General features: G+C 41.6%; 2 protein-coding genes across 2 annotated transcripts; one reads left to right on the forward strand and one right to left on the reverse strand.

Moving 5' to 3' along the window:
* Window positions 1-38,077: 38,077 nt before the first annotated feature.
* On the forward strand, window positions 38,078-39,223 carry S1PR3 (sphingosine-1-phosphate receptor 3; the record flags this gene model as incomplete). Its single annotated transcript, XM_084278319.1, has 1 exon — window positions 38,078-39,223. The coding sequence occupies one exon, from the start codon at window positions 38,078-38,080 to the stop codon at window positions 39,221-39,223; it is 1,146 nt and encodes a 381-aa protein (XP_084134445.1).
* A 9,835-nt stretch (window positions 39,224-49,058) lies between these two features.
* SHC3 (SHC adaptor protein 3) lies at window positions 49,059-106,567 on the reverse strand (the record flags this gene model as incomplete). Its single annotated transcript, XM_084278134.1, has 12 exons — window positions 49,059-49,187; window positions 52,157-52,452; window positions 55,122-55,319; window positions 56,198-56,294; window positions 57,262-57,415; window positions 58,545-58,671; window positions 62,830-62,881; window positions 67,090-67,143; window positions 71,219-71,338; window positions 73,778-73,841; window positions 85,874-85,944; window positions 106,028-106,567. 12 exons carry the CDS (start codon window positions 106,565-106,567, stop codon window positions 49,059-49,061), a joined length of 1,902 nt encoding a protein of 633 aa, XP_084134260.1.
* Between the last annotated feature and the right edge of the window lie 37,612 nt (window positions 106,568-144,179).

Consider the following 144,179-nt stretch of genomic DNA (forward strand, 5'->3'; position numbering starts at 1 on the left):
TTAGTGTAAAGTTGATGTTTTTCCAAAAGTTTTGAAAAAAATCTCTATGTTTGAACCCCAGTGCTTTTCTCACTCTTTCACCCTTCTTCAAAATGCCTTGTCTTCTGCCAGATCATCTGAATTTATGAAGACCGTCCTATTCGCCATTTTTTAAAATTGGAATTATGTATTTGCCATAGTTTTACATAGCTGGGTGCTGAGAGAGAGACAGGGGACTGCAGAAAATGGCTGCTGAAATGCTCTGCTGACCCCCAAAAATGTAAACATCAGACAATTGAAGGCCAAAGTCGCAACTAGAGATAATCATTGCACCTCTGAGAATGACTTATAGGACCCACACACACACCCACCAGCCAAGACGGAAACCACAAAGACGTGGTCACCCTACGTTGGAACAAGCCCCTGCCAGCACTTACAGTCATGAGGAGAATCAGAGACACGGAGATGAGAGAGAAATACTTGCATCAGAACAGTTTTGCTGAGGAAAGGCACGGAACCCCATGAAGGACTGGGACTGAGAGACACTGTGATAAAGAGATAAAGCCCTGTGGGAAAGGATTCATGTTGGAGAAGTTCATGGAGGACTGTCTCCTGTGGGTGAGACCCCACGGTGCAGCAGGGGGAGGGTGTGGAATGAATGTCCCCACCCCCTGGCTGAGAAGGAAACCAACATGCAAGGGACTGACTGAAGCCCCCATCTCCCAGTCCCTGCCCCCCTGTGCTGCGAGTAGGGGGAAGAAGGGAGTGAAATCATGACTAGAGTGAAGTCTGCTAAGAAGGGAGTGGAGAGGGAGGTTAGAGGTGTCTTAAGATCTGGCAAAGGAAAACAGCTCATGAAGAAGTAACAGAGAACCCCATTTTTTCCCAGTCCCTGCCCCCCTGTGCTGTGAGCAGGGGGAAGAAGGGAGCAAGATCATGGCTAAAGGGAAGTCTGCTTAGAATGGAGGGGTGGGGGGAAGGTGCTACCAAGAACCCCATTTTCCCCAGTCCTTGCCCCCCCTGTGCTGTGAGTGGGGGGAAGAAGGGAGCAAAATTCTGACTAAAGTCTGCTAAGAAGGGAGTGGTGGGGGGAAAGTGTTTTGAGATCTGGTTGTGTTTGTTTTAAGATCTGGTCATGCTCCTGACTCCAGTTTCACTGTTCTTTGTAGTGCAGTGTAATAAATTAGGTAGTTTCTCTCTTCTTCACTTTGTGTTGAGTCTGTTTTGCCCATGTGATTGCTGACAGAATGATCTCTCCTTGTCCTTATTTTCTCCTCTGTCCAACTAAGAAGGGGAGTAGTAGTCTGATTTTGGTGGGCATCTGGTCTCCAGCCAGGGCTAAACCACCACAGTATTTTATTCTCTCCTACAGTTCACTGAAAGGTTATGCATAAAAAGAAACCTACCACATTCAAATGAACTCTACCTACTCTGTCATTTTGAGACCCTTCTACTTCAGAGCAAAGTGCATTTCTCTTGTATTTCCAAACCTTAATCTGTATTCCCCAAAAAACAGCAACAACAGCAAAAAGAACATGCATTGACGTTCAAGTTCACACAATCCCTCTGTCCACAGCTGGCCTCTCTCCAGCTCTCACAAGTCCCCAGACACATCTTGCTTACTCTTGTTCTTAATGTTTCCACTGATGCCAGGTGGCTGTTCTCTTCTCCTACGTGTCTTCTTGGGAGAACTGGGCTTTCCAACACACAATTACATCCCTCCAAAGCAAAAACATTTCTCAGCAGGAATCATAGGGAGGCATAAATCAGAGAAAAACACAGGTCACAAGTTGTACTCAGGGTCTGAAAGAGTGGAGTATAATTCTTTAAGAAGGACAGAACCATGGCATTGGAGTTTGGTCAGTTATACAATACTTGGTAAATTTTTTTATGACTAAAGGTTTTATTGTGACTCAGTAGAACTCAGCATTTTGTCATGTATTTCCTTGAGGCCATTAACTGCTGTCTGAATCCTGAGGTATCCCGGTAGTCCTGGAGCCTGAAGAACCCCTGTGTGTTTGCTAACACAAATATAGGAGATAGGTGAGGTTACAGGGTATCCGAGACCTTAGAGAGATTTCCTAATGCACACAAGACTAGACCAGAAGTGATATGGCCTTTCTGCCTCTGTGCTAGCAATATGAAAAAACCTCTCTTGACTGCAGGTATTTTCCCTTGCTGTAGAATGGAGGGTGTTTCAAGCTTTCAGAAGGGCTTTATATGGGTGAATTAATAGGAAAACCAAATTAACTCCTCAGGAGAAGACAGCAGAGGACGGAGTTGATGCAAAGTCCTAAAGTGGCAAGTGAGCACTTGTCTTGAACTAAGAGTCAACCACAACAAGAACTGCTGAAGTTGAATTTCCAGTAAAGCTTTGCAGAGATGTTTTCCTGTGACCTTCTTGTCTGAAATGATTCCCAGTCCCAACTCATCGCTGTAGTATCCGCAAAGCTGAGGTTGCAACAGCCATTGTAACTCAAGGCAGCCACCAGCGGAGGACAGAACCTGGTTGTGTCTGCCACATCCCTCTCCTGCTGCATCCCGATATGCCGAAATTACTGCTGCAATTCACAGACGTATCAGAGCAGAGATGATTTCCATTGCAAACCTGAGTTCAGTTTTGGAAACAGTTCATGCAGCATCAGTGGTGACACTGAGTGTAATCAGTTCAGATCAGAATCTTCAACTGAGAAATTCCCCAGCACCTTTTCTCACCTTTTTGGACATCCTCTTTGATGTCTTTGATTTGCTGCAAAACAGAGTGCCAATATCTTTGTGGAAGTAGCTGAAACATAATTTATTAGTGGCAACAGTAGACTGATTGAGCCAATGACCTGCTCAAAGCAGAAAATACTGGGTGCTGAAGAGGTTGGGGATCTGCCACCAACTTTTTCATTGAACAAACACAGGGCATGCTGCTATAGGTACCAGAGGACCCCCTCTCTCCTCACACAAACTACATCCCAAGGGGGTATCAGGTCTTCATATCTCCCTTTTGTATCAACACACTGTAGAGGTCTGTGGAGATCTCTGCCTATCTCCACTGTCTGTCTTGTGATACAACAGTCTTTAGGACACTGCTATGTCCTTCGTCTCTGCCCTCCCCCTCTCCTCCTCCCAAGCTTACAACTGCCTGCTGAGATACAGAATCATTAGCAGAAAAGTTTTGGTATAATTAATTAGTGAGAGCTGAACATAGCCTTTAAATACTTTATTGACACATCTATACTATAGCTTGGTTCCTACTGGAAAAACTGATTTTTGCAGTCCTACACCATTTTCTTCTACAGTCCCCAAACCAAACAGACATTTTGCCCTGCTGCAGCTTCTAAACATGACTTTGGAGTCACCTAAAGGACACAAGGTCAGCTAGTTGTCCCGTTTACTACACTGATAATGTAATCCCCAGGCCATGCCTGCAGGACGTGCTCACAGCCAGTTCGAGCAGCAGCAAGGCAGTCTGCTGCGTGAAGCATGGTACAGACCATGAAGGTTTATTTTTGGCTCACTTCATCTTGGGTGATCAAACATCAGGCATTTCAATGCAAGTCCCCGAGGCAGAGAGGAGGCAGTGTGGCATGCTCCTCTCACCCAGGCGCCGCGGGATGCTCGCCCCTCTCCTCTGGGAACTGCGGGCAGTATCTGCTCTAAGGATGGACCTGACTCCTGGGACCAGCAAATGTTAGTGTTTATGGAGGAAATTTGTTTTGGCAGAAACAGCTTCCAAGGGACCATAATGTTTAAGCAGTGACTTTTTACCCAGGAAAAACTGAATTGCCTCACACTCTAAATAAGAGAAAATAGACTAGCACCACAGCAATGTGCAGGCAGGATGCAATTAGTACCTGATTCCCACCTCCAGCTACCCTCCTGGTGCAACAATTCCAGAAGGAGGAACTGGACTTTTCCTGAGATGCCAGCTGCCCAGAGGTTGGCCAAGCTTACCCAACACTTGAAATAGGGTGGAGGGGAGGAGGGTGCCACCAGACAGGCACAGCTCTTGCCATGGGGAAGCTGCTGACCCTGGGTTGGCACAGAGCAGGAAGGAATACTGTGAGGTGAGGCAACGAGCATCTCCCTGCTGCCACAGAAGTTTTGAGCAAATGGCTTCTCAGTTGCACAGTTTTTTGTGGGGATGCAAAAATCCAGGCTATGTCAGACACTCACCACAACTGGTTGCATTAGTGGGAAATATCCTCCTTTCTTGTTTTTGTTTTGGCCCCTGTGAGCTACTCTGGACATCCATGCAAAACGCAGCGTCCAGGGAGTGCAGCGAGGAGCACAGCACACGCCCACACAATGACAGAGTCGTGGGTGCTGTTCTCACCGTGATGTTAGCCAGCTGGCCTAGATGTAGCTGAGTGTAGATACACAGATTCAGAGAGAGCAGTAAATCAGGATGTGTTATAGCTAACCCCAGACATACAGAAATCATGAGTCATGCCCCGAATAACCCAGAGATTAGCTTTAAAATTTGTGAGTTCTGAAAAGCGCAATGAATATGGTGCTGCTTTTATTTTCCTACCATTCTTCAATATTTCACCTGGATACCACATTAACCCTGTGGGTTAAAACCGTGATTTTTCTTTTTATTTTTTTAAAGCAAGATCTGGAAAGACCCTATAATAACCTGATTGATAGGGTTAAGACTTTCATCAAAAAATCACCAGTAACAGTGGGAATTTCAGCACAGTTGCGAAGTTGGTAACACTGAAATGCCCCAGAGTTATGCTTAACAGAGGCTGTGACAGGAACAGCCTACCTGACTTGGTGTGAGAGTGAATACTCACGGAGATGTCACTAGGTTACCGTTATCTCCCTGAAGCACAGCAACTTCTAATAGGTCAACAACTTGAAAACACCCTTTTTCCTACAGACAGGCTTTACCTCTTTATCTTAAAATAGGGCTGGGTGTTCCCACGTTCCTGTTTTTTTTCAGAAACAGCAGTCTGGACTTTTTAACCTACCTGTCCCCAGTTTCCCAATAGTTTAAATGGCACAAATAAAACACAAGCTTTTAACTCATGGCTCCAACAGCTTGAGTTTTGTCAGTACTGTAGCTAAGCCACGGCTGAGAAAGCTGAGACTTAAATAAATATCCATATATTTACTAAGCTGGTGCTTCAGTGATGAAATCTGAATACAAGAAAAACTTGGGCAACCTTTTGAACTATTGTGGCACCACTGTAGCGAAATGAGATACAGCAGCTGATTTGCCTGGGGCAGACATAAAATAACTGGCATCCTGGCCATTTGTGGTTCATGTAATGGGGCTTTGGGTTTAGCCACTCCAACCAAACCAGTCCCTTTCTAAATTTCCCATGTTTTTATATTTAAATGAAGTCCAATTCTCCCAGGCTCTGTGAGGACCAGCAAACCTGGTGGTCCTCATTTTCTGTTTTCTTTTAGAAGTTGGGACATATAGCTGTTTCCCCCCCCCGCGCCACCCCCCCCCACCCCCACCCTCCCACCCCCCCCTTCCACCTATGTTTTCCCTGCACTTACTTTGCAGTCCTGTCTACCTCAGCTGTGGATCCCAGGGAAACTTCCTTTGCTAATACTCCCAGGAACAGAAGGCATTTGTAGCCAAACTGGTAGTAATGCTGTGGTTGCATGCATGTTTGTTAAGTTTGTTTTGTATAGATTTAATCTGAGGCAAAGCAACTGGATGGAATTTTCTGCTACTTTGAGCTGTGTACAGATGTTTTGTTGGAGGTGTCCTCATCTTTGCCTGCAAATCCCAGCTCATGTGACTTTCTGTTCTGAATCAACATGATATTCACAAGTGGAATATTCCAAGTAAGAAGTGTTTAATTATTTTTCAAACTTTTTGGACATTTTAATCTTTGTAAATCTTCAGGGGGAAAAAAAAAAAAAGGAAATTTCTGTGGGTCTAAAAGAGAATAGATCTCATTCACTCACTGCCCCCTCCTCTCTCCAGTACCTTACTCTGTAGGAGAGGACCTCTCCATCCACATCTGGCAGAGACATGACGGAAAGGAACCAACAGACAGACCCAAAGCTTGTTTATCTTACAGAAGCTGCTAGGCTGAGGTCATGAGGCACTACTAGAAAAGAAATAGCAGGGAGGAGCATCACAGTGAAGTGGGAAGTTTATGGCAGCCATGGTCAAAAACCTGGGCCACCAGCAGCTGCAGAGGTGTGACCCACATTAGTGGTTCCCCTCTCCAGGAAAGAGAGGAAGCTTCCTGTCTAGAGCTCACAGCCTAAAAGCCAGAAGACAAAAATAAACTGAAAGAAAATCCATTTAGGAGTCTGTAGAGCACTGGAAAGAGACTCAGTGCTACAGGGAGTTTTGTGGAAAAGCTGAAATAGCTGGACAAAAAAAAAGATGCTGTTAAAGCACCTGAGAGGGGCAGCTGAGCATGGAGACCTGTAGCATGTGGGGCTGTGCATGGGGCTGTGCACAGGGCGGTGCGTCGGGCAGCATGTGGGGCTGTGCGTGGGGCAGGATGCCATGTCCTGGCCACAGGCACCGTGCAGGGTGCCAGGGCTGCTTGTCTGGACGCAGCCAGGACAATGCCTCAGCAAGAACCAGAAAGGAGAACAGGACTAGGAACCACAACAGCCATACCTTGGGTGAGGAGTAATCCAGTGTTGCTGCATTCACTCTCCATCTTCCTGCTGCTTTGGCCTCACAATTTTTCATAAAATATTGTTTGCAAGGAAACTGATTCTTCTTTGTTATTAGGGAAAATTAATGAACTAGACAGCAAGTAGTTTTAATTTTCATAAATGTCTGGGTGAGAGTTTGAACAAGTATTTTAATAGTGATCCCTCAAATTTGATCTTGGCCCTCTGAAATCTGGCTGTCGAGTCAGGACATGGGGTTGCTATATCTGAGGATGCAGCTAGTGCCTGTGAGCTGCAAACAGATTTGCCAGCTGAGCACTGCTTGGTTAGCACGTTGTTCTCCATTCATATACTTTGTGGTAAGTGGTGATGCAGCAGTCCAGTACTTTAAGAAATTTTCCCCGCAGCAGATAATGCATTAGCTTTTTTTTTTTTTTCTCCTTCATATCTTTTTCTTGCTGATTTAAGTAACTGTTTTCCAGCAACAGTGGATAGTATGTATTTAAGGCAGTTCTGCTACTTTCTTATGTACTATGAGCAAAAGGAAGCTTGCAACTTCTTGTTTTGGTCAGTGTCTGCTTAGAGAGCAATTTTTCTAGGGAACCTGCATTGGCAGGGGTGTTGAACCCAATGATCTCTTGAGGTCCCTTCCAACCCCTACGATTCTGTGATTCTGTGCTTCTCTCGTCTTTAATTTCGTGCATTATGTTGGAGCTTTCTGTTGCTGCAGTTGTGAGGTTGCAGTAGTACGACTTCTGTGCAAATGTCTGTCTGTGGGGTACCCCAAGACCTCAGACAATGAAGATGTCATGGCATGTCACCTGTTAAAAAAGAGAGTAAGATCATGGTAAATTCCAGATACATAACTCAAATTTATTCCTCTGTTTTATGTAGCATTCCCTGTATTTCTCTTTTTGCCCGTGAACCACATTCTGCTCTCTTGCACTAGCATAATTCCCTTGACCTAAGCCTTATTGTAAAATGGAGTCCAATTTTATGTTGCCTAGTTTTTACTGGGGAAAAAAAAAGAGTTGGACTCGATGATCCTCATGGGTCACTTCCAACTCAGGATATTCTGTGGTTCTGTTCTATGATTCTGTGTATTTGAACGCCTCTCTCAGTTTATCAGTGTACTCATTACATACCCATTACAGTATCTGCACACTTATATCAGCTGTAAATCTTTAGGAAATTCTAGTTCCACATGTATTTTAGGTCTTCCTGGACTGTCATACAGCTGAGGAGCAACACATCAAGCAGTTATTTGCAACTGGGGCAGGTTGTTGCCTACAAGCTGTGCTGACTGCTCGCATTTGTCAGCAGCACTGATGTCGAGCTCTCAGAGATCTGTTGTTCTGTGGGTTGGAAAAAAGCACACAAAACCTGGTTCACCAGCCTTTCAGGCCAAAGTCTGGCCCCCATTTTTTTCATAATGCAATGGCATCCTTATTTTCCTTGGAGCCTTTGGGTGTTACAGATGCAGAAACTTTAAGTAATGATAAGAATACAGTAAGAGAATAAAAAAACCAAACATGCACATTAAGTTCTTCTCTCCACAACAAAGGCAGTTAACATCCTTGAAACGCTCTGAGAAAGATATTTTCCCACTGAAAGATTCCACAGGAAACAAGAAAAATCATCAACATTTTGACATGATTGTCTAATTGAACTGTTTCTCTTTGGGAATTTAATGAGTATTAAAAACATTTCAGTTTGCAAGTGTGCATCAGATGAAATCAAAGACCTTCATGACCACCCCTCAGAGCAAATATTTGGAAATGTTAAGGCAGCAAATGAGGTGTTACTTAAATGAAGGCACACTAAACAGTGTCCTTAAACCTCCCAACTTTCCAAACCCTTGGACTGAGTATTAGCTTGGATTATTTATAAATTCCACCCCACACCCCTTTTTTTTGTCTTCTTTGTGATGGATTTCTGTGAAGACTAAGGGGTCTCAAATCCATTCCCACTAACTCCAGACCCTTCTTGTCCTGCCATACAATTGCAATCAAACACAATATTGCAGATTTACTCTCAGATCCGTGAGAGCTCAGGAAAGTAGACAGGGAAATCAGGGACGGACTTGCAGAGCTGAGTGAGGCTCTTGGGCTTTGGCCACTCTTCCCAATGCCTTGCTGTAGGTCAGGGTGCTGCTGGCTAACTCTAGTCACCTGAAGACACTTGCAGCACACAGACCTTGCAGCCATCTCCCATGCAGCTCAGGGGAGGAATACTGTTTCCTTTTATGTTGAAAAAAAACCCATATAAGAGCACTGGGAAGCAGGCAAGTGGCCCCAGAGTCCATTTTTAAAACATGTGGATGGATCATTAATAGTAGTTATCACTTAGAAACCAGCACTGGCATACACCTCAGGCACAGTAAAAAATAATGTATATATTTACACAATCAAAATACAGCCAACAGTTACAAAAGCTTTAAAGGTCAGTAACAAGAAATAAAACCATAATTATATCTATCTATGCTTCAGATGAGCTCCAGGAGACTTCAGCTCTCTGCCTCTCATGGCACTTGCCTGAACTTAGTGGGTTTTTTAATGCATGCTTTTCTTCTCTGTGCCTGTAAAGTGGTGAATCAGATACAGGGAATATTTAACTGTTATGCAAACTTCCCTGACGTAAATCTGTCTTTTTTATCCCTGAATGATCCATGCAAATGTAATTGAGTTGAGTTGTTAATTTTAACCCCTGGCTTCTGGCTAAACACCCCTCACCTCTCTCTGTCCATAAGGTTTGTTCAAGTCCTTCAGGCAGGGCTGGCCAAAGCCCTCTCCAATCCAAGTGATGCCTCTCTAATTCACAGGGAAACTGATCCAAAGTGCAACGCAGCTCTCAGGGCACTGTCTCAGGAAAATGATGGCGTGAAAAACAATTCCCTTTTTCTGCCAAATTCTTTTTTAATTAAATGATTCCCACAGTAGGGTAACACCACCACCATCACCACCCCCAGACACTCAAATACGCGTGCTGGTGTGGCTGCTGGGCCATGCTGTGGAGACAGGGAGCAGACAAGGACCAGCAAGGAGAAGCTAGCAAGCAGAACATGCTCAATCCAGCCCCACAGCCTAGAGAAGAGTTGATGGCTTTGGGGCCTCTGGATGCCAACACTTGAAACATCACTGTTCCCACAGGAACAAGGTTTGCCAGTCACTGTTAGCTCCCAGCTGAGAGTCCACAGAAGTGCTCTGACCCCTGAGCTAGTTTCTGCATGTGCCCTGCTCCAAGCTAAGGGGGCACTGGGATGTGGCACTCTTCCCCAGCAGAGACCCCAGTGCCATGGATGCTGTGCCTAAAGCTCAGTCCCTCAGTGAAACTGCTGACATAGCAAGATGTGTTTGTATTTATTCTTCAAAAAAATTGACTGGAAATAGTTTGGGTTAAAGGCAGGGGCTATCTTTAGCTAAGTCATGTATCAGTTTAGAGTCCCACTGTTTCAGCAAAAGTTTTTTACTGACATAAGAAACCTGCAGCAACCACTGAAGACAAAAAGCAGCTCCAATCCAAAGCCAAATATGTCAACATCAGTACAGTTACAAGGTCCTATATATTTATTGATGGCTATGTGCAAAATACATAGCAGAAAGACTGTGGTAATGAAAGCAAAGAGATGGATGGATCTAAGAATGGATGCAAGCCTGCAGTCAGCAGAGTTAGGTGGGCTGGACTTTCTTCGCATCAGACTACTCACACAGAAATGTTATAGGAAGTATTGCCTTGGTTTGGGTGCACATGGATTTTTATGGTTCATTTACTTCACTGTCACCCAGTTACAACTTCAGTAAAGCAATGAAACCAAAGATCTGCATTTTGAAAATAAACATAAGCAGTGTCGCAAACTAAAAATTCAGAAGACATATCTTGGAAGCATGTGGTAAACATCTGTCAGTTTGGATCCTTCTAAAAAAATACCCAGGGGAAGTACATTTCATTACTGACTATGCAACTTACCACAGGCTTAACCTTTTCATTGAATAATTGAGTATCCTTCATATTCTGAACCAGATGAATGGTTTGGGAGAGTTGTTAGGGAGATTGGACTGCTTGTAAATAATCCTGGCATACATCCATCCTGTTCTCATCTCTAGACAAAAAAGTCCATCAATGAAGGAAGATCGCTCCAGAGGGACCAGTGTCAGAGCTGTGGTTTATGTAGTCACAGTTGTTCAGGAGAATCACTAGAAAAAAACCTAATTGCTAATGACTGAGAGATGTGACCTATATTTATTTCAGAATATTTATCTCCGCTCTCAGCCGGGGTAAAACCACGACAGCAACCTACCAGTCTCCTCTCATTTTCAATGTGACTCACACTGCATGTAAAAAACGGAAGACCACTAAAACCAATCGTTAAGCATTACACACCATTAACCGTACTGGTAATGAAGGCTGCAGATTAAGGTTGTTTAGATTTCTTTAAATTTACTGTTAGTGGAAAACTTCCTGTCTGTACACAATCATTTGACAACTGCAACATTCCTGTAATTCACTGTACGCGAAATGGTGTGTGTATATATTCTCCAGCTTGATGCCATTTTAACATAATTTGTCTTTGAAAACTGAATAAGGCGATAGGCCAAAAGGACAGAGGTACAGACCAGTGGATGTCTGCAAATCTCAAGAGGCAGTTGTGTCCCTCCAACCCAATTTTGGTCTGCAACCAGCCTATTTTAAGTATTGTAATTCTATTTTTAACCTTGGTGGCTGCTACAAGTCTACGGACGGATGCAGACATGGTTTACAGCTCTGTAGTTATTTCTCTACAAGACTAAAAATCTATGACCTTTCTTTAAAGCAAGGGAACCTTCACAGCCCTGATGTATGTTTGCAAATGTCATGAGAATTTGTCTAAATGACTTTTGATATATCATAAGTAACCAAAGCCTTTACTTCAGTTTTGTTCTTAGCAGACAGGAGCATTGTATTGGATTTACAGGGCGAGGTTTTTCTAGCAGGAGGGCTACAGTGATGACATCTCTTAGAAGCTTCTAGAAACTTCCCCCCGTATCCAATAGAGCTAATGCCAGCCAGCTCCAAGGCAAATGTTTTTAAGATTTGGTTTTATTTCTCATTACCTTACTCTGTTATGCTAGGTAGAAAACTAAATCAGCTTCCCCAAGCTGAGTTTGTTTTGGCTGTGATGGTAGGTGGTGAGTGATCTCTCCCTGTCCTTATCACAACTCCAGAGCCTTTAAGTCTATTTTGTCTTCCCTGTCCAGCCAAGAAGGGCAGTGATAGAGCAGCTTACATGGGCACCTGGCCTCCATTCAGGGTCAACCCACCACATGTGTGATGAAAGATGACCCTTGTTTCTCCTGTCAGGCATTCTGGCCCAACCTTTCAGGCATTTCTGTGCAATCACAGCCATGAGCACAGGATTTGATGCTTTCCAAAATCGTCAGTCAAAGTCTAATCATTGGGATCCATCCATGTTATTCCACGTAAGCATGCAAAGGAACTAATGCAAGGTTGCTCAAGGAGAATTGGAAGTGGTCAGATGCTGTGCCAAACCAGTTAACCAAAATACTGCAAGCAGAAGTACGAGCTAGACTAGATAGGCAAGAAATCTTCTAGAACTTCTTGCTTTTGCAAGATACTGCTAGCATGAGCTAGATAACTCTGATCCATCAAGACATATACTTCCATGTCAAGTGGATAGTTATGTAACCAGACAGCTGCTGTTTTATTAACTATCTGCTATAGTTTAATAAAATACAACCGTAAGGATATTGTTTTGTTATTGTATATGTATCAATAAAATACAAATGAGAGGATAAGAGATATCCTACACTACTGATTTCCTGCTTCTGGTTTCTTGGTGGTTTTTTTCAAGAGCAATGTGTCTTAATCCTTTCAAACTCTCAAAAGCAGAACCACCATATAGGAGCAAGTGGTTTACTTATGTTGCATGATAGAAATGCTTAAGCTCAGATAAACCTGAAACAGGAAGCAATGAATCCACATCAGTGCTGGTCCTCAAGAGCCTGATTGATGAGCACAGTAAAAGAGATGGAGTTTTTCCAAACAAGGTAGATATTACAACTTAGACTGATGTTAGGGCCAGTATTTTCATCACTCCCTTATATACAAGTATATCTTAAGCCCAGAGCCATCCTGCCTAGCTTCAGACACCTGAGACATATTTTCCAACTTTCCCAGTCCTGAACCTAGACAGAAAATTAAAAGATTGTTATAATTTCTTCCATCTGCCATATTGCTTTCCATCTGTTTATCAATTTATAATATATTTTGTTCATTAATACAAAATAGCACCTGAAGATTTGGAGACTTCGCAGGGTCTATGCACTTCACATGGTTTGGCACAAAAATTCAAGGGCAGTGAGTCAAAACCAGACAATGTATTAAATGCATATTTTCTCCATGGTGCTGCCCAGGGCCTTGCTGCTATTTGAAACATATTGTTTAAACATCTTCTTTTTAGCAGCAACAAACAAAATTCCAGCTGTGGACAGTTTCACATTTGTGAATCCCGAAGGCCAGTGGCAAAAACAGGCCTACACAGGCAAGAGGGACAGTGTACTGGGCACGGATTGTGCTGAATATTTTAAGCTGAGGTAATGGATGTAACTCATTTAGAGGGAGACTCCGGTGCTGGGTGTTTGCATGCTGTGTGAGGGATTGTAGGAGAAGCAGCAGCAGCAGGATTAATATCAGAGGGCATTGCTGCCATGGGCTGCCTTGACTCTGACCCCAACCCCAGCGTCTTTGTGCTCATGGGCATCTACTTCTTCATGCTACCATGAATTCAAAAGCCCATATTTCATTTCATCAAAACATAGATCTTATTCCTGACAAGAGAAAATACCAGAAAAAAGAAAATACTGGGGGGAAAATGCAAACGAACTAAAAAAGAAGCTGCTGACAGGGACTTCTGCATGGGGTTGGTTAGTTGAAGCTCAGTACCATGCTACCAGACCCATATGACTTTCGGCCAGCATAACATGAATATACAATGCAGGCATCCTGACAGAGACATCTGGACACATTAGATGAGATAGGAGTGATTTGGTAACTGCATGGCCCCACGCTGTTACAAATGTCCCAGAGCTAACAGTGCCCAGACATCACTTCGCCACCATGCTCCCAGGGCTGGGAGGCTCCAGTGGCATGTGTAGCTGCTTTAGATCACATTAATTGCAATTTTTCCCAGCACAAATCCCAAAAGAGAAGGAAGGAAGTCTCCTGGGGGCTTCACTTATGTGTGAGCCAGGTCAGCTTACAAAAATATGGAAGGAAATTCTTCTTGCCAGGAAGCCATGGAAGGAGCCATTGGGGTTTCCTGTTAAGTATTTGCTTGCTAGCAGTGAAGCACACTTCAGACAGCATTTATGTAACATCAAGAATTTGTACCTTTTTTCCGTATTTCTTCCTCAATCCTCTGTCACTTGACATTTTGAGGGTTAGTCCAACCTGCCTGTATCCTGAGCTAGCTATAGCACAAAACACAAGCTTGTAATATCTGTGCTTCATTCCAAAATCAAATTCCTTAAATATTTATTTCAGGCGCATTCCCAGAAAGCAAGAGACTCAGATGCAATTGCACGCTGCCTGAAATTTAGTATTGGTTGGCTCTCCACGTTGCCTTTTTAATGCCTGAGTTCAGCGTTCCTTCAAATCATATTCACATACTCATTACAACAGCAAAATTCATTTCTCAGAAAAATAACAAAGGTATTTCATGGCATGAAAACACATACGTCTGAGAAACCCATTGTACCTTCTCCTCGCAGCCCCGTGGCTGCTCATTGTTACCTCTTTTTACACTTCAAGCTGTTTAAAAATGACAGACAACTCCTGATATGAAAAATGAATATTTATTCTTCTTCACACAAGACTCCTTTCTCTGCTAGCAATTGCTGTGGTGAGGAAAGCAGCATCATTGCATGCCCACACAGGCCTCCCCGCTGCCTTTGGTGTGTGCTGGCTGCACGCGGAATTAAAGAGAGATTAGTATGAAGAAGTGACCTTGAAAGCAAGCCTTAACACAAATTTGCTTGGCTGATTGCTCTTTGCCTATCACACCCTTTATGCAGAGCTATGCTGTCAGATTTCATACCTGTTGGACTGTGTCTGAAGATGCCTCTGGCTCTCCCTGAGTAAAGAGCCGTGGAGGGCTGAGCTGGAGATCCTTCGGAGCCAGCTCTGGCTACCTATCCCCTCCCAGGGTGGACACAGAAGGTGCCCTGACAGTGCTTCCATTGTGCTATTCCACCCCAAAATCCCTGGGGTTACCCTTTAGCACTTCCCCTCCAGAATCCCAGTGGGATGCCAGGGACCCAAAAAGCAACAACCTTCCATCTACTCTGGCAGTGTGCCATACTCTGTGAACAGGCAAAGTGCCAGGCCAGCAATTGTGCTATGCTTAATCCTAGTTATTTTTACAGCACTTCTTGTAATTGTCAAAGACACATTAGAAGTTCACCCTTGATTGTGGTGGTTTAATGGCGTTTGTTGAAAATCTGCGCTATGAGAGCTAAGGTAAGTTGATTTTTTGCATCACATTACAGTGAAAACTGCTGTGACGCCACCTCAGCCAACTTGCATGATAATGTGTTGGTCATTTTAAAAAAAAAAACAACAAACAAACCCAAACTGAAAAGGCTCAGTGGAACTGACTGCGTTTTTATTTTGGACAAAATGAGGACCGAAAGGAAGTCACAAAAGGAAAATAAAATATTCCACAAATAGAAACACCTTGCCACCTTTCAGCTGCTAACACAATTTACAAAATACTTTGATTGAATAAAACATAAGTTTGTAAAATATCCTCAGCTAATTTTGCTGTCACATTAACAGTTAAAAAGGAACCACCCCTGATTCACTGTGGATGAGCAATAACTGTAAAAAAAAATTAGAGTTAAAGCCAATTTACACTTTGTTGCTTGGTCAGTCTGAGGTGTTCTACATAAATGTGTTGGCATACAAGTTGGGGTTATTTATTAAAAAAATAGGTGGCTTATTAATGCATATTATTAAACCATTTCAGAACTGGATTTATGCAGAGGCATGTGGTAAAACAGTGTGGATATCTGCCTGGTCCTACCACAGGGATGTCTGCTTCATCCCTTTCCTCACTTTCTGGTTGTTCCCACCTGCCTTCTTCCCACCCTCTCACTCTCTTTCAAATACCAGCTGTCTGCTTGAGCGCCAGCAGGCACCAAGACCTGCTCTGACACCTGAATGCTAACGTGTCACCCTTTGCCTTTCTGAGCCTGGGGACGTCTGGGCATCATGCACCTCTTAGGGTCGGTGGGTACACTGGGGAAGCTGTAAGGCTGTCATGTTGGCCCTCTTTTTCAAATTAGTCTTTTTCAGCCACTCCCTTCCTCATTCCTCAAAATGGCAGTGGAGCCAGAAGTTGTAGGAAGTTGTTCTCCTCTTTCCACCTCCAAATACCACCAGTTCTAACTCATAGTGAAGGCTGCTGCCGTGGCCAATCCTACCTTCTTCTCTCCAATTAACCTGCCACAAGCCAAGATGAGAAGTCCTAAACAGGAAAGGATTCGAAGGAAAGTGAATTCCAGAAAAGAGGAAGTGTCAGGATTTTATCCCTGGCTGACAGTTTCTGAGACTTTGGCTTTGATTCAGTTCTGGATACCATAAACAGACATGAAAAAACTGAAATTGCACCCAACACATCCCAGAAGACTCATCAGCTCAGCCTGGCTGTGCAGCACAGGATTCACTTTCATAGAATCATAGAATGCCATGGGTTGGAAGGGACCCCAAGGATCATAGAGCTCCAGCCCCCCTGCCACAGGCAGGGCCACCAACCTCCAGGCCTGGATCTACAAAAGGTTGCCCAGGGCCCCATCCAACCTGGCCTTGAACACTTCCAGGGACGGGGCATCCACTACATCTCTGGGCAGCCTGTTCCAGCACCTCACCACTCTTTCTGTAAAAAACTTCCCCCTAATATCTAATCTAAACCTTCCTTCCTTTAGTTTGGATCCATTCTCCCTTGTCCTGCCATTGTCTACACTTTAAAAAAGTTGAATCCCCTCCTGTTTGTATGCTCCCTTCAGGTACTGGAAGGCTGAAATGAGGTTCCCCCGCAGCCTTCTCTTCTCCAGGCTGAACAAGCCCAGCTCCCTCAGCCTCTCTTCATAAGGCAGGTGCTCCAGCCCTCTAATCATCCTTGCCCTCCTCTGAACCCTCTCCAACAGTTCCACATACTTCTTGTATTGGGGGCCACAGATCTGGACACAGTACTCCAGATGGGACCTCACGAGGGCAGAGCAGAGAGGGACAATCACCTCCCTGTCCCTGCTGGCCACCCGTCTTCTGATGGAGCCCAGGATACCATTGGCCTTGCGAGCTGCAAGAGCACACTGCTGGCTCAGGTTAAGTTTCTCATCCACCATGACACCCAGGTCCTTCTCAGCAGGGCTACTCTCAAGAAGCTCTTCTCCCAGTCTGTATCTGTGTCTGGGATTGTTCCAGCCCAAGTGCAACACCTTACACTTGGCAGTGTTGAACCTCATTAGGTTCACCTGGGCCCACCTTTCCAGCCTGTCAAGATCTCTCTGGATGGCTTCCTTTCCTTCTGTTGTGTCAACCACACCACTCAGCTTGGTGTCATCCACAGACTTGCTGAGGGTGCACTGAATTCCATCATCAATGTCATTGATAAAGATGTTAAAGAGCACCGGTCCCAAGACAGACCCCTGGGGGACACCACTTGTCACCGGCCTCCACCTGGACATAGACCCATTGACCACCATCCTTTGGCTACGTTCTGTCAACCAGTTTCTTATCCACTGGATGGTCCACCCATCAAATCCACATCTCTCCAATTTAGAGATAAGGATGTGGTGGGGGGCTGTGTCAAAGGCCTTGCACAAGTCCAGGTAGATGACATCAGTTGCCTTCCCTTTACCTACCGATGCTGTCACTCCATCATAGAAGGTCACCAGATTGGTGAGGCATGACCTTCCCTTGGTGAAGCCGTGCTGGCTGTCCTGGATCATGTGCTTTTCCCTCATGTGCTCCAACATGTCATCCAGGAGGATATGTTCCATGATCTTCCCAGGCACAGAGGTGAGGTTCACTGGCCTGTAATTCCATGGGTCTTCCTTGCTCCCTTATAAATGGGAGTGACATGACCCTTTTTCCAATCCCCAGGGATCTCTCCTGACAGCCATGACTTTTCAAATATGATGGAGAGCGGCTCGGCAGCCACATCAGCAGCTCCTTCAGGACCCTGGGATGCATGTCATCCGGCCCCAGAGACTTGTAGACATTCAGTCTCATGAGGTGGTCTCGGACTTTCTCTGCCCTTACAGTGGGGGGGGATTTGATCCCTCAGTTCCCACCTAGAGTTCTAGGGATGCAAGGTTCTGGGATTTGAGAATTATGAGAATCCTGGCTGCCAGAGAAGACCGAGGCAAAGAACTCATTCAGTACTTCAGCCTTCTCCTCATCAGTTCACTTCTGCAGCTCTCCAATGTACACTACTGTGGCTCATTTGCCTGCCACTCTTCCAGAAGAAGTTTCCCTGTCATTGGGCTATATTCATCATGGCACCATTATCCAAACAAAGCCTTTTTCTCCTTTATTATTCATAACATCCAATTTTATGTAGTCTTCATTGGCTTTTTTAAATCCTTGAAGCTATATTTGCATCTCTAGTTTTGCATCTTGAACAATTCATCATCTCCCACTTTGAACAGCATAGACTGTGAACATGCTTTACAAAAACACTCATATACAATATACTGGGATCCCCCCCCCCCAAAAAAAAAAGGTTACGTTCTTACACAGGACATGATATTTGCAGTCATAAGCTGCCCAGGTAAGTATATACCTAATTCCCAGGCATCGTCTTTATAGCATCAAGGACTCAGTCTGCAGGAGCTGTTACAGCATTTCCCAAGGCAGTTCAATACAACTGATGGAATTGCTCAGCCACCAGCCCTCCTCTTCCTGCCATGCACTTTTCCCTGCTTTTGAAAAAGTTTTGTGAACTGTTGCAAGCATCATTTATACTAGGCAGACATTTCTGAACGGCCCAGAAACTTAGCAGAAACATCTGCCCATCTTCCAAAAACTCATTACCTACCACCACTACTCGGGCAGGAATTACCAGCTCCTTTCTCCCATCCATGTGCCCAGCAAAAAGATTAATAAGCTTCAGGAAAAAAATACATCTGCTGCCTCCGAAAGAATGGAAGAATCTCAATGCCAAAAGTGTTTCTGAGCACAGATCTTTTACGTGATATCACAAAAAGCAGTGCAGACCTTTCAAAGTCTCCAGTCTCACAGACCTTGCAGGATGTCCTAGCTAATCATTATGACATCTTCTGCACATGTTTCTCAGCAAAGAACAGCCATTCGTTTTTTATCAGTACTCCATACATAACTCAGTAACCCCCACTGTGAAAATCTGTGAAGGCCCCAGGGTGAAACCCTGTCCTTTTATACAGGCAAAAGCAATTTTATACATTGCAAAAGCACCTACAGAGCCACAGTGCTGACTACTCACACCAACCAGGTATCATCTAATTCATTATAACCAGAGGTCGTAAATTTCCAGTTGATGATTGCACTTTCCTTCACACCAAGCAGGGCTCCTATGAAGGGCTCCATTGGGACAGTGCTGGAAGTAGCTCTGCACGTGACTGCTGGCCTTTGACATCCAGAAATCTTTGCCATTCTACGATTTGATGGTTTCTTCTCAGCTGAGAATAGAAGTACTTCTTCAGGAACTGCAGTGACTCCAAGGAAGACCTAGGAGAATTTTCCCCTTGGTTTCAAGCTCATTTTCCATGTTACTCATGTCACACTGGTCCTGAAGGATTCTGAAAGGATCCATCTGCCTTTGCACTGCTTTTTTAAGGAAAGACATGAAGGGCTAACAAAAATTAACAGCGTATGCTATAGAAAAGGGGAAAAAAACTCTGCCACCCTTCAAGAAACCTTTCATACCAACAAATCCTTCTGGCTTTGTCTCTAAGAGAGAGACACTATGCTCACAAAAACTCCTGTTGCTTTGCAACACATGCCACACTCCTCTCTCTCCTGCAGTTCTGCCACAGTTCATCCATTAAAGCAGCCACACTCACCCGAGTCACCCACTCCCTGTATATTTATAGCACTTATTATCTGACTCTTTCTGTGGGTGATCTCTTGAAATATGCTTCCTCCTGCATCCTGCCGTTATTCATAAGAGCTATAAATACACAGCTGAGTGGGTCAGCACATCCCTTCCCCCTCTCCAAAACAGATCTAATCTGTCCAGATACTCTGGTCCTCAGTTTCTGAGTGGAGACTTGCTGCCACAAGAAGATGTTTGCAGAGGATACTGCTGAGACTACAGTATCTGATGGAATAAAATCACTGAGGTGCATTTCTCCAGTTCTCCTGGGGAACAGGGAGAAAAGAAACAGACTGCTAAGTATAGACAGATGTTTTATCTTTGCAACCTCACATGACCCACAGCAGAGCATCCATGGGGAAAGCTTCTCGGCTCTGTTATCTTTAACCAGTGGCCACATGGTTATACCTGGAATCTTGCCACATGCAACAGCAACTTTTAAGACACTGTGTCGATTCTTCTCTTTCTGTGCTATGGAATTGTGCCTGATTCTTCACTCTTGTAATAGGAGAAATTATTATCAAATAAGCTATTTTAAGCCACATTATTTTAACCTGGCTATACATTAGAGGACATTAACTGATAGGACAAGAATCAAGGTTCAACAGAAAACTAACAAAAGAAGCCTGTTAAAACATCAACCACTGTGAGCATGACAATTAGTGCAGGACTGTAAACACAGATCACAGAAATTCTCCAAAATAAAACCATGAGGCTCTTCAGAGCTTACAGTTGTAAGTACCTGGTATCTGTCATTACAGTCCATGTTCTTATCATATACACATTTCTTGAGGGCTGCCGGAATACGCTGAACTTCTGAGAGCAAGCAGCACAAGGTCCACTAGGTTCAACTCCAAAAGAAGCAGGTTACTTTTTCCTTTCTTCTCTTTTAATGGCTGGGAAAAAAATAATGTCAATGCTTTCAAATGAACAAAGTTATGCAGAGGTACACCTGAAGTGCTGTCTGGAACTTTAGGAAAAATACTTAAGATTGTTCATAGAAAAAACTTCTCCTTATGAAGATCTTAAGAAACTGCTCTGAAGTGACACACAAACTACTTTTTAGTGACAAAACAGCTGATGCTTTCACAGTCTTCCAAAGACAGTCCACTGACTAACCACAGGGAATAGTAGCTAAGAGAAGAATGCAAAAAGTATGAGATGCCCACACAGAAATTCAATAATGTGGCCATTTTCACTGAGCCTACAAAAGCAACACTTGTAAAAATACGGCCACAGCAGACTTTGAAAACACCAAACAGCAGCCAAAATAAAACAGATTTTGTTTTCAAAGCTCACCTATAAAATGTTGCATGCATATATTATGGATGAGCTTTCTTAGGATGAAATGCTCTTTCAACAGCACTTCTTGTGCAAAGTCCTCGGAAATCTGCTGTGTGTTGAAGGACAACAGCACAAAGAGCATCAGATCTTTATTTCTGTCTTCCCTATATCTTGTGCTACTTCCCTATATCTTTTGTACTAAAAAACCCGTGATTCCCAGGATATGCAGGGTGATGACACTGACAAGATTTCAAATTTTTGTCCGTAAGTAGGCTTCAAAGAGTTAGGTGCTAAAGCCTGGGGGTGCAGATCCCAGTAGATAGGAAAATGTCTGTTAGTTTCACAGTGTCTTCAGGCTGAGGTTCTGACTGGCTGTAAATCACTTCAGAGTAGGAACATATGGCCCATCATTTCTGAACCATAATCAAATTAATAATTGAGAATAAGAACATTTTGTTTTCAGTTTCTATAAAGTGAGTGAGGAAATCAAGTGAAAATTGCACACTTAGTTAAATGTGCAAACTGACAGGACTTATTTCTTAAACAAATCTCCAAAGTCCGCAAATAAAAAGGAATGCTGTAAATTATTTTCCACCACAGCAACTATCATGTGTTATTCCTTTGTCTTCCAGAACAAAGACTCTGTGTCTGGAGGCAGCACGAGACAATGATCTATAAGAAAAGGAATGGATATAGACCAGCATTTACAGAGAATGGGTTATTGGTATAGACACAGCTGTATCTGTGCTCAAGGGTTAGCCGCATGGCCACTGTCCCCTATACCCAGTGTGAGAGTACATGTGCACATACAGTTTCCACCAGAATGAACAGCGGTGAGGTGCTTTAAATGAGAACAGAACACAATTACTGACTTTGCTGCTCTTTCTCTTTATGTCTGGTACAGGCAGACTGTGCCTTTGTCACGTGAAAGACTGTGTCACTATTTGACAGAGTGTCATAGAATGTGTTAGGTTGGAAGGGACCTTTAGAGGTCCCTTCTCCTAGTTTAAAACCGTCACCCCTCATCCCGTTGTTACATGCCCTCGTGAACTGTTCTTCCCCAGCTTTCATATAGCACCTTTCAGGTATTGGAAGGCTGCTACAAGGTCCCCCCAGAGCCTTCTCTTCTCCAGGCTGAAAAAGCTCAACTGTCTCAGCCTGTCTTCGTAGGAGAGGTGCTCCAGCCTTTTGATAATTTTTGTGAACATGATGCAGATCTCCTAATATGCTCTTAGCAGTGCAACATTTTTTATATGGGCACAACCACAATGCCATCATCTTGTGTTATTCTCTACTACCTGGTCCAAGTCCAGCAGCTCTTTGACCATTAGAACATCAATTTTCCCCATATTTTGATAATGGCAGCATATCCATTAGCCACCGAAAATGTATACTATACAGAAAAGGTATACTATACTACAGAGATACAGAGAAAAGTGATCTATTGCTAAAACAATTAACGCAGTAACTGATTTTTTGTCAATGAAATAGAACAATGACAGATGTCTGTAAAACAGTTTTCAGAATGAGATGCAAACTTCTTACTACATTTTTATCACATCATTTTAAATGTTCTATGTATATCTTGGTGTTTTTCATTATATGTCTTTTCTTTGGAGGAAATGCCAAAACCAGCAAGATTCACAAGACTTTATACAAGTCCAGGCAAAGTTGAAAGAATATTGAAGAAAATACAGATAAATATGACAGATTTAAAACTGAATCTTATGCCAAGTATGGCATAAGACTGCGTTCTGGACTTCCTCACCAGCTAACCCAAGCTCCTTAGCCTTTCAGCTGCTTTGGGGTGAAGTGTAAATGTGAGAGACACCTCCAGTGAGCAGCCTTCTGCCTTGGGGCTCATTCCATTCCCTACGACATCAGGGTGGGTGGAAGGGGTGTCTGAACTCAGAGGAGAACTTAAATCTCATGGAACAGAAAGACATATACTTGCATCTTTTACACCAATGTATTGCAGCAACTTAAAGTGTAATAGCAATGATAGTCCTGGTGCCAGTGAGGGTGCCTACCTCCCCTTTTTTGCAGTGCTCCCGAGTTTATGTGCAGTTACCCAGAAAAGACTGGAAGGATGCCATTGGTAACGGTTCTATGTCCATGCACGCTACATGACCATCAGCCAAGATGCAAATGCAGGATTTGCTGTTGCAGAACCACAGAGCTCTGTATTTAAGCTAAATAAGGCTTTGATTATGCCTTTTATTCCCAGGCTTGCCAATGGGTGTGGCATATTCTAAAAGCATCCCAGAAAATGTCCCCTGGAGACATAAATTCCTACTTTCCTTTGGAGGTGGGAGAAATTATTATGAGTGATGATTCTCTTCCGGTGATATGTATCCACCATCTCATCCATGACCTACATCTAGTTCTGCATCCATTTACCTTCAGTGCTGCCAGAGACCCATGGGACAAGGTTTGATAGACGCCATCACACTTAGGCAAGTGGTTCCCACTCCAGCGGACACCTGGGGACAGCCTTACAACTGATGAGATGTTAACTTCAGGTAACACTAGTGCTTTAAATATTGCTGTCCCAGTGATTCTTAGAAGACTTTTCAAAGAGTCACAATGAACAGTCAGAAGAAATGAAAGGAGTAGGCAGAAGGTGTGGAGAGGCTCAATATAGGAAATTGAATAGGAGAAGAGGATTCAGTAGCTGGAGAACCTGAATTTCTGAGAAAGGTAAGGCATATGAAAAGCTGAAGTGTAAGAGAGAACAGAAAGGAGAAGCTGTGGATAAAGAAAAGCCTTAAGAAATAGGAGTAATACAAGGACCATTAGTGTCAATGGGGAATCTTTCTGCTGGCTTTTAAAAAGGCCAGTATTTCACCTTATTTCCATTAATTGGGAGGCAATATATAAAAGAAAATGAGGTGACCACAGGTTAGTGTTAAATATCTTTGCTAACAGAACCTAGATAGTGAATTTACTATGGTCCACCTTGCAAAAAGGATGAAAAACTCTTATGGCTTGTGGCAATGGCTAGTGTGGGTCAGCTGATACAGCAGCCCCAGCCAATGGTCTTAGGTTAAAAAGAAAAAACACAAAACCAGAAAAACCTAAGTGTATAACATGCAGGAATGACCCATGAGTTATGACCCTAGGAATGTGAGAGACGGGACAGAAAAGGTGGTAAGATGTCACTAAGAACATGCATTACTTAGACCCAAGAGGGACAGTTAAAAACATACTCACAACTTTAGAACAACTTAGGACTACTTTGTGTGCAGGTAGAGCATCATGGGGATATATGTGAAGGCACTGGGCAGCCCCACTCTTCTTCAGGTCTTCAACCAGCAATCCCACTCCAGCCAGTGACACTATGTGGGACAAATGACCCCTAGTCTGGCCTGCAGGCCATATTGTAAGCCAGGCACTATTTACACAGACCATGAAACAGCAACAAACATGCCATCCATTTGCTCCTAAGGAGCTCTTGAAGTCTGAATCACAGAAGGGGCACATAACGCTTCTGTGGGACTTCTTGTTTCAGTAAGTAATAACAGTTCTTAAGAATGCTATGTGGTATGGGAGGAATTTATCTCCTGTATAAGGGGAAACAGATGTCGAAGGGAGCAGGACATGAGATCATTAAGGGATTGCTGTGAGGGGTCAAGGGTTCTTTTCTGAACAGTGCTTGTTTTATATTTCTTGAAATCATTATTGTAAAGGAAATGCATATGCCTGAATTTCAATATTTCAGTATTTCTCATTTAACACTATCAAACCTTATTAGCCAAACTTCTCAATGGCTTTGAAGACCAGGTCAATTATCTCTTTTAAGATGCTATTTCTTCTCCTCCCCTCTTCCACTTCTCTTTCCCTTCCTTATAATCATTCTCAGTGCAGAGATTACTGATGGCAGAGACAATGCTCTGCAGATACGCAGATCCTCAGGAACTCCTTTAATTTGAACTGTTACCTGGATGGCTTAGGTCTATCCAAAGTGTCTAGTTATTTGTGCTATTAAGGGAATATTTGTTAGGTTTCCACAGCTGAGTTCCAGATCTGAATTTCCTTCTTAGCTCCTGACATGCTTTGTCTTTGTCAGTCATGACTTGTCTCAGCAGGTAGTAGCCAAGATGTCACCAGCCATACACTCCTTGCACACTGCTGGTGAGTCTCCAAACACAACTTGGATTGCATTTTCCAGAACAAGGTTTGTGAGAATTTGGAGGCAATTAGAGGTAAGCAAGTTAGTGGGAAGGTCACTTATTATCTGGATAAACTTAACATGGGATACAACCACACTGCTTTACAGCATGGCATACCACAAAACTCTGACTCATGCCCCCTCATAGGCTCTGCTGAGGTGATTCAATGTCAGTGACCAGTGAGCACTAAACATGGCAGAAGTTCACCTCCAGACCCATCTCCTGCTGCTGTCCCCTGACAATACCCATGGTGGCTATGGTCCCATGATCACAGCTCTGCCCTTTGCCCAGACCTGTGGGCAAGGACGTGGCTGCATAGGGTGCCCCCCATCAGGGCAGCCCCTCTACAGGCTCCTAGACATTAAAGATGTTAAGGTATGGTCACCACAGTTTGACAATACCTGCTTGAACAGGTTGTGCAGCCGCTTGCAGAGGAAACCACAGGGCTGGTGCTAAACCCACCCCAACTCACAGTGCTCTGCAGTCCAAGATACAACATGGTCACTGGTGGTTTAAAGCACCAGACCAAGCTGTAGACTGTCTTTACAGCAGAAGTAACAACTTCCAGGAAAATCGCTAACAAGACTACTGTAGGCAGTAATAGCTTCAGCTTAGTTCAGCAGGGCTGGAAAGTTGTTGCCACTGGTATTATGACAGTGAAATACTGCACATCAAGCATCATAGTGAAACAAAGTCCATTCTTGCAGCACTGAAAAAATATTGGGAATGTATCAGTACAACCACGGGAAAGCTTTAGATTCTTGCTTTTTTTCTTCTTTGTTGTCCAAAAGAAGTCCATTTTCAGCAGGACATCCCAAAAACCCAATCATTGCCAAATTATTTTTTTTTCCTTGTGGTTTTTTTTTGCTTGCCCCAGGCCTTCTAAACAATTGCATCCATCCCTGATGCAAAGCATTGATGCCTCAGTGAATAAAACTCACCACAGTACATGATGGCAGTTGGCAGCTGGGGAACTAGCTCTGCATTTGAAGGAAACATTCTTGAGCTGTGCTTCAAATGCACTGAATTGAGGGGGGATCCTATTGTCTCTTAAATTAAATCTGCCCCATTTACTCTGAAGACTTCTTAACACAAGTATCAGGCCCTTGGCAGACACTTTGTTAGCATTTCTTGAAAGATTTTCATCTAAAAACCACAAATTCAAGTTTTTTGCTTTTTCTCAGTTCTGGACCTGATCTTAGACAGAAAGAACTCCTTTTCCATTGCCTAAATTTCTTGCAAAAATAATATGCTAAACCCATTTCCTGTTTCAAAATAGCACTTCATTAATTTGCTGTTCTGAATACTGAAGTTATTCAAAAAGTTTGAATGTGTTACTTCTGTATTCTGTGGATATTACATTTTCATTTGCACACATGACTGCTGTTTGAACCAAGACCCTTGCCCAGCAAAGAAAGTGTCCGTGTATGCATCTCCATCTTCATTGGATAACATCTGCTTAGACCACTTATTTACATTCCATATTATTAAAATCTGGTTGTTTATTTTACAAACCTTTCAAAAACCTCAAATTTATTTTAATTTTTAATCCCACAATAGTCCTTGGCTAGTGTAGAACGAGTTCAATGATCACCTACAGTTCTAGTTACTTCGCCACCTTCACTGAGATGTGAGTTTTTCCATTCGTTCATCCATCTCCAGAGATGGAAGTTACGTGAGCTGCCCAGGTCACCCTGGGGGTCTCTTTCCGGTACACCGAGGCTCAGTGCACAGGAGGAGACCACAGCCACTGGGATAGGGTAGGAGTAACATGCAGAAAACAAAAGGAGGGACAAGCCTTCAGACAGTGTTGTAGGCGTATGATCTTCATGTCTGGAGTGCTGAGCCACAGAATGCATGTGGGGAAACCCAACGAGATGTTTCACTGAACTCATTTCCCCTTCTCCTTTCTCAGCATTTCACTTTTTACGTGACGTCTGGCTGGAAGTGCTGTGATAAGGACCAAGTCTCTTCTAACATGTGCAATCTGCACAGTGCTGTGCATCGACCTGGGTCTGTCTTAATGACATGCTAACAATAAGTTAATAAGCTGTTCTCTGAGCACCTGCCCCATTACACCAAGATAAAGGTGTCACTGGCAGAAGCAGTCAGAGTTCAGCATAGCTAAGCATGTGATCCCACTAGTTAACATACAACACGTAGCTGAAACGTCCTATGTATATATTGCATCTATACATGACATGTAAAAGACTGTATCTCTCAAAATGACATTACAGTTATAGTAAAGACAATGAAAATAAAAGATATCCAAAGCTACAGCCTTCATATGAGTTTGTATTCAGGTCGTAAAATGTAAAATTCTTTCCATTTTCACCATCCGAAATAACGATCTAGGGGAGCAGAAAGTAGATGTGAATGTAAGAGGTGTGTGGGTTTGGTTATCATGTTTATTGGTCATTTATAAGGCAAACTCCAACACGGTGTGTTGAAGAAATGTCAGAACTTTAAGGTGCTTTGAATCATAATATTATTTTCCAAGGACAACAGATTTAAGAATAGTGAATCAAACACACTGTAAGATGCTGTGATTCAACAAGCACTCATTAAATGTTAGAAATGTTGAAGTAACAGGATTTGCAAGATCTTGGCCTTCATCATTCATGTGGTGGATTTAGAGTTAGTGTGTCAGCTTTACTGCTGCTAAAGAAAAGAGAACACATATCTTTAAACAAATAAAGTCAATAGGATTCAGCCAATGCATAGACATCAGATACAAGTGCATGAAGATTTGAAAAAACAAAAATTTTTTAAGTTTTCAACATCTTCTCTGCTTATACATAACACTGATTGACTGATGACTTTTTGATGTAGTTGAGTCAAATGTATTTTGATCACTCCAAACAAATGTTCTCCTTCTTTGTTCTTATTTTGTATTAAATAAAAATATTATTTTCCCCCTCAATCATTTCTAAACCATACTGTGTTCAATATTGCCTTAAAACTGATTTGAAGGCACTGAAATAAGTACATAGTGTTACAAACAAACAAATGTTGCATCACTTTATCACCTAGACATAGCAACACATAACGCATCTTGTTAGTATAAAAAAGACACCAACAGTAGAAAAGTAGAGAGCTTATGTATGTAATAGTATAATCAGATAAATATATTGTTATGAATTTTAATTTTTAAATTGCCCTGCTGCTGTTTTGTTTAAATATTAAGACAGTGAAAAATAAATGACAGATTTTCCAAATGACGGAGGATTCCTTCAGGAGCTCCAGGAAAGTAAATCAAGCACTAGATGAATTGGAGTATGAGGAAATTATAACTAAGGCATTAATAAAACATTACATTAATTTTTTTTAAAGACAGAAATTACAAAAATTTTACCATGCCCTTAACATTTAACAGAAAATTGAGATCCTTTTGGGACTTAATTGTAATTACTACATGAGAAGGGTAACATTAAATTGAAATATGATCTGGTTTGCCTGTATGGAAACCACAATGCATTTCCTCTGAGGGTAACTTCAGCTTTTGTTGCTTATTTATATATTTTTATCTATCTGTAAATGGAAATAACATATTTTAACATGTGCTATTTATATCAATGTCATTCATTTTTTGCTTTGTTCATTGGATCAAATGCCACACATTGGCAAGTAAAAACATCTTCTGATCAGCTATTCTCTATGTAATACATGACAGAAAATGAAAGTCATGGGCTGTTGCAGTGTCCTGTGAGGTCCAGGACCACTCAGACAACTTCACTATTTTCCGAGTCTGTTACTTTGTCTGAGCCACCTCTCTCTGAGTCACTTGGCTGACTCTTCCCCTGCCATACTTAGTGTAAATCCCCTACAGAAACCTCTCTACCTGCAGAAATGGGCAATAGTCATGCTGTTACCTGTGCCATGGCTTGTTCTATTAGCCAAGATCATGTCTTCCTGCAATACAGAAGAAAACACCCCAGGCAAGATTCAGTCCATGTGTGCAGGGCCTTCTCATTGCCTTTGGCCATCATTGACAGGCCTTTTCTCCAAGAGGCTTGTTTAACCACTTTTTACCATTTTCTCCTGCAGCAAAGTGTTCTACAATTCAGCTGTACACAGATGGAAATCAGTTTCCTTTTGTTTTAAACTATTCTGTCTTGGTCCATTGTGGTTTTTGCCTTTCCTCATACCATTGATTAGACCTAGCCAACATGTGTTTGCCCTCCAGAGACAACTTTTATAATCATTCCACTGCCTTTTGTGTCTTTCTGCATTTCATTGTGTCCGCAAGAAGAGGAAGCAACTAGACGTACCTGTGTGTGGTGGTTTAGCCCTGGCTGGAGGCCAGATGATCACCCAAGTCCCTTTATCACTGCCCTTTTCAGCTGGACAGGGGAGAAAATATATATTAAGAGGCTTAGGAGTCAAGATAAGGACAGGGAGAGATCAGCCAGCAATTAACATCACGGGCAAAACAGACCCAACACGGACTGAAAAAAAAACATCTAATGTATTACACTAAACACACACACACACTGAAACCAGAGTAGGATAATGAGAAGTAAAACCAAATCTTAAAACAACTCCCTGCACCCCTCCCTTCCTCCCGGGCTCAACTTTATTTGTGATTTTTCTCCCTTCCTCGCTCCCCAGGTAGCACAGGGGAGATGGGGATGGGCGTTTTGGTCAGTTCATCACTAGATGTCTCTGCTGGTCCTTTCTGCTTAGAGGGGAACTCCTCACACTCTTCCCCTGCTGCACCATGGGGTCCCACCCATGGGAGACAGTCCTCCATGAACTTCTTCAACAGGAGTCCTTTCCCACAGGGCTTCAGCTCTTCACCAGCTGCCCCAGTGTGGGTCCCTTCCATGGGGTGCACACCTTTCAGAACAGACTGCTCCAGCCTGATCCACCACCAAGTCACAAGTCACCCCCAGCAAACCTGCTCCATCATGGGCTCCTCCATTGGCTGCAGGCCCTGCCAAGAGCTTGCTCCAATATGGGCTTCCCATGGGGTCACAGGTATCTCCACCTGCTCTGCCGTGGAGTCCTCCACAGGCTGCAAGTGAGGTCTCTGCTCCACATCATCTTCCATGGGCTGCAGGGGGCCAACCTGTTCCACTATGGTCTTCTCCACGGGACACAGGGCAATCTCTCTCTCCAGCGCGTCCTCCCCACTTCCTTCACCAACCTTGGTGCCCACAGAGTTTCTCACATCTTCTCACCCTCTTCTCCAGTTGCAAAAAACAGCGGCTTGAGGGTTTTTTCTCTCTTTCTGTTATTGCAGAGGTGTTATGACCATCGCTGATGGGCTCAGCCTTGGTCAGCAGAGGGTCATAACTGATCCCAGCTGGTATTAGCTCTGTCAGACCTGGGGGAAGCTTCTAGCTGCTTCTTGCAGAAGCCACCCCTACAGCCCCTGTCCTCCACCAGAACCCAACCATGCAAAACCATAGCACTGTGGTAGTCAAGGTGCAGCACTCACAGGAGAGCTTCATCATGTTTTCTATTTTGCTCTCCACTCCTTTCTTAACCATTTCTAGCATTTAGTTAACATTTGACAGTGGATAAACATGGGGTGCTTTTGCAGAACTACCCACAAAGATGTCTCTTTCAAGCAGTAATGGTCTGTGTACACTTGTGCATATATTATTAGAACAGTTTTTTCTGTTTCATTTAGCAGCATGGAAATGAACACACCATTTTATCAGCAGGTCACTCAGGACCTTCAGGTCTCAGCAGCTTCTTTTTCTCAGTTTTAGTTTCATCGTTAAGTACCCCCAATAGCATCAGCAAATGCTGCTCTCCCATTATTCATCCTGCTTGCCCACTCACTCATGAATTTCCCGGGCAGAAGAGATTACTCATCCCCGGGAAATTAATCTGTTAACCTCCTGTTGCTATGAAAATTTATCATTGCTCCTGTCCTTTGCTTTCTATCTCTTACTTTGTTATGTAACTTTTTACCCCATAAAAATATAATTTATTCCAAGATTATTACAAGGATGAGAGCTTCGTGGAAAGCTGAGTACTACACACATGTCTCACAGGCTGTTGCATGATGTTGGAAAATGAACTGGTGGATTCTATCAATGATTGCCAAACAGGTTGAGCACACAGCAGTCTATTGCCAACAGCTTCTTTGGCTTGAAATACCACCTTAGGCAAATCTGCAGCAGCCTCTGCACAGGAACTGTCTGCCACACTCTGCTTCTAGACGGCTTTTCCGGCTTGCACGGTTGCATCCTGTCATCTGCCTCCTCCAATGGCATCAGCAGCCACTGCAACCACAGGGGCCACTGCAAGCAGCCACTGCCCACTGCCGAGCCAGACATCTCTCTGGCACAGCTGCAGCGGAGGTCTGTTTCCCACCATGGAGAGGAGAGATGGGGCATGGGATTCCCATGTTCACTGGTGGGATTGCATTGCTCAAGTGCTTTGCAGAAGGCCTTTCAGACACCACCATATCAGGCACCACCATCAAAGATGTCAGTCAGATAACATCTCTTTTGCACCACCAATACACCACTTTCCATGCATACCCCTCTGTAGAGGACTGTAATTTCCTTGTACAATAGTGGGGCTTTGTTGTGGGCTACTCCTACGGAGTGCTGGCAAGCCCAACTGAGGAAGGCAAATCAAATCCATCGCAGGCAGCAGGGCACAGTTTGCCACCTCCTGGCACCGTTGCAAAACATCTTTCTGTTGGCAGTATCTTGTCCTCTTATGTACTGTAGTGTAACCAGAATGACTATTTCTTCCAGCTTCTCTCTCCAAGCAGCCAAAAGGTAGTAAAGAAAAAGCAAATACACAGGAAAAAGAACAAGGAATAATTCCAGACCACAGAGCAAAGTCAGATGTTACTAAAACATCTATTCTGTAAGGAACTGGGCCTTGACAAGTGACCAGTGGCTGCCAGAAGGACTACAGAGCTTCCTGGGTTAGTTTGCAGGGAAACAGGCAATGCTTTCCTGTGCTACAGAACAGCACCAATTCACAGACCTGGGCTTCCCTTCGCCAAAAAGTGGTTTGTGATTTTAAGTGGTGTGAGAAGTTTTCCACTCCCTTTCCACAGAATAGAGAAGCTTTCACACAGCACACATGATGGGACGACAAGGAGATAAGGCCAGGTTCGCTCTATCTTCCAGTATAGCACCATCCATAGCTAAGTGGGGCTGTACACATCGGGCCCATCAGCTTCAGAATTATTTTACCAGAGTTTTGCTGTGTGTAGCCTTTACTTCCTATCAGGGTCCTAAACCAGAAGATTTTCCTTACTCATCGTTGGGATAAAAAGCAATCATAAAAACACAAATGTTTGTTCTTCTACATTAGCTTAAACTTCTGGTTATAAAAGCCTAGTTCTGCTTTTCTTCCCTACCAAGTAGCAGCGCAGGCAAACCGACAGCAGAGCCCGTGGCATGAGTCCCAGTGTGACAGTGCTCAGCTCCAGACAGGAGTCTCCCAAGAAAAACACTGATTGCAGCGAGACAGCCAGGCAACCCTACATGCCTGCCTGCCCCTCAGCACGGCTCTTGTAGCATTCCTGCTTGCCAGCTCATTTTATCCATTTCTGACAGAAAGCTTTGCTGTACCCACAGGCATCTTACAAACACGTTTAAATTGGGCAGTTGCAGGATCCAGGTTTCAACTTATTCTCCAAAGTAGTGCTGCCATTGCCAAGGCAATCTGCGTGGCTATTGCTGTCCTTGAGTTGCTACTATTCAGTCAATAACTCCGCCAAGAGGCATCTCTCTAAGACCACATCGTAATTGGCCGCTCAGGTTCCAACCAGATGTATTTTTGCTGAGTTTCTGACCGCTTCACCCCGCGTCAGCCCTCCCGAGGTCTCTGAAGCCCGCGTTGTCAGACAGAGTAAGGCAGAGGGGCCGAGGCGGGAGAGGTAAACCCCACCGAAGCACGCTTAACAGCTCGAGCGGAGCGAGGAGTACCCAGAATTTCCTCCCTCCCCCTCGCATTTTTACGGACCTTACAAAAACCCGGCGGCGGGCTCGGCCGTCTCACATTTCAGCCCCGGCGGCCCGTCGAGCCCGGCGCTCCCGCCGCGGCCGCGCCCTGGCGGCAGCAGGCAGCCCCGCGGGGGGACCCCTTCGGCCGCGGGGCACGGGCGGGTGGCGAGGGGAGAAGGGGCGGGGTGAAGAGGGGCGGGCCGGGGGCACGCAGCGGCCGCCGGAGTGGGGAGCGAAGCCTGAACCGGGGACGACGGGGCCTGGGGAGCGGTGTGCCGCAGGCAAGAGCCGGGGGAACGGACGCGGGGCGGGCGTAGGAGCAGAGAAAAGTCCGAGGGAAGGTCTGGCCGTCGGGCGGGCGGCTACGGGCAGCGGCCACGACGGGAGCGGCGGCGGGGCAGGGCCGGGGCGATCCCGGCCCCGCCCGGCCTGGCCCGGCCCAGCGCAGCTGCGGGGGCCGTGCGGCGTCGCGCAGCCCGCGAGGTCAGATGCGGCGGGCGTAGAACGGCGGTGGGACGCGGCGAGGACGCGGCAGGTACTTCGCTTCTCCTCCGGGACAGCCTTGCTTAGCCGTTGCCTGCCCCCTCTCCCCCTTTCCCCGCTGCCTCGGTGGCGAGCTGCGCGTTGCCGCTGCCAGCCTGCCCGGCAGCCCGCCCGTCGGGGCCGCCGCGCTGTGCCCCTTAGGCGAGCGGTGGGCGAGATGTGCCCAGCCCGCTGGGCTGGGAGAACGGCGAAGTGGCGGCGAGCGGCGGCGGGTTGAGAGTAGCCGGGACTGGGGGTGTTTCGTGAGTTGGGGGACATCACGCAGCCGAGACGTCGGGGCTGTGCTGGGGTAGCCACCGCGTGGTGTTTGCCAGACCAGAAAAGTTCAGGTCGCTGCAGGGATGTAGGTTTGCGAACTGAAAACTGGATTTTGGAGGGGAGGTGAGGGAATAGGTCGGGAGCGCGGGGAGACGGTGAGGGGGGGGAAGATGTAAATGCGCCTCCCTTTAACTTGCAAGAATTAAACCAGCCGGGAGCTCCTGCGGGAGATGTGCCTGTGTGCTGCGCGGAGCTGCAAAATACAAATTGATGTATAAAATACGGAAGCCAAGAAAAATAACCGTTCATTAAAGGCTTTTCTGAGGTTGTGAGCAGCCAGCACAGTCACTAAAAAAAAAAAAAAAAAAAAAAAAAAGGCAAAAAGCCCCAACTCTTTTCAAAGTTTATTTGAGTTGTACAAGACATTGTTCTGCAGCAGATGTTTGTTGTCTAAACTTCGTTTGCAAGTAGCACAGCTTAATTTCAGAGTGGAAACGTGCATTGAAATGTGCTGCTGTTCTCAAAGCCTTTTCTGTTTTCAAATTTAACACTACCAGGGTGTGCCTGGTAAATTACACGTATTTTCTTTTCATCTGTAAAGGCTTTAAAAATAAATAAAATGTACAAAAGATTGGCTTCAGATACACATTCATGACTTTCATTGGTGGCCAAAGCATATGTCTGTATGTGAAAGAGAAGGGAGAACTGCAGTTTGTATGGTGGTGGTGATGAGGGGAGTCTGGTACCTTTGGACCAGTCTTATTTGTGGGTATGCAAAAGGCAGGAAGAACTTACAGTGAGAGTACTGAACACATAGCATCATATGTTCTTGTGTAGGCAAAGTCAGGTAGCAGAAAGTTAAGTCCTGTTCTCGCTTGTGCTTTATTCTCACTTGTTGCTTTGACTTTGGAATATAATGAAAATTCAGAGCAGTTCAGCTCACTTTTTTGAAAATAGAAATTGCTTATTCTACCAGCTGCAAAGTGCTCAGTGACTCGGGGGACTGTAAAAGCCCTCAGCTCCCCATGGGATTCTTACCAGACTGCCTGCTGAGAGCAGAGTGAAGATGTACTGAGGATGGGTGCTGAAGGGCTTTGTTATCCCCATTATTACCAGTTCCTTGTTGCCTCCTGGCACTGGGAATTACACATTTCCAGAGGAAAATTGCAGGTTGACTCCAACTGAATTGCCTGGGGTGTGATCTGTGGGGAGCTGGTGCAGCCCCGAGTCTCTGCCGGTACCGCTGTGTGGTGGGGCTGGAAAGAGGGCAGTGGGGTCCTGCCCTCCCACACAGCATTGCCCTTTCCATGGCACATGTGGTGTGAGGACCGCAAAGAGCCTAGTAGACCGCAGGGTACTGGGCCGTGGGGGAGAGCCCCTGCTTAAACTTGTAAGGGTGCTCAGCCTGACTCAGATCCCTGACCTCTGTGGGAGACTGCACTAACCTCCATGGAGACCCCAAAGCCTGGTAGTCAGCAAGGAGGTTTCCCAGGAGGGCCAAACGATGGTTGCACACTGCTGACCCCAACCACTCCTTCTGTCCTTGCAACAGGGAGGACAAAGGTCAGCCAAATAGCTGAAGGAGGTGACAGAATTGTCTTCCATGTAACTGTGGTCCTTGACATTGTACTGCTGCTGTTATTTGAGTAATTTAACGAACGCTGTTTTGGCCATTGCCAGAAAGCCCCTGCCCTGCCGGTAGGTTTATGTTTCTAGTGGTATCTGTTAGTGCTGCGACAGGGATCCTCCAGTTTGCTTTAGAGGGAATAAAGCAGATTTCCAGTGGTATCAAGAGCTCTGGGCATTGAGATACCTAAAAAAAGCAATTCTCAACGCACAACATGCCACAGACAGGCCCTTCGGGTCCTTTTTTAAATATTTTGAGCCAAGGTTGGTAGCTTGCAGCTCATGGCAAGTCCTCTGTGTGTGACTGGGACATGTTTCAAGGAGTGAGCTGCAGAGCCATCACGAAGCAGTAACACAGATATCCTCAACCTGGCTGCTGCTGTCCTGTTTTTATAACATACAACCAACTTTAAATTCTCTGTTAAAAATCTGAATGGGCTTTCTGAGTTACTGGCTACAAAGTAGGAGGAAAAGAAAAAGGTAGTATGGCTGAAAGATAAAACCTGGAAATGTTTCTGCCAGAAGATAATAAACTTAATTTATTACGTTATTATTTATATTTCACTTTCAAGCGGTTTGCAGTAATTTTAAGAGAAGTAGTAATTACCAACAATAGAAGAGACCCTGTATGATTTCTGCTGATTGAGTGCACCATCCCGGCCTTCAGCCAGGGATACTGGTGTAGCACCGTTGCCTTTCCTGGAGTCATGACAGTTTACAGCTGCTGCATTGTGGCTGATGAAGTCCTACATCTGGCATGTAGTTTTCTTCACAGAAGAAAATATATTTGCCCTTTGATAGATCAGTAAGATAACTTTCTTTGGAGACTTAGAGGAACATTCATTTTGCTGCCTGTGGTGCTTGTGAATGTTACGAATATGATTCTCTCATGCAGTCTTCAGCCAGTCTTAGTATTGCTAGTTGAGCTACCGTTAACAAATACTTTTCTAATCAAATGTGATTGTTTATTTTACAGTGCAAAGCACTTGCAATTCATACGGACACAGTGGCATTTTGTTTTAAGCCAATACAATGAAAGATTGTGATAGTTTCTGTGATAACAGTGTGCAGATTGTAACTGAATTACAATTAGATTGAACCTTAGCTGAGGTGAAGTTGTTCAGTTGAAGAGCTTCACTGTTACAATGCTTCAGAAAAGAGGTCAACAACTTGAGGACCAAATTCTGCTCCTGGGAGATAAATGAGATGGTTGCTGTCATCTCTGTAGTTAAAAAAGACTAAGCAAAACTTAGTTTCTTGGCTAGGACACCGAGCAAAAACTGTTCTTGGATAATGCGTCTGTCTCAGACAGTCTCTTCCCCAAAGTAGTTTGGACCTAAGAACTAGAACAGAGAAATAATAATAGTAACAACAGTAATACAAATAGGTAAATAGTAAATTAAGTTTTAAAACATCCTGAATGTACTAAAGAATTCAAGTCAGTTCACTGTAGGCTTTTATCAGATTATTTCTTTTCTGAAGGAGGGAATCTAGTAAAAGGGAGGTTGGGAAAATAGAGTGTGGGTTATCCTTTAAATCCCTTTATATCGATCTCAGATGTGGCCCTCTTCCAGAAGGCTCTTAAAAATGCTTCTCCCATTTTTCAGGCACCCAAACCAGAGTGCTAGAACAGACAGAGGCTCACATGTTTTTCTGATCTTAGTAAACTTGTATATAGAATCGCAGACTGGTTTGGATTGGAAGGGACCTGAAGGGTCATCCCGTTCCAACCTCCCTGCCACAGGCACAGACACCCTCCCCCAGACCAGGTTGCCCAAAGCCCCATCCAGCCCGGCCCTGAATGCTGCCAGGGAGGGGGCAGCCACAGCTGCTCTGGGCAGCCTGTGCCAGGGCCTCACCGCCCTCACAGGGAAGAATTTCTTCCTAACACGTACTCTCTTTCAGCTTAAAACCCTTACCCCTCATCCTATCACTACACTCCCTGATAAACAGTCCCTCTGTATGTACCGGAAGGCTGCTGTTTTCCAATGAAAGTGCAGAGACTTCTGTATTAAACCTAAGCCTGCCAACAGTAAGCCTGCTCTATTATTAAATCAGGTATTTCTTGGGATGTACAGGCTGCAGGTTAAAAGCTGTTGTTATGTTGGTCTCTAGCAGAGGTTCAGACCTGTTTCTTCCCTTGATACCCGTTCTTTGAAAGCATCTTTCACGTGTGTTTTGGGAAACGCTCGTGACCCTTGAGTAAATAAATGGTAAGGTCAAGAGCTCTAGCTCTTCAAGAGCTCCCTGAACTAGGCTATTTCATTTTGAGCAATTGGAAAGTGGCCTCCCATCCAACACAAGTTTCTATTTTATTATATTTTGCAGGAAAAAACCTGGGAGGGCGGTGTGACTAAAGTCGCGTTTGTGCTTCTTCCTTCCAGAGCCCGGTCTGCAAACCGCTCTCGCGGAGTAACATGCAAGGCTCGCTGGAGCGGGGGGTACCCACCGCTTCCCAGAGGAGCGCTTGGAGGAGCGTGGCTCCGTCTCCCTCTTGTGGAACGCCGTGGGAACTGAGCTGCCGTGCCGCCAGCCACGAGCAGCCCGGCGTCGGCGAACAGATGATGGCAGCAGTCACCGTGCCGCCCGCTGCCCTTGTCAGCCCTCCGGGGAGCGAAGAGATGGACCCTCTGATCGTCCTGCATTATAATTACACCGGAAAGCTCATTCCGAGGGAAAAGGCAACTGACAGCATAGACCTGCCCACTGTTGCGTTTCTGATCCTGTGTAGTTTCATAGTCCTGGAAAACTTGATGGTGTTGATTGCCATATGGAAAAACAATAAATTTCACAACCGCATGTACTTTTTTATTGGCAATCTAGCTCTCTGTGATCTTTTAGCTGGGATTGTTTACAAAGTAAACATTCTTATGTCTGGGAAGAAAACACTGAGTTTGTCCTCCACAATCTGGTTCATTAGGGAAGGCAGCATGTTTGTTGCCCTGGGAGCTTCCACCTTCAGCTTACTGGCAATCGCTATCGAGCGGCATTTGACCATGATTAAAATGAGGCCTTACGATGCAAATAAAAAATACAGGGTGTTCCTACTCATTGGTACATGCTGGCTTATTTCCATTTCCTTGGGTGCCTTACCCATCCTCGGTTGGAATTGTATAGACAACTTACCAGATTGCTCAACGATTTTGCCTCTGTACTCCAAGAAGTACGTGGTCTTCTGCATCAGTATCTTCATAGTCATCCTGGTTGCCATTGTCATCCTTTATGCCCGTATCTACATCCTGGTCAAGTCCAGCAGTCGTAATGTCACTAACCACAATAACTCGGAGCGCTCCATGGCGCTCCTTAGGACTGTCGTGATTGTTGTCAGTGTCTTCATTGCCTTCTGGTCTCCACTGTTCATCCTGTTCCTCATTGATGTGGCCTGCAGCGTCAAGAAATGCGCTATCTTGTACAAAGCCAACTGGTTTATTGCTCTGGCAGTCATCAATTCTGCAATGAACCCCATCATCTACACTCTGGCCAGTAAGGAAATGCGGCGGGCTTTCTTCCGACTCGTTTGTGGGTGCCTGATGAAATCCAATGTGTCCAGATCTCTGCCTATTCAGCCCACACCAGATAACAGTCGAAGTAAATCCAGCAGCAGCAATACCCAGAAGCAGAAGGAAGATTTCCCACACATGAATATTCCCTCATGTATCGCTGAGAAAAACGAATCTTCATTTCACAATGGAAACTTCTGCAAGTAAAGGACTCCTCAAGACAAGTACTTTTCTGTGGCTCGACTACAAGTGTAATTTAAGTATTCATGCACTTAAGTCACAAGGGAAAACACTAACCACTTATTTAACTGAGGACTTCTTACCAATCATTTGCTTTGGGTGTTCATTCAGTAACACACCTGATGCAGAAAAAAAACTTTCATACTACCCCACATCCAGTACAAAGTCTATGCACATCTAATGACATTGTGCACCACGATGGCATTGCATGATGAGGCTCCAGGTACTGCCTGATCTTGCAAGACATCGATAAAATCAATAAAAAACTTCAGCATTCACTATACACTGCTGACTATTAGAAAATGAGCCTGATTATTGCCAACTGGGAGAAAAGCTCATAACGTATGTTGGTGATTGTAGTTCTTTATATGTATCTTGCTGTTATGTTAATGGCCTTATATACATGTGGTATAAAGAGCTGTATATTTGTACAATTCCTTATTAAAAAGTTGGTTTTTTTGGTAAAAGTTTACAATATGCTAAACATTGTATTGCAGTGTACAGTGTAAGGTGACTATACAAATAGATGTGTTTCAATGGGGATATATGAGAATAAATGAAGTAGTAGCTTTTAACTGACAAGAACTTTAACATGTCATATCAATGCAGTATTTTCATTTTTTTCCACTATTATTCAAACTTTTCGTGTTTAGGGAAAGACAAAATGACAGTTGTCGCTGTGACATTTCACAACTTATTTTAAACAAGCAGTAGTAAATAACAGTTGAGAGAGGTTACCTATACCTGTTCGCTGTTTAAAGTAGCTAAAATGTGACCCAACAACATATGAGTATCTAGTGTATGTACTGTTTCAATGCATATATTTTTACTTACTATTTCCAGCGTATTTAAAAATGTATGTTAAACCTATGTAAACCTGTGTACATTGTGAATGCACTACCTAAGCTGAGACTCTTCAGTTCTGAAACAGAGACATGTCATTTCAGAAAGCAATGAACCACAGAACGGGTCCTTGTGGAGTTCTTTCTTTCCAGGCACTTCCACAGCATGGGATTGTGTTAGATATTCTCCCTGGGAAGAAGTCCAGACAGTGGGACAAGATCCCATTTTCTGGCAGTGGGACCCTACGCTCTTGCTGTCTCTGGGCTCTTTTGCAGATACAGGAGGGAAGATGTGGTACAACAGGACCATGCTGAAGGGCATATCCCCATTTACATCTGACTCTGTCTTGGATCTGGAATGAAAGCCTGTTTAGTTTGGAAGACCTTCCAATTTTGCTGGAGCCTCAAACCTGCTACTTTTGAGAAGATGGTACAGAGAAACCTGTATGAAAGCAATCTGCCTTACCAGTCTCAGTACAGAATGATGTTCAGCATCAGAGGGATACCCTGAGACCTAGAGCAGTTGAGACTTCATAAACATCTGGTTTCAAATCTCCGTGGAAGTTGCCCAGGGTACTGGATCAGCAGTACTTCATGGCCGGAGGCTTCGTTGGAGGCTGACGGGAAATTCTGAGCTGAATTCCTATTGTCTTTCTGTAAGAATGTAAGCATCTAACTTTATTGAACTCTTTCAAAGATTTGTGTTTAATGTCTCAAACCACACCCTGCCTTATGCACAATCAGACGTAGTTGAGGCTTTTTTTAATACACAGCCTGCAAGAGCTCACCCTTAGCTTTACTCTGGTCTTAATCATTTAAAGCAGCAGCATTAGACTCAAGTATGTACAGTGTGTAAGTTGTGTAATGTGTGTAGCAAAAGCCTTTAAAATGTAGAGGTTGGCATTGTGATTTTCTTTTACAAGTTAACAGTCTGCTTGAGGAAGTTTTATGCTGTTAAAAAAATTCAAGAACAAAAAATCCCTGTGTTTGAGTGAAATAGCTGTGAAAGACTAGTAAATACAAAATCATTTCTACCAATAATATTGAAAGGCAGTGCACTTAGAGAAGAAGCAGCTAAACTAAGCTAAGTGTGATATAACTGCATGAACTGCAAGCTGGGTCAGCAGCTCTGTAGCTTTGTGAGAAACAGAAGTGGTGACATTGCATCGCCATAGCTTGCCTAGGCTTTTGGATCTTACAGTGATATTTGGCTGTTGTTTCAGTGTGGAAGTTCCCACTGGACGTTGCTTCTTTGAAAACTGACAGCTAAAACATCTGTATACTTAAAAATGTTAGCTCATGAGGTGGTGGTGTGTTGCAGCATTGCTTGCTGTTGTAGAGCAGAAAGCCCTTCAGCGGCACAATGGTTTCAGAAAGCATTGTGCTGACTCCACACCAAGTTTCATGTCAGGGATGTTACATGATTCCACTATTTCGATGAAAAACATGAATATTATTCATAGACAGAGTCCAAGAACATGCACACAGAAGTGAGATTTAGGAACTGGATTCTAGCCTTAGCTGTTGTTAGAGCTGATGCAAGGCACAAGTGATGCAAGGAACTCCACTGCTGGAGTCCATGGGATTGCATGTGCACACAAGAAGTTTTTACTCTACTTTGACTTCCTTCTCTTACATTGGAGCTGTGGGGATATTTTATTAGTTCACTACCCTGCTGTATTTGAAGCAGGCTCCTAAGATTCATTGGTTCAAGTGTAACACTGATGACATAATTTACTTATGACTCAAGAGAAAAAACCTGTTGTGGATACAGTCTCAGTGGGTACATCCCACTGGGATATCTTAGGTAAAGCACAGATTCTGGAAAATTTGAGAGCAAAATTTTAAATTACAAGAAGCCAAAGTCTTAACAACAGTGCACCATAAACAATGAGGAAGATGTCATGGAAAACAATAGAGAATGTCTTCTTTTACCCTAAAATTTTTAAAAATTCCTTAAAACATATGCCAGAATTGAAGCTTTTTATCAGGTCTCCCTTTCCCAGTTGGTTTTAAAAAGAAGACTGGTGTTTCATTCATGTTATTTCAGTAATTTGAATATTCATTTTGGTTCTGGATTACAAAGGAAATGCAAATCATATCACCTTAGGAGGAAAAAAAAAAAAGCTTTTGCAAGATGCTTTCCAAGGGTTTCATTGCCAACAATCTGACAGAGTATTTTCAACTCATTAGGTACCGTAAACATTTTGAAAACTTTTAATTAAATCTCAGACCTTTGAACCAAAGTTGTTGTGTAGCAGTCATTTTCCAATGAATTGGAAAAAAAAGGGGTTGGCTTTCTATGAAAAACGTGCATTTAAACTCCGTGTGTCATGCCTGAAGGCAGTACCTGTGGGAACATCCTTGCAGCTGAAGGCAGTAGGCTCTGCCCCCATGGCCTGCTTTCCTGGGAGCCGACACGGTCCCCTGGCTCCCCTGCTTGGAGGACTGTCTGCTGCGGCAGCACCGTGCGCAGCTGCTCCCTTGGAAAAGCACGTCTCACAAGAAGCAGCTGTAATTAGGGTGTTGCACTGCCTACAAGGCTTGTAATTTCCAGCTGCTCCAGTAAAGACATGGAAAACACACCTCTGTGTACAGTGCCGAAAAGCTGGGGTCCTGAGAGGACCTGGTGTCTGCTGAGGGTAGCTGTGCTGGTATCATTGCCACTTAACCCACCAGTGCAACCAAAGGCACAGCTGTGGACCCCCACAGCCACCCCAGGCCTGCAGATGCTCCCTTCTCAGGGTAAAACAGACACAGGTGTGGCAGCAGTCAACAGGGGTTTCAGTGACTTGCTGCAGCCCTAAGGCCTCCTGGCACCTGGAGTGGTCTGGAGGCACGGTGCAGAGGTATGCTGGTGCCCATGCTGCCTTCAGAGCTGCATTTCTTCTCCACAAGAGCAACGTAACTTCCCAGGGCATCTCTGGGCTCAGCTGTTCTCCAAGTGGGTAAGATGGAAGGGCTTTTGTAAGGAGACAAGTGGAGGAAGAGGTTTTGAGGAACACGAGCCCAGCTAAGCTTAATTCTAATGTGTAGCCTTTCTTCTCACCACGTTACACCGAGTGGCAACTCTTGCATGGATCTTGTCCTTGCAGTCATCCTCCATGGAAAGACCATGGAGTTGGCTGCCCTTGCCCTCTTGATATTTTTCTTCCCTGTTTCTACTGAGTAGTTGAATTACTTACTGACATTCAAAACCCAGGTAAACCCTGTGGAATTTAATTTATTCTGCTACAAAATGAGTATTCCTTTAGGTAAATAAAAAATCCAGGAAACAAATTAGGCCTTAGGGAACCAACTGTGGGAGAATAGACTCAAGCCCACTTGCATCTCAATTTGATAGTAGTGCTCATTATTTTATTACTTTGGTTAATCATATACAAACTGAATAATCAGAAAACAGTTGCATGACACTTTTATTCCAAATTCTGTTGCTCAAGGACTTCCTCAAAAACAAAATTTGCCTCTATAACCAGAATACCACAATCAGCGGACAGGCAAAAACTTGAGATTCACAAAAGTCGTTGGGAATATAAAAGATCACAATATTTCCACATACATTATTTTTCCTGCAATTCTCAGTTAAAAATGTTTCTAAAAGTAATAAATATTAATAAATAACAAATTTACAGTCAAACTCCCTTTTACAGCAAAGTAGTTGCTTTTTTGTTTTGTCATTGCTGCCCACACAATGCGAAGAAAAACATTTACCCCAAAAGAAGAAACCTGGCTTCTATCAAGGATTGACTCTGCAGGACTTCACTGAGAAGCGGTTATCACACCAATCTAGCCACAAAGGACACAGATATATACCAATTATAAACTTTACAGTCTTCATTTAATAAAAAAGTTCACTTACTTTGAATGAGTATTTGCCTGGGTGTGTTTGGTGTGTTTTGCCACACAGAATAAAAAGGAGGACCACTGGGAAAAGCTGTCATCTGACCTGCACGTTATTTGACCTTCAAGTTCGCTACGTAAAACGCAAATCTTCATCTTGATCTCAAAAGAATTGAAGCTACCTTTCTTTTCTGAGTCATCCATGCTGTCTCCCGCAAAGTGGGTTAGGATGAGTCACCCAGCTTTAGCTTCTTTCTTCCTTTGGTTTCCACAGTCTGTTCTGTTGTCAAACAAGGTTTAAACACTCTTTATTTAGCTTTTCCCCTATATGGTCCTTTTGCTAGAAATGTGTGGCTCTGAAATCTTATCCCCCTTACTGAGATTAAAAAAAAAAAGAAAAAGAAAAAAAAAAAAAGCCCTGTTTTTTCTCAGTGGAAGCCATATGAGATGCTTATGTTGGAGGATGCAAAGGAATAGATCAGGGCTTATGAACATAACTGTCTCAAAAAGAGATAATCGTTAGGCATTGCCCAGGTATTTTGCACTCCCGCTCCCCAGACATTCTGCCTTAACCCTATCGACTAATTAGCATGTTTGCTATTTGTCAACACCTCTCTATACTCATTAGTGGTTTATACACCTATTGACTCACCTTTCCTGGATTCACATTTCTTATCCCTGGGCTTTTGTCTCCCAAGACAGCTTTTCTTTCCTGGTCAAAGCCTCTGATTAACTGCAGTCAAACTGTATGTCCCTGTTGCCTTCTCCACAGGCCGGCCCCCCTTCCAGCTCTGTATGTCAGCAAGGTCCACAGATGACATGTGTGAGTAAAGTACGGCTGAGCACAGAGCTCCTGACAGCTTTGAGCAGGCACAGATTTGGAGAGAGTTCAACCCTGGGTTTGGGCAATAAGACCATTCCAATCAACATATTTTTGACAGTACACTAACGTGAATCTGAATTTGGATTTTATGCAGATATACTCTGAAAATGTCTGGAAAATAAAAAGCTAAGTGTTTCTGTTACTTCAGCTTAGACTTATGCAACCTTATGCAAACAAAGTGTACTTAAGATAAATTCTGGCTTCTACCACTTACTGCAGATAGACATTGGATGCTAAGAACAAAAGCTTGAGAGTAGGGTTTGTAACCTTTGTCAGAATATTCACAAGCTCCAAATTTCCCCTTTAGAGCTGTAAATTTCCTGGAGGCTGCAAAACTCTGCTAGTTTTCAAATGGAGCATTTGCTACTTAAAAATATCTAAATATGCATCAATTCTGTTATGAATACATTGTAGCTGGCATCTGGCACTTGATGTGCCAGCAGCAATTGCACTGTAGTATAAATTTTATAAATTCTCCTCATCTTATTGCACAGCATGATGCCTGGGGACCATGACGATAAGAAATGTCAGCATATTATTCTGCAGAGAAGAAAAAGAATGGACCCAGGATACAGAAAAATTAGTGCTGGCAGGTGACTTTTACCAGATGATTAGTAAACGTCTTCTTCCAGTGATAGTGCACATTCTGCACTCAAATCTTGGATGCAGGATTACGTCCTTTGTTCAGGCTGGTAGTGAACATGTGTGGCAGAGAGACTTCTGGCAGAACTGGTGTTGTGTCTCAGTGTGAGTGCTGCAGGACTTGAAGAGGAGGAAAGGTACTTCGTATAACCTGTCCTCACCATGGACAGGTTATATGCCTCCGTGGCTTACAGGGAGGCAAGCAGTAAGCCATGGAAATGGCATCTCCTATAGTCAGCCTTCTCCCAGGCATGGTCAATTTGAACGGTGTCTTCTTGCATTAGAGAAGGGAAACTGTGAGTCCTCACACTGAGCAAACTCCCATTGTAATCAGAAGGTAATTCAGTTTTTAAATCACATTTTCTACCTTTGAGGTTTTGTTGCTTCTGCAGCACCTGAAATAATCGAAAGTTTGGGAATATGACTGTAACTCAACGTCCAATCTATCATGCTAGCCTCACTGGAAAATTTTGTTAACCTAGTAATTCTCGATCTGCAATAAAATGAACCAGAAGCATTTGGTTCACTCCTGAAAGTTCTTTGTTTAAAGGAATCTAAAGCATTTTCATTACTCATAGTTCACATAGTTGCGACACAACTGCAATCAAAACTGATAACCAGATAGGACTCAAAAACAATGTAGAAAATGTTGGAGGTTATTTAGTTTCAGTTCTGACTTCTTAGCTATCCCCTGGTATCAAAGGATACCATAATATTGTCTAATCTTAGTTATTTCTATTGAGTCTAGTAAATATGTTCTTTCAGTAAAACCCCAGTCCTTGAAGTCATGGTACTGAATTATCATCAACAAGTGTGTAGCCCTTGGGACTGTACAAAAGAGAATAAAAACAAAAGGTTAGGGGACTTAAAGCCAAAGGCAAACAGTAGAAGACTCAAATTGTGCTGTCAGCTGTCTGTTTTTCAGCCAACTGCACAGCATTTGAGCCCATCTCACAATCTCTACGTCTCTTTAATTGCTGGCAGTGTTGGCTTCTCACAGAAATGAGCCCTGCCTCTCCAGCAGATCCAATTCAGTGTTGCTGAGCTCAGTGTAAAATAGTCTTTGACTTCAACAACAACAGGTTTGGAACTGCTCCCTACATGGCTGTACAGTTTTTATACCATTTTCATATGGGGAAAAGCTAAATCTACAAGAGCGACAGTGACAAAAATCAATGGCAGGATCCCCAAAAGGAGCATTGTCTGGCCCACATGCCCTTCCTTGTGGACAACTTTGAGATGATTTGGTTCTTGGTCACTTAGAAAAGCCTCTGGATCATCACACCTGAATAGAGAGGATCTCCTGGCCCCTTTGGGCACCAGGGCACTGTCACAGTCCAAAGGTGCTCCCTTGGACCAAACTGCATCAGACTATGTGCAACCTTTTGCGTCATCAATAGGCATGCCGAGCTGGGGAAATTGGCTGCACTGACAGAGGAGCTTAAAATAGCCACATTTTCCTGGAGGCAGAGTTTGTGAAATGTAGTCTGGAGAATTTAATATTTCTGTCAAGCTGTTTCATTTTGTGCCTCCTTGCCACCTGCTTTAATTTCTAAACCACGCAGTTAGATGGCTGCTAAGTTACTAAAGCTACAGCTAGGACACTGGTAAAAAAATGTAGATGGTCATTTCAGTGTATGTTTAGTGTCTTCATTCATACAGCCTTATCTTGTCACATTTTTCCAGGCATACACTGGCAGGATATCTAGCAATCTAGAACAGACATAGGCAGCAGGTGGGACTTTTGAAGGCACCTAAAGGAGTTAGGCACCTGGCTCTTAATGATGTTATATCAATACAACATTCGAAGCACAAGAGAGTCCTTTTCTTATAGCTAGTGATACCACACTAAAAACTTCCCAGGACATGACTGTAGGGAGGTGGGAGCATGGAATTACAAGTGCTATATATGACAAAGAAGGTGGCAACTGAGATACTTCAAATTGGAATACAGTGAAACACAGATGCTCTTCAATAAAGTCATTTTGATGGATACTGCTTTGGGGTGTAAGATCTCCTCACCTTCCCTTGCCATTGCCTCCTTGGTAAAAGGACAACCCATTGAGGCTCAGCAAAACTTTTGGTACATTTGGTTGTAATCTTTTAAACTTAGCAAATTTTCAAATCCAAATCTAGTTTTAAGTAGCTTTAAATATTGCCTACTTTGAGCTAGGCAGGTGCTTAATCTTGACTTACCCTGCTGACTCTTAGCCTTTACAAATCAAGTCTAAAGATCTGATTTGAGATACTGATGCTAGAGAAACCCTTGGAATGCTGAAGGCTAAGTTCTGAGTCTGGCACAAACTTTGCCTTTACAGGAACTGTGTCTATAGATTCTGGCTTCATAAGCTTCATAAAATAGCAAAATAGCTTCACATAGTGCTTGCATTTGAATAGTAAGTACAAACCTCCCTTAAACCATTTTCCCAGTACCAAAAGCCAAGGGCATTTCTGCCAGAAATGCATCTTTAGTGTATTTTTCTATTTGGTATTTAGAAAACAGCAGTATATTTGCAATACCTATCACTTGCTGAAGGCCAAAGTCAAGTTATCCTTTGGTAGGTAAATGCAAATGACATCATATGCAAAACTGACCACTGAGTCATGATAGTTTTCACAGTTCATAAGAAGAAAAAGATATTTTCAGATATGTCTTTGACCAACCATGTACATCTTGCACTAAACCGATTAAACACAAGTTATTTGAACTTGCCTAATAGGTATGCAGCATCTCACTGGAGACTGGTAGTCAAGGACACCTAGATCTTCACCATAAGCAGAGAACTACTTCTATAAATAACCTTAGCACTCAAATTAATAAACTAAAGTTACAGAATATTGTTCTATTATCATTAGAAAAACTAAATGCACACACTTCATTCACAGAGAGATCACAGCAAATTGTTGTTAAAGCAAGATACAAATATTTTAAGTAGCATCATATAAGAATTGAAAGTTGACATCAGAAAGATACAATGCTTTTGATATCAATGACACCGAATAATGCTTTTCAAAAACATTTTATACTTAATTTCTGAGTTGGAATATAAGTTGCTGAATTCAGGCTCATTCCAGGGTTAATCAGCATATTCCATCTGTAATCTCATAGTTGTGCTTCTTAGGTAAAATCAGATGTAAGATTCCTAATATTCATTTTCTCAAGAAATTGAGACTGCAGAATTCTATTTTTATCTGAACAATCACAACTGGCATTTTTCTTCTAGTAAAAACACATGGCACAGAAGATAGTTCTATACCATCAACAGACTGACTTGAAAAATATAAATATATACTGTATTTATATATATAATGTGTATATATACACTATCAATATTCACATTAGAGAATCTGAGTAATTTTATTGAAATTACTTTTTAAGAAATCCTTTCTGCTGTGACTTCATGTCTACACAAAGCATTGAGAATTTTCAAGTGTACTGTATGAAATGCAGCTTCTTAAACCTAAAGAAAACATACTGGTAAAATACATGTGAATATGCTTTTTTTTTTTTTCATGTACATGGTTTTTTTTTCAGATCTGCAATTTCCACCATCTATAGCTTGCAAATAGCAGAAACTAAAGTAATTTTCTGGAGTCAGTGTTTCCTCTCAACAGGCTGCTGCAGGCAGAGTTCACTCCCAGAAGAAACTATCGGCAAGTTATTCTCAAGATGATGATTGATGAGATGACTTATGCTGTCAAAGACACGATCTTTTGTACGAACCTTCAAAAAAAAAAAAGGATGCAAGAAGACAGATTAAAGAGCAAAATACTTTTCCCCTTAACTTCTCCCTAAAATTGTCTAAGAATAAGGTGACACAGTTAATTATGTTTTAGACATTCCCCTCTCCCATCAAAATCAGTGAAAAATTGGCATTTGTGGAATTTTGCTTCTGTTTTGTCTCTTTCTGCCTCTATTATCTCCAGATATTTTGCATGCAACACATGGGTCAGTCTGCTACTATTACTCTTCCATGATAGGTCTGCTTGAAAACTTTCTGTACAACACTTTGTTTCACTTCAAGCCAGATTCGTAGATCAAATTGTCTTCTTCAAGAGACCACCTGCTGCTTTCAAGTGTTTTCACCTGTTTCATTAGAAAGAGTTGTCCCTCCAGAGATGCCAGAACCCAACTCTTCGCCACATGCCTCAGCATCTTTGTGCTTTCCTCAGCAAAGAATTTCTTCTTCAGTTGCTGGAAAAATTCCCTTCCCTGAGAGAGCTCCAGCCCCCAGGTGCACTTGGCTTGGGTTTGCCCTGTGCTGCACAGGACACTCCTGTGCCTTCAAAACGGAAACATTTCAGGGCGGAGAACGTCATTTGTCTAGCACATTTGCCAGAAGTGCTATGCACCAGCATCCTACTGCTAATTACTACACACATGATAAGAGGAAATGGTAGTGCAAGGTTAAACAGTCAAAGATAAGGACAGACCAACCAAAAACTGTATTACAACGCACTCTTTAATCATTTAACCAGGTCTTCACAAAATCTTTCCTTCCTACGTTTAGAACAACTTGAGCATACAGCTTCCATAGGCAGTGCAGAGGTCCTCTCAAGCAAACACAGTAAAGATTTGTATGGGACCAACTCCACCTTATGCAAAAGCCCATGAGCACTCCTGTGAAGCGAGGTGTGTTGCCTGTTTTCCTTGAACTTTTCTCAGAAGGAGAGAACAACTGTTGTTAAAACTTTCTGGAGCCAGCTTACGCAGCAGTGGGCACCTCACTTGAGATATTTCAGACTGCATTACTGAGGTCTGCCAAAACTGCTAGAAACTTAGCACAGGATGTCAGAGGGGAAAAAAGAAACAAACAGCTTTGATGTCAAATGATGCTATCTGCCCAGTCTGTGTGTAGCTGCATCAGGCTCTCCTGATTTCTGAACCGTACTGCTTTGAACATCACTCTGTGTAATCATTCAAAACTATCTTTTCAAAAAAAATCTTCAAACCAGCATTAGCTTTTGTTATCTATATTCAGATTAACACACTTCTAGTCCATTCAACTGAGAGTTGTCTCACCATCAGCAATATGCTCTACCATCACCAGAGTTCAAGCCCTAATTCTAGATCCCACAAACATCCTGCAGCCCCCCTATTTAAAGCATCCCTCACCTGAAATAGAGATCTCTTTGTTGTCAGCTGGATGAGAGCGGAAGCAACTGCACCGTTACCTCTGCTCTGAAAACACAGGCCGAGGAGGTGCACCATGTCACCGGGTAACTCATGAGTGAAATGAATCTTCAGGCTGCCTTTGTGTACATCCATGTTTACAAATGACCGGGCCGAGGCCACGGGGAAGAGCTGCAAAGCCGCTGGCACGCTGCTGCGGCTGGCTACACACTGACGTTTTGTGGGTGATTCTCCCCCTTGACAAGTCACAAATGGAGTGGCTCAGGATCCCAGGGATCACACCGGCACAGCTAAGCTAAACAGGGCCGCAGAAACACCGCTGTCACCCAGCGGCGCCTTCCTGAGCGGGGAGCTTCAGAGCATTTTGGGGGACCACGGCAGCACGTCACAAGTGGGCTGAGGGAGGGGGTAGGTGCAGAGAACAAGGAGGTCCCTACGCAAATTAGTGCTGCTCTTCAAGGCAGCACAGAAAAGATGGGAGGGGGGGCTCTGTGCTTTGGCTACAGGAGGGAGATGGCCCAGAAGCCATTAGCCCCTAACAGCCCTTTCGTGGGTTTATGTTGAAGGGAGGATTAGGGTTCCCCGCCGCAGAGCCAAAAAAAATCCAAAGCTGCTGGCAAAAGTTTAGGTAGGAGGAAGCCCCCAAAGGAGCGTAGGGCCAGTTCCCCGGGCTGGGGGCCCGGTCAAGGCCGGGAGCAGCCTGTTGGCACGAAGACAGCGCAAAGCCATTCTTTGACTGCCCTCGTGTGGCAACTGTAATTACAACGAGTACCACGGGCATCGCTCCCCGCAGCGTACAGACTGCAGGCCCGGCATAAATGGGCTGGTTTGCTGCAGGTGTCCCAGCTGAACCAGACGCCAACAGGCCATCTCCTTTACAGGACTCTCCCATTTACTTTGAGGCTTGTAATCCAAAGTTGTCTTTTACAGATGAAAAGGAGTCGCCTGCACTCAGCTACCAGAAGCCAACAGTGAAACAGGCGGTGATGCTTTCATTCTCTCCTCCCCAGAAGCAGGGCAGGACATCTGCAGAAATCTGGAGCTCCCCATTCACACTCCACCCTGCTGCTGGGGGGGCGGGGGGAGGGGTGTCCCCTTTGTGACCTAAGGGAGACCCCATGTAGGAAAGAGATGGAGAGCATTTACCCCAGTTGCCTACTGGATTTATGTGCAGGATAACACAGAGGGCCTGATTCATATCACAACTGTCAGAGACGTCACCTGGAAATGGCAGGGCACAGCCTGGGTGAACTTGCACAGCCACCAGCAGCTTCTCAGCAAGAAGGATAAAGAACCAGCACTTTTGACCAAGACTGTACTGCAGTGGCCAGAGCTTGAACCTGCTGTCAAATCAGGGCCCTAAAGCTCCCTACAGTGTGCAGAAACCATGCAGTGTTTTTTTCTGTGATGCATCAGGGAAAGAATTAGAGATGTGATGGCGTAGTAGAGATATGAGGATTTATGATCGGCCATGAATAAGATGTGAGCAGGATTAAACACACTTAGAGAAAATGGGTAGAGTCAGAAACCTCCTGTATTATTTAGGAGTCAGCACTTACAGTTCCTTCTGGGTCCACCAAAAGAAGATGCTTGGCTTGTCCATTGTGCATGCCTGTCAGCACATAGGAACCAGGATTCGTGGTACTCTTCCTCACGAGGAAGTCTCCACATTTCTTTAACAGCTGTTCTGCTTCTTTCCTGCTCATCTCTCCTTGATACCACGGCTCTGTGCTCAGCTCTTTGGCTACAGTCCAGTCAGCTGCTCGGGATAAAAGAGGACTGGTGCATCCAGTGGAGGTGGATTTACTCAGCACAGCCTCAGATGTCTGGTTTTTGAGGGCATCTTCAAATGGTTCTTATTATGGAAACAAAAATAAAGGCAAGATCATTCAGAGGTAAATCATGTTACAACATGGTGATGTTACAGACATTTTTAACAGCATTTGTTTTACGTTATAGCCACTCCCTTTACCTTTATTTAAAAAAAAAAAAGAGGGATGATGCACTGATAAGGCTACTGATTTATGGATTATACCAAGACTGAGGAATGTAATATGTTAAAAATTATGTTATGTACAGAGAGATGTTAGTAAAAATCAGAGAAAACCTGGTCAAGAGTTTCTGAAAAGCAATGATTTTATTTCAGTAATGGCTGTTGTAAACAGCTGTGTTTACTTGCCCTGGAACAGAGCAGAGCTCTCCTTTTGACTTGCCATGTATGTCATATATGACACGTTCATTTCAAATAAATTACATAATATGGATACCCAAGTCATTATACTCATATCTGGTCTCTCATCAAGTAATGTATTCATTTAAAAATTACCTATTACTGAGTCTCTAGCCCAAGGTTATGTCTAGAAGGGATGAGTCACCCTTACCACTCAGCATACCACCTAGAAAGAGGACTTTGCAACATAGACACAGGGTAACACCTTTAGTGTGATTTATCTAGCTGAAATCAGCCACACAGAAGCATCTTTTAAACCTCAGCTAAATCCTGAACTCAGTGTTACTTTCTGTAGAGTGGAATGAAAGGATGTGCCATTACAGATCCCAGCTGCCTTGCAGAAACAGTAAATAAGGTCAGTGCATCCTTCATGGTATGCTGTACTGACCTATCAGAAGCTATTTACCCTTGAAAGACCTTCATCTGGCCATCTAGTGCTTATTAAAAAGATAGTTTTCTGTGCCTACCAGACTTACTAAAGGACATCTGCAGAGCAGTACCATGGCAATACACCAGCTCTAAATAGACTGCTCAGATACGAAGAGTACATAGCAATGTTTGGTTAATTTAGTTCAGGGAAATAGGGTAAATACTGTGCTGTCACAGATTCTTGATACCTCAGCTAATTATTAAGACCAGCTTATATGTCTTTACTACATTGCAGTCTGCACAGGGCCCTGCCTGTTTTTCAGTCTGCATGTTTAGTGTGACAAACCACTAACTTAGCTCTAGTTGACGCTCCTAAGACTACTTTTCCTCTGTGATCCAGTGGTTACTAAATATTACTAAAGACTGGAACATGAGACATCAGTTTTCCCTATTTTTAGGAAAATAATGTGTATAAATCTGAGAGGTAAGCACGTGCATGTTTTAAAGTCATGTCAGGTTAGAAATCGAGGTTAAAAACCCTGATTTCAGGCAGCAGAATGTTCTAATTTCAGATCTATGTTCACAGGCAGATACTCCTTCAGCTTTCTTCCCTCCCCTTTCTTTCAATACAAAGTCTCCCTAAGCTGTAGAAATAGAATGATAACTCAGCAAAAACATGCCAGGAAAACAGTTTTATATATGCTGAGATAACAGAAACATAGATACGTTATTTTACAAATAACATACAGGCACCAACTGCTTTGTCTCACTGCCTTTTAATTACGTGAACCAAATTAAATAAGGCATGTGTCAGCAACTGATTGGAGGTAGAAAGAGGAGAGAAATGAAGAAAATGTTCTCTGCATCAAACTGCTTTCCCCGTATTTCCCGTTAAATTTCCTTCAAGGCTGAAAACAGTGTGTACTGGCAGCACCCACATCAGGTTATGCCTGATGCTTAAAGCCATTGTTGTACAGCTACGGCTTCGATTCTGGTTTGGAAAAAGCTAACTTCAAAGTTGGAACAGACAGCTAGATAGGCCAGTGGGCCTACACAGGGCAGGGGATAGGCACAGTCTTTTAACTTCCCTCACAGCTTTTCTCTTGCACAAAGTTTTTGTAGCATGCGAGGGCTGGAGCACCTCCCCTACAAAGAGAGGCTGAGGGAGCTGGGCTTGTTCAGCCTGGAGAAGAGAAGGCTGCGGGGGGACCTCACTGCAGCCTTCCAGTACCTGAAGGGAGCTTATAGGCAGGAGGGGATTCGACTTTTTAAAAGAGCAGATAATGGCAGGACAAGGGGGAATGGACTAAAGCTAAAGGAGGGAAGGTTTAGATTAGATATTAGAGGGAAGTTTTTTTACAGAGAGAGTGGTGAGGTGCTGGAACAGGCTGCCCAGAGAGGTAGTGGATTCCCTGTTCCTGGAGGTGTTCAAGGCCAGGTTGGATGGGGCCCTGGGCAGCCTTGTGTAGATCCAGGCCTGGAGGTTGGTGTCCCTGCCTGTGGCAGGGGGGTTGGAGCTCTATGATCCTTGGGGTCCCTTCCAACTCAGACCATTCTATGATTCTATGATTCTATGATTCATGCATTGACTTCCTACTAATGTATTCACGGGACAGGCTGGAGCAAATTGTCCAGCCATTCACTCCTTCACCTTCCCACATGAAAAGCCTCCTGGTTTATTTTCCTTCCAACAGGTTAGCCTGTGACAGCAATGACAACTCAGATACAATACAAACTAGCTTCAAATCTTTGTCCACCTTTATTTTAAAATAAGTGCGGATGTGAAACCACCATGAATTCTAAAATTCACCATAGCTCCAAAAGGAATACTAAAATTTGGAGAACTTAAAATCTATTTTTAAACAAAACTAATGCATAAACATATTGGGTAGCTTCACAGAAAGGTGTACAGGAAGGGAACTCACTCATGTCAAACAGATCTTTTCCCGGGCTGCTGCTCTCTTTGGTATCATCTGTTGTTCCACTGAAGGCGTTTTCAGCATCTGCCTGAAGTGCCAATAAAGCGTCTATATTTATATGCTGGGTGTTTACGTATGTTGGCATCTGTGCTGTAGGGGTTACTTGTGATTTCCCTTCCGGCATACTACAAACATCCAGGGATCCTAGAAAAGTCAAGACTTTTTTTCTTCTTTTTTGTCTTTGACAGAACAGTGGTGTTATAATGACCAAATAACATCATGCCCCATCACCACAGTTTAAAATTCCCTGGAATGGCAGATGCAGGATCTAGTTAAACAAAAAAATGTTGATGTATGGATCCAGAACTGTGTTTCAATGAAGTTTTGAGGAGCATGTTATTGAGGAGGGAAGGAAAAGCCTGTAAATAGACTGTCAGTTTCAAAACTGATACTTCAGTTGCAAAGTCATGAGAGAAGGAAATGGAGTAAGATCCTCAAATCTGTGCAGATTAACAACAGATAATGTACTCTGGCATTTGAAAATAAGGTGTCCCCAGAAAAAAAGTAAAGCTCGAAGGGGTGAAATTTGACATGTATGTTTTGATGTGATTTACTTAAAATTCGTAGACAACAACAAAAATAACATTATGCATTATTTGTTATTTGTGGAGCTGAGATCCTGTGCAAACACATGCATTGCTCCACATTTTAAAAAAGTTTCTGCCTTTATGCTCTTTCTTTGGAAACTCCATCTTGCAGACCCTGGTGGGTCAGATTTTCAGAACAGGCTGTGCAGCCTGTCTTTAAAAAACATGGGGTTGTAGGACATAACAAGCTAGATAGCTAAGGATTTGGGGCAACTCTACATACTGCTCTGCAAAAGGGAAGATTTTATGAAGGTGTGAATTTAATAATTTATTCAGAGGTCAGTACCAAAATGGTTTTCACTGATACCAGTGCTAAAATTCAGACAAAGGGAGTCTATCAGCAAAATACAGATCATTGCCTCAAGACTTTGAAGTACAAACTTCCACATGCTTTGCCCACCCAAGACGTCCTGCAGTGTTACAGCTAAAGCTCACCTTGTTTAACAGGCCCCTGATGCCAGTCTTCACCGAATTTCTCTCCTAAGTGACGACTCTGGTAATACGTTTGCTCTCCTCCCACTCCTGCCACAGACTAGAATGGACACATGTGCAAAGAAATTTTTGATTGCCTTTAAAATGCTCAGATATATTATGAGTTGCTCTGGCAATTTCCTTGGCTGTATTCTGTGTACTCCCACTCTTCATTTCCAATTAATCACGGTGTCAGAATATATATCTCACAAATGCATTTGTGTAGGAGGAAGATATTATCAGCGACCTTCATGTAAACTTCCCTGCTTCTTGCTTTTATTAACCCCCTCAAATCCCACATGATGCATTAACTCTTCTGGTACCTTTCTCTTCAGATAGCAAGCCCTGAGAAAGTGTTCCATGTAAACACACCTGGGATCAGAAGACACCCCCAGCACTCTCCAAAACCTGAGCTGGAAGACTCACAGTGGTTCCGGGGGCCACACTCAAGGACTGAAGGGAGGATGTTTTATACAGAAAAGGTCCCTCTGGGTTTAAGTAGAGTTGTGCTGGATCTGAAAGCTCCTCTAGATGGCTATGCTGATACTGCATTCAAACTTCAGACAGCAACGTTGGTAGGAATATCCAAGCTGACCTCAGTTCAACGTGAGGTGGAAAACCTACCGAGGAACCTGGATAAGCACTGCTGAGTTATTACCGTAATGAACTGTTAGTAATGACTGCACTAGATTGTTTAAACAGTTCTGCATAAAATCTTTCCCAGCTAGCGTGCACTGCTTGATACTCTCTGAAGCAGACAAGGCTTCTGCAAGGTAGTAACCCTCAGTGGATTTCTCTTCCTTGAACCTGTGTAATCTTTTAACACCACAAGGAGCTCACCTCCTTTTGTTTGTCCTGAATCTGCCTAATTTGTTACACCCAAGATCCTTAATGCCCATTCAAAAGGAGACTGTTCATACATGAAGGGCTGTGAACTGTAAGTAGTCCCAATGTAACCATCTTAAAATACATGCTTTTTAAAAATTTTGGATCCAGCAGCACCAGGACAGAGATGCAATCGCACTGACCTGAGCTGTATCTGTAGTAGTGGGAAGTCTTGCTTTGAGCCTGGCATCAATGAAACCACCAAGGGGGGGCATTTTATTTGGGATGTTGTTGTAATAGGGATGTTCTGTTGTCTGGTGTTCTTCCTCCATCCATGGCTCATCAAAACTCTGTACCCTGTGAGAAGGTGAGTGCTTTATTTCTCTACTCACTTGCAAAGCACTTACAGATACTTGCAGCACGTTAAGACTGACTGTCAGGGGATAGCTACCACATATTATTTTGAGAATTCAGCTACCATTATAAGTCAGGAAGCAATGATGGATCATGCAGCAGACCTCCTCTGTTTAGAAAACTTGATCTAGAGCTCCTTTGCAATGGATTAAATTCTTTATACTGAGTAAAGGATATTTTCACTTAGTTTTAGAGACCACTATAAAGTGCATTAAGAAAAAAATGTTATTTATTCTTACAATAGCATTTGAAATATTATCACTTGATTGATTGACTACAGCCTAAAAGCTTGTCTTTAATTATGGCTGCTCTATCACCAATATATATCTGGAAGAACTTCACAAGGCCAAGACATGGGATCTGTGGTTTTAGTCTACTTTTAACAGTCTTTTAGCAGGTTTAAAGTGAGTATAAAATGCTTCCAGATCAAGTCAGTAGCATTTTATATTCACCATACATTCATTTTACTCTGATGTAAGAGATTACACAGGGTACCAGCTCACTGGGATTTATACTACTGTTAGCAGGCATATAGTAACCTGGGTGAAAATCACAGCTCACCAAAGAAAACAGAATGCTATATCCCAGCCTTTTAAACATGTACAAGCAGACAGATTTTGTATCCTCTGGAGAGCAACACAGTCAAAGCCTCTATCACATCCCTAAAAACTTCATCCTGGCTAATATTGGAAATAGTGGAACATCACTAATCATTTTGGAAGTTCAGCAACTCTAACTTGTTTCATCTAAATAGACGGAGCTGCTACAACAGTAACAATGACAAAATGCCACAAATGACATCGCTTCATTCAACTCTGCCTACTAACTACAATGGAAAACACACGACCTTTTCAATAAATTCTGTGTGCAATCTGTATTTATCCCATTCTTTTAAAGTGACTCTGCTCCTTTCATATCCATTACACAAACCCTGCTTTGCTAATTCGACAGAAATCTCTTTTTAAAGTATTTAAACCCTGTCTGTCTCCAGCAACTCTGTCTGCAGCACGTTTGATTGAGCAGCTACAAAGCTAAAGAAGGTACTTTAGCAGTCTTCTGCAATTGTACTCACCTATCATGGAAAGTAGGCATCTTAGAGGGGCATCGCAAATATTGCTTAAATCGAAGCTCGAATGCTTGGCCTATGGTGCTGATGACATCCTGGCCCAGGCCATCACAGCATTCTAGTATATGACAAGCTAAATGAAAAGATTTGACACACATACATGCAAATCATTATTTATGTATGGTGGGTAACACCGACCTGTGAAAAAACACCTACACATGAGGCTTAGTTGCCCTATTCGCGATGTGCACATTTCAATAAAACCCAAACCTGGCACAGTGAATTTCAGGCAATATGGTCTTTCTAAGTGTGAAATAAAACAGCTCTGGTGTGTAACTGCAATGGGCAAGACCACAAATCAGTTCCACAATCTTAGTAATTCCATGAAGACAGGAAATCTAATAAAATTTCAGTTGTTATTACCTGAATGCATACCTGATTATATGAAATACCTGATTATATGAAAAATCTGAGCCTGCTATTAAATCTGAGCTTTAATTTGAAACTATAAAGATATTAGTAGATGGCAACAATGAAAAAAACTTTCTTTGCTTTTCTCAATTTTATCCCCATTTCAGTTTTGTGCCTAATCAGCCTGAGTTTGCAAGCTGCTCACTTCCATTGAGTTTCCAGAATTTCCCAAATTACAGGCTGAAGGAGGACCAGTAACTAGGATACTTCCCAGATACTTCTTAGATACTTCTTATATCTGAGGCCACGATCTGTTTCCAAAACTATGGAGGCTGGTGCCTTTCCCTGCTTGTCTGTATGGAGACTCTCCTACCAAACTGCAGGATCACTGAGAAGCACAAAGCCAGGACCACCGTTAAGTTCAGCACTCCCCCATGTGCCACCCCACTTAACCCACTGTGGCAGAGGCAGTATGGAGGGAGGCTAGCAACACATGCTCCCTTCCTATGGGAGACCAAGAAACCTTTATCAGCTCTTCAAACAGACAAATTCATCCTCGTTTCAAATCAGACAGTGGCTCAGAGGTCTCACCTTATGTTACAAGGTAAACATGAACTCAGGAAGATTTCATCTCACACTGTAGGAATGTAAATGGGTGTTGAGAGCTGGAAGCTAAAGGTCTGAGCGAACAACACCTTCACAATATTCAGAAAAGCCCAGGCAAGCTCATTTTCTATACTTAGTGCTGGACAAGAACATAGCCTACTGGCCACAGCCTGGACTGGATTTGAACTCTGGTTCTTTTCCAAGCCCTGCTGCAGTACAGTGGGAACTTGTTCAGAGTTACTGATTTCTGTCACCCCTGACTGCTTTAACAATCTGAATATATGTTCCTCAGCTGAAAAACTGCATTTTGCTACATGCCCAGTGTCCAGCTCGGTGGAATCAGGAGCTCTTGATGCCGATGTCCTACAAATAAGTGTTGGCCATGACATTTGTGTGACGTAATTTTAGTTAAAGCAATATAAGGAGACTAAGGAGGCTTAGCAGTGACTTCTCAGAGGCTGGTCTGCTGGAGAGACTTCTGAAGAGACCAGAATAAAGGGCCAAGAAACCTGCAGTTGTGCCAGTATGGAATGACCAGGGCACCAAGCTGTGTCTTCCGCAGCAGCAGCAGCACCTCACGCAGCATGAGATGTTGCCCTGCTATCCAGTGATGCTCTCTTCTCACCCTATAGCATCTGCTGTGCCGATCAACATGCTGCGGCAATGCCTGAGTCAGGGGAAACGTCTTAGCTGTATGTTGAAAGTGGGTTCTGCAGCCAAAAACAGAACCTCCACATGTTCCAAGACAGAAGCAGACATCCTTGGCTACCAAAAAGGTATTTGCTGTTTACCCCCTCTGCATCACTGCTGGTGGTGGTGAGCAATCAGCTCCAGATAAAGATGCAGACTTATCTCCACGAACATGGACTGAAAGTGGTTAGGCCAAACAAAGCTGTAAATTTTGCACTCTGTAACTCGAGTGGGGTTTTAAAGAAGCTGCATTCCTCACTGCTGAACCTGTCTGAAGCTGAAATGAAGCATGAGTCATTAAGTAGTTTCAGTAGGTGACATAATGAATAACCTGTTTCCTTGGATACGTGAATGGACTTTCAGCAGGTAGGAGATGTGCTTCTTGCAAAAGGATGAGAAGGTCTGGCTCACACAGCGATGATTTCTTGTGAATGTTACAGTGGAAGACAGACAGCCTTTAGTTTGATAGATCCAGAATATAAAGCGTGGAGAGAGCCTTTCCATCCTTGGGAAGAAATGAGCTTAATACGTGAGTGAAAGCTGTACTGCAGGATTGGTGCTAGTGTAACAGTAGTGGTAACATTTTTCTTAGATAGAGAAGTAAATTCTAACTCACTTCTAAGGTAATTGGCAGATAAAACAAAGACTGACAGAAATAGCCAGTGATGGTGAAAGAGAGCAATCCAGATCCCTAGGTAAACTAGACCTTTGAAAAAAAATGTGTTTTAATACTAGTCACATACAAAGTCACTGATCTGCAAAGCACTGATGTACACACACATCTAAGGAAAGCTGCCATGGAAAGCCGTAGCACAGAAGACTTAAAGATCACAGTGTGAAAAAATCTCACATGAGACAGAAGTGCTTCACTGCAGCAAAAATGGCTTATGAGAAAACGGCTAATGACAAGGACAAAAGCAAGCAGGCATAGGAAGGTGCAGTCTCTGTAATAGTTTGCTGAACATTAATACTTGATTACTCCAAACAATAGCAGGCATCATCTACCTTTTCAGAACAGTGTAGAAAAATGAAAAAAGGAGGAACAGAAATGATCCGAAGGACAGAGGATGTGCACTGCAGCTGGAGACCTACAGAGTTCACTCTGTCAAATTTTTCATACAGAAAACTGAGAAATTACTCGAACTAAATACACCACAGGAAGACAGCACCAGGTTTTGAGATGAATCCTCGGTCTAAGATAGACTAGCTCAATAAGGAACACTGACAGGGAGTTAAGGCTAGACACATTCAATTTAGATATACAGAACACAGTTTCCATATAAAATCCAGACACACGGACACAAAACCCACAGCTCCTCCAAAGCCTACAGTGCAAGCATCCAGTCTGTGATGCGGGTCTGCTACATCGCCACTGAGAGCTCTCAGTACAACTTAAGCCAGACTCCGGCTCAGCAGAAGGGTACTGCTAGAGCAGCTGGGGTGGGGAGCAGCTCCATACCGTACTGCCCACAGTTTGATGCCAGAACCTTTCTAACTGGGGACAAACAGTGTTGAACACAACCTGCATGGCGAAGAATTGCACCATTTCCCTACCTCCCACTCTCCATAAGTTTTCTAGGTGTTTCACTGATATTCAGCATATGTTTAGGGAAGGAATTATTTGTGAGGTGACATTCTCAAGTCTGGACATCTCTGCATGTGGCCACAATAGTTTGCTGAGGTAAATCATAAAAGGTAACAAATATGGAAGCTATTGGATTAGTTGTGCCCATAATAAGGTTTGGGTTTGCAAGGTTGGCATTTTGGAGTTAAAGTGTTTGAATTCTGCAGAAATCCTGTTGGAAGTGCTTGAGTCTTTTTTTGGAGCTAGTCTTTTTTTCTCTGTGAATCTATGAATAATAAATAGGTTCTCAGGTACATGATACAATACATTGTATCTAGCATTAAGACCTAGTGATGCTTTCTGCATTACAAGCAGGAATGTTTTCTGTACCTATTATTTCAGGCTGTAATTTGCACTTCTTATAATTTACTTTTATTTTTGAGAATCTGAACTGGATCTTAGTCTTTGAAGAAAATCAACAAAAGGTTCCCTGTTCCTGACTGAATGATCACAAAACAATACAACCTTGAATAAAACTTCACTGAGAAAGAGGATTACAGCCTCCAGCAAGCTGGCTGAAAATCTCACTGGTTGCTAAAGAATTGGATTCTGCCGGGAAGAATTAGGCATGTACTGAGAAGACATAACTGATTCAGCCACCTCATCGGAAGACTTAATCAGAGGAGAGCACTGCTTAGTTCTTGCATAGTGATTGGGTGTAGGTAAGTTAGCTGTTGCCTAGAAGCTCATGCAGCCAAGTAAGACATTTGATTTAAGAGATGAAGAGAATCCAAGTGGTATTTGGGGATGAACTACAGACAAGATGCGTTCCCAGTTTGAGAACCAACTTGTTCATGGCTGTTCTTTATTGCTACAGTCTTTCCATGACTCTGGCAATCTTTCTATTGGTCTATATTTAATTATTTTTTTTTCTGGGGGAAAAAAGATGACTGAATTATACCATGAATAATTCATGTTTCTCAAAAGAAAAAAGATGCAAAATAGATATTTCTAACTTACCTCTCCGATTAACAGGATCCTTAGCTACATATGCAACATAGTCAGTTGTATCCTGTCAAATAAAATTAAGATATGTACAATGAATGCAAAAGATCTTTGCACTGATCATAACAAAAGCTCACAGTCCACAGCGTGCATATTCCTGTGGGTAGAGGCTCAAATATGTGTTTTGCTCCAGTTATACACTACTTAAGCCCCATAAAAACAGGTACGGATTTTGGTACTGATCCAACCACCTTGCTTTATCCACAGTGTGATCTATTCCAGCAGAACTTAAAAATCTTATGCAAGGCCTTTGAAAATCAATTAAACAAAATTAGTAGGATTGGGATTGGGCCTCCTTTAGAAGGGAATAGAATTACAAGTCCTACTACCTGGAGATTTTTGTTCAGAACATGAAAAATCACCTGGTTCTGTGGCAGAAAACGTGGGAGTAACAACCCCGCTCCCTGAAAATACTGAGTAGTTTATTAATTCATGTGTGACAAGCAGGTGTGTTTACTGACTACAATGCTGTACTGGCAGAGATGCTCAGCCAGTGCTCAGCCATCTCCCAGGACACTCTCTCCCAGCCCGTGGGCAGCTCCCAGTCACCCCCTGTTGCCACATGCCAGCTGGATTTTCTGGCAAGAGCAGGATGGTATCTTATTTGGTTTTGGTTATTTGGGTTTTTTTTTTTGCTTGCCCTCCTGTAAGCGAAGGGGGTTTTTTTGTTTTGAAACAGAAAAGCCAGTGCTTCCAGGAAATGTGAGGCCTGCTGGAACATCTGGAAAATGCCATATATTCTTGATGCAACCAGGAAGTCCTGGCTAGATCCATTATTTCCTGGAGCATGACTGGCCAGCCAGGTAGACCTATAATGACATCTGAGGTACACATAGGATACACTACAGATGGTTGCATAAATCTACCCAAAGACTTTTCAGAGGTCTCATCCAAGACCATTGATAATTATGTCATGATCTAGTGTAATAATGAACATCAATCTTCAGTTAGAGGCTTTAGCTTAGCTTTCCCTAGTGCAAGCACACGCTGCCACAGCCCACCCAAAACAAATCAGTGTGCTGCACATATACATAACTTCCTTCTGAAGGAGAGGGCAAGGGAGATGCTGAAGCACCTTCCTGTTTCTGGTGACAGATGTGTAGCCATATCACTTAATGCACTATTGGAAGGCATTCAGACACAGCAGTAATGAGGCTGGCCTGCAAAAAAAAAAAAAAAAAAAAAAAAAAGCAGAGCAGAGGATAGCCCTAGAATTTTGTCCAGTAATTTCTTAAGAATGCAGTGACATAGTGTCTGGGCAATGACTTGAGTGGAAGTAATGATGCATATCAACAAGCCAGGGGATGAGAAAAGTGGCTGTGTCTATAGAAGCAAATAAACCAGAGCCAATAAAAGCCTGAGAGCTGTGCATGCTGTTTAATAGTTACTATTCTCTCCTACTCAGCTGTGCTGGTTTCCCTCACCATGCTCTGAAACTCTCTGAAGGACCAGCACATGCTGGGCATCAATCCCAAGAGACCACAAGGAGGGAAGAGAGTGAATGTGTGCATGCAAATTGCACTGTGCTGTTTAGTTTCAGGGCCAGAAAACAGGCCACAGATCATTCTATTTACTAGAACAAACATAGTTAATGGATACATTTATGCCTGAGTAAATCATAGATCTATGTCATAGTTAGCGTGGGTGTGAGAGACTGGAACCACCTACTCTTTATTCTATCTGAAGCTCTCAGATTCAAGCTGACTGTAACAAACCATTAAGGACCTAAGGCAGGCACATTTCACAGTGGCTAAATTAGAAGATTCCCATCAAAAGGCTATGCAGGGCTGGGCTGATGCAGCAAAGTGGTCCCTGACATTCAAGGACTGAAGACAAGTGTGAATGAGCTATAATTTTCACCTCAAAGAAATTGCATTGCAGTGTTAAAATTTGGAGGCAGGGCTGAAACTGAAAAACTGCTGCCTTCAGGGCCCTCTGAGAGACCTGCCTTATTAGACCTTACGAATTCCACCTCTCTGAAATTTCAGCAGGCATCTCCAAAAAACAGATATCTTGTCTTGCAGCCTGGAAACAGCCACCTGAAAGGACTATGGATGGAAAACATTTAGTGTTTCATCAGGAAGGGCTGAAGACAGCTAAAGCAAATCCAGAACACAGCCTTGGAAGCAAACTAAAAATGATTCTGAAATGGTGTGTAAAAAGGATTTTGTGGAGAGATTTTTAAGTTCCCATGCACTGACACAGCCAGAAATCATATGACTCATTGCAAAAGGGAATATTGCAAAAATATATATGGTACTTTAGCTGTTCTGCAAGACTGTGGAACACTTCTCCAGTGGTTATATTTTGAATGATGGGGTTAGTTAATGCTTAGGGAGTGGGAGGAAAGTTGCAAAGCTAATTGCTGGAGCAAATGTGTGGCAGATGGACAGAGCAGAAAAGTAGATGGGGTGAGAAGTGGGGGCAGCCTTGCTTCTAACTAAAACAAAATTCAAAATAAGGGACTCATTTCCTGAAGAAACATGGGCAGAGGTCTGGGTTTCTAGTTCAGTATGGCCTTTCTCCATCCATTTTGAATCTCATATGAGCAGATGAACTTATGGGCTGGAGCCCAACAGTGGCTTGGGGATACAATTTGGTAGTGGCAGTCCTCCATCAAGTGGAAATCATTAAGGGCTGATGAAAGTTATGCCTGGACAACCCACAAATGGGCTAATAAAGCTGTGATTTAAATCACATCCTTGCCTCTTGTGTCCTTCTGTGTGCATGCAGGACAAAACCCCCACCTGTTTTATGAACAAGCTTCTGAGTTAAAGTTCTGGCCAGATACTAGCCCACCGAGACAACCATGTAGAGTATCATTAGATATTCATACCTGCCCTCTCCTCCCTCAGAATGAGATCACCATGCAGCGGGCTTATTGGAAACACAGCTTCACAATTTCACTGTCTCTTGTAAGCTTCCTTACACCATGCAATTTGATTTCTCTGGTAGCTCACTGACTCAGTAGCATGATTTTTATCTCTCTATAACATTTGGAAGAGCTTGTTTACTCCAAATCCAATCTCTGCTGCTGCTTCTCTCCTCTTTCCTGGTAAATCACTCTATCAGTGGGCAGTGTGCAATGGTGTTTCCAGGACTTAGCATTTGGGATGGCAGATGGGGAGTGAAGAATCTTCTTACGGAGGCAGAGAACTGTGCTAATCACTCCTCTGCCCACTTCAGGAATTGTTCATTTACAGCATCCATTGCAATCTGTTGTATTTCAAAGCTGCTGTTGATCCATTTTTTGTTCCCCGAATTATTATGATATGGTGTCCTTTTACCTTCTGGAACTGAATTGAAGTTTGCCCTTATGTTTTCCAAGGATAGTGAAGTAAAAAGAGAAAATGCCAAGGATCTTCAACTTAACAGAGCTGAACTGAAATAATTAACTCACTAAGCAGCTAGAAATTGCCTTACTGTAGTACATGACTGATAAATCACAGATAATCATATGATGGAGGAAGAGGCAGACTTGTTCAATTAATCTAGGTTTGAAAGCTTTCAAACCTCTGAGGTAAGAGGTAAGCAATGTCACTGTTTTAGAACTCTGCCATTGCTTCCCAGGAGGCAAAAACTGTTTTTAAGCACATTTAATGCACCCTTGGATGGACTGCTTATAAAAACAGGGAAAAGCACAACAAGCAGGAATCTGCCCTTTGATCGAAATGATCCAGATAGCGTGGTGTATCTGAAAGCTGGGCAAAACTAGCAAGAAAGTTTTGGTCTTTTCCTGAAAGCCTGTCTTCAAGCTGCAAGAGTTTAGTGAATATACCTGAAGGCTGTATTTAGCACAGTCTTCTCAGTGTACACTTAAAGATGAGGTGGGGGGGGGGGGGAAGCATCCATTGTTATAACTACAATATAGTCTATCACTGTAAAAAGTATAAAGTAAAACACAGGACAAAGATTCACACAATACCCATATGACTATACAACATTACCCTAAAAAACAAAGCCCTGCTATTATATGAATGCTCACAGCCCTTTAATGCTTTTCCTTTTAGTCATTCAAAGAGGAGGATTTATGACTGCTTGTCAGTCGTTTCCCTCAAAAAGAGTTTGATGGCAACAATCAGGAAGAATTTATGAAACAAGAAACAGGAGCTATTGTGGTTATATTTTTCTTTCAGTAAGCTGTGCAATAAATTTTGTCACACAGTTCCCATAAAGCAACATCTATGTGGGGGAAAGCTTTAAAGAAATGCTTACCAGATCACCTCCAGATGCAAAGGAAATAGATTGCATATGGTGATTTGCTATGATCTGTATGGATTAGAAAGAATAAGTGTGAATCAGTAGGTTTCCTTAGACTTTATCCTTCTGGTTTCATTTTTGTTCTGTACAGGGGTGAAAATCAAAAACTAAGATCAAAACGAGCTCTGCATTTCACTTAGAAGGAGAGCAAAGACTAGTATGATAATATAAACACACTTAAGGATGAATGTATCTCTTCAGGTGTTCTTTAAAACCTAGCAGGACACAGCAAAATTGCCAAATGGGCTCAGAACTCCAATAAATCATACAGATCTGTCATACAGTATCTTTGGAGAAATTCTAATCTGCTAAAGCTCGCTTTCTTTATTACAGATAGTGATGAATGGAGCAAAGGATCATATCCATCAAAATACTTTTCTACTGATGCCACTCTGGTGAAATCAGGGAAATCATGCCATTCTGCACACTAGCTAAGGATCCTAACATTGCTTCCAATACCTACTGTGTCATTTTTTTATGTTTCAACTACCAACATGTTTGCCATATGCAAACAGAATTTTGAATCTAGCTGCAATGTAGCATTGTGGACAAAATCTCAGGCATACTCCAGGGCATTTGAAATTAAATTTGCTTATGTACAATTTGAACTAATATGATATTTCTCTGGCAAGAGACAAATTGTCATGAACCCCTAATACACGGAAAACAGCTCTGCTGCATTGCTATTTTCAGATTTAACTTATGAAATCTTTTAATAATGAAATCATGTAACAACCAAAAAAGAAAAGGTCATTTGAAAGAAAATTTCACTTGATCATTTGAGTTGCAGAAACAATGCGAAGGAACTTGCCTGGTATAGGACAGGCTCCCTGTTCAGTGCCTCAGAGCATGCGATAATAGTAATTTGGATCTTAATTGCCTGCTTTGGTGAGGATACCACATAATTTATGAAACTGTTTTGGAAAAAAACAAGGCTAAAAGGTGTTGTGGTTTAACCCAGAAGGCTGCAAAAACATCCACAGAGCAGTTTGCTCACTATCCTCCTCCCAGTGGGATGGGGGAGAGAATTGGAAACAGAAAAGGAGAGAGAAAAGAGAAAACAAACTCATGGGATAAAGACAACTTAATAAGACAAAAAAAGGGGGGATTATTAATAATAGCAATAATAATATTTAATAATACTAATAAAATACACAAACCAAGTGATGAACTGCACATTTCTCACCACCCAATGTCAATGCTCCACCAGACTCCGAGTTGACCAACCTCCTGACCCTCTCCCCAGTTATATACAGAACATGACATTATATGATATGTAGAATCATAGAATGCATTAGGTTTGAAGGGACCTTTAGAGGTCATCTAGTCTAACCCCCCTGCAGTAAGCAGGGACATCTTCTTTATATCAGGTCATTCAGAGCCCCATGAAGCCTCACCTTGAATATTTCCAGAGATGGGTATACTACATCTCTGGGCAACCAGTTCCAGTGATCTATCACCCTCACATTTAAGAACTTTTTCCTAATATCCCACCTAAATCTACCCTTTTCTAGTTTACCTCTTGTCCTACTGCTACATCCCATCATGAACATTCTTCCCCAGCTTTCTTATAGGCACATTTCAGGTACTGGAAGGCTGCTATAAGGTGCCCCTGGAGCCTCCTCTTCTCCAGGTTGAAGCATGTCTTCATAGGAGAGGTGTTCTAGCCCTTTGATCATTTTTGTGGCCCTCCTCTGGACAAACTACAATGGAATGTCCCCTATGGCCAGTTGGTGTCACCTGTCCTGGCTGTGTCCCCTCCCAGCTTCCTGGGTGTCCCATGCCTTCTTGTTACAAGTTACAGCAGTACAAGAAGCTGAAAAGTCCTTGAATGCTTGGCATCAACTAAAATCATCCATGTATTACCAATACTGCTCTCATCCCAATCGCAGCACTACACCAGCTGCTAGGAAGCAGCTATCCCAACTGAAATCAGAATAAAAATATATTCTCTGGGCTGTTTTCCCATCCTGCATCTTAAAGGTCTGAACTAGCAACTATCTTCCTTGGAAAGAAAAAAGCCTGACTTGAGTTTCTCTGGCTCAAGGTCCTTCATCAAGTCAGAGGGAGTTGACAGCTATTTGAAGTGCTTCTTTCATTTAAAGAGTGCTTCATCTTCAATATTCCTGCCTGTTGCACAGCAGTCTCGGAAAATGTGGCTAATTTGTAAGTGTTCACCAGTGAAACACCATTCCCTTTCACATCAATGAGGATTTCCTTCTCTTTTTACCATAAATGATCCAAACAATAGAGATGAACTAGTGAAGATTTGTTACACATTTAATATCGTCACTATTTTGAGTTGTGTAAATAACCCAGTATTTTAGTTCAGCATCATAAAACCAAAGAAGTATTTCAGATTGCCTCAAAACCTGGTTTTCCAAATTTTAAGAAAAGTGAAAAGAACTCAAAACCATCAGTTCAAGTCAGACAGGTTACTTTTTTAATCCACAGCTCAACGATTTAATTTAGTTTGAGACAGGGGTATTTCCCCCCACCCCCAAATACTGAAAACAAGGCATAGCAAATTACCGATGCCTTACATTGGTTAATATTAAATAATTCACTAATATTAGCATTTTGTGTCAGTCTACCCAAATCTGCATCTTATATAAATAAACAAAACAAAATCAGCTCATCCCTGCAAAACAATTGGTTTCCTGATGCCCTAAGGGCTAACAACACTGTCTTGTCTTTTCTTCCTGTTTCTCTGGGAAAACGATGCTGTTACAGAAGGTCACAGCCATCTTCCTGGGTTGGGCCTCAAAGGGCAAAGTTGCTGGGCCATGGTTATTTTCATATAAAATGCTTGGCACAAACAAGAAACAAGGGAGACCACAGCCAGACTGGGGACCTCTGAGAAACCACATTTCCCAGGCCTGCAGCACCCAGGCCTAGCCTATCTCAAAAAGAATCATGTGAGGGGAAGATAAACAGTTTTGTCAATTCAGAGAAAAGGCAAAACATCTGGGGGAGGATTTTTCCCTGAGATAAAGTAGTTTAACTCCATTTCTACCCTGATGTCAGCTGAAAACAAGTCAAGTTTCAGGGTTTGGCACTTTTTTAGTAGACTTAATTAACCTCAAGTTCCTATGCTTCTGAGTGGGGGCAACTGTCCTTATAGAAAACACTGCTGTGTATAATCCATAGTAAGACTCCACACTACTATAACCAGCCATAATGCAGCTTCCACAGTCTCAGTGCTCACTGAAGAGGATTATGATGTTTTCTAAACAAGGATAAGAATGAAGGTAAGTCAATGAGAGCATAGTAATAATCAACAAGCTTTTTAATAGACAGTGTATATTCTTTCTTATTCTTCAATTCTGAGGCTCCAAAGGACAGCAGAGTATTTTTTTTCTCCTCTCTAGCTGTATCTAGGCAGAAAGTTGCATGCCCTAACGCAGCGTGTGGCTCACAGCAAATAGCACAGCAGTGACTACGCATGTCTGTCTGCTTCCTCTTCATATATACCCTGAGCAAGGATTTTTCTCATCTCATACATCATTCACAAACCACTGCAGTGATTCTCCAAAGCCTGTCTGCGCCTTCAGAACAACGAAGGAGGAGAAATGGGCTGGTTGAAAAAGGCTGCCTCATCTTTCTAAAACACTGGCATTTCACTGCACTGCAAAATCTCAGAGACAGTATTTTTAGCAGCACCTTAGGAATAGATTGCCCTTTAAGGCTCTAAATGGGAAGACTGAAAACAAAGCTAAGGATGCGCGTGCTGTCCTTTAGTTACCATACATGTATCCCTTTTAACACTGAAAGTTTATAACTGTACACAACAAAAACTCCCATAAACAGGAAATGCCATTTCATGTCATAGAACTTTTAAGAGCAAAATCGATCTGCCTGAGACACTGCAAGAAGAAAATAATTAATCAAAGCTGTGTTGAATACTGGAATAAACTGAGTCCTACTATGCTTCACGTTCTGTTTTCCTTCTACAGATACTATTCCACAGATATTATTGTGGAATAATAACTTTGAGCACCTGAGTATGTTGGCTGACAGCAAATAATTGTGCAGTAAGATATTTATCAAAATCCTCACAAATTAATATGGCAGATACACTCACCTGTTTGGTATCCGGAGTCATGAGGTTTAAGCTGGTGGTGGAGATATTCAGCATTATGTTCATTCCTGCAAACTGAAGATTGCTCTTTCCCAAGATGCTAGAAAGAACTTTGCTTGGTGGCTGTGAAGGAAAGGGGCATGGGGGAAGAGTGCAAAGGGAAAAGCAGATTTTTGTTATCTGTTTATTTGGGGTGACCTTCATTGTATGCAGGGTTAGCTGTAATCTTAAAGGTTCCTAAAAAGTTGCTGACTTTTCAAAGATCATTTCATTGTAACAGTTGTATTTCCTCTGGAGAGAATTTCTCGTTTATGCTACAACTATTAATAATACTAATAGCTAGGCAGGTATTCAACCACTCTTGACCCAACAAAATAGGGGTTTTGCCAGACAACAGAGTCCCGTCTTCACCAAGGGACAAACTGAGTAGACTAAGAATGCTTAAAGTCAGTATCATAGAATGGCATTTTCTTATTCTGTAAAAAACTTTCAGCTCCTGAAATCTGTTGTTTTCTCTGCTTGTATTGACTGCTCTACCCCCTTCCCACATGTAAAGTGACAACAGAGATACTGGTGGGACTCTCACAGAAAGGGATACACAGTGTCATTATGATTGCAGACTTCCTAGCTGTAGCTAAAAGCCCAGTCATGGGCTAAAACCCCTGTATGCTGGGGTACAACATGCAGCTAAAGATTACTCCTAGCTCAGAGAAGGAGTAGAAAGTGTGGGAATGTATTAAAGGGAATGTAATAATATTGGTAACTTTTATAGGCTATTCACTAGATCTTTGGAAGTTTTGTAGCAATGCAAGTTACCCTGCCAAAGCAAAGTTGACCAACTTCTCACCTTTGAAAGCTACAGGGAACCACAGAGCTGCAGGACAGCTGCCTCCTTCAGGTCACCACAGCCTGCGTGCCCTCAGGCACCCAGCAGTCATAGACCAAGTCCTCCCACTTGATGCACTGGTGAATATTTATGCTAGTTGTTGGGCTATAAAAGCAAAGCTGTAACTGGAAGCACTGTTCTTCTGCCACTGCATTTGCATTTGTCCAAACCTGCTGTCAAGCTTAGGAAGTTTTGTCCTTGGCAGGACAGACAGACATATATTCAGTTTTAGCTTCTTTTTCTGCTGTTCAAGCGATTAAAAACATGCTACCTACGTACTACTTGTATGTAACTTTTATGCCACACTATTTTAGTACATAGTACTTCACTGACTTCAGTCACTTCAGTGCCCACAGTGAGAGTAGAGGGTGAAAATGTGGCCTCAAGAACATGCCATTTTACCCAAACTCATAAGCTGTTAGTGGCAAAACCATGGTGAAATACAGACTGGCAAAAGCTATCTGTCTCTAACATTTACCTGAAATCCTGTTGCTGGGCACATTTGCTCCTGAGCCAGTAGTCCTAATTTCTTCTCAATAACTGATAACCCACATCACTTCCAAAACCAGCAATACAGGAAGGTGCCTCACTAGGCACATGGGACTCTGTTTAACCTACTTTTCCAAATATATTTTGCACCATTTTGGTCTCCAATGAAAAAGTTATTTTCCTCTTCAGGTTTAGAAACAGAACCTAGAGAACTTAGAAATGCCAATGTGGTAAATCTGGTGGCAGGGGGTAGGAACCACAACCTTAATTCAATTTCCAATTAGCCTGTGACATATGTCATCACATACATCTTCTTTTACCAGGGGTAGATTCTCCACTGCAAGCAAATGGCATTTCATCTCATCCCTTTCTGCTGGGAGTCACCCTAGATGGTGGAGCAGCTAGGGGAACAGACAGAACTTTTTCTTCACTTGCCCATTCTCCTGTGCCCCAAAACACACACATTAAATACCAGCTTTGCTAGCAGGGCCCTGGAAGTGCAGGGGGTGTAAGACTGTCGAGAGCCATCAGTGTAGGAGCTGAGCTGAGGCTTCCTCCACTAATTGCCTGCAGATCCTAACTTCTATCACACAAATGAGAACAAAAGCATGGCAATAACTGTGTCAGGTCAACAGCCACCAGACCTGCTGTCAGTACTGGCCACTGAGGGTCAGCCATTGAAAGAGCACAAGGAACAGGGGTTCACCTGGTATGTTCTCCCCATTTTCAGAAATCAATGATTTCCAAACTCAGTCATCAGTAGAGCTATGCTTCTAGAACAAATTAATCACTTTCAAAAACTGACTCCTGCAATAGCTTCCAGCACCTACTTCCACTATTTAGTGCATACATTTTATGAAAAGGCTTCCCTCTTTGTTTGTTTTAAGCCTTCCACTTGCAATCTACAAAAGAAAGAAAAGGAAAAAGAGGGGGTTTCTAGAGTACGAATATAAAGGCAGGCTACAATTTTTTTCCTAGATGTACTCATACTTCTAGATGCCTATAAAAGCAGATCCTGGCCAGAGGGCAAGAGGCAACATACAGTGGGTGAAAACAGCCAATACTTTAAATGATTAATGATCTGCAATTCTCAAAGCTGCTTTAGAGTCACCTGCCTGCTGTGCCTTGTCTCCTCTGTGTTAAACTAAGAAAATACAGTTAACTGCACTACAAGAAAAGAAAAATACCTTTCGTCTCTTGAAGGCTCCTTTGGCACCAGGCACGGCTTCACAAACACGAATGATTGCTTCCCTGAAGAAACAGAAAAAAGCTTTATGGCAAATGAATGTGTGGGTTTCTACATCATGCTTGAAATGCACTGGGAGAGAACAGCTTCAGACCACACTTCTGGTCACAAATGAGGATAGTTAGTGGGTCGGAGAGCTCACTTCTTAGGGCTGAAGCAGGTGCCATTCAAATTTTTATTACTTCAGTGGGAAGCAGGAGACAGTAAGTGGTCTTTTCAATACTATAAGGAAGAGTATCTTGACAACTTTAAAGAATAAAAAATGTTTTCTCACACTATTGAAAAGACCTTTTCTCACTGTAAATTAGAATATTTGTCTTCATACCTTCTTCCAACTCTAACTTTTTGTACCTTGCTAAGTTGCATGGAGTCTTAAGACAGGTTTTTATCAACATTGTTTCACATCTCATGTGGCTGGGTTTTTTAAACGTTTCTTGTAATGTAAGGGGTAGCAACTATAATTTTTCTCACTACTATGCAATGTTTTTCCAGTCATAGCAAACCCACTTGGCTTTAGATAATATCAGAACTTTAAAAAATTCCTGATAATATACATGCTGCGTACATGTTATGTACAAAATTTCTTTAGTAAAATCTGAGTACTGTATTTGTGGCCTATTTTTACATTGTAGGCAAAATTAATGTCATTAACATTTTGCTTCAGCTTCCTAATAGGTCTTTCTTCTTCCCATGGCACTCAGGTTGAATGAAAGAAACACATTGAAAATTCATTTGAATTCATACTTTCTCATAAGAGAGTAACTGTATATGACAAACTCTTGAAGTCTTACTGCTGCAAACGAACCTTACAGATCCTTTCATTATTTAAGATCATGCTACCTGAACAGTCAGTCTGGTCAGTATTTACAATTTGCTCACATGCACACAGAGACATTCCTGTGGCCATTAGCTACAAAGCTGTAATAGACATGTCCTGTTGCTTCTCTAAGACAGAAAGGTTGCACAGAGTTGAGTGAAGGTGACTCCAAACCTTACTTGACAGTTTTAAATATGGATTGAGACTAACAGCACATTGTATTTAGACCTAAAAGCAGGCAAATAACATCTATTTTATGAAAAAAAGCATACAGAGAGGGAGACAGTGAACTACAAGCTAAAGAACAGTTAAAATAATCAAAACCTTAAAGCATCACCTTGATAAAAACATAAATTATTTTAATTTTATGCCATGTGCAGGTTGTTATTTCAACTACACATTAGGTGAATGCACAGGATCAGCAAGTGAGTCAGGAGAGAAATGTCATGTAAGTGTCAGCATGCAACATACAATGGCTCAGCAAATGTCACAGATTTATCTGGATGCAATCAGTAATCACTATATAATATTGCCTGGGGTTCTTTTACCTAGGGCTAAATCCAAAGTTCAAATCACTTGAAAGAGTCACATGCATTTATTACCATTTGGGGATATGTGGTTGTGGGGGTAGAACAGGCCTTGCAGGACTTTTGAAGTCCTGTCCCACCAAAGCAGTATGAGATTTATAGCAAGAGAGAGTCAGAAAAGCTTTCAGGCAGACATTCCTCTCTTCAGGTCTAGAGGAGAGCTTGTTTGTTCCACAGCTTGTCTTTTTCTCTTTTTTTCCCCCAACTACATCTGCTCATCTAACAAAATTGCCTCTCACTACAAAACCTGCCTTGCATATGCCCTCAGACCATCACAGCTACAACTGCACTCCATTTCATGGCTCGGCGCTTATGTGTAGTTCCCACATTTACCACACTGCTCCGTTGAGCCCAAAGAACTGTTTGAGTTAAAGCAACTACTAACTTTTCTTACAGAGCAAGTAAAAATTGGTTGGATTAGAAAACCAACCTAATGCATCTTAGAAATAGAGCACAGCAAGCAGCACAGACACTGACCACCACGATACTGAGACATAGGTTGCTCCTGAAAAATGTAACCAGGAAAAAGAAATACTCTTCTTCTTCACCAAAACTGTTCTTCTTGGACTCAGGAATGCAAACAGACACTGCATTATACAGAGCCACTCCCCACCCCCAAGCCTTGCTACTGAACTACAACTTGTGGTTTCCCATCTCTTTCCTTGCACTGAATGGGGTGAGAAGTCCAGGCCTGTGGCAGTACCCAGCCCACTGCTGTCTTTCTGCCCATGCCTCCCACTTCCCCAGGCGTGTCTTAGCTGCAAGTTGCTAACACAGAGGAATCATCAGCACTTCATCCTCATGTTCAGTAGTCTCAGCCCTCAGAGGGAGTTGAGTCATTATCCCTGGATATGTTTTAAAAAAGGGTAGATGAGGTACTTAGGGATGTGGTTTAGCATAGGACAGGAATGGTTGGACTCTATGATCTTCAAGGTCTTTTTCAACCTTGTAATTTTGTGATTCTGTAACTTCCTTTCTCTTCCCATTTGCCTCCACCAGCTTCTCTCTCAAGCAGTAACATGGACTGGTAGGAAGTAAAGGGAATTTTCAGTTCACTGCACCCAACAAAAATCATTTATAAGCTTTCTATTTTTCTAGTTCAGAACTGAGTTCTGTAGTGGTTTTGCTACTACCTTTTCTGCCTGCCTGCTCCTGATAATCAGACATAAAGCGTGTTTCTCAATAGACCCATCTGACTCAAGGACCTTGTTGATCAAAACTGCCACTTGACTGTAGGAGAGGAAATGCAACAGTTGAAGAGCCTGAAGCCCAGGGCTGGGGCTGGCAAGGCAGCCTTGGTTACTCTTCATACGTGCTGCCTCTGCAGCACGGGCAAAGCACTAAGCAGCTGAAAAGCTACTATATACATCCTCTCACTCAATAACAAAACACTATAGATTCCCCAACTACCTGTCTTCCTTTCAGTAAAATTGCTTGATGTTCCTGAAGTCTGCAGGAAGACTGGAAGTGGTGGGGGAAGGACCTGAGAAAGGTGACAGCTTGTTGAGATAAATGCCAGATCAGGCGGGACATCTGAACTTGAATTTGACAATTACTTTTACTTTGGGTTTTGAAATTCTGTGAATACCAAATGTACTCCAGCCACCACAGGGTTTAACAATGCTTTTGGTGAAAATGCCAGGAGCTTCAGAAAAGATATTCATAGAACAATTCAGCCTAGACAAGGTCAGAGTGGCCTGGCAGCAATTCTTTTTGTACCTGCAACAAAAAGGACAGTACTTTTCCCACCTGAGAGTTAATAAGTCTTAAAGAAGTATCTGATGAAACAGCAAGAAAAAACATGGCTGATAATCTGCACTGTTGAATACTTTTTCCCAGGTGAAGGTCCCTGGATCTCTATATTCAGAATATTCTAGATGATTCTGTGGAAGGAAGGAGGTGTCTTGACACAGCATGGTGACATGGGAAAGGCATCTTAAAGACTTCTTTCCAATTTGCATTGCCAGGCAGCACATGGCAGACATAAGGGTTTTTTGCACCAAATCAAATTTGCAAACCCCTCTGCAGCACAAACACCTGAGCCAGCAAACAAGCCCAGAAATAGGCAGTACTCCTAAATTGAGACTCATGTTACCTGACTTCTGCATGCAAGTACTTGTCCAAGGGGGGCAAAACCAGAAGCACTGGACGTGTCCACATGGCAAAACAGTTACACACAGTTTGGAAAAGTCAGGTGCTTTCTTTCCAATAAGAAAGTTATTTGACAGAGACACATTACAGCTTTCTAAGCTGCATGGTGTTTCATGAGCTAGGCTCAGAGGCGTACCAGCACAGAGTTATCTCAGTCTCTCAGAAAATTAGCTACTGCACTGTCTGCAGTAGGGACCACGTCCCGAGTTCCAAATATGTTCAAGAGTGTTTTCTGCTCTGCAGATGGTCATACTGTGGAGTTGCTGTCTTGGCACAAAATGTGTTGTGTATTTTTAATATAATTTCAGCACACAAATGCATCTGGTGAAAAATTACCAATATGTATTTTCCAAGGGCGACCTATTCTGATTTAAAGTGGCTTGATATCTTTCTAAGATGGAAAAAAAGACATTTTGCATTGCCATTTTGTTCCATTAAAAAGGCTAATGCCCTAACATTTTTCATAGATTTAGTTATATTTTACTATGACTGTTATACAAAGTAGCCTACTCAGGAAGCTCAAATCTGTTCCTCTGTGAGGCACCATCATGTGAAAATACCCTTCCTTCTTTTGGTTTCAATGATTCATTTTTTTTTTTTTTTTGGCTGTGCTTCTAGGTTTTGGTTTTGTTCATTTTAATTAATAAGATTTAATTGGTTAAAAAAAGAAGTCTGGAACTCGTATTTCAGAGAAATGACAGGCACATACCAGTTACACAGATTTTCTGAACATATTTGGAAAATGTATAACCATCTCAAATATTGAGTTGATAAACTAGTTTTTTGTCTGAAATATTTTGTGTGACAAGATTTAAAAACTGCCAATATTTTCTTGTTAATATCCTATAGTTCCCAAGTTTATCTTTGCCTTCTCCAAAGCATACAGCTTCACAACTTAAAAAAACAGACATTAAAAGATGGACATTTTAAATGAAAGCATGAGATGTCTATAAGAGTTGTACAGAAGGCTCCCAGTTATTTCTTAACAGTATTATATTCCTGCCAATTCTTTTAATAATTTATAAATCATTACCAAGTGTTGTACCAGCATTTACTGAGGAGAAACAAAATCTATACCAAATATAACTTGCTTCTGAAAAAGAAAAAAAACCCAGAGACCAAGAATAGATTTTTAGAAATCTGTTTAATAATTGAAATATTATTTGTTCATCTGCAAAACAGGCAAAATGAGCGCGTGCTGCCTGAAGCAGCAGAGGGAACATTCACAAGCTCTGAAGATTATACCGGTGTATTACTGTTTACAGAACTTTATATGCCAACTGCCAAATTGACCATGTGTGGAAAATGTAAGGCTGCAGAAATAGCTAAGGAAAACAGAACACACGGTGTGGATAGGGAGGGGAGGTCAGCTCTCTGGTGTGCATGTGACTACTACCATGCATTCAGAGTATCGTGCCAGCAGTGTCCCCACCGGGGACCACTCCCAAAAGTGGCACAGAGACCAAGCAATGCCATTTACCACATCAGTCTAACCAAAGTGAAGCCTTTCCTGAGCACAAAAGTGATGAAAAGCCTGCAAGAAAAGATTTGTGGAATAAGTAAACATCAGCAGATGAGGCACACAAGCTGTTGTCAGTCGTAGAGCAAGATGATGATTCCTCCTTCTTTCCCACCTCAGCTTCTCATTTTGTTTCTTGAAACAGAGGTTTTTCATGTGTAGAACATCTACAAGTAGAAAATGAAAGGAAGCTGGCTGACTTCATTTTTTGTTTATTGTGTAAACTTTTACAGTAAAAGGACTGGCCTTTTGCAACTGTTAAACATGAAGTACCACGTTATTATGTATGTAGTAGGCAGTCCATCCAACCACTATTATTTTTATACTCCTGCATCTTCAGTGTGAGACTTACATCACTCTGCTAACAGAAACCAGTGGACTTGAGAGGACTCCTTGGCTTTTACTGGCAAAGAAACTTTTTAGGACTCCTTGGCTTTTACTGGCAAAGAAACTTTTTATCTATTGGTATGCTCAACTACAGCTCCGTTCTCAGTATTCGCAGATTATCTAACTGTAAGGAATATTCAAGGCAATTTCAGCACAATCTGTACCTTCTTTTATAACATGCAAGTAAGTTTCAGAAACTGTTTCGTTCATCAGTAACAGAGAAGTCTACCTGATCCTGATGACTACTTCTAATACAGCAGTTCTGAACAATGGTCTTATTATGTAGAGTGAAACAGTATATCCAGTATCACACCTTATTTAGATATATCTCTCCACTTTGCACACACAGAGATTGGTGCTTTGCAAAACTGGAGCAAACCCATACACTTTTTCCTTGTAGCTATGGCAAATGTATGCCCCTGACACACAGTGCCAAAGAGGCGTATGACTGCTCTTCCACTGCTGAAAACACAGTTAATGAAACACTATTTAGACTCTGACAACCTTGGTCTAAAATTTAGGGTACCAAAAAGGAAACCTCTTAAAATATTTATTACTACTTTTATGAGCATCAAGTGGAGGTACAGAAACCCTTGATGTTGAAAACACACCTACAAAGACCTCCTTTCTGCACAACCCTACATCTCTCAAGAATAAGGTCAATGATACCAAAAAAAACCCCAACCCATTTAAAATGTACTTTGAGGTTTAGGTCTGTTAAGTAGCTTCAACTCTTCAACTTCTTTTGAGACCTTCAGGCTTTTTTCCACTCAGCCTGGTCTCTAGCTGTTTATTCTAGTAGTGGTCAGGGAGATGGAAAGAGGGAATTAAAACTATCTTCTGTTGCTAAGTCAGGATCATAGTAACCTCCAAACTAGGTCCAGCCTCAGGTCATTTATGATAGCATCTTATCTCTCACAAAGTAGCCGATAGCAGGTACTTCAAAGGAAGGCATAGGAAGCCTTAGAAAAGTAAAATGAATAAAAAAACCCCAACAAAAAACCTAGTATCAAACTGCTAGGTATGATTAAGAGAATAACTGGGAAGTGTCTCTGATTCCAAGGTGCCAGGCAGTTGTTAACTTCGCATTGCAATTTGCATTCAAAGTATGTTAATACCACTCTGCTTTAGTCCTACTGTTTCTGCAGAACCACGTGGAGTCACCAGCTTTCTGAAAACCCAGGGCACAGCTATATCCAAAACTCTTCCTTGATCATTTGGCTTTCAACTCACCACCTTCCCCATGCCTAGAGGCCCTTTGCTTTCTCACAAAAGCAATTAGAATGGGGGAGTGCAATTCATTATTGTGACTCAGGTGTTGCATACCATGTATTAGTGGAATAAATCCAAATACTAGATAACATTTTCCCCACTAACAGCACATTGAAAAATGAAAGTTTTCAATGTTAAACATACAAACCCATGTTTTCCCTAACTCATTTCTGTATTGATGACAGTGAAACTAGCAAATGATGGTATTCTCTGATAGTATCAGGAACTATAGCTGTCATTTCCCCATTTAGCAATGACACTTAGAGGTGTGCTGGATGGCCTCATTCATTTTTGAGAATCCTGCTTCTTTGTGAGCAGCAGTCAGCACCCCATGCTTCCCAGGGCTTTGGCCCTGAATTTAAATTGTGCACAAAGAGGATTCTCATCCACACCTCTTCCTGTGTACCCAGACTGCAGTTGGGTATGCCACCCCCTAAGCACCACCCCACATCCAGAGTCCATGTAGGCAGAAAGCAGGAGGTCAACCACACTCACCTTACAAACAAGAGAGCATGTTAAGGAGGAGACTGAATACAGAATTCACTGCAGATAAAACGTTACCTATCTGCCTTCAAATACCACAGGGGATACAGTCTTCATTTGCAGCTCTTCCATGCTTTTTTCAATGATGCTGGCAGACAGCGAATTTCTGCAAAGAATAGAGATACAGTTGAAAGAAACATTACATCAACCAAACTTCACTCATATTATTTAGCATTGGACACCAACCAATCTCTAAAATCTGGATTTCCATCATCTCCCCTCCAGAAGCTTGGGATATTTGCACAAATGGGTTTGGTTTTCACAATTAGTCAAGTTCAGGCCCCAGATTTGGAGAGGAATCTGAGGAATCTCTCTCAAATTGTTCAGCCCAACAGAGTTCATGGAGAGGACTGGGATCAGAGTCTAGATTCAGGTCCACTGCTGACATGAAGTATTTCAGTCTTCTGAAATATTTCAGTCTTCTTGCTATTAACACAACAGGCAAGATTATGTTTTACTTGGCACAGGGAGGTGAGACTTTCTGAGGCTGCATGCAGTAAGCTGGTTGCATTCAATAACATACCAATGAACATGCAGCTAAACACTGCCATAAAATGAACAGTGCATGCAACATCACTCTAATTCAACCGAGTGCATAGCTACACTCATGCACACAACACAGTAGTGCAGACTCACCACACTACCACAGATTTAACAATAAGCATGGAAACATACTATATGAACTGCAAATACTGCACATGTTGCAAAAGAATGTTACCTGATATTTTAAATATTTTTTTTTAATGAACAGCCTGAGGGCACAAAGGGCCTGGATATACAAGCATAAGAGTTGTTCCTTTCTGTGACAATGATGGTAGGTTTCAGATGAACGTAGGACCACTTGCCAGCTGCGGTTAGCTCAGTAGATTCACCTGCTAGTCCTCCTGTTCCTCCGCTGTGTTGAAGGTGGAAGGCTTCTGGTTTGTCTTGCTGCCCAAGAAAGTCATCTTGACTTCACATTTTTTACAAGATTTATCGCTGGATAATTAATGGTGCAACATGTGGATTCACCTGGCTTTTAGTTATCATCATGCATAATTGCTGACCCTTTTCTTGCACATTCATTTGTTTGCTGAAGTATTCATATGACATTACATTCATTACAGAAAAGAAAAAATACAATACAACTGTTTAATACTACTCTACTTCTTCTATTTCTCCAGTAGCGAGAGAATATTGAGTCTTCAAATGTGTAACAATAAAGGGAAAACCCTGTTATAAATCATTCATAATTGCTCATTTTTCCTCAAATCAGATACCAAATTAGGGTAACAATACCTTTTGTCAGGCACCATCAATGTTGTTGAGATTTGATGGAGAGTCTGACAGGTGAAAGTGCTTGCTCACTGCTATCACATGAAGCTAAATGTATTTCTATGAGTCTTAACATTTTAATTTACAAAAAATTAAAAAGCAAACCAAACCCAAGTCACAGTCCACGTACAACAGGTTTAAGTGGCACAGGTTGATTTTTCATGTCACTGTGACAAGGAAGGAAAGACTGCTGACTGAACTGTTTACACTGGGGCTTCAATACAGTTCCTGGAGTTGAAGGCAGAGCTTTTCATTTGTCAGACTGCTTTTCCCACAAACACTGATGTATATGGTTTCCTAATGTATTCATTATAACAGCTGGGACTTTCAAAATATTTGGACAAGCTTTTCCCATTAACTTATTTTAAATGGGCGTCTTCTCCTCTAGATAACTAGAAATCTTAGGCCATTTTTAAAGTAACTGCTAAGTGTTCACCCAATGATTCAAGCATTTTTTACAAGCATTAATTTAATCACACAGTTGTCTGTGAATGGGACTAGTGGTTTCTCCAAATTAACACCCAGCAGAGTCAGAAAGTACACATCTCACCCTCCTATGACTGACAAAAAGGGTTTTTCTTCTAGGAATTGGTGCTGATCATCTTTGGAGTTTTGTTCTTCCTCAAGGCTGGTAGAGAGATAAAGTGACATAGGCAATAACCAGAAGGCAGAGAAAAGGCAAACGTAGGATTCCTAATGGCTGACTTGCTATTTGTAAGCTACTCAACATGGAGGAAAAGCAAGTGTAAGGAAGCAGGCAGGGACAGGGATACAGTGCAGTGCTAGAAAGGGAGTGTTTTGTATGTTTCAAACATGATGTGTGCTTGCTAGGAAGAGATACACCCAGATTTCCACACTGAATCGGGGAGCCTGTTTCATCTTTTCTGTTTTTTAACAGTACTTAGTAAATGCTGCATAATACCAGAAGTAATATGGGCCCAGGACAGATCACTTTTTTCTATGACTGATTTTGCAAGGACTTTGAAAGAATAACAGATTAAACAGGTGTGCCACATGCAGCAGGAAAAAATTACGAAGTTATGGGTCAGAAGAGGATCAAAACCATCTTGACATCTGTCTCTCCAGTTATGGGAAACGGTGGAGAAGTTTACACAGCCCCACACACAGAAAAGCTTTTACTTCAGCTGTGGCTCTAGGTTCCTCAGCTGGAGCAGTCACAGCATTAGTAGATCTACGGACCCAAGTCTCAGTCACACTCCATCACAAGTGGTCAGGTTACAAGGCCAGTTTTGGTACTGATAGCAGGCGGCAGCATTGGACATACCTAAATCTAAATGTATGATAGAGGCATAAATGTGACTTTCAGGTACTTTTATTTGTAATCAAAGGGCTGCACAGTCCATTTGATGCCAGTTGGCTTCTTAAGAGGCAATTGGTGCCTGGTAATATCAGAACATCAGCCTTGTTAATTCTTGTACATACCTTGAGGCCTATGTTATTTTTCTTAATAAACTTGAACAAGTTAATCAGCAACTGTGAATTCTAAATATTTCTTAATAAAAAATAGACTTGTATATGAAATGCTACATGGCAAGTGTGGTACAAATTGCTTCCTGTGGGTACCTAAGATATTGCATGGAAGTTCCCAGAGCCATACAAAATACAAACTAAGATGGCAGATCCTGATTCAAGTCACCTCCTAATTTCAAAAAAGTTTTAGATTAGGAACTACAGGATTGTAATGATGAGTTAATGAATTTTCATTGTCATACAATAAATATACAACTCTAAAAGCAAAAATCCCAAGCAAAACAGGAAGATATGGCTTCTTGCTTGAAGAAAGTATCCTGTGCTCTATGTGTGGTTAGAGGAAGAAAAGCCAAGAAAATTCCCACTATGTAGTCAAATACGTTTATAACTTCAACACAAAAAAAATATAATTCTGGGTCTGTTTCACAGTAAAAGCCAAGAATAATTTTTTTACTGAAAGAACTATAATACAAAGGTACCTTGTTTATGCAGACCATATTGCTTTAGATCAGCAAATATGCTAAACTTTTAATGGCAGAGTTGTGTCTTCAAGCTGGATAATAAGAAAAGTGCAACACTATTACAATGAAGACATAGAGGGAAAGAGACTCTGCAGAAAAATAAATCTGATTTTGGTTCACCTTCAGGTATAGAATACAAACCCAGAACTTACCACATCTGTTTCATAAGCCAGTATCGCTTAACTTCCAAGTGGTAAACACAAATGTGCCACCTGCATTGGAACTACAAGTCTGCTTAGACAGGAAATAATTTTAAAAGGTCACTGCTGCAAATACCACAGAAATGCACATCATGAGTTTAAAAAAGTACAGTAGTAAAATTATCAAGTGCCTCCATAACCTACATTGCCTGAAAACCAGAATTCTGTCATTTACCTGGCCTTGTGCTTTTACACCCCTCGTCGCTGAAGTGTCTTGACAAATTAATGATCAATATTTTGTGAGGACTCACAAGGTCCAATTCAAACCTGCTGTATGCAAGTATAATTCAAAGTCAAAGCATATGGACTATACAATCAGCACCCAATCCTAAAAATGTTTTCTCATTTAATAAAATAAATAATTAGCTGTCTATGGTATGGTTTATGATAGATTATCAGCAGCTGTAAAATGCCTCAAAGAGGTGAAACTCAAGCACTGTATCCAGTCATACAACTTTATATTTGTTGCTTTGTAAAAGCTGACTTCATTATTACAATGGAATAACTTGAAAACATGATCTTCAGTTGCTAGAAGACGGCAGCCATCTGAAATCAAGGAGCTTAGTTTTTCAAGTGAAAATGCTTGCGAAACACTACTTCCTGTAGGTCTCAGAAAATAATCTTCCAGAAATAAAATGTTTCACGGACCCTTCTTAAGACAATGTTGTACTTATGTACTGTTCTTAAAAAAAAATGCCACGACGTGTTTAAAAGAATTGCAATAAGACCATAATACAAGCTTATTGTTTCTTACAAACAGTCTGGGAAAGACAACTTTATTTTTTCTTTTGTCTTTGATATCATTGTGGTAATATACTTTTATTTACATCTCTGTTTTTCCAGTTTATAATCTGATATCTTTTAATGAGAAACCTGTGGCTCCAAACCAACTCCTTAGATTCATTGTGACAAACGCATCGTAGATTTTGAGCTTATTCTGATTTCCCCTGTCACAAAATTGGTACCCAAATAAGTGTCTTATTTGATACAGCAAACGGGCATAAATTTTCGGAAGCATTTCCTGGCACACTGGAAGACCACAAAGAAAATATCCTTCAAGCCCCCTTGGAGATAATATTGATACCAAGTGAGATATTTACCTGTGAATGCAAAATTAAAAAGTGGATTTACAGTATCCAAAAAACGTTTATGTGTTTTGCCGTCTTCTCAGCCTTTCCACTTCAAGGGCACAATTCAGACGTTACTTTAAAAAACATACTCGTACGAAGTCTTACCTTGCAATCTGTGTTCTAGTATTGAAGTCAAGAGATCTCATTGACCGTAAGACTTCTATACACCCCAAGTACTGTAAGGAAAAAGAAAGAGTTGGAAAACATATTATCACTATTCTTGAGTTCTGGGAGAAAACGCAGCCAATCATTAAAAAGCACTGTACAATTCTTATCTTTACATTTGATTTATCCTGTATGTCAGGTAGGTTTTTGTGATCATATTCTTGTATGTCACAGACTTTTTCCATAAACATTTTAGTCCACTTAAGTGTCAAGTGTGGTTCAACATATTTTATGTTTAACCTAATCACTGTAATACACCTGGTCCATAATGTTTTGCTGTGCTTTTTAATTTTCTTCGATCTAAATTTTTCTGTTTTAGATATAAAGATAATAAGGGGGGTGTGTGTGTTAAATAATAATTAATAATGAAGCGTGGTAAAGAAAATTCGTCCAGCACTGGTTAATATGAAAATCTTACCTAATAAAGACAGAACTAAGCCTCATTATTACTAAAAAGGTAAACTGTAGCAGGGAAAGCTGAAAAGAGTACCAGAAATCCAAAGAGGATTCCTCAATAACCAGCTCAGGGACAGGTGGGATTTAATACTTCCTTTTATTACATTAGTATAAGATATAGGAGAATGCTAACAAAATGTACTAAAACCCCAGGCTGGAATATAGTTTCAACAGGGTAATTCAAGAGAGGAATGAAATGAAGGTTAGCTAAGGAAAGTTAGCTAATATTACGAAAAAGTGACATTTACTGACTCAGATTTTTGCCCTGCATCTCCATGAAAAAGAGGGAGTACTGCTAAAAATTATGTTAAAATATAGCATTATCACAGGAGTGATGAAAACTCAGGTGAATCTTCTGGACCTGCTTCCAAAAGTGGGCATAATTTGCATGTGCTAAAGTTCACATGCAGCTACAGCTCTCCTCAGGTATTTGGCTAGTAACTTCATACAAACCAACTCATGCCTGTGATATCCCATGGCGGTATCTTTGCACACAGGTTACGTACTGAACGTCACACCTGACTTTTGTAAATCAGAGGAAACAGGGATTAGTCTACATAATGAGCCTGATAATCCTGTTCTAGTATTGTGATTTTAATACAATCTATTTGGGTGTGAAACTGATGCAAAGAATCAAGTGAGGCCATCAGTTTATGTGTATATGTGAGTTTTATTTATATTGAAAAAATATTTCAATGAGAATTACTACATCAGTAACTCTGCTATCTAGAGTTTCAGTAGTGCTTTTTCTGTAGAAACATTTATATGTCACAAACTTTTTAGAAGCTAAAGAAGTGTCTAGCTTGTTTTCACATGCCTATTATTTAATTTATTATTATTAGAACTTTAAAAATTATTAGAACACTGAATAAAATAAACTAGTGTCTCAAGTGACTCCTATTCATTGAACTGCTTGAACTTGGATTATATAAACCCACATTTTGTGGAAAGGGTTGTTTCAAGATCCATTTCCTAGAATTTTTTAGAAATCTCCTGCAATCTTGTCTTATGTTTTCTGAAAAGCTTGTAAAATCCTCATGGAAAAATGTCTTATCTATAGAGATCCTATCATGTGGACCTTTCAAGCTAAGGTCATACACTCAAACTGTTTAGATTATCATCACTCCTCTATCAGTGCAAAATTAGGCAATCTAAACCTTTTATGCTATTACAGGTAGATTCCTTTTTTTCAGCTGAAGTCAGTTAAGTTATGCCAATATACAGAAATGAAAGATGTTGTCCTGTAATCTTTTTGTGCCATTTTGTTATAATTCTAGGATGCTTTTATATATAATTTTCCCCAAATAGGTGTTTCATTTGAGACACTTTTGTAATTAAATATGCTGCAAATGGTATAACTATTCAAAGACATCCAGGTGATTTTTTTTTGCTACTGAATTGCTTGGCTTTCATTATTTCATCAACCTGTTCATTTAGACCACTCAATACTAAAGCACTCTTGGTTTGCACTTGTTTCTTCACTTATCTATATTTGCCACAAGTCTTTTAACACAAAGTAATTGTACAATTTTGAGAAGCAGGTCCAACATTTTGTAAGCAAACTCTGAAAAATAGTTTGACAAGTGCATGCAGGCGTGCAAATAAATACACAAACACATGTGCACACAAGTCACTGTCGAAATAAACTCACAAATAATTAGACAAATACCCATAAACATACTTAGAAGGCGTGCATTTAGACTCCTTTGAGTCGTACTACCTGATCTGCATTAACAATAGTAGAGACAAAACCAGACTGAAGGAAGGTCAGATGGAAAATTTATCCTGTACTTTTTTTATGCATAGCACAAAGACAGCTGGACACAACATAGTAAGGCTTGCAGTATTCCTGACCGATCAAGGCAAAGATGGCAACTGACTTTCTGGGATAAAAGATGTGAACACTTAATCACCACGGCATGTTTTCAAGTCACAAAATTACTATAAAAACTGACATTCAAAAGTTCCAAAGGCCAACTACAGGGACATATAACTCACCTACTGCTATGCTTCAATTACTCCCCAAGACCAACACTGCTCTCTAAAAATATCCATTTGAAGTACATCCTGACAAGGATCCACAGAAAGGAGACATACAACCAAGATATCAAGTAAATAAATTATTCATTCATTTCAACAAATAAATATCCTGATTAAAAAGAAATGCTATCGTTTGCTTTAGGCATTCCATGAAACATTTAAAATACAGTTATAAAACAGTCTACTTCTAAAAAAACTCCTGTTCACCCAGGACTTAATGTGTATTCTAACCAATCAGGTACTGTGACATTTCTGAGCTCCTACTAACAACCTCCCTCTCGGTGCTCAAGAAACAGACATACCAAGACGCAGCCCACCTTGACATAGAACATTTGGGACTACCAGTTCCAAGCTCTCTCAGATAACGTTCTGCCTCCAGCCTACCTTCTGATATTTGAATGACTCCAGCTTGTAAACCTACATGGAATGGTACTATGCCCCCAAAAAGGTCTTTCATATGAATTAATAACTTCACATTCAGAGGTTTTAGATTCATAACTCATACTTTACATGCTAAACAGCACCTTGCAGGAAGCTGACATAAATCTAAAACCAGAGTGCCACATATTCCTGGGACCATACCTCCCTCATTAAATGAGGTTCCAACATCCTTACTAGTTACAATTTTTACAAGTAAATGTAAAAGAAGGCCATATATCTCAGCTTTCTGGCTTCACATCAGTGAAGATTTTTTTCATATTCCCTGAAGAACCTGTCTTCTCTACAAAACAGCCAGAAAACTCTTGTACAATAACTAAAATTTTTTACTGTGCTCTCTGTAAGAAACAGTACTGAGTTCTTCCAATGTTCGTCAGAAACAGACAGTGCAACTCAGAGGGCTGAGTGCATTCATGTGCTTGGAACAAAGGCATACGAGGGTAGTCACTGTCAAAGATACCTTCTGCCTGACAAACATGAACAACCTTCTTAAGTGTTTCCTAATAAGCTCATTCAAAAACCAAGTTACTGGAAGAAAAACCTCCATTATTTGATTCAGAAACTACTACTAGCAATAGCATCAAATATTTTATATAAAAATGTGCAAGATGTAGCCTCCTACAGCACTGCACCAGTCCAACCTAGGAGTGACAAATACTTGAATGCTTGAACATTGAACGCCTGAACACTTGGACGGCATACGCACGTCTAACTGCAGACAAGTGCCTGCACAGAGCATGGGTGTCAGAGGGACCTGCCCATCACCTCAAACGAAATAAGGACTCCTAATCGCTGAATCTGAGCTACCGGATTATCCCTAGCTCACCAAAACTGCATGGGTACTATTAATAAATTAGGACAAACTTATTTTAATCTGCATAACCAGATGACCAATCTGAGTGGTTCACAACACTGCAGATTGTACCTGCAAGAGACAGAGCTTGGTGCAAGTTATGTAAGAGATAACCTGGTTACATCAGCAAACAGACATGCACCTGCCAGTGACTTCAACCTATCAGCGTATCTGAAAACTGCACTAGTCGTGTGTAGCTGCTGTGAATAGCTTCTGGGCTCAAAAAAATAGACTCAGATTCCCAGGGGGTTCCAGGTGATGTATGTAGATGTAATTTTTGAAAATAGAAATCTCTGAAAGATAAGATACCCTGTAATAAGCCAGTCAATTCGCTGCAACGTGGTCACCCATAGGCTTATGCTGTGCTTTTACTTGGCAAGTATGCAAAAGAGAGCATCTCTTTTTCTTCTTTTTTTTTTTTTGGGGGGGGGGGGGGGTGGGAGGTGGGGTGCATTTGTTTGTTAGGTTTTGGGGGGGATTTATTTTGCATTTTATTCTTGTAAGTCAAAAAGTCAGTCCAGAATAAAAGAATGCCATGGAAGTAAATGAGTAATTAGTATGAATTGACAAGTGCTAGTTAATTCCAGTTGAGGAGTCCCTTATTTAAAAATAAGAGCTTTTATTTCAAATACAGATTACATTGCTCCTATTGCAACACACGTTTATTTATACATCAAAATGACAGCTCCTTCTAATTTCAGATATCATCATTAACAAAGGGTCTTGTGAAATGAGCATTAAGTGTTCCACAATGTTCCACAATTCTCACAGCTTACTTTCAACTTTGCTATTTGCACGACATAATATTAGGATTCACGTCTAAATGTATCCTGAAAATACAAAAGTAGTAACAGCCCAAGACTTGATTTCAAGATAGTAAGTTTGTCCACATGTAACTGCAGACCCAGTCAAGATTATTAATATCCATGTTGATGCATGAGCAGGTGAAGAAAAAGACACGAAAGCAACCCAAGTCATAGCCAGAGACTGAAGAATTGGTAACTACAAGTATCTTACAAAATTAGTTTTTCTCTTTAGCAAATTAATATGAAACAGTAAGCTTGAATCCTTTTTGTTGTCACATTAGACAAATTTCCCAGCTTGACTGAATTTACAGTACCCACTCTCTACCCACTCTCTAAACCACTGAAGTGAGGGGGGGTGAGAAACAAGAAACTATAATCAGAAGGTGTTCCTTTTTAATAAAATAAACGAAGTAAAAGAAAAATAGTAAGTGCCACAATACTTCCTTTTTCTTATTGTGCTTTAACTGAACATTTATTACCTTGAATACCTTAATAATTTGACGTACTACAAATTACATAAACCAGCTAATGAGCAGGAAAAGATCACAAAAAGAGAAGATAGCTTATCACAACATGTATTTGCTTCTCCACTTGTAAAGGAGATCATAGTGTAGTTATATGTATTTAATTAAACTACATAACATTCTATAGCTACTCAACTGAGACATGAGTAAATTTATTAGTTTTATGAAGACAGTGGAATCTTAAAAGCATTATAAATTCATGAAAAGGCTAAACTTTTATGTTGACAGGAAAAGCAAGAAAAATGCGTTCTTTTCTGAAATACTTCAAGCACATCTAGTAATACAAAATCCTTGCCAATCCACAGAAGTCCATAAATAACCCTCTGACTGGCAGTTGCCAGTCCGACAGGTACTTTGTAGTATTCATCCACTGACAGGCAGTAAGAAGTCATTGACAAAAACCTGCCTTAATAAATACAATAACAATATGATCCTCGTCTTTTAAGATGAACTGGGCACGGAGTTATATAGAACTTGAAATACATAATTATCCTTTTAGTTACCCATAGCAAAATGCCTCACCCTGGTAGCAAAATGCCTCAACCTGGTAAAGGGCGAGGTTGTAAAGATGCTGTCGTGTGGCAGGAGGGCTTTTCCTTTTGCACCTTCAGGACAAAATGTAACCCGCTTGGCTTTTTTGCAGAAGCATCTTCTGTCCTTGCACAGCCTCTACAAGGAGAGCATAAAGCCTCCACACCAACAGCTTTGCACCCTTTGCATCTGACATAGTGTGCACACCCCTGCAACCCTGCCAGCTCTCTGGGTTCGTGCAGGAGGCAGGGGAGGCTTGGAGGCATGGCTCCACATCCAGGTAGATGCGGGAATCCTCTCTCTTAATACGGATCAGTCACATCTCATCCTGATCACAACAAACGGCCCAGTCACAGAAAGCTGGCTTTCCTGAGTTCCTCTTCACTTAGATTCTCCCATTAGCAAAGCAAAATGAAAAGGGAAGAAGGAAAAGAAAGAAAGATAGTATGCTAAATAACGGTGGGGACGCATTGCATGTTATCCACAAACCCAGCAAGATTCTTGAGGGGCCATCCTTTTAAGCACAGTTACGTTTAACCACAATCATTTGCTAATAAAGCTGTCTTTAACAATATCTAATACTGACCAGTATTTACATCACTTACACAAGTTTTCATAAAAGTTGGTTTCCAGTAGTAATGATTTAAAATACGATGTGCTTGTACAGCAGCTTAAGAAGTATAAAACCTCTTGCCAGCTACCAGAAAGACTTCCAAATCTTTTCAAAATGGGTAAATGGTTCATTTAGTCAGACTAAATACGGAGTCAGACTGTGTTTTGAATTCAGATTGAATAAAAGGACTGCTTTAGAGGGAGAAGGACTCTGAAGACATCTCTACATAGCAAAGACTAAAACTGCCATGCATATTCCATCAGTACAGCAGACAAGGGGTAAGGTATGAGCTCATGTCATCAGCACTTATAAGGACTGAAGACTGTGGGAAGCTCCTAAGGCAAAATTTACATTTGAAATCCCTTAAATATAGAGTTACAGCATTCATGGTGACAAAGAGTATATATAAAGGCATGTTATACATATGATGCTAGTCATTGACCTAGGGTTGTAGCTCAGCTACTCAACTGAGACATAAGTCTTGGCAAGAGTTCAGTAAATCGTTCTGGACTCAACAGTCAGCTATCCCACTAGAGCACAGGAGATACTTCTAAAGCCAAATTAGAACACAAGGTAGCTGTATAGAGAGGTACTTCTCTGTATCACCAAAAAGTATGCATTTTCTGAAGACCTGCACTCTAACTTGCAATGTTTTTTTCTTTGGGGTTTTTGGGGGATTTTTGTGGGGTTTGGGTTTTTTGTGTGGTTTTTTGGTTGGTTTTTTTTTTTAGTGTTTGCCAAAACTCAGCAAACCTTTGGCTGGTAGGTGGACCACTGCTGTACATTGTTCTGCCATTGCTGTGGCAAATATCCCACCCAAACTCTGGCATCACAGAACTCTACAGGACACACTCCCACTGCAGGTGCTGCTGATAACACAAAGTACTTTGCCTTTGGCAAATGCCAGCTACAATCCACCAAGCAGATAACCGTGCAGTAGATAGAAGGTCTCACATGCACCCAACCATTCAGATTTATGTCAGTATACATAGATATTTTAAGCAGAAAGATGGAATGGAAGATTAGTTCTGTGACATTTCTAATGTAGGGTGAGTTACAATATTAGAAAAAGCTGTGGGCAGAAGCAAGACTGGATATTCAGAGAGAAATAAATTTGTATGAGCAGTCGTCACAGAGCTTTAAGTCAGCTGCTAGAGATTCCAGTTTCTCTGGAAATTTGGCATATGAGCATTTGCTTTTAAATTCTCTGCTTAGCTATCAAGTAAGATGACAACCAGATCTGACCTAATATGAGTGCTATTCTCCCAGCTACACCATAGTCTCCTGCCCTTCCCTCCCCTTGGGGCACCACGTGTCTTCAGGACTACCTCGAGATGTGAATCTCTGAGAGTACCTAAGGTTTGTGGTCTACGAGCATGTACTGAGGGATCCAATCCATATCTCTGCCCCCCATGCTTACCCAGTATCTTCACAACAGCACACCTGCTCGGGGGAGCAGAAATCCTGCATGAAAGAAATCCTGCCAGCCTTGTTCTGAATGAGGAAATGGCCCTATATTTAGACATTGTCAGAATCTAACACCAAAAATGTGTCATAAACATATGCTGCTGTTAAAAACAGAAAGGCAGTCTTCTGTGCTCTCATACTTCTGCAGTTGGTATTTTTTATACCAGTAAGTAATCATGTATAGAGCTTTACAGTGAATCGATATTTCCCCCAAAGGGTTTTTTCTCATTAAAGAACGTGTGTTCTAATCCAGACAGAAAACTCTAAGTAAGGATTGATTGAATGAAAATGGAACGGAAAATCTAAAAACAAGTCTTCTTCAGGGTTCAACTACAAATAAGCTTTGACCCTTTGGCTGTAAATTTATCATTACAAATTGCTCCATGAGACAAGTAAACCAACAGAGCTTCTGAACTCGTACAAATGATGATGGATATGACTGTCAATATGTTTGCATTTCTCTTGGAAACAGGTGGTTCACTTGTTCAGTCATGGGTGAGAGGAGAATACAGTTCTCCCAAGAATACTTCCAGTCTGGCCAACACCTAGGTCTTTCCTGTTTCCTCTTGTACATTAACTGGCTTTTGTAGTTTAAAAACATTTGAAACATCCCTATATAAGTTGAGTCTAGCAGTTCTTATCTGGTGAATATTAGCCTACTCTTTCAACAAACTGCCTTATCCTACTTGAACACAAGGCTCAGGTGTGCACAGCTATAATAATAAAAGGATTTAAAGAGTCAAACACATGTATTTTGTGCATGAGATCAGTACATTCCAGAAATTACTCCTATGATTTATGTAATTTGATTCCCTAATTAGCACTTTTTAAAGTGTAATTCCATGCTCTTTTGGCAATTTATGTTGTTTACAATGTATTGCTTTTCTATTTTGTTTTTCTTTTTTAACTGAATGCTTGGATTTCAATAAACAGGAATGCTGCTAAAATTACACTATTAAACTATTTTGGTAAAAGAGGTAACATTCATAAACTCTTTATTTAATTATCATGGTAGAATTATAAAACATTTTCATAAGAGACTGCAGGGAAATAAGACTTTCTCTGTATATCTACGCCTTGATATATTTTGATTCACTGCACCAAACAGAAACAGTGTTTGTTTTGCATCCAGAGTACAAAATAATAAAAAGAAAGGTAACGTTTTAAAATTTTCACTGCATGACTATGAGTCACTGCGTATTTGCTAGACGTCTAGCTTTAATCATGTAAATCCTTTTGCAGTGAATTTCCTCAAGATTTTCATAAAGGCTTTCAGTCATAAATATAGTGAGACCGATTTCCAGAGGGATTCTGGGATCAACTATAGAACAAAGTGCCAAGCATTGACTAATTAATACAGAAAGGCTGTGAAACTTTTTCATCTAAATAAATTCATCTAACCCACTGCTAATAGAAAAATATAAACAAAGGAAAGCAACTATATGGTTCTGTTCCATATGTCTTTCTTCCAATGAGTTGTTTAAATAATAAAAAAGAACCATTCCACCTTAATGAGCAAAACAGTTTTTATTTATAAATGCCTACCTTTATTTTTAAATATTCTGTATATGCATGTATTTTTAATATATACAGACCTTGAAATCTCATATATTGCCTTCAGGCATGCAGAAATATGCAGTACCACTGATATTAAGAATGCTTATCAAGAATCCTTACATCTAAAAAAATGTTATTTTAAAATTATTTCTGAAAAGCAGTATATAAATATCTGTAACTATTTTAAAGTTTCAGTGGGCAGCTGAATATATCTATTAATAAACTGGAAAATAGGAGTACATTTTAAAAATATGAAGATTTGTTAACACTCAGAAAGAGCTGGAAAAAGAGTATTCCTTCTACTCCCGCAGAGAGCAGGAATCCTATAGTCTTTCTTCAGTAGCTAGTGATTCATATAAACAAAGAGGCCTTGGAGAATATATAAACACTTGTTGAATGCCTCCAAATCTTGCTGACCATGAAGCACAGAGAAAGCACAGCATTTGCAAAAGAAAATATACTTTTATATGCCACCAATATTAGGACAGAAGGTAGAACAATATTAAGCAATGTCTGTTAACACATCTCTGAATAATGATGAAGATTTTACATGACTACATATTATCAGTTACTGGAGAAATGCGATATCTGAAGAAAAGCTTTGCAACAATATGCAATATTTTTGCTGTGTTTCAGAGTGCAGTTTCCCTCTGAAGATATAATGCATTTTCACTTGATTTTACTAGAATAAACTGGATTTTTCCTCCTTTTCCTGTATCAGAATTGCAGATAAGAATAGCTGTAGAAACCTTCACACATGAGAATATGAGCCATCTTACCAGCAAGAAAACAATTTAAAAGTATATCCTATAAACTTCCATAACAAAAGAAGTCACCGTTCTATTTGGGATACGTCTACAATTCTCACCAAATATTAATAGCAGTTATACATTTGTCCCCTGTGAAAGCGTTCTGGCAGCATCTCACAATCAAATCATACGGTAATGATTCAGAACCCCATAAAAAAAAAAAAGGCCAAGGATTCAGCTAGAGGAAGAAGAATATATTTTGTCTTATCTTGAAAAGCAATTTCTTAAGTCAACTCAATTCTTGCTAGTAAGGGGAAAGATACCACCAGAAAGCAAATTTTGCTTCTGACAATTTTCTAATTCCATCTCAAATGGGGTTGAAAACAACACATTTTCAAAGAAAATAGCTTTTCTTATTTCTTACTCCTATGTGGATGAAAGAAGATTGTCAACATCATGCTCAAAAATATTCATGCAGTACTGATGCTACATGAACTGGACTTTCAGAAGATTCCACAAAAATCCCGTATTAATAGTTTTGCATGTACAATATTTCTTTACATTTTTATTTTTGCAGATATATGTTTTTGCACTTGAAAACTCAAGAAATGCTACCACCGAAAGTGAATATATTGGACAACAATTTATTCTATTATCTTAAATGTAAACTCATTCTGCATTATGCCCTAATTTTTTTGTATGTAGCAAAAGTTTTATTTTTAAAAGCCTACATTTGGCAAAAAAAGTTTAGTTCTACACTTTCCAGGGTTAATTTTTAAAAAATATAATACAGGGTGAATGCAATTACTGCTGTATGATATTAATCAGTACGAACCACTTAGTGTGTGCACTGCAGTATCACAGATGAATTGTTTCATTTTCAGTTGCATACTTAATTCAGTGTACTGTTTCCAGATTGTTTTGCTTGCTACCTTGAATATCCAGCAAGATATATTTCCCTTTAAAGCACCATGCAGATTAGTTCTAGCAGCTTATGTTCTGCATAAGAATTCCTTTAACATAAACATTCAAAAGCTTCTGCAGCCAAAACATTATGGTTCAATACTTGAAAATCATAATTAGACATTTGAAACTGTAAATACGGACATTGTAAATATATCTACCAAGTAAAGAATTTATACCTACCTCAGTCATTAGCAAGAACTGCTTGATGAGGAGTATTATTAAAGTACAGACACAGAAGATGGAAGATGTAACAGGTGCTTTTCCACTATGTCAAATATAAACCTATGTATCAGAAATGCTATACATCTATGCTTTCAAAATTGTACATTTGGAGATGTGATTTAGGAAGGATCTAGTCACTGTTAAATCTGAAAATCCAACACACAGAGGGAGGGGTACAACACTGCATATACCCCTGGTCTTCAGCGTGAGTCCAGCAATTAAACCATATCTTTGTCCCGAATCTTCATCAATCTTTAACTTCCTTTTGCTTAAGTGTACTTGAGCTCATAGTAAGAGTGCCCAACAAACAACCTCCCATTCACAGAACAGAGGAATAAGGTGAGAGACATCCCAGGTTGGAGTTAAAGCATGAAAAAAAACTCTAAAAGGTCCTCCTGCAGCAGAGAAGCCAGGAAGAATCCCAACAGATCAGCTGGGGACTGGGGGTACCCTAATGGCCCTAAGCAGCTTTGCCTGGGACTCCTCCTCACCACCCCTGCCCAAAAAGCCCAAGGTCAGTGTCAGGTAAGGATGAGCACTCACAGCTCCCAGCTTCTGTCTCCCTCACTGAGCAGCCCTGCTCTTCCAGCTCCTTGTCAGAAATAAACATATTGCAAGACAGGGTTCCTTTAATGCTTCTATTTACTTAGTGCTCTCTGCTTATTGTATGACTACAAAATTAATTTACAAAATGTTCAAAATGACAGAAAGATACATCTTCAGCAATCAATATTTTAAGTTTTCTGTATCAGATTGGGCCTGATTCATGTACAGGCTATTTATCCAATATAGCTACTACTGCAACAAATGAATGGTTACAGAACAGTCTCCAATCATGCTGTAATCTACAATACATAAATAATAGTATTTTAAGTAGTCTCAATTTTGTTTCAACTTGAAAAGTCTGCTGCACCTAACTCTACAGACTGTGCATCACTTCTGATGTCTCTTACATAACTTAGTACCCCTTCTATCATTGAGCAACCTGAATTGCAATTCATAATGCTGATCTAAAAATATTGCTCACTTTAAACTCACTACATATATCAGATTAAGCAGTTTCTACTATGAAGAAAGCCTATCTTGCATCTCACTGTAATCCAGGCTACTCCCCACAACTCTGATGCTACATATGAACTTTGAGCTCATGAACAATTTATTGTTCTTTTTATAACACATTTCTTAGGCATGCTCTTCATAGGGAATCTTCTATTCTCCCTGTCCACTGTGGCATGAACTGTATGCTGGGTGACCTACTTTGACAACTGTTACAAGCACATCACAAAATACAAAATACAAATTCAAAGGTGGCATCTGCAGACATGGTGTGCTGGTTTTGACTGAGATAGAGTTAATTTTTTTCATAATAGCTAATATGGGGCTATATCTTTGAGTATTTCTTAGGCATTATGGGTTTGTGGAGGATGCATATCACAGATTACAGTCTCATTGTAAGCCCTGTCTATCAAGTGACCCAGAAGAACAATTTAAAACTGGGCCCTGAGCAGACAAGCCTTTGAGCAGATCAAACAGGATGTCATCCATGCAGTAGCCCTTGGAGCTATCCAGACAGGGCCAGATTTAAAGAATGTGCTCTACACTGCAGCCAGGGAGAATGGCCCTTCCTGGGGTCTCTGGCAGAAAGCACCAGGGAAGCTCAAGGTTGACCTCTGGGGATTTGGAGTCAGGGCTACAGAGTATCCAAGGCCTGTTGCACTCCAACAGAAAAGGAAACACTGGCAGCATTTGAAGGGGTTTGACTAGCTTTGGAAGTGATTGGAACTGAAGCCCAGCTCCTCCTCCTGGCACCCTGACTGCCAGTGCTGGGCGGGATGTTTGTTGGGAGGGTCCCCTCTACACATCATGCCACTGATGCTATGTGGAGTAAATGGGTTGCACTGGTTGAGCAGGCTCAAGTAGGAAACTCCAGTCAAAGTTTCTAGGAATTCTAGAGGTGATCACAAACTGGCCAGAAGGCAATGATTTTGGAATGTCGCCAGAGGAGAAGTTACCATGCCCTGGAGAAGCTCCACCATACAATAAACTGCCAGAGGATGAGAATGCCCTGTTCACTGATGGGTCCTGTCACACATTGTGGGAAAGCATCAGAGGAGTAAGGCTGCTTCATAGAGTCCTACAAGGCGAGTTGCAGAAGCCACTGAAGGAGAAGGTGAATCAAGCCAGTTTGCAGAGGTGAAAGCCATCCAGTCAGCTCTGGACATTGCTGAAAGAGAAAAGTGGCCAATGCTCTGCGTCTATACTGACTCATGGATTGAGGCCAATGGCCTGTGGAGGTGGTTGCACCAACGGAAGCAGAGCAACTGGCAGCACAGAGGCAAACCCATCTAAGCTGCTGAATTATGGAAAGATATTGCTGCCCAGCTGGAGAAGCCGGTTGTAAAAGTACATCATATGGATGCCCACGTACCCGAGAGTTGGGTCATGGAGGAATATCAAAACAACCAGAACGCAGATTAGGCTGCTAGGATAGAAGTCACTTAGGTAGATCTGGACTAGCAGCATAAGGGTGAATTATTTAGAGCTCAATGAGCCCATGACACCTCAGGCCATCAAGGAAGAGATGCAACATACGAATAGGTTTGTGGTTGAGGGGAAACTTGAGCATGCATTCTCTCTCACAGGTTTTCTTTGTGTGTCCCTATGCACTGCTTATTTTTACCTTTTATCTTTTTGCTTGCCATTCCTGTCTAATTTCAAAGGGCATTTTACAGTCTTTAAAATTTTAGCTGTGATTTGGATTATCTGAGTCAACATTTTGAGACTGAAATCTTTCGTGGCCCTATGAAAAACTTACTTGAAAAATCACTTATTCACTTATTAAACAAACATTATGGATTGCTCTTATTAAGTCACACCCAATCCCTCCCTGAAAACAAGTAATGACTTGAAATGAAGTTGCACAGAATCCCATCATTATTCCCATCACAACGTAAATGGGTAGGCACCGCCTCAGACCTGACTGGAGTAGCCAAAGGCAGAGCTGCGTGGCATTTTGTCATAAATACATAGAATCGAACAAAATATCAATATTGCATGACTATGTAGAACTGAAAATAAGCAACACTGAATCCCTCTTCTGCTACCACTATGGAATTTATTTAATTGCCTAGAGGAGTAAATCACCTTGAAAAACTGCCAGTAGCTGGGAAGGTTGGTTGTCGCTGACACTATCCCAGGGCAGTGCTGCGTATTTCCTATTGCAAACAATGAGAAAATTTAATTTTAGTACTCTGCGCATTCACTTGAACTTTCTGCTGTAAAATGAAGCTAGGCTGCAGCACCAGTACAGGTAGTGTGTTAATGGACACAAGGTTCCTCAACGTGTAGTGTGGCTAGGGGACAAAGGAGTGTCCTGTCACTGGGACAAAGGAGTGACTTGCCTCCAGCAGCCAAAGCAGGCATGGATTTTCCCTGCAGATCTCAGTTCATCTGTGTGTTCTTTATGTTTGTAGCAGCAGATATTTACACTGGGCACATGGTATTCTTACTGTAAGCATTCCTTGAAGATGAGTAAAGAAACCAACAATCCAATTTCCAAGGAAAAACAGAGAAGGAATTCTGGCTGGATGCAGTTTTATATCCTAAAATGACAGGCTAAATTAATTCTTTGATTTTTGATAAATAAGTAGCAGGACTGTAATTTTTGCTTCAAACAAATACAGTTCTGACTTCAACTATTCAAATCAACATTAATAGTTCACAAATAGTGTCACTCACAAAATAACCCTGGTTGTGGAAATTACACCAAAGCTTCCAAGGCATTTTTCAAACACTCCAAATATACTGCAGACCAGGCATTCAAGTTGAGGGTTGAATCCTTCACCACTGAAATCATTACATGCCTTACTTTCTATGAAAGGTGTGCAAATGTACAATAATAGTATTTGATTCATGGAATTAGAATAATATTATAATTAAAGACTCTACTGTATGATTTTTGCTCATAGAATCTCATTTAATTTCTGTGAGAAACCCTCTTCTCATACCAGTGGGCTTTAACAGCAGACCCATAGTGTTTCAGATCCATGGAGCTCAAAAAAAAGAGGTTTTCAACAGAGCAACAGGCATCAATATCTTTCTTTCATAGCCCAAATAACAGTGAAAGAAAATGCAAAGAATACTAACTGATTGCAAAGGAATATGGCATAGTAGGAGGGATTATTTGCTAAAACCAATGCTGTCTTCATCACTTACTTCTCTCTCCACAAACCTGTATGCACACAGCTTTAAAATCCATGGTGATAAACTAGTTTCATAAGTCCTTGAGCTCTGGTTAATGGTGGTTGTGTAGCCAGGCTGAGGAGAGACAACCCTGAACTAAAGGACTGGTATTCAGTTCTGTTACCACAATATGGGTGAAACACACAAGCAGAATGCTTTGGAACTGTGTTCCTTATTACTGGAATCACATGCACAAAATCCGACTGAGTATGTTTTACTGAGGCCATGTCAACCTATCAGTGATTAACAGCACAACCGCAACTTGACTGATAGAAGCAGAATTTAAATCTCATTTATAAAACAAACCAAACCAAACCAAACCAAAACCACACAGCAAGAAACAGAAAAAACCTTGCACAATTTTTTCTGTAGTGAAGATAAACATAGCATCAACCAAAACAAGGAACTAAAAAATCTTGCTGTGTTAATAACTTTTATTCAAGTAAGTAGATGGCAAATTTGACGGTCTATTTGAAGGAGTAAGAAGGAAGCCAGAAACCCTCTTCTTTTTTTTTTTATACTGGGTACCTTTCAGACAGGTAGGCAAAGAGTATCACCACAGAGATATGAAACGCTGGTATCTTTCTCCTACTTTAAGACAGCAGCAAACTGCTCCTCTTTGGTACAGAAAAAAAAAAAATAAAAAGGAAAAAGGAAAACAGAAAACATTCTTCCAAAGACCCCTGAAGTCTTCTAAGGGAAGGCCACATATGCTGTAGTTTCCACCCTGTTATGTCCATTTAAGGCTGTGCTTCGCAGTCTAGGTTAGACACTCAAGAATAAAGTAATTTTGCACATTCTGTGTCTACTTGCAGAGATCTGCTAAAATAACAGCTGCCCTGCCTCTACACTGAGGGGAATACTATAGTACAGAAGAAAAGAATGCAGTAAAAGCATCCAATGCAGTAATTCGGTTCATCCTTAAGCACATACTTAATTTGCAGCATATAGGAGTAGCCTTAAATTTCAGTGAGAGCATTCCCATAAACAGTGTCATCCAGAAATGTCTGTGGAATGGAAGGCTTTACTGGGTGAAGTGTTTTACAGTTTCACCAAAGATGACTATTTTCCTCATTAGATGGAAATTGCTGTTATTCCCTCCCAAGGCATTGAAGTGTTAATAAATTAAAGAAATAATTTTAGTTAGGATTATACTCTAGATACCTATCTACAATACTAATAATCTGCTTTTCACTGAAATATTTGCCTATCCTGCGGTACTTCTTTTAGATGTCCTTTTTTCTTCATATCTCTCACATACTATCTTTCTATCTGTTTTTAACAGTAGATTTACTAGATTCAATTGATTACTGTTCTATACCAATGTCTTGGTTTTATGGTTTGTTAGCTCTTCTGGATATACTATATAGAGGGTTATGAAATCATGCTATAGTGTTTTGGGTTTATTTAGTTTTGAACTGCTGAGAAACAGCTTTTTAAGCTCATCAACACTTGCTACAAAACCCAATCTCAAGCTACCTAAAGACAAACCTACCTATGTGAGCCTCTTGACTACCGATTGCGCTCTTAATTAAATGTAACCAACACCAAAATGCCTATGCCATTTACCAGTTAAACTCATCAGTAGACATTTATCATGGGAAACAGATTCCGCTGAAACATTTAACTACTGTTACACTAAAGAGTTCTACACTTTATTATATGCATTTGTTTTTCTGACTACACAAACATTTATAATCACTACCCACAGTAATCAGTCTCTCTACGGGGAAACCCCTGTGTTCATCAATGACTGTTACCACAGCAAACTATTTCTTTTTTATTTCTTTTTTTTTTAATTAATCCATAATTTGTTAAACTGTTCAGCAGTGTTAAGTAAAATATCAGTACCTCAGCACTTTATATCCCCTAATGTGTCCATGGTCATTGTCTAATTTGTTACTTTTTTTTTCATTTTTGTAAAATTTTCCCATTAAAATAACGTATAAAAATGCAACATTAAATCCACAAGGAGAAAAGATACAGAAAGTGACAGTATTTTTGTGATTGAAACAATTCCATTGCAGCAAACCATGAGGATGAGAACACAGTTCTGTTTACCATAATCCTACATGCATTTTTGAGCATTAGAGTTACACTACCCATTTAAAAATCGGGTAATATGTGGGGACAGAGTAAAGTTACAGATTTATTATACATGGTACAGAGGAACTTTGTGCCTCAGTTCAAATGATTCCAATGTGAGTTATCAAACTACCCAGTAGTTACAATTTACCCTGTCCCACAGATAATTTTCATGTTCTGAATGTGGATTAATGAGAAAATCATAACCCAGTGCACACAAAATTATAAAAGCGTTGCTGGTTAACAACAAATCTAATTTTTGTCTCATTTAACTAATGGCATATGGAATTTTCTCTAAGGCATATGGTACTAATTAAACATGGTACAAGTCCCCCAGATAGTCAATATAGCCATGAGGTATCCAAGGAATGTTTCCCTTCAGTGTACATTATCTATGTATTGATTTGATGGTCTGAATGCATAAAAGCCCTGGGAACTAACAATGTTTAATGATGTGGGAACTGCACTTCTATTCTTATCTATATGAATGCTGCAGTTGCTGAGGAAAATTCTGAGATACTTAATGAACAGGCAAATTATGAACTAACCAGAACCACTTTATTCTCATTCATTCATTCATTAACCACTGATTTGATATTTATTTTTAACCTTTGTTTTTACATTTAAAGCACTGTCCTATGACGCTGTATGCCGGAGAGCATGAAGTTAAAGATATCACCCTATTTGGTTAATAAAAACAATAATCTAGATTCTATGCATTTTAATGACATTAGCAACCACCTAAAACATAACTGGTGTGGTACTAATTGTTTATTTTGAATATTCTAATATACACAGTATTCTAATATACACTTTAATACATTTGATACCAGCTGCACCAATGAAAATACAAGTTCTACTCCTAGTGTTAGATATGGGTTAACCATTAACCTTTAATGTATGTCCACTTGTATATAATTTTAATTCTATTTTTAGTTCAAGGGTATCATCTTCCTCCAGCACACAGAAAGTCAACCACTGGAGAAAAAAAAATGAATATTGTGTGTTTGTTCTGCTTCATACTGATTACCTCAGGTAAAAGAAACAGCAACAGTGAATTCTCACAGTTACTGTGCGACCACTTACAATCTGCTAGGTAAAATATAAAATAAAATAGCTGCGTTCCCTGAGCTAATGGGAAAACAGTAAATGACCTCCTATTAACCAGAATATTTCTATTAAAAAAAAAGAACAACCCAAAAACCAAACACCCAAAACAATCAGGTCTCAACACCACTGTATCAGTGGCTTATTTTTATCGAGACACTTCTCTAACAGTATCAGAGAAGCAGTTTGTGTTCTGAAAGGTAGCACCGACTATTTTGTGGTTCCAGTAAATTTTAGAGTAGTAAAAAAGACAGTACAATTTCAACTCTGAATTGGCCAATTTGCTCAATCTGCCATCAGTTGCAAAATCTACCAGCCCCACTAACAGCAAGACATGAGAACTGCTACCTAGTGCTCCAACTGTTAAGTATGCACTCTGCTTTTGATAATGAGACTTGAGAAAAAACAGTGAGAGTTAAGCAACAAGGTTGTCACTCAGTGTTAAAGCATCCTGACACAAAGTCTCACTGTGACTTTTATACCCAAAATAAAATGAGATTAAAAATAGACCTGTAATCTTATTACTAGCCTGCTACAAAACAGTTTAACACTTAAGATGCAAAAGCCACTTGGCAAATAAAACACAAGGATTGAGGAACGAATTCTGGACAATAATGCTATTTTCACACATTCTGCACACTGTAACCTGAACCTTACCTGACTACAAACACATTGCACATCCCCTTCTCCCAAAGGCTCTAATTTAACAGGTCATTTCAAAACACTGTCAAAGCATATGGAAATATTAGCCTGTAAACTTAGGATTCTCTGCTCTTGATATGCTGCATCAATGAAGTGAAAACAGCAGTAACATTTAAGGTGGCCGAATTCTCATTATGTAAAACTAGCTGCATTTTCCTGCTCTACTTACAACAGTATTTCTATTTGTGGAACTTGATAAGAATTACGCTCTCTGCCTTACTGCTCTAAGATTTCAAATGTAATTTATCTTTAAAAACACACACATCCTTAGAGGTATTTCCAAACTGAAATATCATGCAAGATTAACAGTTCTCCACACATCAAGGAGTCTTTCTTCCCGTATATTGCACCAGACATATTGAAAGCCTATGTATCCAAGATATATGCAGTATGCTAGATAACACTGAAACCCTGAATTCAGAAGGGAGAGAAAAAAAAAACCCAACCCAAAAACAAAAGTAAGAAAAACAGCTTTTAGCTTAGGAACAGTATTTTTACACTGCTGTAGAACAGTATCTGACAAAGAACCTATTTGCAGGTTTGCTCTAATTTAACAAATTAACACAGCTTCCCAACCCTGCATTCCTGCATTTACATACCATGCATTATGCACAGAAAAAAAAAAAAAAAAAAGGAATATACAAATAAAGATCCTTTCAGCCTGTCTAGCCTGTCATCAAAACCAGCAAAGGATTTTTCATTGATAAAAACAGAGAATGGAAGAAATCAGACCAACCTTCACAATGTACGTCACACCAGGTCCCAAGATCTTCTCACTCGAGTGCAGCCATCCTCGAGAGGGTTTATTGACAAAGCTGCTACTTTGATTCCAGTCTTCACCTCCTGGGTGCATTTCCTCTGACCGTGTTTTTTTCCCCATACTCATCTTGCTCATGTCCTGCTGAGAACACGAAGTGGCAGAGACAAGGTTACATGTGTTGTCTGAAGCCCCTGCTGCTGAGCTAGAAGCACTCGAGCTTCCCTGCAACTTGGAGACAGCAAGCTCCTTTACTGCAGAGGAGAGGTTTTTGATACCCAAAAGGCTGCCTGTGTGAGAGAGTTTCAAGTGGGACACTTTATGGATGAGGGTACACAGGGTGGTGGGTCCATCTTCTTGGTCCTTACGGAGGACTTCTGGTGAGACAAGGTACGAAGGTGCTGTAGAAGTCGTAGCAACTGCTGAGACCTTGCTGTTCATGGACAAATTGTGAATAAGATCATCAACTGATGTCACCGAATCATTCCTGAAGCGGTTATACTTGGTACGTTGAAGCATGCCCTTCTATCTGGTTTCCTGCATATGTTCTGGCAAATCTGATGCCAACGCAGGAGATGCCTGTGCTAACATAGCAGGCAATTCATAACAACACGGATGGATAACAAGATTTGGGGGTAAAAAAGAAAAGAGTATAAGGAAGAATCAAAAAAAAATTTTTTTAGGAAATTTCTTATGGTTCCCCGTTCAGGTTGGGTGAAGTAACAGTTTTCTATGACAGAGATCCCAGTCCTGCTTAGAGCTGCCAACTCGCTCACAGCAAAAGCATGACTCACACAAATGAGAAGGACCCTTTTCAACAAAAGGCTCAGTGAACACTGCAAATCACTTCCTGTAGCAAAAAAAAAAAAAAAAGAAGAAGAAAAAAAAACCCATCCACCCACTTACAGCACACTAGCACCAATCAATTCTCAAATTTCCTTTTCCTATCTTCTCAAACAGATATTTCCTCCCAACCTTTAATTCCTCCCCCCCCACCACCACCCTTTTGGTACCAAAGGCAATTACCTTTAAAAATGAATTAACAGCCTTTATGGAGCACCACACTTTATTCTTCTGTTTAAATGTTCTTCCTGCTCACATATTTGAGAATCTATAAAGAAGTCACAATTAGATAGCAAATATCTGGATAATATTTACACATATATACTCCCCTTCTCCCCCTCCCCCCAGCAAAACACAGATACCTTAGAGGTTTTCAGAATATCTTTAAGCACATAAGTATTTTTAAACAGATGACAGAACTAAAGAATACACACATTGTCTTCCACAAAAGCAGCCTAACATACTTTACAAGTGCCTTTGTGTCAATATTGTCTCTCACAGAAACTGTTATATCCAATTTTTGATAGAGAGAAAAACCCCTCTCCCCTGTTACTCCACAACAATCTTCTATTTTAATAGAGGAATTACATAAAGTACCTATGTGTGAAGAAAAGTGTTTTTCAGAGGTCCAACAACAGGTTTAACAGAGGTTTTTTCATTCATCACTGATACTCGCTCCGAAGAAAAACATGAAGAGGATCCTCAGTTCACTGGAATGTTTGATATAATTCTGAAAGAAAGCTGAAAAAAACTAAAAGAATATTTAAAAGTTCAGGTAGCAACAAACTGGCATTCTGCAGTGGAAATTAAAAAAAGCACCAGGTCTTCTTAAGCACAAATGTCAGCCACAAACCCTTGACCTGAGAACTAGCAAAACATGCAGAAAACAGGTATTTGATTATTTCCTACTTCTTTTTTTTTTTTTTTTTTAATAGAGAACATGTAGAGCATTGCAATACACAATGCCCATCAAAAGCCATATGGCTCTGTTCTATAAATTGATCTCCTCTGCAAAACATCTTTTGGATGCAGGACAACACACTGCATTATAACAAATTCAGACCAGAGAAGTTACACAGTGCAAAGTTATTTTTTAAACAAATGAGTAACTGCAGCATAATTTAAAGGAAAAATCCAACGGAATTCCTTCCCTCTCCCATGGCTAAAGGCTGCAGTATACGGAGTGCAAACACAGTGAAACAGCCAGCTCAAATACAGGTATTTAATTAGTATATACATGACATTAAATTAAGTCAGCACCTTTTACCCAGCAGTGATGAGTAATGGCAATGTCCTAGTCAGTGTAAAAGCAGGTTTCTAGTGATCTGCGGAACAGCCTTTCATCACCACACTGCGAACCTGCTACAGCATCCACACAGCACTCATTCCTCTCTTCATCCTCCTAGCATAGCAACAGCAAACACACACACCACAGCCTATTTTTACATGTCCCTACTGCCCAGAAAACTCTACTGCTCCCCAATGGCTCTCTTCATTAGAAGCGGCTAGCGAAACTGCAAAATGTGAATGAGATTCTGTGCGTGTGAATGAAAGGGCTGGCTAGCATCCCCACTTTTCTGTGAATGAAGCGAGGCCTCGCAGCCTCTGCCAGGCAATCCCTTGGGTGCTCACCAGCCCAGCCAATACCAGCCGGCTTTGATGACTCATTCAGCAAAGCCTTGCTAAATAGTGGAAGATCCCATTTCCAGCACAGGCGGCACCTCTTTTGCAGCAGCACCAGAAAATGAAGCCGGCGTCGGAGCAGATGAGGGTGGGCTGCAAAGCCCCCCTAGAAGAGAGGGTGTTGCCAGGGGAGTGCACGGGGTGTCCGCAGGGATGGCAGGTGAGGAAAAGCAGGGAATTAAATCCTGGTTTCTCCCCGACTGTGCATTCAGCCGGTTCATTTACATCCAGCATGGGAACATGAATGTGCACATTTCGTTTGGTGTTTCACTGCTCTCTGTGCGCACCAGCAGATTCACAGATTTTACAGGTTCGGCTTCAGGGACCCATAATCAAAGGGAAAAAAAAAAAAAACCCTAAGGAAAAAAATACCACCAAAAAAACCCACACGACACTTGCTTGAAAATGCTTATTTACCCTATTAGCAAAGTATGTATTTAAAATCAGTGTAATCATTAGTCCACTGAAAGGGAGGCAAAGGGAAAGATAGAGGATAGAAGCTTCCCCAAGCACCAGCAGAAAGACTGATTTCTGACACTGCTTCACTGGTCACAGAAACATATCCAACGCATCCTGTAGATGTTGAATTCTCCTGGAAATCTGACATTAGATGTTGCAGAGGAGTAGTAGCCAAATAGCAGCGAACTACCCAGTGCTTGAAATCAGGTACACATTTCAGTGTTTGACTGGGACTTGGTCCCCTTTACAAATTTGGCCCTAATTAGGAGAACTGAACATTTTAAAACCTTGCATTTTGTAGATCTTGGGATTAGAAAATGCAGGTAATTTCGCCCTACATGCAGCAGGTTCAAATCCAACTCCAGGAAATAATGAATGACATTAGGGCATGTTGCAATAGGCATAACCTGCAATTAAAATTAAGATCTAGTTAATTCCAGCTATTGGCAGAGCATTATAATGTCTTTGGCATTTCCAGCAACATGCCCATAGCCGGCACACAGACTATACCGTGCAAGCCCTAAGCAAGCTTGTAACTCAGTCATCATAGGACTACTCACATTAAGACATTCAAACCACCATTTTCCTCTAATCTCACTCTCTCCACCTATGCTGGGTCCACTAGCAAAGCAGATTCAGGATGAAAATGAGCTTTTTTCTTTTCCTTTAGCAGGAATATGAGCCAGACACTGGAACCATAAGAAACAAATGGCCATGGAACAATGAGTTAATTGTTGACTTGGTAATAAAATGGTAGGTGGAAATTCAATGTTGATAAATGTAAAATAATACATAATCCTAGCAATAGATACACAGTGAGGGGGTGTACACCACCTCTGAAAAAGTACAGCATTTCTTATGAACTGTTGGTAATTTTGGCATCTCTAGTCATTCGCTCTCTTCTAATTATCTTTTTTCTCCTCTGTTTTTTCAGTTCTGTATTCTCATGGATCCTCCGCTCACCCTGACACAGTCCATGTTTCAAATGACTGTTCCTCCTTTTCTCCTCTCAGTGGCTCATCTTTACCTGCCACCTTTTCCGCTTCTGTATCATAACTACCTCTGCAGCCTATGTTTCAGAAGCAAGTTTCACTAGCAGCAAAGGGTAGAGAAAAAAATATTGGAGGGCAAGAACTGAGGGAGGAAAGGGGAGAAACTACATTTTGTTTTCCGTTGCTTATATGAGGCTTAAAAGTATTTATACTGCTGCAGATGCAAAGGTCGGAGGCATTGTCAATATACAAGATAAACCAGGTAAGATAGCATGATCACCATAAAGAGGAATCGCGGCTAATACAACTGCTACATTCCACAGCCTGCAGTAGGAAACTCCTGACTGCAAAAAAGGTCACTTTCAGTGACATATATTTAGAGAAATATCAATGATATCATATTTACAGAAATATTAATCATATAATCAGAATCGGCAAAAATACCCAGTTCCACTAACACACTGCAGTTAAATATGTGTTCTATATAAACAAGTGCTATAAACTGTTAAAATTCCACTGAAAGACCATTTGCATTTCAACAGCTTCTGCCCAGTGGTAGCAAAATTGCTTGTGGACTAAACTGCACTTTTTAAAGAGTAAGTGTGAGAAAGACACTGACTTTGAAAAACAAGACCAAACTAAATCTGGGTTAGGTAAGTAATAAGGAACTGTGAATATGTCGGGCAACAAACTTAAATATAAAAGTTGCTATGGGTATTAATTGCAGCACATAAAAAGTAGCCACAGGGCCATCATAGTTGACATTCCTCTTTACAATAAGCTCTAAACAATGCTACTATGATGCAGCATTAAGCCATCAAGAAATAGGTTGCTATTCCTCACACTGAAATATGGTCAATACAAGGGCTAATGCTCTGCTTTAGTAAATAGTCTTGCAGAATCTTTAACATCACAAATGGTTGACTCCTCACATAAAAAGAGTGCATTTCAATAGTACAAAGGCTTGTAATATCCTGTGGGAACTTTTCTTCTTTTGATTAGTTAATTGAGAAGGGAAAATACCAGCTTTCTTTGCATGAGCTAGATATATACCAGAAATCTCTTATCCATGTATTAATTAGCCAAATCCAGCTTTATTTATGTGAGACAACCTCCACTGATGTAATTATGGAAAACCAAGATAAAAACAAGACAGGTTAGAAAGCATCATGATCTAACCTACTCAAGAAATTATGCAGCTACTTTAATTTAAAAAATATATAAATAATTTTGATTTATCTATTCTGTTTGTACATACTTAATACATCATATTCTGTCTTCTTCTGTGTCTCTGATACACCTGCACACAGAGCTCAGTTACGCACTCCTGTGATTTCAAGGGAGACTCATCACATAGCTGGGAGAAATATTGAAAGGCACTGAAGTTTCCATCACTGTCATTAAAAAGAGCCATGACTATATACCTCTACTTCAAAACGTTTTGCAGGGAAAAAAATCATAGGGTTTTTTTCCATACTAGGTGTTTGAGTCAGACCTCAGCTTACTGTCCTATGAAAAAAAAAAACCAACCAAAACTAAAAACACAACAAAAAACCAAGCAAACAAAAAACACAACAAAAACCTCAAACCACAAAAAAAACCAACCAAGACCTGTGGGCAAAGGCTATGGTGTTGTTCCCCCCACCTCAATTTTAACAAATTCTAGTTGATTTATTTTAAAAAATAAAAAAACCTGCTGCAAATTGCCTCCATCTCCCCTTCATTCTCACCCCTTCTCTCTCAGTCGATCAGAGTTTTGCTGTTTCCGTGGCAACCTTATTGCTAAGGGTGGGCTGCACCAGTAAATGGGAGCATTATCTGCAGCTTTGCAAGTTATTCCTCTGGAAAAACCACATTGTTGGAAGTATTGCTGCTCAAAATCAGTGATCATTGATCATTAATGATCAACTTCTGATGTAGTTTACATCAGCAGAATGTAAAATCAGCTCTGAAATATGTCTACAAATTTTGGTGCAGTTCCTTACTTACGTTTTGAGGCAGAAACTGACCCCAAAAAAAGAGGACGGATTTTTTGTTTTTAGCTGAAAATACTGAAACAATTTTCATCTTAAGACACTTTCACCCTGTGAAATATGACATGAAATATTTGGAAGAAAATGAAACTTGTAACTCCTTCTGCTCCATTAGTGGTTCCTGGGGGCCTATTGTTAAAAGTCAATGTACTATAAAAGTTCAGAGTAAAGATGGATCTGAGATAACACCTGAACCTGAACATGACACTAAGCTTTCGCAAGGCAGGCTCAGACAGGGGAATGCACTAAAATCTGCACTATATCAGCTTGATAACATGGGACCTGCTCTTACAAAAACTCAAATTTGTATGGCAAATCCTTCCTTTCAGCCTCTGAGGTGAGAAAGAGAAAAGGCAGGATCTGAACAGGGCTTTATTTTCCAAATACAGTCTGTGTGGCTGCCTGCCCCTGCCACAGCCCTTTGCAGGTGCTCATCCTCTTCCTCCCTGTCCCCAAGCTAACTGCTAGCCCTCCCCACCAGGAGCCACACTCCAGCTGGAGCATCGCCCTAGACAGGCACTCTGCTCCCCAAAGAAATACCTCCCTGTGTCCACAAATGGTAATACAGTCAACAAACTGCACCACACCATGAGTGAGAGGCCCATAACCTTCTCTCTGGTCTTATGATGCACCATGGAAATGATGGTTCTTCTAGGCATGTCTGCGTTAAAGTGCAAGTATCTCCAAGTGGGTTTATCTTTAAAAAATTGGAGATTTGGAGTAGAAAGTAAATAGCCACATAGGTCAATGACAAATTATGCAAAAGCTCTTTCTGCTGTTTTACTCTGATGGGTAGCCAGTCAATTATCTATTTGTTAACCCAACCTCTTTTTGGTTCTCACTCATGAGATGCATTTAACAATTCTGCTTATTTATTTATTTTTCTAGGAAAAGTTTGCAAAATCGCTTTAAAAGACCTATATATGATGTTCTGACTTCACAAGTCTCCTATTGATTTCAATAGGAGTGGAATGCTATGGGGGTTGGACTTTATGATCTCCAGGGGTCCCTTCCAACCCCTACCATTCCATGATTCTGTGATTTATTGCAGGTTTCCCAATCCAAATGCAAGTGTGGGAATTTTAATTTTTTCTGATTTTTTGTAAAAGAACTCTTAACTAAACTGACTATAGTGTAGAAAAATACCTATTAAAATAAAAAATATTTATTTGGTTGGCATTCCAAAAGTATATTTATTTTATTAAGATTTAATTTTTATTGTTATTTTCCTTTTTAATCCATTATAGCATGATTTATTATATATAGTATCTATGCAATTCTGTGTTTTACCATCCAGTACCCACTCTTTAGTTCAATATGGGCAAAAAGACCAGCAATGGAAAAGATGATGTGGAGAAATGCACAATGCTATTCTTTTGTGGCTTTTGGCATCAGGCAGGGCTAATCACACCTTGTCTGATCTGAGCAGACAGCAGTCCATATCAAACTTTCACAAAACCGTATGTTGCCCCTCCCCTAATTAAAAAGGGTATAATCAAAATTATAAGAAATTAAAAAAAAAAAAACAGAGAATACAACTGGCCATCTTTGTCTTATGTTGCACATCAGACCCAAATTCTGGTATTATGTGCAGAGATTTGTGGCAATAGCAGAGCTCTTCAGACAGCTCTCACTTTCCTGTCAATGTATCACCTTTGATGTGTTGCCATAAAACGCATGCTGTGGCATCTGACAGAAGAATAACAAGGAAAAAATGGTTGGGTTTTTTCAAACAGATCAGTTCTAGACTCTAATTCACTAAACAAATAAAACTGAAGGCAGAGCAAGGAAACAGTCATGAACTGAGAAGAGGGAGAGAAGATGTATTAATTGCATAGGCCACAACAAACACCTAATACCCACCTGCATCAACTTCACCCTGAAACACAGCCCACTAACTCACGCCACCAAACCATGCAGATTTTCTTGCCAAACAGCAGTACACGCCATGACATATTTACAGCAGTATCATCACCGATCGGCGCTTTCACTGAGAGAGCTTTGGCAATTCTGCAGCAGTAGGTAACAGCACTGGTAGAGGGGTTTTCACAACAGCACTCATCCTGTTAAACTCAGAATATGGGATACTTCTGCATTGTTTGTACGAAGTGCTGGTGTGAGTCACTGTACCTGTTTAGGCTAACGGTGCTTGTTACCTGACCTGAAGTGGTGGTTAACTTCTTTCTGGGTGCAGTCAGGCAGAAGAGGCACCTGTAGACACACATAGATGTGCATGTGTGCAGGCATGCACACTTGCATACACGCAGTAAGGACATACTCTTTCCTCAGGTAGGTTGCTTGCCTTCCTTACATCTCAGTCAGACTATCTAGATGGGATAAGAGGTATGGCAAAACAGGTTAGACAGCTGGGAAAAGACGCCAGTAATGAAGTGGGGTGAGTGACAGGATTTAAATAGCTTAGGATTTAAGTGATCATTTAACTGTAATGCAGTTTACAGATTCCACTGCTAGTACTGTGAGGAAAGGCAAGAATTAAAACAGCTGAGAAGACTGAGAAACTGTGTCTTAAGTTCCACGCATTAAAGCAGCCCAGAAGGGAGGCAAGCATCCTCAGTCTAGAATGGACTCCAAGATTAAAAATTGCAGAGTGGCATAGGAATGGAGAAGAACATGTGTGCTGCTCTACTGTCATCCACATCAACTTGTGTATTTCTTTGCTATAACAAAAGTATGTAGTGAACTTCTCTAGGTAGCCTCAGAAAATCTGTTCTGTTTGTCCAGGCAGGGCAAGTCCCTGAGAAGCTTCAGTACAGTTAAGGTTGAGAAAGACAGAAACTACTGGTCTACTGGTGTTCTGGGTTCCCCCAGAGGGCTCTGGGCACATGAGCTAAAAGAAGATTTTGGTAACAACAAAGACAGGTAGCAAGGTCGTACAGCGGGGAGGCTGGAGTCAAAAACTGGGCCAGAGTTTGAACACACAAGAAGAAACTGAAGCACAGTGGCCAAGCACAATTATCTGATGAGTATCCAGGTCAGAGGAGACCAAGAATGGGAAAAAGTGGTTCATCTATGAAGGTCAGTTGAGAAATGTATGCATCAGCAGACCAGCTCCAGAGTTGCATCATGCTCACTGAGAACTTGGCTCCAAGCAGCACTGGTTCCAAGAGGAAGCGGCGGAGGGGAAATGCCACTGGCAGAGACGCTGACACCAGCTCCAAGTTCCAGACAGGAGAAAGGGAAATGTTGAAATCACCGTGCAGCCTGAGATGGCCTTTTCCAGCAATAAATAAAGGGGAAGGAAAAAATCCTACTAAAGTGACACTGAAAGCAATCAGCCTTACTACCTGCTGGCAACAGTAGTGCTGTTATCTCCAGGTAGTTCAACAAGTTCAAGCGACAGCACACCTGCGAGACTAGCTGAACACTGTCATTACAGTCAACATGTTAGCATTGCATAAACGATGATTGTCTGCTATTATTATTCACTTTGACTGGGATAGGAAAGTGTAAGTATCTATACTGTTATGAAATTATTATGTGCCACTGGAGCAACCTGTTAAGCCTCTTCTCTAACTGCTATTACTGACCACCGTGAACTGCAATTACCCTTACACTAATATTTTGTCTTAATATGAGTAGCAGCACTTTAGCTCTCTAGGACTACCAAAACAATGGCATAGCAGTGCTTCATCCTAATAAAGTCACTAGTCTACACAAGTGCAAGAACCTATACCAATAAAACCACAATTTTATACATAACATTGTGTAAACACCAAGAGCCTGCATTTTGCACAGCACCTGACCAACATATGCCCAACCAGCATATCTAAACTGGCAGAAATCTGTTGTTTAGATACAAGCATTAGAACTGCCATGTGGCTACAAAATCCTTAAGTAAAATTACAATAAAAATTCATCAGTTAATGCCAAAATAAGTCTTCTGCACAAAATTTTGTATCAGAATAAATACACACATCTGTTTCCTGTTCAGTGACTCAATATCGCTGTGAATGTTCACAGACCAACATGATGACAGTTAGATGAGAGAAAAGGAAGATATTAGAAGGTTTCAGTGTAATGATGTGTGGGTAGATGATAATGTTCTTGGACAGACATTATTTCTTACCTTGTCAATATTATTTTGTTTTAACATTTTTGGCCAAAGTTTTATAAGAAAAAAACAAAAGAATATTCTGCTAGGAGGATAAAAACCCAAAAAAAAAACCCAAAAAACCCAAAACCCAAAGCAAAACACAAACCCTAAAAAAAAAAAAAAAAACCAAAAAAAAAACAAACCAACAAATCCCAAAACCAACCCCCCTGCCCAAACCCACGAAAAAAAGCATTAATTGTATTTAACTGTTCTATACCACATCTTTGCAATTCTTTCTAGCATGCAGACACATTCATCACACACAGCCACTGCGCACAACGAACCTTCAGTCACACAAAACTAACACCTGCCCTCTGGTGTCCAGGATGCAAAAGAAGCTGGAAGGAGCACCTGAACTGTCCCCAGAGAATTAGCATCTGCGGCCAGCCAAATCACTAGCCTGAAAAATCGCACCTAAAAGAGAGGATGAGGAGAATGAGACGCATTTGAGTCCGTGCAAGACCTAGCCATGTTACAGCATCAAGGAGTGAGTGTGGGCCACCAGAAAGTAAGTTTAATCCTGTTCAGGAGGGCAGCAATCTCCTGCCTGCCTGTCTCCTCTGTTCAGAAACATACTGCACCCCTGTTTCAATTGCTTCTTCAGCTTTTTGCACTTTTGAAAGAAAACAGCCTATAAAATGTCACCAACAGATAAACCATCTTCCTCAGCCTCGAGGGGGTACTTTGCAGCAGAAATGCCATTTCCATCCCTTCAGGAAAAGGAAGGACACATACTGTCAGGAGAAGTGATGCACGGTGAACAGAAGCATGACATGCTCCTGCAGTGTAGGAAGGATCATATGGTTCATTTTTCTGTATTTATTTATGTCCACAAAATTATCTTGTAGCTATGAACCAGCAAACTGATCAGAAGGATGACTAAAGCACTTCTTCATAGCATTGCCAATAACAGTAAAAAATAAAGAGGCGTTTTTCTATTCCTCACAACAAATTTTCTCTTTTATCAATTAGTTTATACTTCATTATAATAAAATCTGAAACTTTCCAGTACAGCAGATGGCCAGAATCTTATTAAAAAATACACAGTGGGTTAAACCAGCAGAATTTTCATTTGGCATTACCAGAGATTTTACTGAACTTTACCAATATGAAAATAATCTTTAAGAGCTGTTAAGTGCCTTTTTGAGAAAGTTATTTGTTTCCTAAGCTGTTGTTAATTTGTTTGTTTTTAATAGAGCTTTGGCCAAAGTACAGGACAGCCCAGTAGGGCCTACTCAGCATGGGTTTATGAAAGGCGGGTCCTACTTGACTAACCTGATCCTCCTCTACAACTAGGAGACTCTTGCTTAGTGGATGAGGTAAAGACTGTGGATGTTGTTCACGTGGACATTACTAAAGCCTTTGTAGCCATTTCCAACTGCATTCTTCTAGAGAAATCGGCCGCTCACAGCTTGGATGGGTGTACTATGCTGGGTAAAACCTGTCTGGATGGCCAGACCCAAAGAATTGTGGTGAATGGAGTTAAATCCAGTTGGCAGCCAGTCACAAGAGAGCTCAGTGAGGGGGGCAGCTCTCTTTAACAGCTTTATCAACTATCTAGACAACAGAACTGCGTGCGTCCTCAGTGAGTTTGCAGATGACACCAGGTTGTGTGTAAGTGTCGATCTGCTTGAGGGCAGGAAGCCTCTACAGAGGGATCTGGACAGGCCAAGGCCAAGGCCAACTGTGTGAGGTTCAACCAGGCTCAGTGGTGAGTCCTGCACTTGGGTCACAACAACCCCATGCAATGCTGCAGGCTTAAGGCAGAGTGGCTGGAAAGCACCAGGACCTGGGGGTGCTTGTCAGCAGCCATATGAACATCAGCCAGCAAGGTGCCCAGGTGGTCAAGGCCAGCAGTGTCCTGGCTTGTAGTCCTGTGTTCAGATTTCATCCCCTCATTACAAGAAAGACACACAGGTGCTGCAGCATGTCCAAAGAAGGGTAACAGAGCTGTGAAGGGTCTGGAGCACAAGACACAAGACTTATGAGAAAAGGCTGGGGGACCTAGGGTTGTTTAGCTTGGAGAAAAGGAGGCTGAAGGGAGACCTCCTTAATCTCTGCAACTACCTGAAAGGAAGTTCAAAGCAAAGTGGATGTCAGCCCTTTCTCACAAGTAACAAGTGGTAAGATGAGAGGAAATGACCTCAAGTTGCACTAGAGAAGGTTTAGATAGGATATAAGGAAAAGCTTTTTCACTGAAAGGGTTGTCAAGCCCTGGAACAGCCTGCCCAGGGAGGTGTCTGAGTAACCATCCCTGGAGATATTTAAAACACATAAGGACTTGGTTTAGTGGTGGACTTGCAGGTTGACAGTTGGACTTCATGATCTTAAAGGGGTTTGCCAACCAAAACAATTCTATGATTCTTTAAAATTATTTGCTAGAAAACTACCACAAAAGCATTCTGTACTTATACGCAATGACTATCAAATCAATGAACTTTGAGCCTGGTGTACTGGTTTTGGCTTGGACAGAGTTAATTTTCTTCAGAATACCTAGTATGCAAATTTGTGCTGGAAACAGTGGTGATAATTCAGGAATGTTTTTGTTACTGCTGAGCAGCACTTACACAGAGCCAAGGTCTTCTCTGGTTTTCACACCACTTCGCTAGTGAGTAGGCTGGGGGTGCACAAGAATTTGGGGGGGGACACAGCCAAGACAGCTGGCCCAACTGACCAAAGGGTTATTCCATACCACATGTCGTCATGCTCAGCATCTAAAGCTGGAGGAGGTATGAAGGAAGAGACAGTTGGAGTGATGCTGTAGCTTTCCAAGTTACAATTACATGTGATAAAGCCTTACTTTTCTTGGAGATGGATGAACCTGCCTGCCAGTGCAAAGTGAGAAATTAATTCCTTGTTTTGTTTTGGATAGCTTGCATGCATGGTTTTTGCTTTACCTATCAAACTGTCTTTATGTCAACCCATGTATTTTCTAACTTTCACTCTTGTCATTCTGTCCCCCATCCCACCAGGGGAGGGAGAGTGAACAAGTAGCTGCATGGAGTTTAGCTGCTGGCTGCGGTGAAACCGTGACAGTCCTTTTTGGCTCTGAACATGGAGCCTGAAGGGTTTGAAATAATGACAGGTTTGATTGGAATGGTCCAGATCAAATATGTAGCTATTATTGTTGTTTAGCCATTAACCGTCAGGCTCCTGTGCTTGCCACGGGCCTGCTTGCCTCACTGTGTAGTACCATCCAGTGCTCATTAGTGGCTGCTTGTTGCTTTCGCTGCTCTCTGTAGCACTGTACTGCTGATCTTATTGTGCTGTGCCTGGGAACATTTTGGTAACAGCAATGGCAATGTGCCTGGGCTGGCAGATGGCTGGGGCATCACTGCTGTTCTGCACTGCTGTGCTGGACAGGCTGGAACTCCGCTGGGAACTCAAGTCAAACAGACTGTGACATGTGGATGAGTCCATGTAGAAGCAGGACACCTCAAAGCATGTCTGGCCGTGAATAAGTCCACACCAGAGCAGGTATATCTTGAAGCAACAGTACCTGTAGTTATGTCTGTGTAGTAGAAGGTATACATCTGAAGAGAATGTGGCCCAAGGATAAGTCCACGCTAGAAAAAGTATACATCAAATCATCTATGGCTGTGGGTAAGTCCATACTGGAGCATCTCCAAGTGCGTGGCTACAAGTAAGGCCATCTTAGAGCAGATTTACTTCTGAAGGGACTGTGGCTGTGGGTAAAGTCACACTAGAGCAGTTGTAGCTCTGAAGGCCCATGAAAAGGCCGTGCTGGAAAAGATGTACCTGTGGTGGTTTAGCCCTGGCAGGAGGCCAGACACTTACCAAAGTCAGTCTATTACTCCCCTTCTTAGTTGGACAGGGGAGAAAATATATATATTAAGAGGCTCAGGAGTCAAAATAAGGACAGGGAGAGATCATTCTGTCAGCAACAACATGGGCAAAACACACTCAAAACAAAGTGAAGAAGGGAGAAACTACCTAATTTATTACACTACACTAGAAAAAACAGTGAAAACCGGAGTCAGAAGCGTGACCAGATCTTAAAACACTTTCCCCCCACCAGTCCCTTCTTAGCAGACTCTAGTCAGAATTTTGCTCCCTTCTTCCCCTCCCACTCACAGCACAGTGGGGCAGGGACTGGGAGATGGGGGCTATGGTCAGTCCCTTGCAAGTTGGTTTCCTTCTCAGCCGGGGGGGACGAGGAGGGGACATTCATTCCACACTCTCCCCCTGCTGCACCATGGGGACTCACCCACAGGAGACAGTCCTCCACGAACTTCTCCAACGTGAATCCTTTCCCACAGGGCTTTATCTCTTTATCACAGTGTCTCTCAGTCCCAGTCCTCCACGGGGTTATAAGCCTCCCCCTAGCAAACCTGTTCTAACGCAAAACTCTCTCACTCATCTCTGTGTCTCTGATTCTCCTCATGGCTGCAAGTGCTGGCAGGGGCTTGTTCCAACGTAGGGTCACAGCATCTTCTCTATGTCTCCACCTGCTCCATCCAGCCTGGAGCCCCTCCACGGGCTGCAGGTGGGGTCTCGGCCTTTTCCATGGGTTTCTCCACGGGCTGCAGGGGCATCTTTCTCTGCGGCACCTGGGCCGCCTCCTGCCCAGCCCTTTCCCGGCCTTGGTGCCTGCACAGCTCGTTACATCTTCTCGCTCCCTTCTCTGGTGGCAAAATGCAGCTGCTTCCGGGTTGTTTTCTCCTATATGTGATTCTCAGAGGTGCTATGATTATCTCTAGCCGCAACTTTGGCCTTGAATTGCTCATTGTTTATAGTTTAGGCTGGCAAAAAACTGTGACTGCTGCTTACAAAAACCATCTCAGCAGCACAGCCTCGCAAAACTGCAACAGTACCTCAAAGCAGCTGTGGCTGTGGATAAGTCTGTGTCTCGGCAGGAGCAACTGGCTCACAGACAAGGCCTCACTTGGAGCAGGTACACCACTAAGAGACTGCAGTCTGTGGACAAGTCCAAAGGTTTATCACTGCAATGATAAACCAGATGGTCTGGTCCACAGGGATGAGGGGAAGAGATTGCAATGGAAAATCTTTAAATTGTTGTAACTTGGGATTTCAATTGCACATCATAGAATAACTGTAGCAGGAACCCCTGAACCAGCAAAGAACAAGCCTTACAAGGAGCAGTGCAAGTGCAGCAGTGACCTGACGTGAGCTGGCTTTAGTGCCCAGTAACTCCATGCATCACACCACCTCTCCTGTCCTGAGAGACGACCTTAACAATAATAGCCCAAAACATGAGCTAAATTAACACAATCAGCATTTTGCAGACATTCCTTTATTATCTCTGTAACTGCTCACTAACTCTGTAACTGTGTATCAGTGTCAATCAACTGTTAACACTGACCAAACTCAGCCAAAAAAATAGAAAGAAAGGGAGTTTCAAAGTTGTTAACTAATAACATATTCATGGAGTAAACAGGCAAGGAAAAAGTTAAATTCTCCCCATGCCTCCAGAGAGGAAGGAACCATACTGTTACTCCTTACTTCTTAAAATCTAATGCTTTTAATAAACACACCTTATCTATTGTCAGATATATTAGCAGTATTGCAAAACTTTGCAGATAATATTGAAGACATCGGCAATATCATTGGCACACTTAGCAGGAGCTGTTTTGCTGTCATTGCATTGGAGTGAAAAGACTTTATATTATGCCATGGAGCAGTATTTACATTTAGAGTAAGAATGGTGTTCAAACATAAATTTGGAGTTTCGGACCAAGTTCTCCTTTCTCCAAAATCCCAACACTCTTCACATGTCCTTAATCTAGCCCACAAAACAGGTCAAACTACTTTACACCCTTATCTTTGTGCAGACTGGGATAAACCTGTCATAAATGCTTAACAGAGTCGCTTGATATTACCTCGGCACATCATTGTACACTTATTATGGTTATCTCAGTACTGCTCATGCTAACCCTCAAAAATTTAAAATCTGAGTTTGCCAAATTCCATACACCAAAGTAATTGCAAGTTCAGTTCTTCTATCAAAGATCCATTTCATCATGATCATGTTTGCTATCACTAATTAGAACACAAAACTCAGGATCCCTCAGTATCTCAACCACTGTTCCAGCTGTTCAGTTGCAAATCCAATTCAATAGCAATAAATATGAGTCTATGCAATCTACAGCTTACCAAAAGGCTTGAAATAAGCTTAACCCTAATACTAAGCACAGGAAGTTCCACACCAACATGCGGAACAACTTTTACACACTGAGGGTGACAGAGCACTGGAACAGGAAGATTGTGGAGACTCCATCTCTGGAGATATTCAAGACTCGTCTGGACGCCTCTCTGTGCAATATGAGCTGGGGAGCTGCTTTGGCAGGGGGGTTGGACCCGATGATCGCTCGAGGTCCCTATGATTCTGTGATTCTTGCAGTTAATAATTCCTAGATCAAAAGGTAAAAAGGAGCAGGTGTTCATCTACTCTAACTTTCCATGATACATGGAACATGTATCTGTGACCATGTTACATGGAACATATCTTCTGTGAATTAATTCTTCTGGACCACTGTATTACTTTTGAAGTAAATAGGCAGTGTTTATTAAACAGGCACAGAGTAGCTGTCACAACTCTGGCTAAATTGCTACTGTAATCAGTCACACAATTGTTCATTGTTTGTAAGCAAAACCTCAAAACAAAGGCATCTCACATTACACTTCTGAGTTCTTAGCATGGAGAGATAAATAAGGTCTGTAGCAGAGGTGGCTTTTCAAGGTAACTCTTAAATCAATCCATTGGCAGCTACCACTGCTGGGCATGATCCTGCATTACGCAGCCTAATGATACAGACAGATTTGCCCCCACTTCCCATCATTCACTCAGTCCAGTCAGATAATATCGTGACATTCAGCAGAGTAAGGGTGCAAGCTACAGGTAAAAACGTACACAAATTTCACTGTGCTATTCTGGATCCTGATTATGGACCCCACGAGTAACGATATTCTGTTGTTACTTCTAACTTTGATTTATAAGGGTGGAAATCTTCCCTAAAAGAATGAAAAAAAAATTCTGAGTTAGTGGAGGGTGCTACTGTCAGTGAAAGTGGAACACAGGGGAGATAATACACTTAGAAAATGATCTGTGGCAACCTAGACTAATATTGGCCTTTCTAGCATTGGCTTCTAAAATGCATCCATGTAAGAAATATTTTTAATTAAAAAAATGTTCACATGAAAAACATTTTTACTATCTCCTCAATGATCTTCTTGCACTCAGATCATGTAGACAAAATTAATATTTATATACATATAAAACCACACAAATGAAACACACACATTCTCCCTCCCTTTCTCTAACTAGCATAAAGGAGTTTAGTTCTAAGGCTCTTTTTCTCTTAGTGTACATTGATATACTGAACCTATTAGACATACAGTTTTGCTATAATTTGAACACATTTTCTAAAGACCAATTAGGAAAATCATTGGACACCTTACATAATGAATTTTTTTCTTATCACTATGCAATACTGTATGATGGGCTGCTACACACAAAATTTTGGCTTGTTAGCTTATGCTGCTTTCACTGTTACTTGACCATTCTCTCCTGAAAATGCATGTTCATTGCAGAATGCCCATGTCAGTACTTAGAGCATACCACGCTTTTCCATCCTTAAAGACTACCCCTTGAAATTAGCAAGAATATTAGACCAATTTTAATTTCACTAAAGGCCATGTTAGACTTCAAAATATGTAGAATTTAGGGATGCTGGTTTTTTCTGTGAACTGGGAAGCATATAACTTCAAAATCAACATTTGATTGCATGAGACATATGAGTGTACTTTTTATGGAGATCAGTTCTGGTGTTTGCAGGGTTAACTTCCTGAGTCGTGACTACTTGTAACTGTCAAATTCTCTCCAAGGATAAATAATTAAAGCTTCAGGAAGAATAAGCACGCAGGAAGTGGTGGAGATGGGATGTACGTAGGTGTTGAGGGCATTCATTTTTATCCAATCGCTGAATAAAAAGCACATTATTCATGCAATCTTGTTCATTCACTGCTACGTGACCTGCACCACAATAGAAGACTGCAGCATCCAGTGCTGAATTGAACTGCATTCCAGGCAACAAGGAGAGGTCTCTAACGGTATCAGCACACAAGAGCAAAAGGCTATGCTGTAGGTGTATAAGCAGCCTTTGGTTAATGCTGTAGCTCTTATGACTAATGCTGTAACGACACAAAAGTACTGTTTCTTGTAGAGTTTTTTTTCTTCGGGTGCAATAAAAATAGCTAATATCAGCCTTAAAGTGAAATGACTTTTTCACTTTCTCGTCAGCTTAGAACTCCCACAGGTGTTCACAGATGAAAAAGAAAAAAACCAAACCCAAAAAAACCCAAACTCGTAACAAGCAACAAACAAAAGTTTTACATAATTGACAAGGTAAAACAAATGTGATGCATTGTAATAGCTGTGGTAGAAAACTTTTGAAACAAAATATTTCAATAAAGTGAACACTGAAAGGTGTAAAGTCTACATCAAAGCAATCTTAGCTGTGAAGCTCAAAAAAACCTCCTGCGTGTTCCTGAGAGTTTTTAAAGCACAAGAACAACTCCCTGGTTTGAAATAGATTCCTTCGCCTTCACATTCCTATTTCTGTCCCATGTTTACTCACTGCGAGTTCTATCTTTGGCTTGATACCTCACATGCCTGTTAACTACTCTGTTACATGTCATTATTTACTTGCTCGACTATTTGTATACCACATACAAAAGGTGAAACTCAAACCAAGACTCTAGTTGGGGGGGGGGGGGGGGGGAAATCAACCAATAAATGCTAAAAACTCAGGTATCTATAATCCCTTATTAAGGTCCATGGTTACTGGAAAGCAAGACACCTGCTAAAAGTGTTCATAGCATCTCCCACACCTACCTACTCACTCTGGCATTTTTAAATACCAGATCAGTTACATCATTCTTAGTAGCAGATGTTACGGCTTCATATCTTATATCCAAGCATAGGCACAACTGATGAAGATTTCACTCTCATTTATCATGAAAAATAATGATCTTATAGAAAGGCTTGAAAACTGAAGAATTCCCTAATGACAAATTTGGGTGTTTGAAATCTTATCAGAATAAAACTTCATTTTATTTTGATATGAAAGACAGAAGTAATCCAAAAACACTGTCCATTGATTTAAAGCATACAAGAATGAGGGAAATTAATTAGTTTCTTATCACAAACCGAAAAAGAAACTGAAAAAAGAATGAAAGGAGATTTAAAAACTACGAACCTTGTTATTTAGATATCCTTCCTTGGAAGGGTAATGAAATGCTGTATCTGCAGAAAAAATGGATGTACATGAGAAAAAGAAAGAATGAAGGTCCTCACTTACAGCTTAAGAATAGGAGGAGTATAAAATCGTACACAGGCAGTCAAGAGGAAGATGAAAGCAGAGGAAGAAGAAAAATATCAGACCTGAAATATATCTGAGGAACAATTTAGCAAGAGCTTCTGCAGAAATTTGGGAAGACATTAATGGTTATAATTGGACAAATTAATTTAGAAATAATGTATATGCTTAAAAATAGTGAAGTCCCCAAAGAAAAGCAAGGGTTTTTCCCTAGACAGACCAACTAGGTTTCTTGGGGGGGAAAAAAAAAAAAGGAAGCAGCAGCAGCATATTAATTGTTAATATTGTTGCTCTAAAAGGAATAGTCCCCTGCTTGCAAGAAAGTATAAGCAATTTACTGGAAAAAATCACAAAGCAGAAGTAAACATCCTACTGCTAGACTCAATGTGAAAAAGGTCTCATAGATGAGAATCATCTTTTCAAGGAAATTAATCAACATTGTGATCGATCATATTAAATAATTAAACATTATTAATGTTGGGATCCAAGATTACTGAGCTCCTAGCTAAGGTCCCATTTGAGTGATGTTAACAACTGTGTGACATTACTCAGGAGAAAACAGTTTCCCTAATGTTAATAAAGAATGTAGTATTAACCTTCCTCCACTGTTCTAAAATTGCAAATGGAAGAGTAACAGGAGACCAATTCTCCATTTATCATGGCCAGGTCATAAAATGCTAGTCATATCTGTGATTTTGGGCTTAGACCAAAAGCGGTTACTGGCTTGGGAAAAGGGCACTGCTGACACTGCTGGAAGCCAGATTTTTTGATTGTGCATTTTATGGAAAGGAGGGAGGATATTTTCTCAGTGGCATAGACAAAAGAAGGTTTTCATTTTTAAAATGCTGGCTAAGATCAGGTAGCTTTTGTCATTCATGAGTGTCATTTGTGGTATTTGTGAAAAATTAATTCCTAAATACTAAGAAGTTGACTAACATAAGTCTTGTCAGAGCAACAAATAAAGGTGATGAATGAGATCTATGAATGTTTGCTTGGAAACTTCAAGTATGTTAAAGAGAACTCAATGTGTTTAAAATAGCCAGAGAAAGCCATCTCAAGTATAATTATTGTATCTCAGCAGAAATGCAACGTGAGCATAAGCAGAAGAACTGTTTTTATTCCACCCATATATAGCACATGTTTCTGACACGTTAATCTACAGATTGCAGGTGGGAGTTTCCAGGTTCAGAGATATTTTTGTCATGAAGTGGCATGTCCCTTAAGTCCATTTTAAATACAGCTAATTTTAGGTACTTAGTGGAGGGGCTTAAGTTGGAAACCTAGCCATCCTAAACTCTGCAGGCTGTGGGAAGAGTAGAGAGCTGATGAGATTTTTACCACAGCAGAATTACATTTAGTGAATGGCTGCTCAGTAATTCAGAGTGAAACTATCTGCATATCAGCAGTTCAAATGTTTGAATAGCATTCAGAACAAACAAATTCCATCTAATCATTAAATAAGCTGTATACTTCTCTCCCCTAATTCAATCTTCTCATTAGCTGTTTCTGCAAAAGGCAATTAGGTGGCCTTTTAATCATAATTCCTTCTCTATTTTGTATCTTTTTAAAGAGAGAATTCTTCCTCCTTTCTCCTCCTATTTCCTCACGTGGCAAATAAATAACCTGTTCCTTAGGAGACTAGCACAGCAGAGGTGGGGTTTTTATATACATAAGAACAGGTGGGTGAGCAGCTTGTCCACCTAATGGCTTAGTGTACTTCAAAAACACCCATAACTCCCAAATACGTTGAAAGGTGTCCAAGAATTTTCTATTCTCAGAGTGGAAACCTTTGCTCTGTTGCACATCCTATTTAGTAAGAGGAAGCCTAGGAAGGTATCATTTATCAATTTTACTCCAAAAAGCCAAATCTCTGACAAAGAACTTGTTGACAGTCAAATAATTTGACAGGACAATACAGCAAGTCTTAGAAAATGGAAAAATAAGGGCATTTACTGCCTTTTCCATTCCAACCATCTACAATTTCAAAATACGAATACAGGAAGCTATCTAGTCAGTGTATATAATGTAATGATACATTTTCTGAGCCAAATATAGTTGACTAAATAAAGGCAAAAACATGGAGTGCGACTGCAAAAATAGAACCAAGCAAATGTAGGAAAAAAAAAAACCCAAACCGAGTTGAATTTTAAACATCTTTAGATATAATTATCTTCTGATTGCTTAGTTACAATACATACTTATTAAAAGAAAAATCTTTCTGAAAAACAGCTTATCTCCTGGAACAAAAATCATATTCCTACAGCTTCAGGTCTACATGCCATAACAGCTGCCCAGAAAATCTGCCTACAGAGCCTTCCTTACTACCACTTTCTGCATTCTAGAAACACCATACATAAGAGATATCAGGTATTTATTTTATATTTGAAAGAACCTGTCATACATACTCTATATTATCCTTTATTTGGGGATGATAAAAAAATTATGCAACTGGCTGCACCTTGAGTACTGTGTCCAGTTCTGGGCTCCCCACCGTAAGAAGGACATTTTGGTCTTCAGGTGAGTCCAGAGAAGGGCAGCCAGGGTGGTGAAGGGGCTGGAGGGCAAATCCTATGAGGAGCAGCTGAGGGAGCTGGGGATGTTTAACCTGGAGAAGAGGAGGCTGAGGGGAGACCTTATCACCACCTACAACTACCTGAAGGGAGGGTGCAGAGAGGTGGGCGATGGTCTCTTCAGCCAGGTGACAGAAGATAGGACATGGGAAATGGCACGAAGCTGCACCAGGGTGGGTTCAGATTAGGTGTTAGGAAAAAGTTTTCACGGCAAGAGTTGTTGGGGCCTGGAACAGGCTGCCCAGGGAGGTGGTTGAGTCACCTTCTCTGGATGTGTTTTTAAAAAGAATAGATGAGGAACTTAGGGATATGGTTTAGCACAGGACAGGATCTTCAAGGTCTTTTCCAACCTTGTGATTCCGTGATTCTTCTTCTTTGTTACATCCTATGAGTATTTGAGTCTTGCAAGACTTTTTTACCTGTGCAGGGCCTCACATTCACTGGAATTTATTGCAGATGTATACAGATGCTACATTGTATACATTTCAGAAGATGCACTATATTTTCTTACTTGCATTGTGAGAAGATAACAAATCTTTTGGAGGTAAAGTAATATATAAATGAATACATTCATTATTAAAAATACATTCCATGAAAGTATAAAATTGAATTGTATTTCAGTTCTCCATTAAATCTTTTACAACTCACTATTCACTAGGTGTGGTAGTTTGGCCCTGACTAGAGGCCAAATGCCCACCAAGCCGCTCGCTCACTCCCCTTTTCAGCTGAAAAAGGGAGAAAATATATACATTGGGAGGCTTAGGATTCAACATAAGGACAGAGGGATCACTCTCCAATTAGTGCAATGGGCAAAACAGACTCAATACAGAATAAAGGAAAGTGATGTATTACACTACAACTACACACCCAGTGAATCAGAGTCGGGCAATGAGAAGTCCAGCCAGGTCTTAAAGCACCTTCCCCCCACCCCTCCCTTCTTAGCAGATTTAAACTTCATTCACAATTTGCCTCCCTTCTTCCCCCCACCCCCGCCCCAACATGGCGCAGGGAGGTGCAGGGAATGGGAAGTGGGGTTCCGGTCATTCCTTACAAGCTGCTTTCCTCCTCCAGATCTTAACACTTCTACTTCCCCCCACCCCTCCCTTCTTCACAGACTTTAATCATAAATTTGCTCCCTTCTTTCCCACCATTACGGCGCAGGGAGAGGCAGGGAATGGGGAATGGGGGTTTTCAGTCAGTTCCTCACGAGTTGTCTTCTGTCTTAGCTGGGGAGGAGGGGCATTCCACACACCTCTTTGGCACCGTGGGTCCTGCCCATGGGAGACAGTCCTCCACAAATTTCTCCAGTGTGAGTCCTTTCTGTCAGGGAGTTGTCTCCTCACCACTTGCCCCAGCATGGCTCCCTTCCACGGGGTGCTGACCTTCAGGCCCAGACTGCTCCAGCCTGGTCCCCCACAGAGTCACAAGTCCCCCTGCAAACCTGCTGTGGAATGGGTCAGTCTCTTCACAGACCACAGATGTCTCTAGTCCCTGTCCTTATCCATGGGCTGCGGGGGGGGACACCCGCTCCACCATGGTCTTCTCCACGGGCTGCAGGGGAATCTCTCTCTCTGGCACCTGGAGTGCCTCATTCTTCCCACATCCTCTCCTTCAGGACTAGCCTTGGTGTCCATGCAGCTTGGTACATCTTCTCACTCCCTTCTCTGGTGGCAAAATACTGTGCTTTTCTCCTAGCTGTGATTCCCAGAGGTGCTGTGACCATAGCCAATTGGCTCAGCCTTGGTCAGCATCAACTCTGGCCTTGAATCAGCCGATGTTTACTCTCTGGGGCCTGCAGAGAGCTTCTAGCTGCTGCTTGCAGAAGCCATCTCAGCAGCACAGCTAAACAAAACTGTGACACTAGCATAGTATTTTCTTTGTGGAATATCTCGAAGACCAGAAGCAAGCAAATACACACTTCTCTCATTTATAATATTTCCTAAGAACCAGTTATCAGCGAAGCCTGTTCATTAACAACATTGCAGAAATAGTAAAAGATTATGGGAATCTTTCTCATTTGCTTCAGAAGGCTTGTTTTAAACTCAGCAAATCAGAATCTCTAGATTCATTTCACCAAAAGCTACCATTACCTTTCTTCCATTTATCATAATTTTCATCATTCATATTTCAGTGACATGTCATCAACCTTAACACCATTGTAGATGACACCACATGAAGCCAGAAAGAAACCAACAGAAACCTTGCAATCTGAGAAAATCCCATAGATCAGGGGTATCACAGAGAACTGAACCATCCTGAAAGGGTATCTGTGATGTATGGAAAGCAGTAAATACGTGTTTTGGCCTATAGACTAAGAAATGAACATATTCACCCTTATGATGCCCACATGCTCTTCAGTATACCACTGATAAAAATTCATCGAGAGCTTGAAAATGCAAGAAATTTATGTAAATAACCCATACCTATGCTGCCTCAAATCAAGAATCTTCTTGCAACACTAGGGAACTTGTGTGCTAGTAAGTTATGCATACAGCAAAGCCAGCAGTTAACACAGTCCAGGGTATATAACAGGAGTGTGCTGGTGACCAGGGTACCTTCACGAACAGAACTAAAGCAGCGTTTTTCCTAATTTTAAACGGAAGATGAGAATTGAATTCAAGGAACCTATTCTGTCCTTAGCAATTATTTGCACTGGGAAAATACTAGACAGCTGCTTTCCCAAATTATAGGTCTTGAGCATGTGGTCGCATGTATGATTGCACTGGAGCACTCCTGGTTGAATGACTGAAGGGAACCTGACCTCCCTGCCCCTGTTTTGGAACAACAGAGAGAGGCATCTTCCATAATGCCCAATTATAAATGGGACAGATTGAGATGCAACAACTGAATGGTAAGACACAATTAGTCACAGCTATAGATCTCACTCGGTGCCATAAATATGACATCAAACTATCTTGAAAAAAAATGTGATCATGCTTACCAGATGCTAACAACATCCATTTAATTTAGTTTTGCCTTCTGCACAGTGAAAAATATTGTGGTTTTTTAGGAATTACTGTCAAACTCACGGCTCTAATTACATTCTGCCATCTAGAGTGCTTGTATATAAGCCTTCAATGCTTCCAAAGGTGTCACACAGAATACTGAAATTCTCTGTTCACTCACAATGGAGATACAGTATTAATAACCACTGCAACAGCACCTTAATGTAAGACAAATCACCAAGGAAAGTAAGGCTCAAGATACTTTTTTTCCGAGTTAAAATCTGAGGTATGCTCATTCAGTTAAATTTATACTGTTGCAAAATAACCAGCATCTTCCTTTTCATCTGCCTCATGCAGCAAGAATTCTGACAGAAACAGAATGTTGAACAACTGCTGATTTTAGGCTGAGCTTCAGACTCTTCCTTTATGTCTTTATTTTGGTCACCATAAGCGTGAAGCAAGCAAAAAGACAAAAATAGTTTGATCCTCTTACAGTCTAATTCTCCTTTTTTTTCCAAAGTGCCGGAGAGGAGGAAGCTCGGGAGTTGGTTACTTGATTGTATAATCCATATTGCAATTCATATACCCTCATCTAAAACATGTTCATCTTGAACAGCAGTTGGAGTAAAACACATCCTTATCCTGTGACAAGTCCAAACCAGATCATCCAAAGCATTCCATACTGGTAAAGCAGTATATCTTCAACAAGTATGCTGTAGTTACACAAGCTCAATCATATGATTGACTATATTAAAAGAAAGCAACAGATTTGAACATATTTAAAGCCTCACTACCTACCTCATCTCCTGGAAACAACATAAAACCAAGACGTGGTAAGGTGCTCTGAAACTGGGCAGAGTGATGTACTTTGGCAATCATGAAGAGTGTGCGCTTTGGAAAATTAGTTTAAAGCATGGATTTGTTCAAACATCTCTACCAGTCATCAATGGATTGGTGAGGAGCCTTGCTACAACTTAATATCCTTTGGGAAGGTCTTTTTCCTTCCCACATCCCACCCCCATCTTCAGAAAGAAGTTGCCTGACATTGATGAACCAACTCTGTGAAAACCTAAAATCACCACAATCCCAATTCCCACATTCAGTCTGATTGTTCTATTGTAATTTTGGCTTTCGAGAAAGTATTCAACATCCATTTTTCCCTTTTTTTTTCAAATATTAGGGTGAGGGCTTAAATAAGGGGATACAGCTTAAAGTAAAAGCTGTCATTAGTTTTTACTAATTTACATTAATTTACTTTGGTTATGTACAGAACAGATAAATGAGAGCATATGTTTAACTAACAGATGATACATTACAGGACTGTTTCCTTCAATTTATCATAAATCATATGGAGCATTTTTATAATTAAGTTTATTTTAGCATTATTCCATTCCAAAATTCTTCTCTTTAATATTTTTTCCCCTTGCAGCTCCATCTGCTGATTGGAGAGATGTTACACGGTACCATGGTAATGCTTACTATGTTATAAGCGTCTTGAAGAAAGTTTTCAGACTCCTCAGGCATAACCAAGGCATAAAAAAATGGACAATACTGTCAAAGAAACCTCAAAAGATACTATATTAGGAATTTTATATATTTGTTATTTATATTTATATATTACATAAACAAATTATAATACACAGTGGCAAAAGTGTTGCTAACAAAATGCAATTGGGTATTTCTTAGATGCAATATATTTTGCTGTTTAGAATACATTCAGGTGCTCTCAAACTGTGAACTGGCAATTTTGAAGTCTAAATTTCACTATTCAGCATCCAACTACCAGTATCAATTGTGATTAAAAGTTTGGTGCGTTGACCCCAGCTGTAGGCCAGGTGCCCACTGAGGCTGCTCTATCACTGCCCTCCTCAACAGGGCAGGGGAGAGAAAATAGAACAAAAGGCTCCTGGGTCGAAATAAGGGCAGGAAGAGATCACTCACCAATTACTGTCACAGGCAAAACAGACTCAACCTGGTCCTCCACCAAATTCTTCAACGTTGTGTCCTTCCAATGGGCTACAGTTCTTAATGAACTGCCCCAGTACCAGTCCCTTCCATGGGGTGCTGACCTTCAGAACATAGGGCTCCAGCATGGGTCCCTGACAGGGTCACAAATCCAGCCAGCAAAACTGCTGCAGCTTGGGGTCTCCTCCCCATGGCTCCACAGCCATGCCAGGAGCTTGCTCCTGCACAGGATCCCAGAGAGTGAAAACCTCTTTTGAGTACTTCCACCTGCTACACCATGAGGTCCACCATGGGCTGCAAGTGGAATCTCCCCATCATCTTCCATGGGCTGCAGGGTGACAACCTGTTTCACCATGGTCTTCTCCATGGACTGCAGGGGAATCTCAGTTCTGGCCCCTGGAGTGCTTCTTCTCTCCCCTTCTTCACTGACCTTGGTGTCTGCAAAGTTTCTCACATCTTCTCACTCATCTCTTTGGCTCCAAAAGCTTCTGCAAGGTTTTGAGTTTTTTTCCTTATTAACTATTTTATCCCAGACATACTACCACCATCACCAATCAGCACGGCCTTGGCTAGCAGCAGGTCCATCTTGGAGCAGCTGGCTCTGTCAGACCTAAGGGAAGCTTCTAGCTGCTTCCTGCAGAAGCCATCCCTGCAGGGGCCCTCCCTCCACTATCAAAACCTTACCATGCAAACCCAAAACATACATATAATGTCTAATTCTGAGGGACAATGCATTCATCTGCCTAGGCTTCCTTTCTAGTAATAGAAGAATCTTTTGCAGGAAAATTCAGAGTACAGACTAATTTTGTCTTTATATGTGTCAACAAAGAGACCTAGATGACCAACTATATCTAAGTTTAGACTGCTCTTGTGCCCTTAAAAATCAAACTAGCCCTATCCTCACTGAGGGCTCCCTTGCAGCAGCACAGATCAGTAGCTGGAAGCAAGCTGGAAAACAGAGCATAATCAAGCCAGAGTACATACCCTATATGCAGCCTTTTACCTTACAAGAAAAAACATGCATCTAGATCTATACTGTGCTAGCATATTTCTGCCAACTGGAGGCTATGAAGAAATAACTCCATCACCTATTTTCAGGCTGGCTAACAAGTCCAAGTTTCCCCTGTACTATTCAAGCTTTCTGTTGCAAACCCACCCCACATATAATGATATATTGTCACAGTTCTCTGTGTCTGGATTCTGGTGGAGAAGCCAGGAGTGCCGGAATGGCTCCTGCAAGCAGCATCTAGAAGCATTCTGTGGGCTGCAGACCGTAAACATTGTCCAATTCAAGGCAAGAGTTGTTGGTGACCAAGGCCGAGCACATCAGCAATAGTCACAGCACCTCTGGGAATCACATTTAGGAAGGAGAATAAAAACCCCAACTAGCTGCATTTTGCCACCAGAGTAGGGACTAAGATATAAGGAGCTGTGCAGACACTAAGGCCTGTGAAGGGAGGGGTGGAGGCACCTGAGGTGCCAGAGAGAATGATGCCCCTGCAGCCCATGGAAAAACCCAGGGTGGAGCAGGTGTCCTCCCTCAGCCCATGGAAAAGGCCGAGACCCCACTTGCAGCCCATGGAGAGGCCCCACACTGGGGCAGGTGGAGACATACAGGAGATGCTGTGACCTGTGTTGGAGCAAGCCCCTGCCAGCACTTGCAGCCCGTGGAGAGAGACAGAGACACAGAGATGAGCAAGGGAGAGATCTGTGACACAGCAGGTTTGCTGGGGGGAGGCTGGTGACCCTGTGGAGGCCTGGGACTGAGAGACATTGTGATTTACTACTGCCCGCCATAGCAGTGACCCATGTTAATCAATATCTGTTTTCTCCCCTGTCCAGCTGAAAAGGGGAGCGATAGAGTGGCTTTGGTGTGTGTCTGGCCTCCAGCCAGGCCTAAACCACCACATATATAATAGTAATAATGTAACAGCATCATCCGAATGTTTCCAAAGGATGGGGACTCATTTCAGATTTGTTTTGCCATTATGCATACATGCAAAATGGTAGACCTGAAAAAACACAAAAACCCTATGATACCTGATATCCTGAACCATACCCTCCTCACTCCCAGTTCTGTTTCTGGTATCTTCCCAAAACAGATGTCTACAACTAAAATCCAAGTACATTCTCAAAGTTTCGTGTATTTTATGGCTCACTAGTATTCCACATTTATATCCTTACCATACTGCAGTTACAACTGAAGAGCAATGGCAGTATATATCCCACTCCTTTCTAAAGACAGCTCTTCAGGTTGTCTTACTAAAGTTATACTCTATTAGAAAGTTACACATACCAAAAACCTAGTAGTGGTCTTAACATAAAAATTTCTAACCTGAGAATGCTGGAAGGGGTAGCTCTGACCAGATCTGGATGGGTATGGCAACTGTGTCTCAGTTCAGTAAAGACGTGGTTGAAAGCTGTTTCCACCACCATTCCCAGATTCCACAAGAAATCACAGAGTCACTAGGTTGGAAAAGACCTTGAAGATCATTGTGTCCAACCATTCCTGTCCTATGCTAAACCATAACCCTAAGTACGTCATCTACCCTTTTTTTAAACACATCCAGGGATGGTGACTCAACCCCCTCCCTGGGCAGCCTGTTCCAGGGCCTGACAACCCTTTCAGGGAAATATTTTTTCTAACACCTCATCTGACCCTGCCCTGGCACAGCTTTGTGCCATTTCCCCTTGTCCTATCTCCTGGCACCTGGCTGAAGAGACCATCGCCCACCTCTCTACAACATCCTTTCAGGTAGTTGTAAGTGATGATAAGGTCTCCCCTCAGCCTCCTTTTCTCCAGGTTAAACATCCCCTGCTCCCTCAGCTGCTCCTCATAGGATTTTTCCCTCCAGCCCCTTCACCAGCCTGGTTGCCCTTCTCTGGACTCGCTCGAGGACCTCAATGTCCTTCTTATGGTGAGGAGCCCAGAACTGGACACAGTACTTGAGGTGCAGCCTCACCAGTGCCAAGTACAGGGGCACAATCACCTCCCTAGACCTACTGGCCACACTATTTTTGATATAAGCCAGGATGTCATTGGCCTTTCTGGCCACCTGGGCACACTGCTGACTCATATTCAGTCAGCAATCAACCAACACCCCCAGATCCTTCTCTGCCTGACAGCTCTCCAGCCAGTCTCCCACAAGCCTGTAGCTCTGCATGGGGTTGTTGTGTCCCATGTGCAGGACTCTACACTTGGCCTTGTTAAACTTCATCCCGTTGTTCTCAGCCCATTAGTCCAGACTCTGTTGTGTCCGGTCTTGTTTAACATCATCATCGATGACCTTGATGAGGGAACAGTGCCCAGCCTCAGCAGGTACCCGATGATACAAAGCTGGGAGGAGTGGCTGACACGCAGGAACACTGCGCTGCCATCCAGAGAGACCTGGACAGGCTGGAGAGCTGGGCAGGGAGAAACCAGATGAGGTTCAACAAAAGGAAGTGTAGAGTCTTGCACCTGGGAAGGAATAACCACTTGTATCAGTACAGGCTGGGGGATGACCTGCTGGAGAAGAGCTCTTTTGAGAAGGAACTGGGGGTCCTGGTGGGTGACAGGTTGGCCATGAGCCAGCAGTATGCACTGGTGGCCAAGAGAGCCGATGGGACCCTGGGGTGTATCAGGAGGAGTGTGGCCAGCAAGTCGAAGGAGGTGATCCTCACTCTCTACTCTGCCCTGATCAGGCCCCACCTGGAGTATTGTGTCCAGTTCTGGGCTCCCTGGTATAAAACAGACAAGGATCTCCTGGAGAGAGTCCAGTGGAGGGCTACAGGGATGATCGTGTCCCTTGTGTGTCACACTTGAGACATTTATAAACATTTTTATTTATCTTATGAAAGTGATTGCCTCATCAATAAATTGTTCCAGTTACAAGAACATGCCTTTTTCATTTACCCTAAGAATTTACCCTTAACTGAAATTTTGCTTTGCCATACTTAAGTCTTACACCATTACATACATGTATTTACAAACCTATCTTAAAAAAAATTCAACAAAGTCACAGAAAAGAAACACAGGAAAACAGATTCAGCTGGCTTTACAGGTATTAAAACTTAATTCTTTTTCTTGTTTTTTAGCAGCACATTAGCAGTATTGTCATAGATACTAAGTCAGGTCCTCTTTGGCCAGCTTGTGAATGTGCTAGAAGTGGGATTTTCCCCTCCCAACCTGTTAATCCTTCCTATGGACTTGATTGAGGGTCCATTGAAACTACTGAAAAATCTTTGGTCATCTCACAGATTTTGGACTATGATACAAGTAGAATGCAGTCAAGTTTTCTGTTTTCTAATAGTTGCCAGATACTTGTTCTGTCTTATTCAATGGTTGAAAATTAGGTAACATGTTATGAGCTTTTTCTCATACTGGTACACACCAAACTTCAAGCTTCTGATGACTTAGTCTGTTTAGTGCAGCTCCTGCATTTTTCTGTTCCTCCCCTGACAACCTCTCATCACTTCAAGAGAAGTCTGAAGGCTCAAATTATTGTGTCTTGGGTCAAACTTTTTGGAAAAGAATTTTGTAGAACTTTTATTTTGGGCTATAATCTTTGTATCAGAGGTCCAAAATATGTACTGACGGCAGACTTAGAAATCATTCTCCTATATTGTATCTTCTGATACTTTCAGCTCAGTATATGTGCCCTGGGAGCATGTTCCCCTCTGCATGGAACTAACAGTGGGGACTAGGGTCAACACGGAGCCAGTGTGAGGGTGGCCCTTTTGCAATGGTGATGGTGGGAAGAGGCTCCCAGGCAGCACTGTGGGGAGACTGTGTGAGGGTTGACCCCAGCCTAGAGGAGCTGCTTGCAGCTGGGTCCAGCCAGAGCAGTGTCCAAGGCATGCCTGTGCCTGGCCAGGGACTTCAGGGATGCTGGCCTAGTTGGCACACTGGGCTCCCAGTGGCCTTTCCTTTGCTTTTCTCCAACAATAAAATCTCTCAGCCACGTCTTTATCATGTCTGTAATACCTCTTTTTTTTTTTTTTTTGTCTTTTCCTGTAAATTCATACTATGTGCCAGTTTACAGAGCAAGCTAGTGGGATTTCAGTTACCCTCCAGCTCACTCTCCCCTGCATGATACTGGGATCACCTGCCTTGTCAGTGCAGCACTGTCCTGACTTGCTGGTGCTGCTCAGCCTGTCTGCTATAAGGAGCTGGAGTCTGTGTGACTCTGTCTGGCCTCAGCCTCAGGCCAGAGGATGTATGATGCACTGCATCTCAAAATACTGCTGATAGCTGAGACTTTATGAATTGTCTAATATATTTTTTTTTACTGCAAAATTTCCTAAACTTACTACTGGCCATGCTGATTTTAATCTTAGATGAAATAGTAAAGGTTGTGGAAAACAGGAGCTTGGCTCCTTCTAAAGACAGAGAAATATTGGTAATTAATCTGTTTATGTCTCTTCTGGAATGAGGTGTTTGGTAACATAACCTCTGTAGTGCCAGTGTTCGTCAGGGGGAGGAGTGGGGATGTGTAAGCTTGATTCACGTTTTTGACTGAATCTGCAGTGCAGAACTGTACATTCATCCATGTCTGTGGGATGGCCTTCCAGAACGCATCCTGTGGTCTTTGTCCCTGTACTGCACGGACCAGGGACTAACCAAAATGTGTCACAACTTATTTGTTTTTAAAAAACAGTGAGAAGTCTCCTGATCACTAGCCCTTATCCTTATTGTGGACTACAACTTATTGAATGTCTCCTGGAAGAACAATACATCAGGGAGGACGCAGTCTAGCAGGTTCCTGGAGTATTTGGAAGACAATTTCTTGACTCAGCTGGTGAGTGAACCAACAAGGAAGGTGTTCTTCTGGACTTGTTTGTAAACAGAGAAGGCCTAGTGGGGGATATGAAGGTTGGAGGACTCCTGGGGCATAGTGATCATGAGCTGATAGAATTCTTAGTACTGGGAGAAGTAAGGAAGGGAGACAGCAATGCAGCCACCTTAGACTTCCACTGGGCAGACTTTGGACTGTTCAGAAAGCTGCTTGATAAGGTTCTATGGGAGGCAGCCCTTGAGGGCAAAGGAGCCCAAGAGGGTTGGATGCTCTTCAAGAGGGAAATCCTGGCAGCACAAAAACAGGCTGTCCCTGTGTGCCAGAAGAGGAGTCGGTGAGGAAGGAAGCCAGCTTGGCTGAGTGGAAAGATCTGGGAGGATATTAGGAAAACAAGTGAAATCTATGAGCTTTGGAAGAAGGGATAGGTGTCTTGGGATGACTATAGGAAGGTAGTGAGATCATGTAGAGAGAAAGTCAGAAGGGCTAAAGCCCAGCTGGAACTCAGACTGCCCAGTTCTGTTAAAGATAACAAAAAATCCTTCTGTAGATACATTAACAGTAAAAGGAGGGCCAAGGAGAATCTCCAGCCCTTATTGGATGCAGGGGAATATTAGTAACAAGGGATGAGGACAAGGCTGAGGTATTCAACTACTTCTTTGCCTCAGTCTTTAATAGTCAAGTAGGATGTTCCCTGGGTATTCAGCCTCATGAACTGGCTGACCGGGAGGGAGAGCAAAGCAAAGCTCCCATGATCAGTGTGGAAATGATTAATGACCTATTTGGCCAGTTAAACATTCACAAGTCAATGGGGCTGGATGGGTCCACCCGAGGATACTGAGAGAGCTGGCAGATGTGCTTGCCAATCCCCTTTCCATCATCTATCAGTAATCCCGGCAGATTGGGGAAGGTCCACTTGACTGGAGGCTGGCAGATGTTACCCCCATATATAAGAAGTGTCAGAAAGAGGATCTGGGGAATTACAGGACTGTCAGTCTGACCTCAGTCCCAGGGAAGATCATGAGGAGGGTCATCTTGGGAGTTCTCATGCAGCACATGCATGATGGCCAGGGGATCAGGCCTAGTCAACATGGGTTTACAAAAGGTAGATCCTGTCAGACTAACCTGATCACCTTCTATGACAAGGTGACCGGCTTAACGGACAAGGGGAAGGCTGTGGATGTGGTTTACCTGGACTCCAGTAAAGCCTTTGACACGGTTTCTCACAGCATTCTGACTGAGAAACTGGCTGCCACTGGCCTTCACATGTGAACCTTCAGCTGGGTTAAAAACTGGCTGGATTGGTGAGCCCAAAGAATGGTGGTTAATGGAGCCAAACCCAGCTGGAGGCCAGTCACAAGTGGCATATCCCAGGACTCAGTTCTAGGTCCAGTTTTGTTCAACATCTTTATCAATGACCTCAATGAAAGGACTGAATGTTCCCTCAGTAAGTTTGCAGATGACACTAAGCTGGGAGGAAGTGTTGATCTGCTTGAGGGTAGGGAGGCTCTTCAGAGGGACCTGAATCATATAATCATAGAATCATAGGGGTTGGAAGGGACCTCGAGAGATCATCGGGTCCAACCCCCCCGCCAAAGCAGCTCCCCAGCTCATATCGCACAGATAGGCATCCAAACGGGTCTGGAATATCTTCAGAGAAGGAGACTCCACCACCTCCCTGGGCAGCCTGTCTCAAGGCTCTGTCACCCTCACTGGGAAAAAAGTTCTTCTGCATGTTGGTGTGGAACTTCCCGTGCTCCAACTTGCAGCCATTGCCCCTTGTCCTATCCCCACAGACCACTGAAAAGGGGCTGGCTATTTCCCCCTGCAACCCATACTTAAGATATTTATAAACATTAATAAGTTTCCCCCTTAGTCTTCTTTTCTCTAGGCTGAACAGTCCGAGCTCACTCAGCCTTTCCTCACAGAGGAGATGCTCCAGGCCCTTAATCAGCTTTGTAGCCCTCCTCTGGACTCTCTCCAGGAGATCCTTGTCTGTTTTATACCAGGGAGCCCAGAACTGGACACAATACTCCAGGTGGGGCCTGAGCAGGGCAGAGTAGAGGGGGACGATCACCTCCTTTGACCTGCTGGTCACACTCCTCCTGATACACCCCAGGGTCCCATCGGCTCTCTTAGCCACCAGGACACACTGCTGGCTCATGGCCAACCTGTCATCAATCAGGATCCCCAGGTCCTTCTCAAAAGAGCTCTTCTCCAGCAGGTCATCCCCCAGCCTGTACTGATACAAACGGTTGTTCCTTCCCAGGTGCAAGACTCTACACTTCCTTTTGTTGAACCTCATCTGGTTTCCTCCCTGCCCAGCTCTCCAGCCTGTCCAGGTCTCTCTGGATGGCAGCGCAGTGTTCCTGCGTGTCAGCCACTCCTCCCAGCTTTGTGTCATTGGGTACTTGCTGAGTTTGGGCACTGTTCCCTCATCAAGGTCATCGATGAAGATGTTAAACAAGACCAGACCCAACACCAACCCCTGGGGAACACCGCTAGTCACAGGTCTCCGGTCAGATTCTGCTCCACTGATCACCACCCTCTATGCTCGGCCGGCCAGCCAGTGCTAGGGTCGAGCGCTTCTGCGGAAGCATGAGGGCGAAGGCCACAGAGGCAGCCATCCTACTGCTGTTCTCATACAGACCATCGCAGCAGGGTGGAGAGGTAGATGAATCACTCATTCTATGGATTCTTCCCATCTATGGTATAAGTGTTGAATTATTTCCTGTCCGCATACTGTATGGTGACGTATAATGAATGGGAGAGTTTAACTAGTAGTTTTCTTTAGATGAATGTTGAAAAAGATGTTGATAGTTAATAAGATGCAGGTTACACACTAACAAACTAAAAGTATGTATACTTAATTGTAAATGAAAAAAATTGACCTGCCAAGGCAAATTCAAAGTTCTTTGTATCCCTTCTAACAGGTGACTTTTAGTATTTAAAATAAAGATAGGAGCCACCAGAAACACTGAAAATTGAGACATATAAGCAGGGGTTTTAAAAAAAATTAGCTTACAAAATGCTGGGTTCAAAATCATGGTGAAGAATTCAAATAACTATTCAGTACAAAGGAAATGTCTCGAATAAGTGGAACTGAAAATGACCACTGGAGAACAAATCAGATGAGTTTCCATTAAATACGGCAAGAGATTTAGTGAATTATTTCGATAACACACACTCACAGGATCAGAAAGAATTACTTACGGCTGCCATAATCAATCCAGGAACAACAGATTTTGTTCATGTGGAAAACAGTGCTATGAACTCAAGCAAGATGACAATGCTGAATATAAACTGTTTAGCTGCATCTATTTTATCAGGGATATGACAATAATCTACATATCCAAGAAAAATTATTAAAAAGCAGGGCAAAGGAGAAAATCAGGCTGAGGAAAGCACAAAAAGAGTAGAACACATAAACAGAATTCATTGCTCCCAAAGTTTTTGAAAACCAAGTTCTGTGTAACTGCAGTGAAAGAAAGGCTTGATTCAAAATGCCAAGAGAAACCGACACCAATGGAATGTGTTGCATTTGATCCCAGCTCTAACAATCAGTCCAAAAAGGCCACAGCCCTGGGCCTGACTCATCACTGAGGCTTTAGTGCCACATGCAGAACAGAGGAGGGAGGGGAAAATCTGTCAAATGTGTGGGTGGCTCCTCAAAACAGGAAAACCCTGCTGCCTGACAGGACGACTTTTTAGATTTTTATGGTAAGGGGGTGGGAAATCTGGTCCTTTGTGTTTATTCTATGACATTTAGATCCTCCTACCTTCCAAACCTTTGTAAATGTTCCTACACCGTGACACAGGTATTAATCACACGAGTGTTATTCTCTGAGATGAAAATGAAAGCGCTCTTTGCACATTATCTGCAAAAATTCTGTTGTTATCATCCAGTCTTCTTCAAGTGGTTAGCAATTAATACTGTCTTCGCCAGAACCTACAAGTACTGGCTTTCAAAGACCAGTTGGTCATTTAACATGAGATCAGTGAGCCCTCCAGTGGCGACCTGAAACCTTACATTGCTGCAATAAGCATAAAAAACACCCTGTTTGTATTTATGTTGTTTATTCAGATTCCATTAGTTTTCATCTGAATTCTATCATCTTCCACTACTTCAACTAAACAACACTTTGTAGAAACCTAGAAGAATACGTAATAATCCTTGCAAACAGATGTTATTTTCAGCTCACATGCATTTGCTTTCCCTCCTGTGTATGTAGAAAATTTACAAGTGATTCGTTGCAATCATTTGAGTAACCTAACAGAAGACAATAAGCAATGTTTACTTAAGGGGAATGGAGAAAAATACTAGTCTGTGCATTGGGCCCAAAGTCAAAATCCTAGCCTATAATCCCCTAGTATATAAATCCTACCTCTGGAAACTACATATATCTGGGACAATGAGTAAATTGTTCCCAGATCTTTTAATACAAAAGTCATGATGTGGCAGATTTAACATAAGCAAAATATGTTTGTTCTCATAAAAGAACTTGTTCAGCTATGGAACTCCTTGCAACAAGATACTGTGGAGACAGGATGTTTGGTCCAAAGACTGGAAAATTAATGAAACAAAGATCCAGATGGGCCTGTTATTTGCAAAGAAATCCCTCATCAGTAATCCCTAGAGTCTGAGATTAATCTGAGAATGTATCATCACATACTCCTCTATCTCCTACACTTTTCCAATACAGAAGCCATTATAGAAATGCCTATTATAGAAAGCTGCAGAGGTATGTTTGGCTAGACCTTGTCTCAGATCTAGCACTGACACGCTCAAGTTTAAATGAAACCTTTATTCAAACTATTTAACTACTGTGTCAAAAATATCCAATATTTGAAGAACTCTGAGATTTGACTGCAGATTTTTTGTCACTGGTCCACTTTGAGACACTGCCATGTTGCACAGCCCAGAGGAGCAAGAATCTGAGCAGGACTGAGACTCATTTAAGATCATCTTCTTGTGCTTGATTCTCTAGACATTATACAGTAACCTCTTGAATTTGTTATATGAACACTGGTTGCTATGGTAATCATCTGTTAAATTCAGATTATTGATAGGAATACTTTGGTGTGGCTCTTTTTCAGAGCTAACCTATAGTCTTGGGACAAAGTTCTGACCACTCCTTTCACATGAAAATCCATAGAAAAAGTGAGAGAGAATTAAATCTCAATGGAATCACACAGAGCAACACTAGCCTTCAAGATCTGCAAGGATCTGAGCGGATCGCAGACATTCTGTATCTCTACCCCCACCCTGCAAGCTGGGCTCTTCCATGAATTGGGAGTAATTTATTCAAGAATGCCTTCAAAATGCAGTTCTTCAACCTGTGCAGGTACTTGAAGGAGCATGCATCATAACTGGTGCAATTTCTTAAGTCAGTT

This window comes from Gallinula chloropus (genome assembly GCF_964237585.1).
Source record: "Gallinula chloropus genome assembly, chromosome: Z".
NCBI classification, from domain to species: Eukaryota; Metazoa; Chordata; class Aves; order Gruiformes; family Rallidae; genus Gallinula; species Gallinula chloropus.